The sequence below is a fragment of the Lepisosteus platostomus genome, chromosome 25, assembly GCF_059453375.1.
Source record: "Lepisosteus platostomus isolate fLepPlt1 chromosome 25, fLepPlt1.hap1, whole genome shotgun sequence".
Lineage (NCBI taxonomy): Eukaryota > Metazoa > Chordata > Actinopteri > Semionotiformes > Lepisosteidae > Lepisosteus > Lepisosteus platostomus.
Window position 1 is genome coordinate 1,553,474 of NC_142635.1, and position 139,056 is coordinate 1,692,529.

General features: G+C 52.2%; 6 protein-coding genes and 4 long non-coding RNA genes across 36 annotated transcripts in view; 5 read left to right on the plus strand and 5 right to left on the minus strand.

Moving 5' to 3' along the window:
* The window catches only part of rbfox1l (RNA binding fox-1 homolog 1, like), a 25,488-nt gene extending 20,811 nt beyond the window's left edge, over positions 1-4,677 (minus strand). Inside the window, exon 1 of the mRNA XM_088619508.1 lies at positions 4,544-4,677. Within this exon, the coding sequence (XP_088475634.1) occupies positions 4,544-4,630 (87 nt within the window). The 5' untranslated portion in view covers positions 4,631-4,677. The remainder of the gene's footprint in view (positions 1-4,543) is intronic.
* Positions 4,678-17,692: 13,015 nt separating this feature from the next.
* Positions 17,693-18,799, plus strand: LOC148640471 (uncharacterized). The gene is made up of 2 exons (XR_015930041.1): positions 17,693-18,139; positions 18,577-18,799. It is a non-coding gene; the product is annotated as an uncharacterized LOC148640471 (long non-coding RNA).
* A 221-nt stretch (positions 18,800-19,020) lies between these two features.
* Positions 19,021-42,780, minus strand: LOC148640472 (Fc receptor-like protein 5). 6 transcript variants are annotated; one of them, XM_088619279.1, is made up of 12 exons: positions 41,143-42,778; positions 40,980-41,097; positions 40,079-40,114; positions 33,123-33,389; positions 31,785-32,075; positions 31,372-31,650; positions 30,728-31,012; positions 30,094-30,360; positions 28,843-29,109; positions 27,197-27,806; positions 26,653-26,760; positions 19,021-19,348 (listed from the first exon to the last, which is right to left on the minus strand). In XM_088619279.1, the coding sequence occupies exons 2-12, from the start codon at positions 41,008-41,010 to the stop codon at positions 19,159-19,161; spliced, it is 2,631 nt and encodes an 876-aa protein (XP_088475405.1). In that variant the 5' UTR covers positions 41,011-41,097; positions 41,143-42,778; the 3' UTR covers positions 19,021-19,158. The 6 variants fall into 6 exon arrangements, with proteins under 6 accessions (XP_088475405.1, XP_088475404.1, XP_088475406.1 ...); XM_088619278.1 differs by having other exon boundaries at positions 40,980-42,778; XM_088619280.1 differs by having other exon boundaries at positions 27,132-27,806; positions 40,980-42,778.
* Positions 42,781-50,988: 8,208 nt separating this feature from the next.
* Positions 50,989-78,990, plus strand: LOC148640473 (Fc receptor-like protein 5). Of its 12 annotated transcripts, none has more exons than XM_088619692.1 (22): positions 50,989-52,554; positions 56,256-56,291; positions 56,862-56,930; positions 59,626-59,916; positions 60,051-60,344; positions 60,693-60,986; positions 63,005-63,271; positions 64,266-64,556; positions 64,691-64,984; positions 65,344-65,628; positions 66,183-66,458; positions 67,102-67,368; positions 68,581-68,878; positions 69,693-69,788; positions 70,050-70,416; positions 70,469-70,625; positions 70,775-70,834; positions 71,133-71,195; positions 71,775-71,840; positions 73,225-73,290; positions 73,429-73,487; positions 75,701-78,990. In XM_088619692.1, exons 1-21 carry the CDS (start codon positions 52,524-52,526, stop codon positions 73,479-73,481), a joined length of 3,921 nt encoding a protein of 1,306 aa, XP_088475818.1. In that variant the 5' UTR covers positions 50,989-52,523; the 3' UTR covers positions 73,482-73,487; positions 75,701-78,990. The 12 variants fall into 12 exon arrangements, 10 of the variants coding, with proteins under 10 accessions (XP_088475818.1, XP_088475817.1, XP_088475819.1 ...); XM_088619691.1 differs by having other exon boundaries at positions 50,990-52,554; positions 56,859-56,930; XM_088619693.1 differs by having other exon boundaries at positions 50,990-52,554; positions 56,859-56,930; positions 70,050-70,260.
* LOC148640474 (uncharacterized) lies at positions 77,977-83,835 on the minus strand. Of its 2 annotated transcripts, XR_015930298.1 has the most exons (5): positions 83,098-83,835; positions 81,927-82,545; positions 80,442-81,165; positions 78,193-78,512; positions 77,977-78,017 (listed from the first exon to the last, which is right to left on the minus strand). It is a non-coding gene; the product is annotated as an uncharacterized LOC148640474 (long non-coding RNA). The 2 variants fall into 2 exon arrangements; XR_015930297.1 differs by having other exon boundaries at positions 81,927-83,835.
* A 1,192-nt stretch (positions 83,836-85,027) lies between these two features.
* tmc4 (transmembrane channel-like 4) lies at positions 85,028-116,764 on the plus strand. 5 transcript variants are annotated; one of them, XM_088619705.1, is made up of 17 exons: positions 85,028-86,759; positions 88,703-88,871; positions 89,913-90,061; positions 90,138-90,299; positions 93,081-93,166; positions 94,715-94,863; positions 95,110-95,257; positions 95,331-95,489; positions 96,223-96,392; positions 97,786-97,912; positions 99,072-99,169; positions 112,627-112,810; positions 113,311-113,441; positions 114,439-114,594; positions 115,576-115,654; positions 115,961-116,075; positions 116,480-116,764. In XM_088619705.1, the coding sequence occupies exons 1-16, from the start codon at positions 86,717-86,719 to the stop codon at positions 116,054-116,056; spliced, it is 2,106 nt and encodes a 701-aa protein (XP_088475831.1). In that variant the 5' UTR covers positions 85,028-86,716; the 3' UTR covers positions 116,057-116,075; positions 116,480-116,764. The 5 variants fall into 5 exon arrangements, 4 of the variants coding, with proteins under 4 accessions (XP_088475831.1, XP_088475829.1, XP_088475828.1 ...); XM_088619703.1 differs by lacking the exon at positions 116,480-116,764 and adding an exon at positions 116,083-116,241 and having other exon boundaries at positions 115,961-116,050; XR_015930296.1 differs by having other exon boundaries at positions 85,029-86,759; positions 115,961-116,123.
* On the minus strand, positions 88,098-89,379 carry LOC148640476 (uncharacterized). The gene is made up of 2 exons (XR_015930299.1): positions 89,282-89,379; positions 88,098-88,999 (listed from the first exon to the last, which is right to left on the minus strand). It is a non-coding gene; the product is annotated as an uncharacterized LOC148640476 (long non-coding RNA).
* On the minus strand, positions 112,791-115,310 carry LOC148640477 (uncharacterized). The gene is made up of 2 exons (XR_015930300.1): positions 114,854-115,310; positions 112,791-114,751 (listed from the first exon to the last, which is right to left on the minus strand). It is a non-coding gene; the product is annotated as an uncharacterized LOC148640477 (long non-coding RNA).
* A 21-nt stretch (positions 116,765-116,785) lies between the features above and the next one.
* leng1 (leukocyte receptor cluster (LRC) member 1) lies at positions 116,786-119,835 on the plus strand. The gene is made up of 5 exons (XM_088619706.1): positions 116,786-117,807; positions 118,104-118,361; positions 118,689-118,856; positions 118,940-119,217; positions 119,470-119,835. Exons 2-5 carry the CDS (start codon positions 118,137-118,139, stop codon positions 119,672-119,674), a joined length of 876 nt encoding a protein of 291 aa, XP_088475832.1. The 5' UTR covers positions 116,786-117,807; positions 118,104-118,136; the 3' UTR covers positions 119,675-119,835.
* Positions 119,836-128,471: 8,636 nt separating this feature from the next.
* LOC148640479 (C-type lectin domain family 4 member E-like) lies at positions 128,472-137,761 on the plus strand. Of its 6 annotated transcripts, none has more exons than XM_088620203.1 (7): positions 128,472-128,826; positions 129,638-129,794; positions 131,067-131,153; positions 133,555-133,725; positions 135,065-135,213; positions 136,192-136,304; positions 136,596-137,198. In XM_088620203.1, the coding sequence occupies exons 2-7, from the start codon at positions 129,692-129,694 to the stop codon at positions 136,747-136,749; spliced, it is 777 nt and encodes a 258-aa protein (XP_088476329.1). In that variant the 5' UTR covers positions 128,472-128,826; positions 129,638-129,691; the 3' UTR covers positions 136,750-137,198. The 6 variants fall into 6 exon arrangements, with proteins under 6 accessions (XP_088476329.1, XP_088476328.1, XP_088476327.1 ...); XM_088620202.1 differs by having other exon boundaries at positions 128,473-129,118; XM_088620201.1 differs by lacking the exons at positions 128,472-128,826; positions 129,638-129,794; positions 131,067-131,153 and adding exons at positions 131,186-131,991; positions 132,661-132,750.
* The last annotated feature ends 1,295 nt before the right edge of the window (positions 137,762-139,056 follow it).

The following is a 139,056-nucleotide window of genomic DNA, read 5'->3' on the forward strand; positions in this document are numbered from 1 at the left end:
CTGTGCTGTATGAGATCTGTACACACAGTCTGAGCTCACTGGGACTGCTCTGTGCTGTATGAGATCTGTACACACAGTCTGAGCTCACTGGGACTGCTCTGTGCTGTATGAGATCTGTACACACAGTCTGGGCTCACTGGGACTTCTCTGTGGTGTATGAGAACTGTACACACAGTCTGGGCTCACTGGGACTGCTCTGTACACACAGTCTGAGCTCACTGGGTTTGCCTTTTCTGGGTGGAAAAAGTTGCACAGGACAGCAACAAGGGAGCAGTCATCACGCACGAATTGTGAACCCTGAATCTGAAATCCCGAGTCCCCAGTCCCCAGTCCCCAGTCCCCTGTCCCCTGTCCCCTGTCCCCTGTCCCCTGTCCCCTGTCCTGGGTCGCTGGCTCTCCTCTGTCTTCCTGTCCCCACTTCCCAGTCCCAGGTCGCAGGCCCTCCTCTGTCTCCCTGTGCAGTTTCCGCTGGCATCGCGGGGGGGCAGCTCATTTGCTGACGACGCCGGCAATCTGATTTCTGACCCCTGCAGCTGCCGAGGTCGCAGGTCAGAGGTCAGGACCCCCAGGGAAGCCAGGGGGACAGCTGCAGAGACACCCTGCTGTGCTTGGAGATCCTCTTGGTCAGAAGCAGGTGAAGGCGCCAGTTCGAAAGCGAACTCCTGCAGTCCGGCACCTCGCCCTCACTTCACAGCCTCCCAGCTGCACCCCCAAACTGGGCTCGTCCTGTGGCCGTCTGAATCCAGGCTCTGTGCCCCACTGTCTGAATCCAGGCTCTGCCTGTGGCCTGCTGTCTGAATCCAGGCACTGTGACCCGCTGTCTGAATCCAGGCTCTGCCTGTGGCCTGCTGTCTGAATCCAGGCACTGTGACCCGCTGTCTGAATCCAGGCTCTGTGAACCGCTGTCTGAATCCAGGCTCTGTGATCCGCTGTCTGAATCCAGGCTCTGTGCCCTACTGTCTGAATCCAGGCTCTGTGATCCGCTGTCTGAATCCAGGCTCTGTGACCCGCTGTCTGAATCCAGGCTCTGCCTGTGACCTGCTGTCTGAATCCAGGCTGTGGCCCGCTGTCTGAATCCTGGCTCTGTGACCCACTGTCTGAATCCAGGCTCTGGCTGTGGCCCGCTGTCTGAATCCAGGCTCTGTGACCCACTGTCTGAATCCAGGCTCTGTGACCCACTGTCTGAATCCAGGCTCTGTGACCCACTGTCTGAATCCAGGCTCTGCCCAGATCAAAACTGAGACTGCGAATCTGGCAGATTCACTAAGGCTCTGTGGCTTTATCTGTGTATTTATGGGAAGAAATGTCCTGGCACCGCTGGGCACCAGGATTAAAATCTCAACAGGGAGCATTTCCCTGGAAGAGCCCAGTTTGGGAATATCAGATCAGGCTAAAGATTCCCCTGAATTCTTCAGATCTACCACTGTATATCCATAACACAGACTCTAAGAGCACGGACACCGAGGTCAGTGCCAACACTCCTCCTGCTGACACTGTGACCACCCTGCCTCTTATCTCTGTCTATATATATCCCTGTATCTGGAGAGCAGCTGCCCGAGCTTCTGGGCTTCATCAGAGCTATGTCTCTCCCTGTCAGAGCTGTCAGTGTGGCGAGACAATCCCAGACATAGTACAGCACCACTCTGAGCTAAACTAGGCTCAGGGACAGCACTGCTCTGAGCTACACTGGGCTGACATACAGCACTGCTCTGAGCTACACTGGACTGAGAGACAGCACTGCTCTGAGCTACACTGGACTGAGAGACAGCACTGCTCTGAGCTACACTGGACTGACAGACAGCACTGCTCTGAGCTACACTGGACTGACAGACAGCACTGCTCTGAGCTACACTGGACTGACAGACAGCACTGCTCTGAGCTACACTGGGCTGAGAGACAGCACTGCTCTGAGCTACACTGGACTGAGAGACAGCACTGCTCTGAGCTACACTGGGCTGAGAGACAGCACTGCTCTGAGCTACACTGGACTGAGAGACAGCACTGCTCTGAGCTTCACTGGGCTGAGAGACAGCACTGCTCTGAGCTTCACTGGGCTGAGAGACAGCACTGCTCTGAGCTTCACTGGGCTGAGAGACAGCACTGCTCTGAGCTACACTGGACTGAGAGACAGCACTGCTCTGAGCTACACTGGACTGAGAGACAGCACTGCTCTGAGCTTCACTGGGCTGAGAGACAGCACTGCTCTGAGCTTCACTGGACTGAGAGACAGCACTGCTCTGAGCTTCACTGGGCTGAGAGACAGCACTGCTCTGAGCTACACTGGACTGAGAGACAGCACTGCTCTGAGCTACACTGGACTGAGAGACAGCACTGCTCTGAGCTTCACTGGGCTGAGACATCTATCTGAGGATCTGTCACAGTGAGGGAGATGCAGAGAAGTACAAGAGCAAATATCCATTATTAATCAGCATACAGAAGAGAGCAATCAAATACCTTTGACACCTGAGAAACAGTGACCAGAATTCGTACCACAAGGGCCTGCTGAGCCCAGAGAAGAGCCCTCTGAGCCAGCTGGTCCTGAGGCTCACTGACACCAGCCAGCCTCTGGACGGCACAGCTACAGCTACACAAGACACACCACACTGGGGCACACACACAAACGCAGCATAAACTGGAATGCTACAGACAGCTAAACAGACAATACACACTAACTGAGTATCTGACCAGGGCAAGAAACAGCAAAAAGAAACAGACCCTGATGAAGTAGAGGCTCAGTGACCACAGCCTGGCCAGAGACACTGGACACAGACAGACTTGACTGTCCAGAGAGGACAGGCTCAGTGACCACAGCCTGGCCAGAGAAACTGGACACAGGCAGGCCTGACTGTCTAGAGAGGACAGGCTGTGCTCTCCCTAAAATAACTAATCTAATCCTGGAATTCACACTCCTGCCAGAATAGGAACAGCTTCCAATCCTACTGGTGAAAGAAGAGCTGAAGCCCAGTATCTGATCCCCTGTCCCAGCCTGAGGAACAGACAGTGAGCCTGTCTCTCAATAATAATAATACAGTGTGTGATCTCCTGTCCCAGCCTGAGGAACAGACAGTGAGCCTGTCTCTCAATAATAATAATACAGTGTGTGATCTCCTGTCCCAGCCTGAGGAACAGACAGTGAGCCTGTCTCTCAATAATAATATTACAGTGTGTGATCTCCTGTCCCAGCCTGAGGAACAGACAGTGAGCCTGTCTCTCAATAATAATAATACAGTGTGTGATCTCCTGTCCCAGCCTGAGGAACAGTGAGCCTGTCTCCCAATAATGCTCAATTATGTTTACAGTATATATAAATATTTTAGGATATGTCTTTGTTGTAAATGTCTGTAATAGGTCTGTAGATTTTATTTTACTTTTATTTAATGTTTTGTTCCATGTTAATTTTATTATTTTTATTTGCTTTGGCAACACTGATTGTACCCATCGGTCATGCTAATAAAGCACCTTGAATTGAATTGAAATTGAATTGAATTGACAGGAGCACGCTGAGAGACCGAGAGAAAGACAGGAGCACGCTGAGAGACCGAGAGAGAGACAGGAGCACGCTGACAAACAGAGAGAGAGACAGGAGCAGGCTGAGAGACAGGGAGAGAGACAGGAGCACGCTGAGAGACCGAGAGAGAGACAGGAGCACGCTGAGAGACCGAGAGAGAGACAGGAGCACGCTGAGAGACCGAGAGAGAGACAGGAGCACGGTGACAAACAGAGAGAGAGACAGGAGCAGGCTGAGAGACAGGGAGAGAGACAGGAGCACGCTGAGAGACCGAGAGAGAGACAGGAGCACGCTGAGAGACAGGGAGAGAGACAGGAGCAGGCTGAGAGAGGAAGAGAGACAGGAGCACACTGAGAGACAGGGAGAGAGACAGGAGCACACTGAGAGACAGGGAGAGAGTCAGGAGCACACTGAGAGACAGGGAGAGAGTCAGGAGCAGGCTGAGAGAGGAAGAGAGACAGGAGCACACTGAGAGACAGGGAGAGAGTCAGGAGCACACTGAGAGACAGGGAGAGAGTCAGGAGCACGCTGAGAGACAGGGAGAGAGACAGGAGCAGGCTGAGAGAGGAAGAGAGACAGGAGCACACTGAGAGACAGGGAGAGAGTCAGGAGCACACTGAGAGACAGGGAGAGAGTCAGGAGCAGGCTGAGAGAGGAAGAGAGACAGGAGCACGCTGAGAGACAGGGAGAGAGACAGGAGCACACTGAGAGACAGGGAGACAGTCAGGAGCAGGCTGAGAGACAGGGAGAGAGACAGGAGCACGCTGAGAGACAGGGAGAGAGACAGGAGCAGGCTGAGAGAGGAAGAGAGACAGGAGCACACTGAGAGACAGGGAGAGAGTCAGGAGCACACTGAGAGACAGGGAGAGAGTCAGGAGCACACTGAGAGACAGGGAGAGAGTCAGGAGCAGGCTGAGAGAGGAAGAGAGACAGGAGCACGCTGAGAGACAGGGAGAGAGACAGGAGCACACTGAGAGACAGGGAGACAGTCAGGAGCAGGCTGACAGAGACAGGAGACACAGAGGGCGCCGGTACCTGAACGAGGCTGGGGTAGCAGGAGGCAGTCTGGGGGTACACAGGCAGGCCGTAGGGGTGAAGTACCACAGTCGGGGAGGAAAGCATGGCGCACACCAGGGCAGCAGGAGAGAGGAGTATCCCAGGAGTGTCCCGGCGCAGAGTGGGACGGGAGAGACTGAGTGCGGGCGGGCTGGAGCGGAGGGGTCACTGCTGCTCTGTCAGCGCATGACGGGCTGCAGCAGCTGTCAGGGCTGTATTAATAACACCCTGCTACCCCCCCAGACAGCTGTCCCACTCGCTGTCTCCAGGGTCGCTGTCTGTCACACACTGCTGCCCCTCCCCAGCACTGACCACACACTCCTGCCCCAGCACTGACCACACACTCCTACCCCTGCCCCAGCACTTACCACACACTGCTGCCCCAGCACTGACCACACACTCCTGCCCCTGCCCCAGCACTGACCACACACTCCTGCCCCAGCACTGACCACACACTCCTGCCCCAGCACTGACCACACACTCCTGCCCCTGCCCCAGCACTGACCACACACTGCTGCCCCAGCACTGACCACACACTCCTGCCCCTGCACTGACCACACACTGCTGCCCCTGCCCCAGCACTGACCACACACTCCTGCCCCTGCACTGACCACACACTCCTGCCCCTGCCCCAGCACTGACCACACACTCCTGCCCCAGCACTGACCACACACTGCTGCCCCAGCACTGACCACACACTCCTGCCCCAGCACTGACCACACACTCCTGCCCCTGCCCCAGCACTGACCACACACTCCTGCCCCAGCACTGACCACACACTCCTACCCCTGCCCCAGCACTGACCACACACTGCTGCCCCTGCACTGACCACACACTCCTGCCCCTGCCCCAGCACTGACCACACACTCCTGCCCCAGCACTGACCACACACTCCTGCCCCTGCACTGACCACACACTGCTGCCCCAGCACTGACCACACACTCCTGCCCCTGCCCCAGCACTGACCACACACTGCTGCCCCAGCACTGACCACACACTCCTGCCCCTGCACTGACCACACACTGCTGCCCCTGCACTGACCACACACTCCTGCCCCTGCCCCAGCACTGACCACACACTCCTGCCCCAGCACTGACCACACACTGCTGCCCCAGCACTGACCACACACTCCTGCCCCTGCCCCAGCACTGACCACACACTGCTGCCCCAGCACTGACCACACACTCCTGCCCCAGCACTGACCACACACTGCTGCCCCTGCACTGACCACACACTCCTGCCCCAGCACTGACCACACACTGCTGCCCCTGCCCCAGCACTGACCACACACTCCTGCCCCAGCACTGACCACACACTCCTGCCCCTGCCCCTGCACTGACCACACACTCCTGCCCCTGCCCCTGCACTGACCACACACTCCTGCCCCAGCACTGACCACACACTCCTGCCCCTGCACTGACCACACACTCCTGCCCCTGCCCCAGCACTGACCACACACTGCTGCCCCTGCCCCAGCACTGACCACACACTCCTGCCCCAGCACTGACCACACACTGCTGCCCCAGCACTGACCACACACTCCTGCCCCTGCCCCAGCACTGACCACACACTGCTGCCCCTGCCCCAGCACTGACCACACACTCCTGCCCCTGCACTGACCACACACTCCTGCCCCAGCACTGACCACACACTCCTGCCCCTGCCCCTGCACTGACCACACACTCCTGCCCCTGCACTGACCACACACTCCTGCCCCAGCACTGACCACACACTCCTGCCCCAGCACTGACCACACACTCCTGCCCCTGCCCCAGCACTGACCACACACTCCTGCCCCTGGACTGACCACACGCTCCTGCCCCAGCACTGACCACACACTCCTGCCCCAGCACTGACCACACACTCCTGCCCCTGCCCCAGCACTGACCACACACTCCTGCCCCAGCACTGACCACACACTCCTGCCCCTGCCCCAACACTGACCACACACTCCTGCCCCTGCCCCAGCACTGACCACACACTGCTGCCCCAGCACTGACCACACACTCCTGCCCCAGCACTGACCACACACTCCTGCCCCTGCCCCAACACTGACCACACACTCCTGCCCCTGCACTGACCACACACTCCTGCCCCTGCCCCAGCACTGACCACACACTCCTGCCCCTGCCCCAGCACTGACCACACACTCCTGCCCCAGCACTGACCACACACTCCTGCCCCTGCCCCAACACTGACCACACACTCCTGCCCCTGCCCCAGCACTGACCACACACTGCTGCCCCAGCACTGACCACACACTCCTGCCCCAGCACTGACCACACACTCCTGCCCCTGCCCCAGCACTGACCACACACTCCTGCCCCAGCACTGACCACACACTCCTGCCCCTGCCCCAACACTGACCACACACTCCTGCCCCTGCCCCAACACTGACCACACACTGCTGCCCCTGCACTGACCACACACTGCTGCCCCTGCCCCAGCACTGACCACACACTCCTGCCCCTGCCCCAGCACTGACCACACACTGCTGCCCCTGCCCCAGCACTGACCACACACTCCTGCCCCTGCCCCTGCACTGAACACACACTCCTGCCCCTGGACTGACCACACACTCCTGCCCCTGCACTGACCACACACTGCTGCCCCAGCACTGACCACACACTCCTGCCCCTGCCCCAGCACTGACCACACACTCCTGCCCCAACACTGACCACACACTGCTGCCCCTGCACTGACCACACACTCCTGCCCCTGCCCCAACACTGACCACACACTCCTGCCCCTGCCCCAACACTGACCACACACTCCTGCCCCTGCACTGACCACACACTGCTGCCCCAGCACTGACCACACACTCCTGCCCCAGCACTGACCACACACTCCTGCCCCTGCCCCAACACTGACCACACACTCCTGCCCCTGCACTGACCACACACTCCTGCCCCTGCCCCAGCACTGACCACACACTCCTGCCCCTGCCCCAGCACTGACCACACACTCCTGCCCCAGCACTGACCACACACTCCTGCCCCTGCCCCAACACTGACCACACACTCCTGCCCCTGCCCCAGCACTGACCACACACTGCTGCCCCAGCACTGACCACACACTCCTGCCCCAGCACTGACCACACACTCCTGCCCCTGCCCCAGCACTGACCACACACTCCTGCCCCAGCACTGACCACACACTCCTGCCCCTGCCCCAACACTGACCACACACTCCTGCCCCTGCCCCAACACTGACCACACACTGCTGCCCCTGCACTGACCACACACTGCTGCCCCTGCCCCAGCACTGACCACACACTCCTGCCCCTGCCCCAGCACTGACCACACACTGCTGCCCCTGCCCCAGCACTGACCACACACTCCTGCCCCTGCCCCTGCACTGAACACACACTCCTGCCCCTGGACTGACCACACACTCCTGCCCCTGCACTGACCACACACTGCTGCCCCTGCCCCAACACTGACCACACACTCCTGCCCCTGCCCCAACACTGACCACACACTGCTGCCCCTGCACTGACCACACACTGCTGCCCCTGCCCCAGCACTGACCACACACTCCTGCCCCTGCCCCAGCACTGACCACACACTCCTGCCCCAGCACTGACCACACACTGCTGCCCCTGCCCCAGCACTGACCACACACTCCTGCCCCTGCCCCTGCACTGACCACACACTCCTGCCCCTGCACTGACCACACACTCCTGCCCCTGCCCCTGCACTGACCACACACTCCTGCCCCAGCACTGACCACACACTCCTGCCCCTGGACTGACCACACTGCTGCCCCAGCACTGACCACACACTGCTGCCCCTGCCCCAGCACTGACCACACACTCCTGCCCCAGCACTGACCACACACTGCTGCCCCTGCCCCAGCACTGACCACACACTCCTGCCCCAGCACTGACCACACACTGCTGCCCTTGCACTGACCACACACTCCTGCCCCTGCCCCAGCACTGACCACACACTGCTGCCCCAGCACTGACCACACACTCCTGCCCCAGCACTGACCACACACTCCTGCCCCTGCCCCAGCACTGACCACACACTGCTGCCCCAGCACTGACCACACACTGCTGCCCCTGCCCCAGCACTGACCACACACTCCTGCCCCAGCACTGACCACACACTGCTGCCCCTGCCCCAGCACTGACCACACACTCCTGCCCCAGCACTGACCACACACTGCTGCCCTTGCACTGACCACACACTCCTGCCCCTGCCCCAGCACTGACCACACACTCCTGCCCCAGCACTGACCACACACTCCTGCCCCTGCACTGACCACACACTCCTGCCCCAGCAATGACCACACACTCCTGCCCCTGCCCCTGCACTGACCACACACTCCTGCCCCAGCACTGACCACACACTCCTGCCCCTGGACTGACCACACTGCTGCCCCAGCACTGACCACACACTCCTGCCCCTGCACTGACCACACACTGCTGCCCCTGCCCCAGCACTGACCACACACTCCTGCCCCAGCACTGACCACACACTGCTGCCCCTGCCCCAGCACTGACCACACACTCCTGCCCCAGCACTGACCACACACTGCTGCCCCTGCCCCAGCACTGACCACACACTCCTGCCCCTGCCCCAGCACTGACCACACACTCCTGCCCCAGCAATGACCACACACTGCTGCCCCAGCACTGACCACACACTCCTGCCCCAGCACTGACCACACACTGCTGCCCCAGCACTGACCACACACTCCTGCCCCTGCACTGACCACACACTCCTGCCCCTGCCCCAGCACTGACCACACACTCCTGCCCCAGCACTGACCACACACTGCTGCCCCTGCCCCAGCACTGACCACACACTCCTGCCCCAGCACTGACCACACACTGCTGCCCCTGCCCCAGCACTGACCACACACTCCTGCCCCAGCACTGACCACACACTCCTGCCCCTGCCCCAGCACTGACCACACACTGCTGCCCCTGCACTGACCACACACTGCTGCCCCTGCACTGACCACACACTGCTGCCCCTGCCCCAGCACTGACCACACACTCCTGCCCCAGCACTGACCACACACTCCTGCCCCAGCACTGACCACACACTCCTGCCCCTGCCCCAGCACTGACCACACACTGCTGCCCCTGCACTGACCACACACTCCTGCCCCAGCACTGACCACACACTGCTGCCCCAGCACTGACCACACACTCCTGCCCCAGCACTGACCACACACTCCTGCCCCTGCCCCTGCACTGACCACACACTCCTGCCCCAGCACTGACCACACACTCCTGCCCCTGCCCCTGCACTGACCACACACTGCTGCCCCAGCACTGACCACACACTCCTGCCCCTGCACTGACCACACACTCCTGCCCCAGCACTGACCACACACTGCTGCCCCTGCCCCAGCACTGACCACACACTCCTGCCCCAGCACTGACCACACACTGCTGCCCCTGCACTGACCACACACTGCTGCCCCTGCACTGACCACACACTCCTGCCCCAGCACTGACCACACACTCCTGCCCCTGCCCCAGCACTGACCACACACTCCTGCCCCTGCCCCAGCACTGACCACACACTCCTGCCCCAGCACTGACCACACACTCCTGCCCCTGCCCCAGCACTGACCACACACTCCTGCCCCTGCCCCAGCACTGACCACACACTGCTGCCCCTGCACTGACCACACACTGCTGCCCCTGCACTGACCACACACTGCTGCCCCTGCCCCAGCACTGACCACACACTCCTGCCCCAACACTGACCACACACTGCTGCCCCTGCACTGACCACACACTGCTGCCCCTGCCCCAGCACTGACCACACACTCCTGCCCCAGCACTGACCACACACTGCTGCCCCTGCCCCAGCACTGACCACACACTCCTGCCCCAGCACTGACCACACACTCCTGCCCCTGCCCCAGCACTGACCACACACTGCTGCCCCTGCACTGACCACACACTCCTGCCCCTGCCCCTGCACTGACCACACACTCCTGCCCCTGGACTGACCACACACTCCTGCCCCAGCAATGACCACACACTCCTGCCCCAGCACTGACCACACACTGCTGCCCCAGCACTGACCACACACTCCTGCCCCAGCACTGACCACACACTCCTGCCCCTGCCCCTGCACTGACCACACACTCCTGCCCCAGCACTGACCACACACTCCTGCCCCTGCCCCAGCACTGACCACACACTCCTGCCCCAGCACTGACCACACACTCCTGCCCCTGCCCCAGCACTGACCACACACTGCTGCCCCAGCACTGACCACACACTCCTGCCCCTGCCCCAGCACTGACCACACACTGCTGCCCCTGCCCCAGCACTGACCACACACTCCTGCCCCAGCACTGACCACACACTGCTGCCCCTGCACTGACCACACACTGCTGCCCCTGCCCCAGCACTGACCACACACTCCTGCCCCAGCACTGACCACACACTCCTGCCCCTGCCCCAGCACTGACCACACACTCCTGCCCCTGCCCCAGCACTGACCACACACTGCTGCCCCAGCACTGACCACACACTGCTGCCCCTGCACTGACCACACACTCCTGCCCCAGCACTGACCACACACTCCTGCCCCTGCCCCAGCACTGACCACACACTCCTGCCCCAGCACTGACCACACACTCCTGCCCCTGCCCCAGCACTGACCACACACTGCTGCCCCTGCACTGACCACACACTCCTGCCCCTGCCCCAGCACTGACCACACACTGCTGCCCCTGCCCCAGCACTGACCACACACTCCTGCCCCAGCACTGACCACACACTCCTGCCCCAGCACTGACCACACACTCCTGCCCCTGCCCCAGCACTGACCACACACTCCTGCCCCAGCAATGACCACACACTCCTGCCCCTGCCCCTGCACTGACCACACACTGCTGCCCCAGCACTGACCACACACTCCTGCCCCTGCCCCAGCACTGACCACACACTCCTGCCCCAGCAATGACCACACACTCCTGCCCCTGCCCCTGCACTGACCACACACTCCTGCCCCAGCACTGACCACACACTCCTGCCCCTGGACTGACCACACTGCTGCCCCAGCACTGACCACACACTGCTGCCCCTGCCCCAGCACTGACCACACACTCCTGCCCCAGCACTGACCACACACTGCTGCCCCTGCCCCAGCACTGACCACACACTCCTGCCCCAGCACTGACCACACACTGCTGCCCCTGCCCCAGCACTGACCACACACTCCTGCCCCAGCACTGACCACACACTGCTGCCCCTGCCCCAGCACTGACCACACACTCCTGCCCCAGCACTGACCACACACTCCTGCCCCTGCCCCAGCACTGACCACTCACTGCTGCCCCTGCCCCAGCACTGACCACACACTCCTGCCCCAGCACTGACCACACACTGCTGCCCCTGCACTGACCACACACTGCTGCCCCTGCCCCAGCACTGACCACACACTCCTGCCCCTGCCCCAGCACTGACCACACACTGCTGCCCCTGCACTGACCACACACTCCTGCCCCAGCAATGACCACACACTCCTGCCCCAGCACTGACCACACACTGCTGCCCCAGCACTGACCACACACTCCTGCCCCTGCACTGACCACACACTGCTGCCCCAGCACTGACCACACACTCCTGCCCCTGCCCCTGCACTGACCACACACTCCTGCCCCAGCACTGACCACACACTCCTGCCCCTGCCCCTGCACTGACCACACACTCCTGCCCCAGCACTGACCACACACTCCTGCCCCTGCCCCTGCACTGACCACACACTCCTGCCCCAGCACTGACCACACACTGCTGCCCCAGCACTGACCACACACTCCTGCCCCTGGACTGACCACACACTCCTGCCCCTGCCCCAGCACTGACCACACACTGCTGCCCCTGCCCCAGCACTGACCACACACTCCTGCCCCAGCACTGACCACACACTGCTGCCCCTGCACTGACCACACACTGCTGCCCCTGCCCCAGCACTGACCACACACTCCTGCCCCAGCACTGACCACACACTCCTGCCCCTGCCCCAGCACTGACCACACACTCCTGCCCCAGCACTGACCACACACTCCTGCCCCTGCCCCAGCACTGACCACACACTCCTGCCCCAGCACTGACCACACACTCCTGCCCCAGCACTGACCACACACTGCTGCCCCTGCACTGACCACACACTGCTGCCCCTGCCCCAGCACTGACCACACACTCCTGCCCCTGCCCCAGCACTGACCACACACTGCTGCCCCAGCACTGACCACACACTGCTGCCCCTGCACTGACCACACACTCCTGCCCCAGCACTGACCACACACTCCTGCCCCTGCCCCAGCACTGACCACACACTCCTGCCCCAGCACTGACCACACACTCCTGCCCCTGCCCCAGCACTGACCACACACTCCTGCCCCAGCACTGACCACACACTCCTGCCCCTGCCCCAGCACTGACCACACACTCCTGCCCCTGCACTGACCACACACCCCTGCCCCTGCCCCAGCACTGACCACACACTCCTGCCCCAGCACTGACCACACACTCCTGCCCCAGCACTGACCACACACTGCTGCCCCAGGACTGACCACACACTCCTGCCCCTGCCCCAGCACTGACCACACACTCCTGCCCCTGCACTGACCACACACTCCTGCCCCAGCACTGACCACACACTCCTGCCCCTGCACTGACCACACACTCCTGCCCCTGCCCCAGCACTGACCACACACTCCTGCCCCTGGACTGACCACACACTCCTGCCCCAGCACTGACCACACACTCCTGCCCCTGCCCCAGCACTGACCACACACTCCTGCCCCTGGACTGACCACACACTCCTGCCCCTGCCCCTGCACTGACCACACACTCCTGCCCCTGCCCCAGCACAGACCACACACTCCTGCCCCTGCCCCAGCACTGACCACACACTGCTGCCCCAGCACTGACCACACACTCCTGCCCCAGCACTGACCACACACTCCTGCCCCTGCCCCAGCACTGACCACACACTCCTGCCCCAGCACTGACCACATACTCCTGCTTCTGGACTGACCACACTGCTGCCCCTGCACTGACCACACACTCCTGCCCCAGCACTGACCACACACTGCTGCCCCAGCACTGACCACACACTCCTGCCCCTGCCCCTGCACTGACCACACACTCCTGCCCCAGCACTGACCACACACTCCTGCCCCTGCCCCTGCACTGACCACACACTCCTGCCCCAGCACTGACCACACACTCCTGCCCCAGCACTGACCACACACTCCTGCCCCTGCCCCAGCACTGACCACACACTGCTGCCCCTGCCCCAGCACTGACCACACACTCCTGCCCCTGCCCCAGCACTGACCACACACTCCTGCCCCTGCCCCAACACTGACCACACACTCCTGCCCCTGCACTGACCACACACTCCTGCCCCAGCACTGACCACACACTGCTGCCCCTGCCCCAGCACTGACCACACACTCATGCCCCTGCCCCTGCACTGAACACACACTCCTGCCCCTGGACTGACCACACACTCCTGCCCCTGCACTGACCACACACTGCTGCCCCAGCACTGACCACACACTCCTGCCCCAGCACTGACCACACACTCCTGCCCCTGCCCCAGCACTGACCACACACTCCTGCCCCAGCACTGACCACACACTCCTGCCCCTGCCCCAGCACTGACCACACACTCCTGCCCAAGCACTGACCACACACTCCTGCCCCTGCCCCAGCACTGACCACACACTGCTGCCCCTGCCCCAGCACTGACCACACACTCCTGCCCCTGCACTGACCACACACTCCTGCCCCTGCCCCTGCACTGACCACACACTGCTGCCCCAGCACTGACCACACACTCCTGCCCCTGCCCCAGCACTGACCACACACTGCTGCCCCAGCACTGACCACACACTCCTGCCCCAGCACTGACCACACACTCCTGCCCCTGCCCCAGCACTGACCACACACTGCTGCCCCTGCCCCAGCACTGACCACACACTCCTGCCCCAGCACTGACCACACACTCCTGCCCCTGCCCCAGCACTGACCACACACTCCTGCCCCTGCACTGACCACACACTCCTGCCCCAGCAATGACCACACACTCCTGCCCCTGCCCCTGCACTGACCACACACTCCTGCCCCAGCACTGACCACACACTCCTGCCCCAGCACTGACCACACACTGCTGCCCCTGCCCCAGCACTGACCACACACTCCTGCCCCAGCACTGACCACACACTGCTGCCCCTGCCCCAGCACTGACCACACACTCCTGCCCCTGCCCCTGCACTGACCACACACTGCTGCCCCAGCACTGACCACACACTCCTGCCCCTGCCCCAGCACTGACCACACACTGCTGCCCCTGCCCCAGCACTGACCACACACTCCTGCCCCAGCACTGACCACACACTCCTGCCCCTGCCCCAGCACTGACCACACACTGCTGCCCCTGCCCCTGCACTGACCACACACTCCTGCCCCAGCACTGACCACACACTCCTGCCCCTGGACTGACCACACTGCTGCCCCAGCACTGACCACACACTGCTGCCCCTGCCCCAGCACTGACCAGACACTCCTGCCCCAGCACTGACCACACACTGCTGCCCCTGCCCCAGCACTGACCACACACTCCTGCCCACTCCTGCCCCTGCCCCAGCACACTCCTACCCCTGCACTGACCACACACTCCTGCCCCTGGACTGACCACACACTCCTGCCCCTCCCAGTGTGTGGTCAGTGCTGGGGCAGGGGCAGGAGTGTGTGGTCAGTGCTGGGGCAGGAGTGTGTGGTCAGTGCTGGGGCAGGGGCAGCAGTGTGTGGTCACTCCTGCCCCAGCACTGACCACACACTCCTGCCCCTGCCCCTGCACTGACCACACACTCCTGCCCCTGCCCCAGCACTGACCACACACTCCTGCCCCTGCACTGACCACACACTCCTGCCCCTGGACTGACCACACACTCCTGCCCCTGCCCCAGCACTGACCACACACTGCTGCCCCTGCCCCAGCACTGACCACACACTCCTGCCCCAGGACTGACCACACACTCCTGCCCCAGCACTGACCACACACTCCTGCCCCTGCACTGACCACACACTGCTGCCCCTGCCCCTGCACTGACCACACACTCCTGCCCCAGCACTGACCACACACTCCTGCCCCTGCCCCAGCACTGACCACACACTCCTGCCCCAGCACTGACCACACACTGCTGCCCATGCCCCTGCACTGACCACACACTCCTGCCCCAGCACTGACCACACACTCCTGCCCCTGCCCCAGCACTGACCACACACTCCTGCCCCTGCCCCAGCACTGACCACACACTCCTGCCCAAGCACTGACCACACACTCCTGCCCCTGCCCCAGCACTGACCACACACTCCTGCCCCTGCCCCTGCACTGAGGACACACTCCTGCCCCAGCACTGACCACACACTCCTGCCCCTGCCCCTGCACTGAGCACACACTCCTGCCCCAGCTGCTGCTCTGTGAAAACCCCACACCCACGCAAGCCCACGCCGTGTGGGAGCTCTGCCTCCAGCCCCGGCTCACACTGACTTGGCTGTCGCGTGTTTCTGTCTCCGGCGATTCCTTTCCTGTCTTGGTACCGGAGCCTCCACGCAGGTACACGCCTAAAGGGTCATGATCGTTTGATACATCGTTTCCAGGAGCAAAACCAACCGAAAATCAAGCTTCAGTGTGGTGTATCCGCTTTCGATTATGCAATGTTTGATATTTTATTATTGTGACATTTTCAGAGAGGAAATCATCAACAATTTCCATCATTTATCTTCACACAACATTTGCTTGCGAACTAGAAACTAGAATGGCCTACCTTTTCTTGAGAGCGGCTTTTATACAGCACCGACAGTGTTCGGGATCTTCTTCATTTGTAATCTTTCCACTGCATCATGTAGAGTAGGCAGAATACTTTAAACACACATGGTGCTTTAAAAAGTTGTTACCTTGACCTGACAAGTAAGCAGAGTGTCTGGCTAGAGATTAAAAAAAAACTATACCTTAACAGACGCACATCGTGAAAAATACCTTGATGCCCTGTTTCAAAGTTCTTTAAAAAAGTCTTGTAGCGGACAATGTTTTGGTAGTGGTCTAGGTAGTGTAGACCTAGGTAGTGTATCATCTGATCTCTGGTTTAATTGTTCATCCTGCATTTTGCCTTTATTATTAAATTACAAAAAAAAACTAAAATACAAAATATGTCTTAAACGGAACTTTTGAATTAATGAATTAAAACGAATTATCGTCAAAACAAAATCGAAAGCACGAACACAATAATATAATGTTCATAGACTTTATATTTCTATTATTTTTTGTAAGTGCACAGCAGAAGGTATTTCCCCTACCTTAAATATACGATTGAAAGTGTTCAAATACCGTGTATGCATTACAGAAAGCACCGGAGACAGTTATCCTGCACATAAAAATGTATTTATTTCGAAGAGTACGGGACATTGTGAATCAATAAAGACGTTAGAATAAAAAAATCCGATGTAGTTAGTTTGCAAATAAGTGAAGCATTTTAAAACTAGATTCTCATTGACAGTAAACAAGCCGATCCACCTGGCGCTGCTGGCTTGAACAGCTCTCTGAAAACCCCCGAACAGCTCGGGCCGCGATTGGGTGAAGAGAATCGATACTCTGATTGGGTAAAGCGCCACAGCGGAAGTTCCGAGAGCATGTAGACACACAGGTGACGGATGTTCTTCTTGGTCCAAACACTGTAGCCCCGGTTAACCGTGTGTGCTGTATGAGCACGCTTGATACACAGTAACACATCCATTGGTTTCCAGCTACTGATCAATCTAAGAGAAGTCGCACTGAGGTCAAAACTGAAGAGCAGACAAAGAATGTCATGGCATCCACAGCGCGTTCACGACTCCGATAGCATGTCACGATAGGAGTGCGCGCATCACGATCACATCGCTATACCTATTGCGACTGGCACATCACAGTCATGGAGCCACTGTCGCGACATCAAGTCCATATATCGCAATATGACATACCCAGACAAAACGCCCCGCCCCCATGTCGCGACATGAAGCCCATATATCACGTACTTTACAACCACAGATTTGTCACAGATGGTTATCTGGTTGGCATGCGTCATGTCTTAGTATTATTCACATCTAAGGAGGCTCATATGTTTATGGATATTGATTGTCTTTAAAATGCTAAGGGTACGAGCTAAACTGTAACGCTCTGTTACTCTGTAAGCTTGAACTCGGCAGACGGGGTCACTGGAGGTCAAAGTCGCCGTGCATGGTCACGTGATCGACGGAAAAACAAGGCTCTATATCTCGGGAACGAAACCAGCACAAACGCTACTTTCAACGGCACAAACCGGCACCAACGCAGCACTAACGAATGAGGGGGTTTCATGGTTTGTGTTGTCTGTAGCGCGGCAGCGTCACGGAGCCCGAGCAGCGCTTGAGCGAAGCGGTTTTCCTTGAGCAGCCGAGCCCCACGGGCGGTGCCGTGCTGACAGACGGCAGGAGGAGGAGGAGAGCACCTGGCGAGAAAAACAACAGCAGCGAAGGAGAAAGTGTCAGACGGATTCACGTCAGAAGTATCCTTCTTCTTGCTCGGCCAGTTACACCGCTTCACTGGCATCTACAGACATTCACACCGCACACACCACCCAGGAAACAGAAGTAACGGCACATGTGAGGCAGATTTATTTTTTTAATTTTTATTAAACATATAGAATTTACAGATACAAATACAACAACAAGAGGATCAGAGTCATGTACAAGAGAAAAAAAACGCAGCAGAAAAAAAGCATTTAACTACCAGAGGTAATTAAGTAAGTATGTGATCAAATTGTATATTTTACACGTATCATATTTTCCTTGCTTTAATATTTCTCAATTATTTATAAACTTTAGTTTCAACCTGCATGCGTTTCCTGTAAAAAATAAAACTCAGCACACAGTTTTTTACAAAACAAAAAAAAAACGTTTTTCTTTTAACAACATTTAGACAGAGGCAGATTTTTTTTTTTAGACAGAGGCAGATACCCAGCATGGTCCGGGGTCTGGCTGCGTCATCGAGCTGCGACGGTCCACCTCCCCCTTCTCCAGACCCTCGAGCTTGTGCGACCCGGCCGGCGCGTCGGCAAGGTTTTTAAACACAGCTCGCTCAGAGATCGTGGGTTAAAACCTTTCTGACAATCGAGACTGTACCCCTTCAAACTCACTTTGTATTAAACGCACCTTTAAGAGAAATACTTGATCTGAACCGCGCTTTCGTCTGCCCCAGTTTGTCAACCCGTTAGACACTTGTGTAGCGCAAAACTACAGCGCGCATCTGTCTGCAATAGTCAGTTCCACGAAACTGAAAGTAAGTGAAATATTGCCAGACTGTCGATTTTTCTTTTCTTGAAGTGTCCTAGAGGTTCTCCAATTTTTCCTCCGTGAGATGCGTGAAGAAGCAATGATTGCAGAGAACTGAGCATGGGTAGAATTTTTATATTTTGTTGAAAACCATGAACGGAAAATGACAGGACATACTATATTAAAGTCAATATAAAAACATCTGCTCTCAACTGATTGAAGTATAGACTTTCTCAGTCGCGAGTCAGTTCAGTCAGCTGCAGTATTTTGCAGTAGAAACAACTGCATGTAGGTCCACGGAGGAGGTGTGTCCTCCCGGCCTGCTCGCTGCCGATATTTCTTCTAATTCTTCCGCGAGTCTGTGCGCCGGTGTAAAGCAGTGTACACGTCCTCTGTGCGTCCCTGAAGGCTCAGGTAGACACTGTCCTGTGCTGCCGTCTCTCCTGAGGGGCAGAGACACAGCTGAGGATCTCCTGCTGGACATACTGTAACTAAAGAGGCCGTCCACCAGGGGACAAGACCTGTCTCACTCACACAGACTCCACCTGTCTCTGGAGTGTCTACAGTGCCCGTCTCACTCACACAGACTCCACCTGTCTCTGGAGTGTCTATAGAGCCCGTCTCACTCACACACAGTGTCTACCTGTCTCTGGAGTGTCTAAAGAGCCTGTCTCACTCACACACAGACTCCACCTGTCTCTGGAGTGTCTATAGAGCCTGTCTCACACACACAGACTCCACCTGTCTCTGGAGTGTCTACAGTGCCTGTCTCACTCACACAGACTCTACCTGTCTCTGGAGTGTCTACAGAGCCCGTCTCACTCACTCACAGACTCCACCTGTCTCTGGAGTGTCTATAGAGCCTGTCTCACTCACACACAGACTCCACCTGTCTCTGGAGTGTCTACAGAGCCCGTCTCACTCACACACAGACTCCACCTGTCTCTGGAGTGTCTACAGAGCCCGTCTCACTCACACAGACTCTACCTGTCTCTGGAGTGTCTACAGAGCCCGTCTCACTCACTCACAGACTCCACCTGTCTCTGGAGTGTCTATAGAGCCTGTCTCACTCACACACAGACTCCACCTGTCTCTGGAGTGTCTACAGTGCCCGTCTCACTCACACACAGACTCCACCTGTCTCTGGAGTGTCTACAGAGCCCGTCTCACTCACACACAGACTCCACCTGTCTCTGGAGTGTCTACAGTGCCTGTCTCACTCACACAGACTCTACCTGTCTCTGGAGTGTCTATAGAGCCTGTCTCACTCACACACAGACTACACCTGTCTCTGGAGTGTCTACAGTGCCCGTCTCACTCACACACAGACTCCACCTGTCTCTGGAGAGTCTACAGTGCCCGTCTCACTCACACACAGACTCCACCTGTCTCTGGAGTGTCTACAGTGCCCGTCTCACTCACACACAGACTCCACCTGTCTCTGGAGTGTCTACAGAGCCCGTCTCACTCACTCACAGACTCCACCTGTCTCTGGAGTGTCTATAGAGCCCGTCTCACTCACACACAGACTCCACCTGTCTCTGGAGTGTCTACAGTGCCCGTCTCACTCACACACAGACTCCACCTGTCTCTGGAGTGTCTACAGAGCCCGTCTCACTCACACACAGACTCCACCTGTCTCTGGAGTGTCTACAGAGCCCGTCTCACTCACACAGACTCTACCTGTCTCTGGAGTGTCTACAGAGCCCGTCTCACTCACTCACAGACTCCACCTGTCTCTGGAGTGTCTATAGAGCCTGTCTCACTCACACACAGACTCCACCTGTCTCTGGAGTGTCTACAGTGCCCGTCTCACTCACACACAGACTCCACCTGTCTCTGGAGTGTCTACAGAGCCCGTCTCACTCACACACAGACTCCACCTGTCTCTGGAGTGTCTACAGTGCCCGTCTCACTCACACAGACTCCACCTGTCTCTGGAGTGTCTATAGAGCCCGTCTCACTCACACACAGACTCCACCTGTCTCTGGAGTGTCTACAGTGCCCGTCTCACTCACACACAGACTCCACCTGTCTCTGGAGTGTCTACAGTGCCCGTCTCACTCACACAGACTCCACCTGTCTCTGGAGTGTCTACAGAGCCTGTCTCACTCACACACAGACTCCACCTGTCTCTGGAGTGTCTACAGAGCCTGTCTCACTAACACACAGACTCCACCTGTCTCTGGAGTGTCTACAGTGCCTGTCTCACTCACACACAGACTCCACCTGTCTCTGGAGTGTCTACAGTGCCCGTCTCACTCACACACAGACTCCACCTGTCTCTGGAGTGTCTACAGAGCCCGTCTCACTCACACAGACTCCACCTGTCTCTGGAGTGTCTACAGAGCCCGTCTCACTCACACAGACTCCACCTGTCTCTGGAGTGTCTATAGAGCCCGTCTCACTCACACACAGACTCCACCTGTCTCTGGAGTGTCTACAGTGCCTGTCTCACTCACACACAGACTCCACCTGTCTCTGGAGTGTCTATAGAGCCTGTCTCACTCACACAGACTCCACCTGTCTCTGGAGTGTCTACAGTGCCTGTCTCACTCACACACAGACTCCACCTGTCTCTGGAGTGTCTATAGAGCCCGTCTAACTCACACAGACTCCACCTGTCTCTGGAGTGTCTACAGAGCCCGTCTCACTCACACACAGACTCCACCTGTCTCTGGAGTGTCTACAGTGTCTGTCTCACTCACACACAGACTCCAGCTGTCTCTGGAGTGTCTACAGTGCCTGTCTCACTCACACACAGACTCCACCTGTCTCTGGAGTGTCTATAGAGCCTGTCTCACTCACACACAGACTCCACCTGTCTCTGGAGTGTCTACAGTGCCTGTCTCACTCACACACAGACTCCACCTGTCTCTGGAGTGTCTATAGAGCCTGTCTCACTCACACACAGACCACCTGTCTCTGGAGTGTCTACAGTGCCTGTCTCACTCACACACAGACTCCAACTGTCTCTGGAGTGTCTACAGTACCTGTCTCACTCACACACAGACTCCAACTGTCTCTGGAGTGTCTACAGAGCCTGTCTCACTCACACAGACTCTACCTGTCTCTGGAGTGTCTATAGAGCCTGTCTCACTCACACAGACTCTACCTGTCTCTGGAGTGTCTATAGAGCCTGTCTCACTCACACACAGACTCCACCTGTCTCTGGAGTGTCTATAGAGCCTGTCTCACTCACACACAGACCACCTGTCTCTGGAGTGTCTACAGTGCCTGTCTCACTCACACACAGACTCCAACTGTCTCTGGAGTGTCTACAGTACCTGTCTCACTCACACACAGACTCCAACTGTCTCTGGAGTGTCTACAGAGCCTGTCTCACTCACACAGACTCTACCTGTCTCTGGAGTGTCTATAGAGCCCGTCTCACTCACACACAGACTACACCTGTCTCTGGAGTGTCTACAGTGCCCGTCTCACTCACACACAGACTCCACCTGTCTCTGGAGTGTCTACAGTGCCCGTCTCACTCACACACAGACTCCACCTGTCTCTGGAGTGTCTACAGAGCCCGTCTCACTCACTCACAGACTCCACCTGTCTCTGGAGTGTCTATAGAGCCCGTCTCACTCACACACAGACTCCACCTGTCTCTGGAGTGTCTACAGTGTTTGTTTCACTCACACACAGACTCCACCTGTCTCTGGAGTGTCTATAGAGCCTGTCTCACTCACACACAGACTCCACCTGTCTCTGGAGTGTCTACAGTGTCTGTCTCACTCACACACAGACTCCAGCTGTCTCTGGAGTGTCTACAGTGCCTGTCTCACTCACACACAGACTCCACCTGTCTCTGGAGTGTCTATAGAGCCTGTCTCACTCACACACAGACTCCACCTGTCTCTGGAGTGTCTACAGTGCCTGTCTCACTCACACACAGACTCCACCTGTCTCTGGAGTGTCTATAGAGCCTGTCTCACTCACACACAGACCACCTGTCTCTGGAGTGTCTACAGTGCCTGTCTCACTCACACACAGACTCCAACTGTCTCTGGAGTGTCTACAGTACCTGTCTCACTCACACACAGACTCCAACTGTCTCTGGAGTGTCTACAGAGCCTGTCTCACTCACACAGACTCTACCTGTCTCTGGAGTGTCTATAGAGCCTGTCTCACTCACACAGACTCTACCTGTCTCTGGAGTGTCTATAGAGCCTGTCTCACTCACACACAGACTCCACCTGTCTCTGGAGTGTCTATAGAGCCTGTCTCACTCACACACAGACCACCTGTCTCTGGAGTGTCTACAGTGCCTGTCTCACTCACACACAGACTCCAACTGTCTCTGGAGTGTCTACAGTACCTGTCTCACTCACACACAGACTCCAACTGTCTCTGGAGTGTCTACAGAGCCTGTCTCACTCACACAGACTCTACCTGTCTCTGGAGTGTCTATAGAGCCCGTCTCACTCACACACAGACTACACCTGTCTCTGGAGTGTCTACAGTGCCCGTCTCACTCACACACAGACTCCACCTGTCTCTGGAGTGTCTACAGTGCCCGTCTCACTCACACACAGACTCCACCTGTCTCTGGAGTGTCTACAGAGCCCGTCTCACTCACTCACAGACTCCACCTGTCTCTGGAGTGTCTATAGAGCCCGTCTCACTCACACACAGACTCCACCTGTCTCTGGAGTGTCTACAGTGCCCGTCTCACTCACACACAGACTCCACCTGTCTCTGGAGTGTCTACAGAGCCCGTCTCACTCACACACAGACTCCACCTGTCTCTGGAGTGTCTACAGAGCCCGTCTCACTCACACAGACTCTACCTGTCTCTGGAGTGTCTACAGAGCCTGTCTCACTAACACACAGACTCCACCTGTCTCTGGAGTGTCTACAGAGCCCGTCTCACTCACACACAGACTCCACCTGTCTCTGGAGTGTCTACAGAGCCCGTCTCACTCACACAGACTCCACCTGTCTCTGGAGTGTCTACAGTGCCCGTCTCACTCACACAGACTCCACCTGTCTCTGGAGTGTCTACAGAGCCTGTCTCACTCACACACAGACTCCACCTGTCTCTGGAGTGTCTACAGAGCCTGTCTCACTAACACACAGACTCCACCTGTCTCTGGAGTGTCTACAGAGCCCGTCTCACTCACACACAGACTCCACCTGTCTCTGGAGTGTCTACAGAGCCCGTCTCACTCACACAGACTCCACCTGTCTCTGGAGTGTCTACAGAGCCCGTCTAATTCACACACAGACTCCACCTGTCTCTGGAGTGTCTACAGTGCCCGTCTCACTCACACACAGACTCCACCTGTCTCTGGAGTGTCTACAGTGCCCGTCTCACTCACACACAGACTCCACCTGTCTCTGGAGTGTCTACAGAGCCTGTCTCACTCACACAGACTCCACCTGTCTCTGGAGTGTCTATAGAGCCCGTCTCACTCACACACAGACTCCACCTGTCTCTGGAGTGTCTACAGAGCCCGTCTCACTCACACAGACTCCACCTGTCTCTGGAGTGTCTACAGAGCCCGTCTCACTCACACACAGACTCCACCTGTCTCTGGAGTGTCTATAGAGCCCGTCTCACTCACACACAGACTCCACCTGTCTCTGGAGTGTCTACAGTGCCTGTCTCACTCACACACAGACTCCACCTGTCTCTGGAGTGTCTACAGTACCTGTCTCACTCACACACAGACTCCAACTGTCTCTGGAGTGTCTACAGAGCCCGTCTCACTCACACACAGACTCCACCTGTCTCTGGAGTGTCTACAGTGTCTGTCTCACTCACACACAGACTCCACCTGTCTCTGGAGTGTCTACAGTGCCTGTCTCACTCACACACAGACTCCACCTGTCTCTGGAGTGTCTACAGTACCTGTCTCACTCACACACAGACTCCACCTGTCTCTGGAGTGTCTATAGAGCCCGTCTCACTCACATACAGACTCCACCTGTCTCTGGAGTGTCTACAGTACCTGTCTCACTCACACACAGACTCCACCTGTCTCTGGAGTGTCTATAGAGCCTGTCTCACTCACACACAGACTCCACCTGTCTCTGGAGTGTCTACAGTGCCTGTCTCACTCACACACAGACTCCAACTGTCTCTGGAGTGTCTACAGTACCTGTCTCACTCACACACAGACTCCAACTGTCTCTGGAGTGTCTACAGAGCCTGTCTCACTCACACACAGACTCCACCTGTCTCTGGAGTGTCTACAGAGCCTGTCTCACTCACACAGACTCTACCTGTCTCTGGAGTGTCTATAGAGCCTCTCTCACTCACACACAGACCACCTGTCTCTGGAGTGTCTACAGTGCCTGTCTCACTCACACACAGACTCCACTTGTCTGTGGAGTGTCTATAGAGCCTGTCTTACTCACACACAGCCTCCAGCTGTCTCTGAAGTGTCTATAGAGCCCGTCTCACTCACACACAGACTACACCTGTCTCTGGAGTGTCTACAGAGCCCGTCTCACTCACACACAGACTCTACCTGTCTCTGGAGTGTCTACAGTGCCTGTCTCACTCACACACAGACTCCACCTGTCTCTGGAGTGTCTACAGAGCCCGTCTCACTCACACACAGACTCCACCTGTCTCTGGAGTGTTTATAGAGCCCGTCTCATTCACACACAGACTCCACCTGTCTCTGGAGTGTCTACAGTGTCTGTCTCTCTTACACACAGACTCCACCTGTCTCTGGAGTGTCTACAGTACCTGTCTCACTCACACACAGACTCCACCTGTCTCTGGAGTGTCTATAGAGCCCGTCTCACTCACATACAGACTCCACCTGTCTCTGGAGTGTCTACAGTGCCTGTCTCACTCACACACAGACTCCACCTGTCTCTGGAGTGTCTATAGAGCCCGTCTCACTCACATACAGACTCCACCTGTCTCTGGAGTGTCTACAGTGTCTGTCTCACTCACACACAGACTCCACCTGTCTCTGGAGTGTCTATAGAGCCTGTCTTACTCACACACAGACTCCACCTGTCTCTGGAGTGTCTATAGAGCTCGTCTCACTCACACACAGACTCTACCTGTCTCTGGAGTGTCTACAGTGTCTGTCTCACTCACACACAGACTCCACCTGTCTCTGGAGTGTCTATAGAGCCTGTCTCACTCACACACAGACTCCACCTGTCTCTGGAGTGTCTACAGTGTCTGTCTCACTCACACACAGACTCTACCTGTCTCTGGAGTGTCTACAGAGCCCGTCTCACTCACACACAGACTCCACCTGTCTCTGGAGTGTTTATAGAGCCCGTCTCATTCACACACAGACTCCACCTGTCTCTGGAGTGTCTACAGTGCCTGTCTCACTCACACACAGACTCCACCTGTCTCTGGAGTGTCTACAGAGCCTGTCTCACTCACACAGACTCTACCTGTCTCTGGAGTGTCTACAGTGCCTGTCTCACTCACAGAGACTCTACCTGTCTCTGGAGTGTCTATAGAGCCTGTCTTACTCACACACAGACTCCACCTGTCTCTGGAGTGTCTGTAGAGCCTGTCTCACTCTATATGTCTCACAGTGCCAGTCTCACTCACACAGACTCCACCTGTCTCTAGAGTGTCTATAGAGCCCGTCTCACTCACACACAGACTCCACCTGTCTCTGGAGTGTCTACAGTGTTTGTTTCACTCACACACAGACTCCACCTGTCTCTGGAGTGTCTATAGAGCCTGTCTCACTCACACACAGTGTCTACCTGTCTCTGACCCTGTGCTCCAGCAGAGAGAGAGACTCACCAGGGACCCTGCGGTGCCACAGACAGACCCCAATGACCGCAGCGACGATGACCAGCAGCACAGTGACACCCATTCCCACTCCCACAGTGACTCCCAGCTGCGCAGGGCCTGTGGACACAGAGAGGGTAGATCTTCATCAGTCTGAACCGTCTTATAGAGCAATAACAGAGGAGCCTCTCTCACACTAACCTAGTGGAGATCTGGGCACAGGCTGGGAGCTGGACAGCACTGTGGACAGGCTGGGAGCTGGACAGCACTGTGGACAGGCTGGGAGCTGGACAGCACTGTCCCCAGAGGACAGAATTGCGCACAGCTATAATTGCCAGCCTCTCTCCCTCACTGACACTGAAGGACTGGGACTGCACAGAGAAGTTTATTTCTCACTCGCTGCACCAGCCTGCAGGCTGAGGCTGTGACGGAGGTACCAGGGCTCGGAGAACGAGCGCAGTGCTGTGGAACAAACCTCGCAAAGATCTCACCTGCGACACGGACGTGAAGGAGCGCACTCTCTCTGCTCACCCCGCTGTGAGAGCTGACCACACACCTGTATGTCCCAGAGAAGGAGCGGTCAGCCCTGCGGACCAGCAGACTGTAGAGCTCAGACCCCGAGCTGCTGCGCCTGACCGGGGACATCTGGACAGGCCTGGTGCTGGGGGGTCCGAGGGAGGTGTTCTGGACAGGCCCGGTGCTGGGGGGTCTGACTGCAGACATCTGGACAGGCCCAGTGCTGGGGGGTCTGACCGCGGACATCTGGACAGGCCCGGTGCTGGGTGGTCCGAGGGAGGCGTTCTGGACAGGCCCGGTGCTGGGGGGTCTGACTGCAGACATCTGGACAGGCCCAGTGCTGGGGGGTCTGACCGCGGACATCTGGACAGGCCCGGTGCTGGGGGGTCCGAGGGAGGTGTTCAGGACAGGCCCGGTGCTGGGGGGTCCGAGGGAGGTGTTCAGGACAGGCCCGGTGCTGGGGGGTCCGAGGGAGGTGTTCTGGACAGGCCCGGTGCTGGGGCTCACCGTGCTGTTGTCTCTCAGCAGGACGAAGCTCAGCGCAGGCGGGGGGTGTCTCGTGACCTCGGCCTGGCAGGTGAGGTTCAGAGACTCCCCCTCCTCCAGCTCTGCGCCTGGAGAGGCTGTCAGGGTCACTCTGGAGAGCAGCTCTGGGGACAGAGAGCAGATGGACACTCAGCACAGGGATCACAGCTCTCGGAGACGCCCGGAGCCCAGCAGCCCTGCGCTCAACACTCGCACGGGTTCTCTGCAGAGAGCCAAGCTCACACACAAGCAAGTCCATCCCAGACTGTCGCACAACGTTCTACAGCATGTAGTGTGTGTGGCTGAAACACAGAAGCAACCTGCCTTGAGTCGTGGTGAACCTACTGAAACACGGGCTTCAATAACATCAACCAAATACAACAAACGAGTAATAACGACCAATAATAATCTGGTAAAATTAATAACACTAATTCAAAACACAGAGCTGCAGTGATCCTGAGATACAGAAACAGGAGCCCGTCAGTCCCCACACTGCCCACAGAGCTGCAGTGATCCTGAGATACAGAAACAGGAGCCCGTCAGTCCCCACACTGCCCACAGAGCTGCAGTGATCCTGAGATACAGAAACAAGAGCCCGTCAGTCCCCACACTGCCCACAGAGCTGCAGTGATCCTGAGATACAGAAACAGGAGCCCGTCAGTCCCCACACTGCCCACAGAGCTGCAGTGATCCTGAGATACAGAAACACGAGCCCGTCAGTCCCCACACTGCCCACAGAGCTGCAGTGATCCTGAGATACAGAAACACGAGCCCGTCAGTCCCCACACTGCCCACAGAGCTGCAGTGATCCTGAGATACAGAAACACGAGCCCGTCAGTCCCCACACTGCCCACAGAGCTGCACCCAGTCAAGTCAAGCCTGCCGTGAGGGAGGACAGACACAAGGTCTGATACTCAGCCAACACTGCAAACTCACACTGAGGTCTGATCAAGACGATGACAGGTTCAAGCCAACAGCACACAGCGCTGCAGAGCCTCTGTCCAGAGAGGGTACAGGGGTACAGCAGGGGTACAGCGCAGCAGCACAAGAGTTTTATTGCCCATCCTCTGCATCTTCCTCCTCCTCATCACCCCAGTAACAGAGACAGAGCAGTCCAGTCCACAGATTGTCAGTGTCAGTGCAGGGCTAGTGGTGTCTTACCTCTCACAGACACTCTGCTCTCTGGAGAGACACCCCAGTGGGAGTGTTCACACCTGTAGGAGCCCTGGTCTGTCTGAGACACTCTGTCAATAGTCATCTGTCCATCTCTCTGGGGCTGGACCTTCTCACCATCTTTATAAAAGACACCAGTTGACTGATATGTTATGTATCTTCTGTAATTATCATACAGCCGGACTCGACAGCGCAGAGTCAGAGAGTCTCCTTCAGTCACAGGCTGGAGTGGGATCTGCAGGATCACAGGGCCACCTGCACAACAGAGCAAAGACACAACATCAACACTCTGGGGTGTGTAGAGTCACACACAACACATACACACACACTGGAGTGTGTAGACTCACACACAGCACAGACACACACTGGAGTGTGTAGAGTCACACACAGCACAGACACACACTGGAGAGTGTAGAGTTACACACAGCACAGACACACACACTGGAGTGTGTAGAGTCACACACAGCACAGACAAACACACTGGGGTGTGTAGAGTCACACACAGCACAGACACACACATGGGTGTGTAGAGTCACACACAGCACAGACACGCACACTGGGGTGTGTAGAGTCACACACAGCACAGACAAACACACTGGGGTTTGTAGAGTCACACACAGCACAGACACACACACTGGGGTGTGCAGAGTCACACAAAGCACAGACACACACTGGAGTGTGTAGAGTCACACACAGCACAGACACACACACTGGAGAGTGTACAGTCACACACAGCACAGACACACACTGGAGTGTGTACAGTCACACACAGCACAGACACACACTGGGGTGTGTAGAGTCACACACAGCACAGATACACACACTGGAGAGTGTAGAGTCACACACAGCACAGACACACACACTGGAGAGTGTAGAGTCACACACAGCACAGACACACACACTGGGGTGTGCAGAGTCATACAAAGCACAGACACACACTGGAGTGTGTAGAGTCACACACAGCACAGACACACTGGAGAGTGTAGAGTCACACACAGCACAGACACACACTGGAGTGTGTACAGTCACACTCTCAGCCTGTCCTTGCATCAGACACTGGAGAGACTCCAGGATACCAGTAAGAGTCTCTCACAGCACAGGGTCCACCCACACCTGTCTGGGGGCACAGGGAACGGGGCAGGAGGGCAGAGAGGTACAGCTAACAGGGCACAACCACAGCAGCAAGGCAGCTGAACCAGGAACAGAGGGCTGGGAGGACCTGGAACAGAAGTGACTCACCGGAGACCATCAGGGTGACAGAGTAACTGCGCTGTCCGGCTGTGGACTCACACCAGTAAACCCCACTGTCCGACTCAGAGGCGTAACTGGTGCTGCAGACGACTCCAGCTGTTCGACTCGGACACCCGGACACCTGTCCTCGCCCTGTCCAGTACTTCACTGTCCACCCAGCAGAGCCCCCCTGGACCTCACAGCGCAGAGTGACCGTCTGTCCGGTGAAGTGCTGAGTGCTGGACGGGCTCACGGTCAGAGTGACCTTAGGCAGCGCTGAGACACACAGACACAGCAGGGTCAGAGTCCAGACAGACAGTAAGGACAGACCCCTGTTCCTCCAGTGGGACAGCAGGACACAGACCCGTCCCCAGAGACACAGAGACACAGCAGGGTCAGAGTCCAGACAGACAGTGAGGACAGACCCCCTGTTCCTCCAGTGGGACAGCAGGACACAGGCCCGTCCCCAGAGACACAGAGACACAGCAGGGTCAGAGTCCAGACAGACAGTGAGGACAGACCCCCTGTTCCTCCAGTGGGACAGCAGGACACAGACCCGTCCCCAGAGACACAGAGACACAGCAGGGTCAGAGTCCAGACAGACAGTGAAGACAGACCCCTGAGCTGACAGAGATGATCTGACCTGTGATGTTGAGGATGACGGGTTCACTGAGCTGTGATTGAACTCCTCTCTGTCCCCGACACCAGTACTGTCCCCGGTCAGACTCAGCAGCTGCAGTGATGGTCAGCGTGTGTCCAGTTACTCTGCGTCCAGCAGTCTGGGACACTGCAGTGTCAGTGGTGTCTTTGTACCAGAGATATTTCCAGCCTGTAGTCTCCCCATCAATCTTACAGCTCAGAGAGATGGTCTCCAGGAGGAAGACCTGAGTCCAGGGGGGCTGCAGGCTCAGGACAGGTGTGGGCGGCTCTGAGGAAGAGACCAGACAGGCCTTCAGGAACTGGGACCTGCTGAGGGTCCGCAGTGCCCGTGTCCTCAGAGGAGGAGAATGAACCCTCCACACCACTGAACCACACCAGGGATCGAGAATAAACAAACCTGGTGACCACAAAACCAAATCTTCACTACTTAATCATACATCCTCATGTCATCCCTCATAAATGCACAATATTCTAGAAAGAGTATTCACAAATACTCACTACTGACATGAATCTATTTCCTCTCAGTAATTTTCTGTTTAATTTCAGAGAACAAGCTGCTGAGCTCTCAGGCTTTAGCAAGAAAACTATTCAGAAGTGCTGAGAGGATTATCGTGCTGAAACACTGACCTGACACAGTTAGAGAGACAGAGTCACTGAGCTGTGACTGAACTCCTCTCTCTTCTCTCTGTCCCCGACACCAGTACTGTCCCCGGTCAGACTCAGCAGCTGCAGTGATGGTCAGCGTGTGTCCAGCAGTCTGGGACACTGCAGTGTCAGTGGTGTCTTTGTACCAGAGATATTTCCATCCTGTAGACTCCCTGTCAATCTCACAGCTCAGAGAGACTTTCTCTCCAGTGTAGAAGCGACTCCAGTGAGGATCTACTCTCAGCGCAGCCCTGGGCAGAGCTGTAGGAACAGAGATTTACAAGAGAAGTGAGTCACTCATTGTCACTCTGTGAAAGCCCCTCTGTCAGCTGTGCCTCCTGTCCCAGAGCAGAGGGACAGGAGTCCTCAGGGCGCAGGTGTTTGGACAGACTCACCTGTCACTGTGAGAGTGATGGAGCTGCTGGTGCTGGACAGAGCAGAGTCACCTCTCCTCACACCCTGACAGCTGTACTGACCACTGTGGGACTGAGCCACAGGGCCGAGTGAGAAGGTGTTCTGATCGTGGGCTGTGGACACCGAGGGAAACACCTGCTCCCGTCCTCTGTACCACCTGTAGCTCCAGACAGAGTCTCCTCCACCCTGAACCTCACACCTGAGAGTGACCTGCTCTCCAGTGAACAGGGGTGTCCAGTCTGGTTCCTGGGTCAGCACAGCCCCCGGCCTCCCTGCAGAAACACAGCAGCACACAGCTGTCAGCTGCCCTGTCTGTAGGGCTCTCTGAGCATGAACCTGGAGAACCTTCACCACCTGCACACAGGCACCTCACCGCCTGCGCAGTGACCTCACCGCCTGCGCAGACACCTCACCGCCTGCGCAGACACCTCACCGCCTCTGCACAGACACCTCACTGCCTGCGCAGAACCCACACCCAGTTTGGATCGCTCTGCTGTTTTTTCTTTTTTATACAGGAAACCATTCTTGATATCTCAGCCATGGCTGTTTTAAGACAGGGGTTTCCAAGCTTTCGAAAGGGGCGTTAGCTCACGCACTTGGAGTTGCATGCCATCAAACATTGTAAATGTCAATGACAGCTCTACTTACATTTAAATAAAACATATAATAATAAAAAATAACATTAATCCCAAATTAATCAATATCCACATCTTTCCACTGTGTGACTCCTGCCCTTGCTTTCCTTGCTGAGCTGTCCAGTCTCAGGCCCGTAGCTGGACACTTTAAGCAGCACGCAAGCCGCTGAGTGTTCAGCTGTAAACCGGCTCACAGAGGTGTGTTGATCCCAACGCTGAGAGCAGTGAGGAAGCCTCTGTCTCCAGTCAGTCAGATCTCACTGGCGCCTGACAGAGACGCTGGGATGGCTTTCAGCAGCCTCAGGTGTGTTTCTCTGATCCCGCAGTTCAATAAGGCTGTTGCGTTGTAATTCATTTAACCGTATTTCGAAATCCTCAACACCCTCCCACACAGCGCTCAGTGTGTGAGGAGTGTCTCTGGACTCACAGCAGTCAGCACAGTCTCTGCTGGTGGAGAGCCTGTGGAGTCTCATGATCAAGTCTTACATGAACACAGACAAAGCCCTGAGTTTCAATATCCTTCACTAGACCTGCCACATGGCCAGAGCCTGCTATCAGAATTTCTTGAGCAACTGGTAACACCCCCCACAGTTGACACTGTAAACCAGTCAGCTGTGAAGAATCCACACTCTTGGGGCTGGGAGCACTGGTGCCCAGTCCTGCTGAGAATGACCAGACACTCACCTGACACCTGGAGCTGCACAGCATCACTGTCCTGAGTGAAGACGACTGGAGTCCCTCTGCCAGCTCTGCACCTGTACTGCCCTGAGTCTGTCAGAGCAGCTCTGATGGTGTCCCTGTGGTCAGATTGGTAAACCTTAGTACTGTCTCTGTACCAGTAGTATCTCCAGTCAGTAGAGTTGTCTCCCCTCAGCTCACAGCGCAGGGTCACCGAGTCTCCTGTGAAGATCTGCTGGCGATCACAGGTGAGGACGGGCTTCAGCGGAGTCCCTGCAGGAGTAGAGACACTGCAGTGTCAGTGGTGTCTTTGTACCAGAGATGTTTCCAGCCTGTAGTCTCCCCGTCAATCTCACAGCTCAGAGAGACTTTCTCTCCAGTGTAGAAGCCACTCCAGTGAGGATCTACTCTCAGCACAGCCCTGGGCAGAGCTGTAGGAACAGAGATTCACAAGAGAACTGAGTTTATCCCCTTTGCCCTGAACCCACAGTTGAGAGAGACTGCAGCTCCTGGTCTCACACTACACGACAGAAATCAAGTTCCTGCTCTATGCAGGTGACCTGGTCCTGCTGTCGCCCACAGAACAGGGGCTGCAGCAGAACCTGGCACTGCTGGAGCAGTACTGTCAGACCTGGGCACTGACAGTCAGTCTGGACAAGACCAGAGTTATGGTTTTCCAGAAGAAAGCCAGACCTCAGGGAAACAGGTACAAATTCACACTGAACAACAACACATTGGAGCACACATCCAGCTACACATATCTCGGTCTCACCATCAGCTCTTCCGGGAGTTTTGACCTGGCAGTGAAGACACTGAGGGAGAAGGCACTCAGGGCTTTCTACACAATAAGAAGGAGGCTCTTCAACATCAACCCACCAACAAGAATCTGGCTCCAAATATTTGAAAGTGTAATCCAACCCATTGCCCTATACGGCAGTGAAGTGTGGGGTCCCCTCACAGACCAGGAGTACACCCAATGGGACAAACACCCCACAGAAACTCTGCACATGGAGATCTGTAGAAACATCCTCCGTGTGCAGAGAAAAACACCTAACAACAGGTGCAGGGCCGAATTAGGCCAGTACCCACTATTGATAAACATACAGAAAAGAATATTAAAGTATTGGCTACACCTAAAAAACAGCGACCAAAATTCCTACCACCACAGAGCCCTGCTGAGCCAAGAGCTGAGCTCAAAACAGAGCCCCCTGAGCCAGCTGGTCCTGAGGCTCACTGACCTGAGCCACACCGACACTAACCAGCATCAGGACAGCACTGCTAGAGCACCACAACTCAGACTCAGCCACATCACAGCACAATACACACAACACACAACCAGCCTCAGGAGAGCACTGCTAGAGCACCACAACCCAGACTCAACCACATCACAGCACAGATCAAGCAGCAATATCTCACACACTGGGACACACACACACAAACACAACATAAACTGGAATGCTACAGAACCCTAAACAGACAATACACACTAGCTGAATATTTGACCAAAATAAGAAACAACAAACAGAAAACGACCCTGACGAAGTACAGGCTCAGTGACCACAGCCTGGCCATAGAAACTGGACGACACAGGCAGACCTGGCTGCCCAGAGAGGACAGGCTGTGCTCCCACTGCCAGCAGGGAGAAATAGAGACAGAGGTGCACTTCCTACTGCACTGTGACAGATACTCTGGGATTAGAGAAACATTCTTCCCGAAATTCAGAAATCTAATCCCGGAGTTCCCACACCTGCCAGAATCACAACGGGTCCCAATCCTACTGGGAGAGGGAGGAGGGAACTCAGTTGATCTGGCAGCCCAGTATGTGATCTCCTGTCCCAGCCTGAGGAACAGTGAGTCTGTCTCCCAATAATGCTCCAGCCACCTACAGAATATGTCAATATTTTATAATATCTCTTTGTTGTAAATGTCTGTAATATGTCTGTAGATTTTATTTTACTTCTATTTTTTGTTTTGTTTAATGTAAATATCATGACTTTCATTTGCTTTGGCAACACTGATTGTACCCATCGGTCATGCTTATAAAGCACCTTGAATTGAATTGAATTGACTGTCTGCTGTGTTTCAGGGTGGAATCGAGCTGTTCCAGCAGGGAGCTCCAGCGCAGGTGTGGAGTAAAGTGTCGGCGCTCCTAGTGTTCAGACACAGGCAGCAGACTGACTCACAGCGCACAGAGGAAACTCTCCTCACATGAGTGTCTGAACCCCACAGGGACGGCTGCTTGTGCCCAAAATCAAAACACAAAACTTACAATCTTCCAGCTGCCATTCAGTCATCAGCAGTGTTAATCAGAAAGCTGGTGACGAGAATTCCTCACATTCCTGTCAAAGCCCTTCCTTCCAGAGAATCCCAAAGCGCTTTCCACAGTGCCTTATCAGCCAGCAGCCACCTCACCCTGCAGCTCCCAGCTGGCAGCCCACTGAAGCCCAGCAAGTGTGGGCCTGGTCAGTATCTGGAGGGGAGACTCCTGGGAAAAACTAAGCTTGCTGCTAGAAGAGGTGTTAGTGGGGCCAGCAGGGGGCGCTCACCCTGCAGGCTGTGTGGGTCCTGATGCCCCAGTATAGTGACGGGGACACTAGACTGTAAACAGGCGCCGTCCTTCAGATGAGACGTAAAACCGAGGTCCTGACTCTCTGTGGTCATTAAAAATCCCAGGGCATTTCTCGAAAAGAGTAGGGGTATTGTCCTGGATTCCTGGCCACATTTCCCCCTGGCCTTTACCAATCATGGCCTCCTAATAATCCCCATATATGAACTGGCTTCATCACTCTGCTCTCCTCACCACTGATAGCTGGTGTGTGGTGAGCATTCTGGCGCACTATGGCTGCTGTCGCATCATCCAGGTGGAGCTGCACACTGGTGGTGGTGGAGGGGATCCCCATTACCTGTAAAGCGCTTTGAGTGGAGTGTCCAGAAAGCGCTATATAAGTGTAAGCAATTATTATTATATTATTATTATAACAAAAGTATATTCAGATCCTTGCTATGGACTCCCACTGTGTGATGTACAAACCGATACCCACACACTGTCAAACTTCAGATTTCACACGAACTCTGATCGCTCTCGGTTCAAATCCCACAGCCGGCAGTGAAATCCTACTCCGTTGGGCCCCTGGGCAAGGCCCTTAACCCCAACTGCTCCAGGGGCACCGTATAAATGTCTGACCCTGCGTTCTGACCTCCAGCTTCTCTCCCTGTCTGTGTGTCTCATGGAGAGCAAGCTGGGGTCTTTCGAAAAAACGAATTCCTAATTCAAGAAATTCTATAGTGCCAATAAAGGGATAAAGTTATCTTAATATCTGTTTACATCTTGTCAGTTTGGAGGAGCAGAGCAGGCTGTGTGTAAGACGAATGCTAACCGCTTCCTCACAGTGACCGGACTGCAGCCTGGACAGCAGAACCCTTCTGCAGAAGACTGCTCACAAGACACCAGCTCCACCCCTGCTGAAGATCACCTGCTCCTGGCTGACACTCAGCAAATCGGGGGGAGAGAAAACGCTTCAGCTGCAGAAATCAGGGGGACTTCAGGGAGGCCAGAGACTACAGCCCAGAGTGGGTTTCAGCCTGAACACGGAGCTAGCACACCTACTCCTAGACACAGCCTGGGGCTGTTTAATGACCAAGGAATCAGGACACTCAGACTAACGGTCTTGTTACAGGGACACTGGATAGGAAAGTCTGGTCAAAGGGAAGAGCACCCTCTACTGACAACTCACCCTGCGGGGTCACACTGCTGCATGTGTTCTGATTGTGACTCACCAGACACAGTCAGAGAGAGAGCAGCACTGAGCTGCACACTGACACACTGAGCCAGACTGATGGACTCACACTGATCTGAGAGACACTGGACTCACCAGACACAGTCAGAGAGAGCAGCACTGAGCTGCACACTGACACACTGAGCCAGACTGAAGGACTCACACTGAGCTGAGAGACACTGGACTCACCAGACACAGTCAGAGAGAGCAGCACTGAGCTGCACACTGACACACTGAGCCAGACTGAAGGACTCACACTGAGCTGAGAGACACTGGACTCACCAGACACAGTCAGAGAGGCAGCAGCACTGAGCTGCACACTGACACACTGAGCCAGACTGAAGGACTCACACTGAGCTGAGAGACACTGGACTCACCAGACACAGTCAGAGAGAGCAGCACTGAGCTGCACACTGACACACTGAGCCAGGCTGAAGGACTCACACTGAGCTGAGAGACACTGGACTCACCAGACACAGTCAGAGAGAGCAGCACTGAGCTGCACACTGACACACTGAGCCAGACTGGAGGACTCACACTGAGCTGAGAGACACTGGACTCACCAGACACAGTCAGAGAGACAGCAGCACTGAGCCACACACTGACACACTGAGCCAGACTGAAGGACTCACACTGAGCTGAGAGACACTGGACTCACCAGACACAGTCAGAGAGAGAGCAGCACTGAGCTGCACACTGACACACTGAGCCAGACTGAAGGACTCACACTGAGCTGAGAGACACTGGACTCACCAGACACAGTCAGAGAGACAGCACTGAGCTGCAGACTGACACACTGAGCCAGACTGAAGGACTCACACTGAGCTGAGAGACACTGGACTCACCAGACACAGTCAGAGAGACAGCAGCACTGAGCTGCAGACTGACACACTGAGCCAGACTGAAGGACTCACACTGAGCTGAGAGACACCGGACTCACCAGACACAGTCAGAGAGACAGCAGCACTGAGCTGCAGACTGACACACTGAGCCAGACTGAAGGACTCACACTGAGCTGAGAGACACCGGACTCACCAGACACAGTCAGAGAGACAGCAGCACTGAGCTGCAGACTGACACACTGAGCCAGACTGAAGGACTCACACTGAGCTGAGAGACACCGGACTCACCAGACACAGTCAGAGAGACAGCAGCACTGAGCTGCACACTGACACACTGAGCCAGACTGAAGGACTCACACTGAGCTGAGAGACACTGGACTCACCAGACACAGTCAGAGAGAGAGCAGCACTGAGCTGCACACTGACACACCAAGTCAGACTGAAGGACTCACACTGAGCTGAGAGACACTGGACTCACCAGACACAGTCAGAGAGACAGCAGCACTGAGCTGCGCACTGACACACTGAGCCAGACTGAAGGACTCACACTGAGCTGAGAGACACTGGACTCACCAGACACAGTCAGAGAGACAGCAGCACTGAGCTGCACACTGACACACTGAGCCAGACTGAAGGACTCACACTGAGCTGAGAGACACTGGACTCACCAGACACAGTCAGAGAGACAGCAGCACTGAGCTGCACACTGACACACCAAGCCAGACTGAAGGACTCACACTGAGCTGAGAGACACTGGACTCACCAGACACAGTCAGAGAGACAGCAGCACTGAGCTGCACACTGACACACTGAGCCAGACTGAAGGACTCACACTGAGCTGAGAGACACTGGACTCACCAGACACAGTCAGAGAGACAGCAGCACTGAGCTGCACACTGACACACTGAGCCAGACTGAAGGACTCACACTGAGCTGAGAGACACTGGACTCACCAGACACAGTCAGAGAGAGAGCAGCACTGAGCTGCAGACTGACACACTGAGCCAGACTGAAGGACTCACACTGAGCTGAGAGACACTGGACTCACCAGACACAGTCAGAGAGAGAGCAGCACTGAGCTGCACACTGACACACTGAGCCAGACTGAAGGACTCACACTGAGCTGAGAGACACTCAGCTAAAGGAGGCTTTGCAGGAGACCCTGAAGAGGAGTCTGCACTCCTCCTGTACAGTAGGGCTCCTCCTGTTGCCCTCTCCAGTCTGCTCCCACACAGCCCTGCCACACACACAGCTGGGCCACTCAAACTGCAGCAATGCTGAGGACTGGAAGGGCTGTACTTTCACCCCATCAAACACTGAACCCCACCAAACCACGAAACACTATCCTGTGAGAAAGGCGGCAGAGCAAATCTCAGAAGTCTGAGGAGGTAAATGTGCTCATTCATCAACACAATAAAAGTGACACTTACCCTGTTCGCTTGTTTCAGAATCTTCCTTTAATAATAATAATAATAATTAATTAATAATTGCTTACACTTATATAGCGCTTTTCTGGACACTCCACTCAAAGCGCTTTACAGGTAATGGGGATCCCCTCCACCACCACCAGTGTGCAGCCCCACCTGGATGATGCGACGGCAGACATAGTGCGCCAGAACGCTCCCCACACACCAGCTGTCAGTAGCAGAGTAATGAAGCCAATTCATAGAGGGGGATTATTAGGAGGCCATGATTGGTAAGGGCCAAAGGGGAATTTGGCCAGGACGCCGGGGTTACACCCCTACTCTTTTCAAGAAATGCCCTGGGATTTTTAATTAACACAGTGAGTCAGGACCTCGGTTTAACGTCTCATCCGAAGGACGGCGCCTATTTACAGTCTAGTGTCCCTGTCACTATACTGGGGCATTAGGACCCACATGGACCACAGGGTGAGCACCCCTGCAGGTCCCACTAACACCTCTTCCAGCAGCAACCTTAGTTTTCCCCAGGAGGTCTCCCATCCAGGTACTGGCCAGGCTCACACCTGCTGAGCTTCAATGGGTTGCCAGTTGTGAGTTGCAGGGTGATATGGCTGCTGGCATATCCTTTCTCTCAGTGTCATTGAAATTACCAGCATGTATCACTCCTGCTGCTGTAAATAAATTTGAATAAGACAGCGTCTCATAATTAAATAATTAAGTGTTCAGTTTCAATGGGATGTGCTTGTAAATTTAAAGATTATTCTCTCTATGGGATGTGTGTGAGTCTAGAGTTTGTCGTGTCAGTGAGGTGTGTGTGTGTGTGCGTGTGTGTGTGTGAGTCTAGAGACTGTCCTGTCAGTGGGGTGTGTGTGTGAGTCTAGAGTGGGTGTGTGTGTAGAAGAGTCCAGACTCTGGGCTCTTACCTTGACAGCTGGCAGGGCTGATCACTGCAGCGAACACTGAAACACAGAGAAACACACAAGCTGAACCCCTGCAAGTAAACCCACAGCTGTGTGTGGAGCTGAATACCTGTTTAATAAAGACAGTGAGTGTCTCACCGACTGACAGAAAGTACAGATCTTCTGGTTCAGCAGGCTGACGGGCTGCTCTTACAACAGGACGCATTATTCTGCACGTTACTGAACGTCTGTACAAGTGTCACAGGCTGTAAGGAGCCTCTGCAGGTGAAGGAGAACGAGGTGTCTGTGACACAGTATCGCTGAGCCGTGTCTCTCCTGGCTCATGAACACAGTCTGCTCGGTTCTCCCTGAGGCCCGAGAGAGACCCGGTCCGACCCGATCTGATCCAGAACAGAGAGAGGTCCAGCTGCATCCGCTTCAACAACATGGCTGGGCAGCTTGTTCTACTCTCCCACCACTCTCGGTGTAAAGTGGTGCCTCCTTTTCCAACTGGTATTTACCTGGGCTGATTGATCTTTCAAAGTCTTCAGTAATCAGAACAGGAATATTCCAGCTCCTACTTCTCAGGAACCCATAACCGGTCAGAACTGTTTGAACTGGGGGACACTTGGTGCACACATTTTCACAGGGGTCTAGAGTTACTGCGGTACAGTACTCCTGGCTCTAGAGTTACTGCGGTACAGTACTCCTGGGTCTAGCGTTACCGCGGTACAGTATTATGCCCAGAGACTCTTGCCGCTTGGGTAAGTGAGAGAAGACACACACACACACACACACACACACACACACACACACACACACACACACACACACACACACACACACACACACACACACACACACACACACACCTCGCCCTGCAGTGCTCTCTCCCCCAGTCCCCAGCCCACTGGCCCACACTCACCCAGCAGCGCCCCCAGGGCGGCACTGCCCATCCTGCAGGCTCCTGGCTCCGGGTGCGATCCACTGGCTCCCTCCTCTCGCAGCTCCTCTCTCCTCTCGCAGCTCCTCTCTCCTCCCTGCTCTCACAGCTCCTCTCTCCTCTCACAGCTCCTCTCTCCTCTCACAGCTCCTCTCTCCTGGCTCGCAGCTCCTCTCTCCTGGCTCGCAGCTCCTCTCTCCTGGCTCGCAGCTCCTCTCTCCTCTCGCAGCTCCTCTCTCCTCTCGCAGCTCCTCTCTCCTCTCTGCTCTCACAGCTCCTCTCTCCTCTCTGCTCTCACAGCTCCTCTCTCCTCCCTGCTCTCGCAGCTCCTGGCTCCGGGTGCGACCCTGCGGCTCTGTGCTTCCTCAGCAGCACTTTCTGCTTCCTGAAGGCCAGCTGTGCAGCTCAGGGGAAGTGCAGAGACACAAGTCCACACGTCTCTGAGGTTGGCAGCAGATATAAATAAAGGCTTCGACACCCGGCCGGCAGCCACAGGAAGCTTTAGGGAGACGAAAGCAGCTGACCTCACCCAGAGGCTGGCCCCCCTGCACTGGCGCCCAGCAGTATGGCAGCCCCAGCAGGAGCACCTTCTGACCCTGTACAGCTCTGGAGGAGCCGACAGGCTCAGTGTTCAGCCCCTCTGGACAGCGACAGCCCAGAAGAGACTCCACCCCTTCAGGGACCTGCCGCAGGTCAGAGTCAGGTCAGCACCTGAGCGCGGTCCTGCCTGTCCGCACTGGAGCTCAGCTGATGTGAGGAGGGAGACCGAGACCCCGCTGGCCCTGGACAGAAACTGCTAGAAGCAGCGAGAGCTGCGTGAGACCGAGAGAGCGGAGCGAAAGAAAGGGAAAAAGAAGAAGTAAAAGAGTGAAGTTTAAGAAAATAAAAGCCTGCAAAAGGAAGGGCAAAACAGATGAATGAAATCATACAGATCTCCTCCAACGTTTGCAGTGTGGGGGATGGGTTCAAGAAAGATCCCAGATTCTCATCCAGCTGTGAGAGAAGCCAGAGTATTGGCTCCAACACCATGGCTGGGCAGCCTGTTCCCCGCCCCCACCCCCCTCTGTGTACAGTAGAGCCTCCTGTCCTGACTGGAGGAGCTCATCCAGCTGTGTCTGGAGAAAAGCCAGGGTATCGGCTCCAACACCATGGCTGGGCTGTGTGAAACAGCTGCTCTTCTCTCGGCAGACCCAGAGGCAGCGCGTCGCGATGAGGAATTAACAAGGACACTTCACAGGCCCAGAGAGGCTTTTCACAGGGAGGTGTCACACATGCAGTGACCGAAGCCCTGCAGCTCAGTGAGGCTCTGCAGGAGAGAGCAGGCCGAGAGACAGCAGAGCCGAGGGCGGAGGCACTCTGCAGTGGGCTCAAACCACAGGCCTTATTTCTGCAAAGGAGAAGTGTCACTGAGCTCAAACACTTTCTTCACTGATAAGTGTTTCTGAGAAGAGTCAGCTGGCAGTTGAACAGGAGGTTTCACACAGGAAGAGGCTCAGTCTGAGCTGAACTGCTCCACAAGAGCTTCTGTCCCAGAGAGGCTGTAGAGCACTGAGACTCCCTGCACCCCAGAATCTGATCTACACCAGCACTGAGACTCCCTGCACCCCAGAATCTGATCTACACCAGCACTGAGACTTCCTGCACCCCAGAATCTGATCTACACCAGCACTGAGACTCCCTGAGCCCCAGAATCTGATCTACACCAGCACTGAGACTCCCTGAGCCCCAGAATCTGATCTACACCAGCACTGAGACTTCCTGCGCCCCAGAATCTGATCTACAACAGCACTGAGACTCCCTGAGCCCCAGAATCTGATCTACAACAGCACTGAGACTTCCTGCACCCCCGAATCTCATCTACAACAGCACTGAGAGTTCCTGCACCCCAGAATCTCATCTACACCAGCACTGAGACTCCCTGCACCCCAGAATCTGATCTACAACAGCACTGAGACTTCCTGCACCCCAGAATCTGATCTACACCAGCACTGAGACTCCCTGCGCCCCAGAATCTGATCTACACCAGCACTGAGACTCCCTGCGCCCCAGAATCTGATCTACACCAGCACTGAGACTTCCTGCACCCCAGAATCTGATCTACACCAGCACTGAGACTCCCTGCGCCCCAGAATCTGATCTACACCAGCACTGAGACTCCCTGCGCCCCAGAATCTGATCTACACCAGCACTGAGACTGGGGGTATAGACACAAGCCGGCTGTCCGCCTCCGCTGGGCGGCTCCAGCCCCGGACACGCTGCAGCAGCGCGGCCTCCCGGCGAGAGCAGCAGGAACTCGTGTCCCAGTCAGTCCGGAGAGCCTCCGGCGCAGCTAATTCAATTCGCTTGATTTGTACACAGCGCCTTTCACAGCCAGGCGGCCCCAGGCTGACAGCGCAGAGGGCGAGTCAGGCGGACGGCCTGTTTCGGTGAGGAGCCCCAGCGCGGCCCGGCGGTGCCGAGGACTGTGGTGTCAGAGCAGGGAAACCCGCCCCCGAATCCGCAAAACAGGCCTGACCGGGAGGAGAGGGGAACGGCGCGCACAGCCCCTGCGTATCAAAGCGCTGCAGAGGCTCAGATACCTGCCGGGTATTTTCACGGCCGAGCACATTCAACAAGACAAGAAGCGCGAAAATTAATGAACAGAAATCGCGTGAATTAAATAAACACGATTACCTAGGCAACACGGCGCCTGCTCAGCCGCGCAATACAATGACGTTACGGCCAGCGACGCCAGTTTCACAAGTGAAAGTGGTCCAGTAATACTCCCCTTTTTAGTACTTTTAAGAAGGAGTTGGAACATTATTTTAATTCTATAAACAATGTGAAAAGTGCAAAAGCAAGATAACAGTTGATATATGTAAAATATATATATAATTTGGTCATATAATTTACTTCATCATCTCTGGCAGTTAATTGTCATTTTTCTGTTTGTGTTTTTTTCTTCTCTTGTATCTGTTTTTGCTCCTCTAATTGTATTTGTAAATTCTTTATACATTCAATACAGATTTAGTCTCCTGCAGGGGGTGCCAAGGTACCTGTGCCTGTATGGCAATAAACTCCTCTGTCCTCACTCTGTCCTCACTCGGAGGAGACCAGCGGCAAACTGCAAATCCTCTGTTGCACACTAATTAATCACGAGTCTGAGTCTCAACACTACTAATCAATAACAAGTCTGAGTCTCAACACTACTAATTAATCATGTCAGGACGCGCCGCCCGCCGCGTGGCTGTAGTGCTCGTACCGCAGCACGGGGTCTGGAAAGGCTGTCGGCCCGTGTGAACTGTGTGTGAACTTCTGTTCAATTACTCCTGAAACTGTTCAATTCCCCCTGAAACTGTTCAATTACACCTGGAACTGTTCAATTACACCTGTTCAATTACTCCTGAAACTGTTCAATTACACCCGAAACTGTTCAATTACACCTGTTCAATTACTCCTGAAACTGTTCAATTCCCCCTGAAACTGCTCAATTACACCTGGAACTGTTCAATTACACCTGTTCAATTACTCCTGAAACTGTTCAATTACACCCGAAACTGTTCAATTACTCCTGAAACTGTTCAATTACACCCGAAACTGTTCAATTACTCCTGAAACTGTTCAATTCCCCCTGAAACTGTTCAATTACACCTGGAACTGTTCAATTACACCTGTTCAATTACTCCTGAAACTGTTCAATTCCCCCTGAAACTGTTCAATTACACCTGGAACTGTTCAATTACACCTGTTCAATTACTCCTGAAACTGTTCAATTCCCCCTGAAACTGCTCAATTACACCTGGAACTGTTCAATTACACCTGTTCAATTACTCCTGAAACTGTTCAATTACACCCGAAACTGTTCAATTACTCCTGAAACTGTTAAATTCCCCCTGAAACTGTTCAATTACACCTGGAACTGTTCAATTACACCTGTTCAATTACTCCTGAAACTGTTCAATTCCCCCTGAAACTGTTCAATTACACCCGAAACTGTTCAATTACTCCTGAAACTGTTAAATTCCCCCTGAAACTGTTCAATTACACCTGGAACTGTTCAATTACACCTGTTCAATTACTCCTGAAACTGTTCAATTCCCCCTGAAACTGTTCAATTACACCTGGAACTGTTCAATTACACCTGTTCAATTACTCCTGAAACTGTTCAATTACACCCGAAACTGTTCAATTACTCCTGAAACTGTTCAAATACACCTGGAACTGTTCAATTACTCCTGAAACTGTTCAATTACACCTGGAACTGTTCAAATACACCTGTTCAATTACTCCTGAAACTGTTCAATTACTCCTGAAACTGTTCAATTACACCTGTTCAATTACTCCTGAAACTGTTCAATTACACCCAAAACTGTTCAATTACACCTGTTCAATTACACCTGTAACTGTTCAATCACACCCAAAACTGTTCAATTACTCCTGAAACTGTTCAATTACTCCTGAAACTGTTCAATTCCCCCTGAAACTGTTCAAATACACCTGTTCAATTACTCCTGAAACTGTTCAATTACACCTGAAACTGTTCAATTACTCCTGAAACTGTTCAATTCCCCCTGAAACTGTTCAAATACACCTGTTCAATTCCTCCTGAAACCGTTCAATTCCTCCTGAAACTGTTCAAATACACCTGTTCAATTACTCCTGAAACCGTTCAATTACACCTGGAACTGTTCAATTACACCTGTTCAATTACTCCTGAAACTGTTCAATTACACCTGTTCAATTACTCCTGAAACTGTTCAATTACTCCTGAAACTGTTCAAATACACCTGGAACTGTTCAATTACACCTGTTCAATTACTCCTGAAACTGTTCAATTACACCCAAAACTGTTCAATTACACCTGTTCAATTACACCTGTTCAATTACAACTGAAACTGTTCAATTACACCCAAAACTGTTCAATTACACCTGTTCAATTACACCTGTTCAATTACACCTGTAACTGTTCAATCACACCCAAAACTGTTTAATTACACCTGTTCAATTACTCCTGAAACTGTTCAATTACACCCAAAACTGTTCAATTACACCTGTTCAATTACACCTGTAACTGTTCAATCACACCCAAAACTGTTCAATTACTCCTGAAACTGTTCAATTACTCCTGAAACTGTTCAATTCCCCCTGAAACTGTTCAAATACACCTGTTTAATTACTCCTGAAACTGTTCAATTACACCTGAAACTGTTCAATTACTCCTGGAACTGTTCAATTCCCCCTGAAACTGTTCAAATACACCTGTTCAATTACTCCTGAAACCGTACAATTCCTCCTGAAACTGTTCAAATACACCTGTTCAATTACTCCTGAAACCGTTCAATTCCTCCTGAAACTGTTCAAATACACCTGTTCAATTACTCCTGAAACTGTTCAATTACTCCTGAAACTGTTCAATTACACCTGGAACTGTTCAATTACACCTGTTCAATTACTCCTGAAACTGTTCAATTACTCCTGGAACTGTTCAATTACACCTGTTCAATTACTGCTGAAACTGTTCAAATACACCTGTTCAATTACTCCTGAAACTGTTCAATTACACCCGAAACTGTTCAATTACTCCTGGAACTGTTCAAATACACCTGGAACTGTTCAATTACACCTGTTCAATTACTCCTGAAACTGTTCAATTACTCCTGAAACTGTTCAAATACACCTGGAACTGTTCAATTACACCTGTTCAATTACTCCTGAAACTGTTCAATTACTCCTGAAACTGTTCAAATACACCTGGAACTGTTCAATTACACCTGTTCAATTACTCCTGAAACTGTTCAATTACACCCAAAACTGTTCAATTACACCTGTTCAATTACACCTGTAACTGTTCAATCACACCCAAAACTGTTCAATTACACCTGTTCAATTACACCTGTAACTGTTCAATTACACACAAAACTGTTCAATTACACCTGTTCAATTACACCTGTAACTGTTCAATCACACCCAAAACTGTTCAATTACACCTGTTCAATTACTCCTGAAACTGTTCAATTACACCCAAAACTGTTCAATTACACCTGTAACTGTTCAATCACACCCAAAACTGTTTAATTACACCTGTTCAATTACTCCTGAAACTGTTCAATTACACCCAAAACTGTTCAATTACACCTGTTCAATTACACCTGTAACTGTTCAATCACACCCAAAACTGTTCAATTACTCCTGAAACTGTTCAATTACTCCTGAAACTGTTCAATTCCCCCTGAAACTGTTCAAATACACCTGTTCAATTACTCCTGAAACTGTTCAATTACACCTGAAACTGTTCAATTACTCCTGAAACTGTTCAATTCCCCCTGAAACTGTTCAAATACACCTGTTCAATTACTCCTGAAACCGTTCAATTCCTCCTGAAACTGTTCAAATACACCTGTTCAATTACTCCTGAAACCGTTCAATTACACCTGGAACTGTTCAATTACACCTGTTCAATTACTCCTGAAACTGTTCAATTACTCCTGAAACTGTTCAAATACACCTGGAACTGTTCAATTACACCTGTTCAATTACTCCTGAAACTGTTCAATTACACCCAAAACTGTTCAATTACACCTGTTCAATTACACCTGTAACTGTTCAATCACACCCAAAACTGTTCAATTACACCTGTTCAATCACACCTGTAACTGTTCAATCACACCCAAAACTGTTCAATTACACCTGTTCAATTACTCCTGAAACTGTTCAATTACACCCAAAACTGTTCAATTACACCTGTTCAATTACACCTGTAACTGTTCAATCACACCCAAAACTGTTCAATTACACCTGAAACTGTTCAATTACACCTGGGACTGTTCAATTACTCCTGAAACTGTTCAATTTCACCCAAAATTGTTCAATTACTCCTGGAACTGTTCAAATACACCTGTTCAATTACTCCTGAAACTTCAATTACTCCTGAAACTGTTCAAATACACCTGTTCAATTACTCCTGAAACTGTTCAATTACACCCGAAACTGTTCAATTACACCTGTTCAATTACACCTGTAACTGTTCAATCACACCCAAAACTGTTCAATTACACCTGTTCAATTACACCTGTAACTGTTCAATTACACCCGAAACTGTTCAATTACACCGGAAACTGTTCAATTACACCTGGAACTGTTCAATTACTCCTGAAACTGTTCAATTACACCCAAAACTATTCAATTACTCCTGTAACTGGTCAATTACACCTGTTCAATTACTCCTGAAACTGTTCAATTACACCCGAAACTGTTCAATTACACCTGTTCAATTACTCCTGAAACTGTTCAATTACACCCGAAACTGTTCAATTACACCTGTTCAATTACTCCTGAAACTGTTCAATTACACCTGCAACTGTTCAATTACACCTGTTCAATTACACCTGTAACTGTTCAATTACACCCAAAACTGTTTAATTACTCCTGTTCAATTACTCCTGAAACTGTTCAATTACACCCGAAACTGTTCAATTACACCTGTTCAATTACTCCTGAAACTGTTCAATTACACCTGCAACTGTTCAATTACACCTGTTCAATTACACCTGTAACTGTTCAATTACACCCAAAACTGTTTAATTACTCCTGTTCAATTACTCCTGAAACTGTTCAATTACACCCGAAACTGTTCAATTACACCTGTTCAATTACTCCTGAAACTGTTCAATTACACCTGCAACTGTTCAATTACACCTGTTCAATTGACGCATCTGAGCCCCTGACAGAGCAGAGCTTTTTTCTGCAAGAGTGAGGGAAGAGATTATTACTGTGTGTGAACAGCAGGTAGAGTTGTCCCGGTGCTGGACTGGACTGGACTGTGTGTGAACAGGTGGTAGAATTGTCCCGGTGCTGGACTGGACTGGACTGGACTGAGTGAACAAGAGGTAGAATTGTCCCGGTGCTGGACTGAACTGGACTGGACTGTGTGTGAACAGCAGGTAGAGTTGTCCCGGGACGCGTGTGGCAGTGAAAGTTTATAACCCTGCCAAGTGCAGACGGGGCTGGTCTCGGGTGTGAAACACTGATGGGCTTGCGGTCTGCACGCAGAGAGAGGTGGGGGTGGGGAGCGAGCTGGGCCAGCCTGGGCCAGGGTACGAGCAGCCCACTGCACCCACTGCACTTCCTGTGTGTCTGCAGCTTCATCAGCTGGTTGAGAGCCCTGTCTCTCCCCCTCTCACACACACACAAACACACTCTCACACACACCCTGTCTGCGAGCTGGCCTGCGCTGTGGGCTCTGTGCTCTGGTGTGGCCCTGGCAGCAGTGACTCAGTCAGGAAGAGCAGCCCAGAGCAGTGTGGAAGCGCTGGGGCCCTGGACAGGCTCTGTGTGCTCTCTCCCACAGGCCCTGAAACTGGCCCTGGTGTCGCTGTGTGTGTGAGCCCTGCAGTGGGCTGGTGTCCTGGTTGCTGGGATGGGCTCCAGCTGCCCGGCGCCCGGACTGGACGGAGCTCACCCTCGCTGCCTCCGGGACGCCCCACACGAATCACACATCTTTCCTGCCTGTCTTGGAGGGGCAGACTTGATCATCCAGACTTGCAGCCCTTGCAGAATACAAACCTTGGCGAATTTTTGCCATTGCAGATCTTATCACATAAGAACATGTTCACGTTTTCATGAGCCTGTGATGAACCATCGTGAGCTGTGTTCGACTGTGACATTGGGGTGTGGAACCACCTCGCGTGTCGATTTCAAAGGGCTTTGTTTCAGTGATCGAGAATTGTGATGACTGAAATACGGCACCTGCGTTATTTCTTGCGAATCCTCTCGTTGCCTGAAGAAGGGGCTGTCTGGAGCGCCGCGTCTGTGCGGCAGAAGTCTTTCACAGAGGGGCCGGTGAGTTTTGTCCGAGAGGCTCGCGCGGGTCTGTTAGCGCCCGGCAGGCTGCGAGTGTGTTACTGGACAGCACTGCTTTCAAAGTGGAGCTGGAGATAGCTGCAGAGTTTAACCACTTAACGAGCTCGCCTCGTTAGCATTGCACAGCTAAAAAACCTGTCTGGTCCTGAGAGAAAGATTCAGCCAGTCTGACAGCGGTGGTTGTCTGCTTCCCCAGATGAAGGGAATACGATTCCAGTGAGCATGCAGTGCTCATTTTCCAAGCTGTAGTACCGTGTTTCAGGGCGAGCCAGTAGAGGGTCTCAGTGTTGGTGCAGATCAGATTCTGGGGCTCAGGGGGTCTCAGTGTTGGTGTAAATCCGATTCTGGGGCTCAGGGGGTCTCAGTGTTGGTGCAGATCAGATTCTGGGGCTCAGGGGGTCTCAGTGTTGGAGTAAATCCGATTCTGGGGCTCAGGGGGTCTCAGTGCTGGTGTAGATCAGATTCTGGGGTGAGGGAGTCTCAGTGCTGGTGTAGATCAGATTCTGGGGCTCAGGGAGTCTCAGTGCTGGTGTAGATCAGATTCTGGGGTGCAGGGAGTCTCAGTGCTCTACAGCCTCTCTGGGACAGAAGCTCTTGTGGAGCAGTTCAGCTCAGACTGAGCCTCTTCCTGTGTGAAACCTCCTGTTCAACTGCCAGCTGACTCTTCTCAGAAACACTTATCAGTGAAGAAGGTGTTTGAGCTCAGTGACACTTCTCCTTTGCAGAAATAAGGCCTGTGGTTTGAGCCCACTGCAGAGTGCCTCCGCCCTCGGCTCTGCTGTCTCTCGGCCTGCTCTCTCCTGCAGAGCCTCACTGAGCTGCAGGGCTTCGGTCACTGCATGTGTGACACCTCCCTGTGAAAAGCCTCTCTGGGCCTGTGAAGTGTCCTTGTTAATTCCTCATCGCGACGCGCTGCCTCTGGGTCTGCCGAGAGAAGAGCAGCTGTTTCACACAGCCCAGCCATGGTGTTGGAGCCGATACCCTGGCTTTTCTCCAGACACAGCTGTATCAGTCAGGACAGGAGGCTCTACTGTGCACAGAGGGGGGTGGGGGCGGGGAACAGGCTGCCCAGCCATAATGTTGGAGCCGATACCCTGGCTTTTCTCCAGACACAGCTGGATGAGCTCCTCCAGTCAGGACAGGAGGCTCTACTGTACACAGAGGGGGGTGGGGGCGGGGAACAGGCTGCCCAGCCATGGTGTTGGAGCCAATACTCTGGCTTCTCTCACAGCTGGATGAGAATCTGGGATCTTTCTTGAACCCATCCCCCACACTGCAAACGTTGGAGGAGATCTGTATGATTTCATTCATCTGTTTTGCCCTTCCTTTTGCAGGCTTTTATTTTCTTAAACTTCACTCTTTTACTTCTTCTTTTTCCCTTTTTTTCGCTCCGCTCTCTCGGTCTCACGCAGCTCTCGCTGCTTCTAGCAGTTTCTGTCCAGGGCCAGCGGGGTCTCGGTCTCCCTCCTCACATCAGCTGAGCTCCAGTGCGGACAGGCAGGACCGCGCTCAGGTGCTGACCTGACTCTGACCTGCGGCAGGTCCCTGAAGGGGTGGAGTCTCTTCTGGGCTGTCGCTGTCCAGAGGGGCTGAACACTGAGCCTGTCGGCTCCTCCAGAGCTGTACAGGGTCCGAAGGTGCTCCTGCTGGGGCTGCCATACTGCTGGGCGCCAGTGCAGGGGGGCCAGCCTCTGGGTGAGGTCAGCTGCTTTCTTCTCCCTGAAGCTTCCTGTGCCTGCTGGCCGGGTGACGAAGCCTTTATTTATATCTGCTGCCAACCTCAGAGACGTGTGGACTTGTGTCTCTGCACTTCCCCTGAGCTGCACAGCCGGCCGTCAGGAAGCAGAGAGTGCTGCTGAGGAAGCACAGAGCCGCAGGGTCGCACCCGGAGCCAGGAGCTGCGAGAGCAGGGAGGAGAGAGGAGCTGTGAGAGGAGAGAGGAGCTGTGAGAGGAGAGAGGAGCTGCGAGAGGAGAGAGGAGCTGCGAGCCAGGAGAGAGGAGCTGTGAGAGGAGAGAGGAGCTACAAGAGGAGAGAGGAGCTGTGAGAGGAGAGAGGAGCTGTGAGAGCAGGAGAGAGGAGCTGCGAGAGGAGAGAGGAGCTGTAAAAGCAGGAGAGAGGAGCTGTGAGAGGAGAGAGGAGCTGTGAGAGCAGGAGAGAGGAGCTGTGAGAGGAGAGAGGAGCTGTGAGAGCAGGGAGGAGAGAGGAGCTGCGAGAGGAGAGAGGAGCTGCGAGGGAGGAGAGAGGAGCTGTGAGAGGAGAGAGGAGCTGCGAGAGGAGAGAGGAGCTGTGAGCCAGGAGAGAGGAGCTGTGAGAGGAGAGAGGAGCTGCGAGGGAGGAGAGAGGAGCTGCGAGAGCAGGGAGGAGAGAGGAGCTGTGAGCCAGGAGAGAGGAGCTGCGAGAGGAGAGAGGAGCTGTGAGGCAGGAGAGAGGAGCTGTGAGCCAGGATAGAGGAGCTGTGAGAGGAGAGAGGAGCTGTGAGAGGAGAGAGGAGCTGTGAGCCAGGAGAGAGGAGCTGTGAGAGGAGAGAGGAGCTGTGAGCCAGGAGAGAGGAGCTGTGAGAGGAGAGAGGAGCTGTGAGAGGAGAGAGGAGCTGTGAGAGCAGGGAGGAGAGAGGAGCTGCGAGAGGAGAGAGGAGCTGTGAGAGGAGGGAGCCAGTGGATCGCACCCGGAGCCAGGAGCCTGCAGGATGGGCAGGGCCGCCCTGGGGGCGCTGCTGGGTGAGTGTGGGCCAGCGGGCTGGGGACTGGGGGAGAGAGCACTGCAGGGCAAGGTGTGTGTGTGTGTGTGTGTGTGTGTGTGTGTGTGTGTGTGTGTGTGTGTGTGTGTGTGTGTGTGTGTCTTCTCTCACTTACCCCAGCGGCAAGAGTTTCCGGGCATAATACTGTACCGCAGTAACTCTAGATCCAGGAATACTGTACCGCAGTAACTCTAGATCCAGGAATACTGTACGGCAGTAACTCTAGACCCAGGAGTACTGTACCGCAGTAACTCTAGACCAAGGAGTACTGTACCGTAGTAACTCCAGACCCAGGACTGCTGTACCGCAGTAACTCTAGAGCCAGGGCTACTGTACCGCAGTAACTCTAGACCCAGGAGTACTGTACCGCAGTAACTCTAGACCCAGGAGTACTGTACCGTAGTAACTCCAGACCCAGGACTGCTGTACCGTAGTAACTCTAGACCCAGGACTACTGTACCGTTGTAACTCCAGACCCAGGACTGCTGTACCGTTGTAACTCCAGACCCAGGACTGCTGTACCGTAGTAACTCTAGACCCAGGACTACTGTACCGTTGTAACTCCAGACCCAGGAGTACTGTACCGCAGTAACTCTAGACCCAGGAGTACTGTACCGTAGTAACTCCAGACACAGGACTGCTGTACCGCAGTAACTCTAGATGCAGGACTGCTGTACCGCAGTAACTCTAGAGCCAGGAGTACTGTACCGCAGTAACTCTAGACCCAGGAGTACTGTACCGCAGTAACTCTAGACCCAGGAGTACTGTACCGTAGTAACTCCAGACACAGGACTGCTGTACCGCAGTAACTCTAGAGCCAGGAGTACTGTACCGCAGTAACTCTAGACGCAGGACTGCTGTACCGCAGTAACTCTGTGTGCAGTGGAGAAGTCGGGGTGTAGGGGGAGAGGGCTCAGGCTGTGTGCAGTGGAGAAGTCGGGGTGTAGGGGAGAGGGCTCAGGCTGTGTGCAGTGGAGAAGTCGGGGTGTAGGGGGGAGGGCTCAGGCTGTGTGCAGTGGAGAAGTCGGGGTGTAGGGGGGAGGGCTCAGGCTGTGTGCAGTGGAGAAGTCGGGGTGTAGGGGGAGAGGGCTCAGGCTGTGTGCAGTGGAGAAGTCGGGGTGTAGGGGGAGAGGGCTCAGGCTGTGTGCAGTGGAGAAGTCGGGGTGTAGGGGGGAGGGCTCAGGCTGTGTGCAGTGGAGAAGTCGGGGTGTAGGGGAGAGGGCTCAGGCTGTGTGCAGTGGAGAAGTCGGGGTGTAGGGGGAGAGGGCTCAGGCTGTGTGCAGTGGAGAAGTCGGGGTGTAGGGGAGAGGGCTCAGGCTGTGTGCAGTGGAGAAGTCGGGGTGTAGGGGGAGAGGGCTCAGGCTGTGTGCAGTGGAGAAGTCGGGGTGTGGGGGGGGAGAGGCCTCAGGCTGTGTGCAGTGGAGAAGTCGGGGTGTAGGGGGAGAGGGCTCAGGCTGTGTGCAGTGGAGAAGTCGGGGTGTGGGGGGGGAGAGGGCTCAGGCTGTGTGCAGTGGAGGAGAAGTGCAGCCTGTGGTCGGCCTGTGCTGTTCTGGGAGGAGCAGTTCCTCTTTGTGTTGGAAGGAGAGGCCTGGCTGTGCAGCAAGAGGAAGCTGAGCTGCTCTGCAGACACTGAGAGCAGAGGAGCTCTCTGCCTTTACACTGAGCACCCCGATACCACACACTGAGCACCCCGATACTGCATGAGCACCCCGATACTGTACACTGTCTTTACACTGAGCACCCCGATACTGCACACTGAGCACCCTGGTATTGCACACTGCCTTTACTCTGAGCACCCCGATACTGCACACTGAGCACCCCAATACTGTACACTGCCTTTACACTGAGCACCCCAGTACTGCACAATGAGCACCCTGATACTGCACACTGAGGACCCTGATATTGCACACTGCCCTTACACTGAGCACCCCGATACTGCACACTGAGCACCCCGATACTGTACACTGCCTTTACACTGAGCACCCCGATACTGCACACTGAGCACCCCAGTATTGCATACTGAGCACCCTGATGCTGCACACTGAGCACCCCAGTACTGCACACTGAGCACCCTGATACTGCACACTGCCTTTACACTGAGCACCCCGATACTGCACACTGAGCACCCTGATACTGCACACTGCCTTTACACTGAGCACCCCAAAATTGCACACTGAGCACCCCGATACTGTACACTGCCTTTACACTGAGCACCCCGATACTGCACACTGAGCACCCCGATACTGCATACTGAGCACCCTGATACTGCACACTGCCTTTACACTGAGCACCCCAGTACTGCACACTGAGCACCCTGATACTGTACACTGCCTTTACACTGAGCACCCCGATACTGCACACTGAGCACCCCGACACTGCATACTGAGCACCCTGATACTGCACACTGCCTTTACACTGAGTACCCCGATACTGCACACTGAGTACCCCAGTACTGCACACTGAGCACCCTGATACTGCACACTGCCTTTACACTGAGCACCCCGATACTGCACATTGAGCACCCCAGTATTGCACACTGAGCTCCCCAATACTGCACACTGAGCACCCCAGTACTGCACACTGAGCACCCCGATACTGCACACTGAGCACGCTGATATTGCACACTGAGCAGCCCGATACTGCACACTGCCTTTACACTGAGGACCCCAATACTGCACACTGAGCACCGATACTGTACACTGAGCACCCCAGTACTGAACAGCTGTCTTTGACTTGTTATAAGCCAGAGGTGGAGCATTGGTTATCTGTGAAAATGGTTTTATTTGAACATTGAGTGTTTCTGACAGTATTGTTGCGGAGCTGGAGTGTGACTGACGCTGCCACCTAGTGTCCATCAGGGGTCCAACGGGCTCATGGCTGTGCTCAGCGGTCCCTCCCACGAGAATGCGCAGGGAGCTCAGGTGTGTGAGGACAGATGTGCTTGGCTGGTCGGCAGCCGTCATGCTGGTGTACTGTGTTGAGTTGTACTGTGTTGAGTGTACTGGTGTACTGTGTTGAGTTAGTGACGCGTTGCTCCTGGGTGTCTGTGACTGGAGTCGCTGCGCTGTTCCAGAGCTGTGCAAAGGCAGTGAGACAGAACATGCGTCGTGTTTCGAGAGAACAGTTCAAACAGTTCTGACCGGTTATGGGTTCCTGAGAAGTAGGAGCTGGAATATTCCTGTTCTGATTATTGAAGACTTTGAAAGATCAATCAGCCCAGGTAAATACCAGTTGGAAAATGAGGCACCACTTTACACCGAGAGTGGTGGGAGAGTGGAACAAGCTGCCCAGCCATGTTGTTGAAGCGGATGCAGCTGGACCTCTCTCTGTTCTGGATCAGATCGGGTCGGACCGGGTCTCTCTCAGGCCTCAGGGAGAACCGAGCAGACTGTGTTCATGAGCCAGGAGAGACACGGCTCAGCGATACTGTGTCACAGACACCTCGTTCTCCTTCACCTGCAGAGGCTCCTTACAGCCTGTGACACTTGTACAGACGTTCAGTAACGTGCAGAATAATGCGTCCTGTTGTAAGAGCAGCCCGTCAGCCTGCTGAACCAGAAGATCTGTACTTTCTGTCAGTCGGTGAGACACTCACTGTCTTTATTAAACAGGTATTGGGCTCCACACACAGCTGTGGGTTTACTTGCAGGGGTTCAGCTTGTGTGTTTCTCTGTGTTTCAGTGTTCGCTGCAGTGATCAGCCCTGCCAGCTGTCAAGGTAAGAGCACAGAGTCTGGACTCTTCTACACACACACACCCCACTCTAGACTCACACACACACACCCAACTAACAGGACAGACTCTAGACTCACACACACACCCACACACCATACTGACAGGACAGACTCTAGACTCACACACACACACACACACACACACACACACACACACACACCCACTCTAGACTCACACACACACACCCCACTGACAGGACAGTCTCTAGACTCACACACACACACACACACCATATTGACAGGACATACTCTAGACTCACACACACACACACACACACACACACACACACACACACACACACACACACACACACACACACACACTCCACTGACAGGACAGATTCAAGACTCACACACACACACCCCTCTGACAGGACAGTCTCTAGACTCACACACACACACACACACACACACCCCACTGACAGGACAGTCTCTAGACTCACACACATCCCATAGAGAGAATAATCTTTAAATTTACAAGCACATCCCATTGAAACTGAACACTTAATTATTTAATTATGAGACACTGTCTTATTAACATTTATTTACAGCAGCAGGAGCGATACATGCTGGTAATTTCAATGACACTGAGAGAAAGGAAGATTCTGAAACGAGGGAACAGGGTAAGTGTCACTTTTATTGTGTTGATGAATGAGCACATTTACCTCCTCAGACTTCTGAGATTTGCTCTGCCGCGTTTCTCACAGGATAGTGTTTCGTGGTTTGGTGGGGTTCAGGGTTCGATGGGGTGACAGTACAGCCCTTCCAGTCCTCAGCATTGCTGCAGTTTGAGTGGCCCAGCTGTGTGTGTGGCAGGGCTGTGTGGGAGCAGACTGGAGAGGGCAACAGGAGGAGCCCTACTGTACAGGAGGAGTGCAGACTCCTCTTCAGGGTCTCCTGCAAAGCCTCCTTTAGCTGAGTGTCTCTCAGCTCAGTGTGAGTCCTTCAGTCTGGCTCAGTGTGTCAGTGTGCAGCTCAGTGCTGCTGTCTCTCTGACTGTGTCTGGTGAGTCCAGTGTCTCTCAGCTCAGTGAGAGTCTTTCAGTCTGGCTCAGTGTGTCAGTGTGCAGCTCAGTGCTGCTCTCTCTGACTCTGTCTGGTGAGTCCAGTGTCTCTCAGCTCAGTGTGAGTCCTTCAGTCTGGCTCAGTGTGTCAGTGTGCAGCTCAGTGCTGCTGTCTCTCTGACTGTGTCTGGTGAGTCCAGTGTCTCTCAGCTCAGTGTGAGTCCTTCAGTCTGGCTCAGTGTGTCAGTGTGCAGCTCAGTGCTGCTGTCTCTCTGACTGTGTCTGGTGAGTCCAGTGTCTCTCAGCTCAGTGTGAGTCCTTCAGTCTGGCTCAGTGTGTCAGTGTGCAGCTCAGTGCTGCTGTCTCTCTGACTGTGTCTGGTGAGTCCAGTGTCTCTCAGCTCAGTGTGCGTCCATCAGTCTGGCTCAGTGTGTCAGTGTGCAGCTCAGTGCTGCTGTCTATCTGACTGTGTCTGGTGAGTCCAGTGTCTCTCAGCTCAGTGTGAGTCCTTCAGTCTGGCTCAGTGTGTCAGTGTGCAGCTCAGTGCTGCTGTCTCTCTGACTGTGTCTGGTGAGTCCAGTGTCTCTCAGCTCAGTGTGAGTCCTTCAGTCTGGCTCAGTGTGTCAGTGTGCAGCTCAGTGCTGCTGTCTCTCTGACTGTGTCTGGTGAGTCCAGTGTCTCTCAGCTCAGTGTGAGTCCTTCAGTCTGGCTCAGTGTGTCAGTGTGCAGCTCAGTGCTGCTGTCTCTCTGACTGTGTCTGGTGAGTCCAGTGTCTCTCAGCTCAGTGTGCGTCCATCAGTCTGGCTCAGTGTGTCAGTGTGCAGCTCAGTGCTGCTGTCTATCTGACTGTGTCTGGTGAGTCCAGTGTCTCTCAGCTCAGTGTGAGTCCTTCAGTCTGGCTTAGTGTGTCAGTGTGCAGCTCAGTGCTGCTCTCTCTGACTGTGTCTGGTGAGTCCAGCCTCTCTCAGCTCAGTGTGAGTCCTTCAGTCTGGCTCAGTGTGTCAGTGTGCAGCTCAGTGCTGCTGTCTCTCTGACTGTGTCTGGTGAGTCCAGTGTCTCTCAGCTCAGTGTGAGTCCTTCAGTCTGGCTTAGTGTGTCAGTGTGCAGCTCAGTGCTGCTGTCTCTCTGACTGTGTCTGGTGAGTCCAGTGTCTCTCAGCTCAGTGTGAGTCCTTCAGTCTGGCTCAGTGTGTCAGTGTGCAGCTCAGTGCTGCTGTCTCTCTGACTGTGTCTGGTGAGTCCAGTGTCTCTCAGCTCAGTGTGCGTCCATCAGTCTGGCTCAGTGTGTCAGTGTGCAGCTCAGTGCTGCTGTCTCTCTGACTGTGTCTGGTGAGTCCAGTGTCTCTCAGCTCAGTGTGAGTCCTTCAGTCTGGCTTAGTGTGTCAGTGTGCAGCTCAGTGCTGCTCTCTCTCTGACTGTGTCTGGTGAGTCCAGTGTCTCTCAGCTCAGTGTGTCCTTCAGTCTGGCCCAGTGTGTCAGTGTGCAGCTCAGTGCTGCTGTCTCTCTGACTGTGTCTGGTGAGTCCAGTGTCTCTCAGCTCAGTGTGCGTCCATCAGTCTGGCTCAGAGTGTCAGTGTGCAGTTCAGTGCTGCTGTCTCTCTGACTGTGTCTGGTGAGTCCAGTGTCTCTCAGCTCAGTGTGAGTCCTTCAGTCTGGCTTAGTGTGTCAGTGTGCAGCTCAGTGCTGCTGTCTCTCTGACTGTGTTTGGTGAGTCCAGTGTCTCTCAGCTCAGTGTGCGTCCATCAGTCTGGCTCAGTGTGTCAGTGTGTGGCTCAGTGCTGCTGTCTCTGACTGTGTCTGGTGAGTCCAGTGTCTCTCAGCTCAGTGTGAGTCCTTCAGTCTGGCTCAGTGTGTCAGTGTGCAGCTCAGTGCTGCTCTCTCTGACTGTGTCTGGTGAGTCCAGTGTCTCTCAGCTCAGTGTGAGTCCTTCAGTCTGGCTCTGTGCGCAGGCGGTGAGCTCAATGCGCAGGCGGTGAGGTGTCTGTGCGCAGGCGGTGAGGTCTGTGCGCAGGCAGTGAGGTCTGTGCAGAGTTGGTGAGGTGTCAGTGCAGGCGGAAAGGTCTGTGCGCAGGCAGTGAGGTGTCTGCGCAGGCGGTGAGGTGTCTGTGTGCAGGCGGTGAGGTGTCTGCGCAGGGGAGAGGTGTCTGCGCAGGCGGAGAGGTGTCTGCGCAGGCGGTGAGATGTCTGTGCGCAGGCGAAGAGGTGTCTGCGCAGGCGGAGAGGTGTCTGCGCAGGCGGAGAGGGTTCTCCAGGTTCATGCTCAGAGAGCCCTACAGACAGGGCAGCTGACAGCTGTGTGCTGCTGTGTTTCTGCAGGGAGGCCGGGAGCTGTGCTGACCCAGGAGCCAGACTGGACACCCCTGTTCACTGGAGAGCAGGTCACTCTCAGGTGTGAGGTTCAGGGTCGAGGAGACTCTGTCTGGAGCTACAGGTGGTACAGAGGACGGGAGCAGGTGTTTCCCTCGGTGTCCACAGCCCACGATCAGAACACTTTCTCACTCGGCCCTGTGGCTCAGTCCCACAGCGGCCAGTACAGCTGTCAGGGTGTGAGGAGAAGTGACTCTGCTCTGTCCAGCACCAGCAGCTCCATCACTCTCACAGTGACAGGTGAGTCTGTACAAACACCTGCACCCTGAGGACTCCTGTCCCTCTGCTCTGGGACAGGAGGCACAGCTGACAGAGGGGCTTTCACAGAGTGACAATGAGTGACTCAGTTCTCTTGTGAATCTCTGTTCCTACAGCTCTGCCCAGGGCTGCGCTGAGAGTAGATCCTCACTGGAGTCGCTTCTACACTGGAGAGAAAGTCTCTCTGAGCTGTGAGATTTACAGGGAGACTACAGGCTGGAAATATCTCTGGTACAAAGACAACCCTCACACTGCAGTGTCCCAGACAGCTGGACGCAGAGTAACTGGACACACGCTGACCATCACTGCAGCTGCTGAGTCTGACCGGGGGCAGTACTGGTGTCGGGGACAGAGAGAAGAGAGAGGACTTCAGTCACAGCTCAGTGACTCTGTCTCTCTGACTGTGTCAGGTCAGTGTTTCAGCACGATAATCATGTTTCAGCACTTCTGAATAGTTTTCTTGCTAAAGCCTGAGAGCTCAGCAGCTTGTTCTCTGAAATTAAACAGAAAATTACTGAAAGGAAATAGATTCATGTCAGTAGTGAGTATTGGTGAATACTCTTTCTAGAATATTGTGCATTTATGAGGGATGACATGAGGATGTATGATTAAGTAGTGAAGATTTGGTTTTGTGGTCACCAGGTTTGTTTATTCTCGATCCCTGGTGTGGAGGGTTCATTCTCCTCCTCTGAGGACACGGGCACTGCGGACCCTCAGCAGGTCCCAGTTCCTGAAGGCCTGTCTGGTCTCTTCCTCAGAGCCGCCCACACCTGTCCTGAGCCTGGAGCCCCCTTGGACTCAGGTCTTCCTCCTGGAGACCATCTCTCTGAGCTGTGAGATTGACGGGGAGACTACAGCCTGGAAATATCTCTGGTACAAAGACAACCCTCACACTGCAGTGTCCCAGACTGCTGGACACAGAGTAACTGGACACACGCTGACCATCACTGCAGCTGCTGAGTCTGACCGGGGACAGTACTGGTGTCGGGGACAGAGAGAAGAGAGAGGACTTCAGTCAGAGCTCAGTGACTCTGTCTCTCTGACTGTGTCAGGTGAGTACACCAGCCCTCAGGAGGTGTACAATAGAGCACATTCTGCAGTTAAACAGCAGGATCCTCTCTCAGGGTGTTTTAATTAGTGTGCACTGCCTGCTGAAATGAAGGGCTGGAATCTGTTCTGAGAAGTATTTGAAGTGTCAGAGTGAGCTCTGAGGGAATAAAGACCTGAAAACTAGAAGGATAAGTGCAGCCTGTCCAGCTCCAGGAGAGTGTACATACAGGCTCAGCAGGACTGAGCACCAGTGCTCCCAGCCTGCAGACCTGATCAGGAGGTTTACTAAGCTCAGACACTCCTGGTCCTTGAGAAACTCTTCCGAAATCCTCAAGCCTGTGTGTGGCTGTAGATCCGACTGTCAGTAAGAAGAAACAGCAGTGAAATCACCTCCATCAGTGTGACAGGAATGAAGAGGTTTTGTGAGCACGGCCTGGAGCTGCTCCTCTCTGCTGCCTCGTGTTTGAAGAGCACGAATTCAGACTTGGCCTGGAGCTCATCGCCAGTTGTCTGATGATTGATGATTGTCTGGATCCTGTAATAAGCTGACCAGGACTGTCATCAGTACCCCTCGAGATGTCAGTCTGTGTGTTTGCTCTTAAAATCGTTAGTGTACAAACGTGCAGTGGGAGGGACACGTCACAGCCCCTGTAATGAAGGTCAGATAAACACTTTCCCAGGCTGACCTGCTGAGACCTCAGGACCCATCTGATCAAGTTGCTGTTTAAACTGGGGTCGCCGAGAGCTCCTGTGCCATCAGCAGTGGCTGGTGGCCTGGCGGTTTGGAATGGGAATAGGAAAGAGAAGCAACACATACAGTATCCCATAACTGATCTGCACGAGAAGCAGACGTCCTGCACACCGGCGCTGTTCCTCACAGTGACACTTCCAGAAGTCCTGCACACCAGGGCTGTTCCTCACAGTGACTCTCCCAGAAGTCCTGCACACCGGCGCTGTTCCTCACAGTGACTCTCCCAGAAGTCCTGCACACCAGGGCTGTTCCTCACAGTAACTCTCCCAGAAGTCCTGCACACCGGCGCTGTTCCTCACAGTGACTCTCCCAGAAGTCCTGCACACCCGCGCTGTTCCTCACAGTGACTCTCCCAGAAGTCCTGCACACCGGCGCTGTTCCTCACAGTGACTCTCCCAGAAGTCCTGCGCACCGGCGCTGTTCCTTACAGTGACTCTCCCAGAAGTCCTGCACACCGGCGCTGTTCCTCACAGTGACTCTCCCAGAAGTCCTGCGCACCGGCGCTGTTCCTTACAGTGACTCTCCCAGAAGTCCTGCACACCGGCGCTGTTCCTCACAGTAACTCTCCCAGAAGTCCTGCGCACCGGCGCTGTTCCTCACAGTAACTCTCCCAGAAGTCCTGCACACCGGCACTGTTCCTCACAGTGACTCTCCCAGAAGTCCTGCGCACCGGCGCTGTTCCTCACAGTAACTCTCCCAGAAGTCCTGCACACCTCTGCTGGGTCGGCTTGAATAGTCTCTCTGGGCGCTGGCGAGTCTGGCTCAGTGTGTCAGTGTGCAGCTCAGTGCTGCTGTCTCTCTGACTGTGTCTGGTGAGTCCAGTGTCTCTCAGCTCAGTGTGAGTCCTTCAGTCTGGCTCAGTGTGTCAGTGTGCAGCTCAGTGCTGCTCTCTCTGACTGTGTCTGGTGAGTCCAGTGTCTCTCAGCTCAGTGTGCGTCCATCAGTCTGGCTCAGTGTGTCAGTGTGCAGCTCAGTGCTGCTGTCTATCTGACTGTGTCTGGTGAGTCCAGTGTCTCTCAGCTCAGTGTGAGTCCTTCAGTCTGGCTCAGTGTGTCAGTGTGCAGCTCAGTGCTGCTCTCTCTGACTGTGTCTGGTGAGTCCAGTGTCAGTCCTTCAGTCTGGCTCAGAGTGTCGGTGGGCTGTGAGGCTCTGGGCCAGCGGGCAGCTGGACTCAGTGTTGCAGGAGGTGTTGCTGTGGGAGGAGAGCTGTTCTAGGAGACAGGTGTGATTGAGGAGTTGCAGGTCCTGTCAGTGTCTCTACTCCTGCAGGGACTCCGCTGAAGCCCGTACTCACCTGTGATCGCCAGCAGATCTTCACAGGAGACTCGGTGACCCTGCGCTGTGAGCTGAGGGGAGACACATCTACTGACTGGAGATACTACTGGTACAGAGACAGTACTGAGGTTTACCAATCTGACCACAGAGACACCATCAGAGCTGCTCTGACACGCTCAGGGCAGTACAGGTGCAGAGCTGGCAGAGGGACTCCAATCGTCTTCACTCAGGACAGTGATGCTGTGCAGCTCCAGGTGTCAGGTGAGTGTCTGGCCATTCTCAGCAGGACTGGGCACCAGTGCTCCCAGCCCCAAGAGTGTGGATTCTTCACAGCTGACTGGTTTACAGTGTCAACTGTGGGGGGTGTTACCAGTTGCTCAAGTAATTCTGATAGCAGGCTCTGGCCATGTGGCAGGTCTAGTGAAGGATATTGAAACTCAGGGCTTTGTCTGTGTTCATGTAAGACTTGATCATGAGACTCCACAGGCTCTCCACCAGCAGAGACTGTGTTGACTGCTGTGAGTCCAGAGACACTCCTCACACACTGAGCGCTGTGTGGGAGGGTGTTGAGGATTTCGAAATACGGTTAAATGAATTACGGCGCAACAGCCTTATTGAACTCCGGGATCAGAGAAACACACCTGAGGCTGCTGAAAGCCATCCCAGCGTCTCTGTCAGGCGCCAGTGAGATCTGACTGACTGGAGACAGAGGCTTCCTCACTGCTCTCAGCGTTGGGATCAACACACCTCTGTGAGCCGGTTTACAGCTGAACACTCAGCGGCTTGCGTGCTGCTTAAAGTGTCCAGCTACGGGCCTGAGACTGGACAGCTCAGCAAGGAAAGCAAGGGCAGGAGTCACACAGTGGAAAGATGTGGATATTAATTGATTAATTTGGGATTAATGTTATTTTTTATTATTATATGTTTTATTTAAATGTAAGTAGAGCTGTCATTGACATTTAAAATGTTTGATGGCATGCAACTCCAAGTGCGTGAGCTAACGCCCCTTTCGAAAGCTTGGAAACCCCTGTCTTAAAACAGCCATGGCTGAGATCTCAAGAATAGTTTCCTGTATAAAAAAGCAAAAACAGCAGAGCGATCCAAACTGGGTGAGGTGTCTGTGTGCAGGCGGTGAGGTGTCTGTGTGCAGGTGGTGAGGTGTCTGTGTGCAGGCGGTGAGGGTTCTCCAGGGTTCATGCTCAGAGAGCCCTACAGACAGGGCAGCTGACAGCTGTGTGCTGCTGTGTTTCTGCAGGGAGGCCAGGGGCTGTGCTGACCCAGGAGCCAGACTGGACACCCCTGTTCACTGGAGAGCAGGTCACTCTCAGGTGTGAGGTTCAGGGTGGAGGAGACTCTGTCTGGAGCTACAGGTGGTACAGAGGACGGGAGCAGGTGTTTCCCTGGGTGTCCACAGCCCACGATCAGAACACCTTATCACTCGGCCCTGTGGCTCAGTCCCACAGCGGTCAGTACAGCTGTCAGGGTGTGAGGAGAAGTGACTCTGCTCTGTCCAGCACCAGCAGCTCCATCACTCTGACAGTGACAGGTGAGTCTGTCCAAACACCTGCGCCCTGAGGACTCCTGTCCCTCTGCTCTGGGACAGGAGGCACAGCTGACAGAGGGGCTTTCACAGAGTGACAATGAGTGACTCAGTTCTCTTGTGAATCTCTGTTCCTCCAGCTCTGCCCAGGGCTGCGCTGAGAGTAGATCCTCACTGGAGTCGCTTCTACACTGGAGAGAAAGTCTCTCTGAGCTGTGAGATTGATGGGGAGGCTACAGGCTGGAAATATCTCTGGTACAAAGACACCACTGACACTGCAGTGTCCCAGACTGCTGGACACAGAGTAACTGGACACACGCTGACCATCACTGCAGCTGCTGAGTCTGACCGGGGACAGTACTGGTGTCGGGGACAGAGAGAAGAGAGAGGACTTCAGTCACAGCTCAGTGACTCTGTCTCTCTGACTGTGTCAGGTCAGTGTTTCAGCACGATAATCCTCTCAGCACTTCTGAATAGTTTTCTTGCTAAAGCCTGAGAGCTCAGCAGCTTGTTCTCTGAAATTAAACAGAAAATTACTGAAAGGAAATAGATTCATGTCAGTAGTGAGTATTGGTGAATACTCGTTCTAGAATATTGTGCATTTATAAGGGATGACATGAGGATGTATGATTAAGTAGTGAAGATTTGGTTTTGTGGTCACCAGGTTTGTTTATTCTCGATCCCTGGTGTGGTTCAGTGGTGTGGAGGGTTCATTCTCCTCCTCTGAGGACACGGGCACTGCGGACCCTCAGCAGGTCCCAGTTCCTGAAGGCCTGTCTGGTCTCTTCCTCAGAGCCGCCCACACCTGTCCTGAGCCTGGAGCCCCCTTGGACTCAGGTCTTCCTCCTGGAGACCATCTCTCTGAGCTGTGAGATTGACGGGGAGACTACAGGCTGGAAATATCTCTGGTACAAAGACAACGCTCACACTGCAGTGTCCCAGACTGCTGGACACAGAGTAACTGGACACACGCTGACCATCACTGCAGCTGCTGAGTCTGACCGGGGACAGTACTGGTGTCGGGGACAGAGAGGAGTTCAATCACAGCTCAGTGAACCCATCATCCTCAACATCACAGGTCAGACCATCATCTCTGTCAGCTCAGGGGTCTGTCTTCACTGTCTGTCTGGACTCTGACCCTGCTGTGTCTCTGTGTCTCTGGGGACGGGTCTGTATCCTGCTGTCCCACTGGAGGAACAGGGGTCTGTCCTCACTTTCTGTCTGGACTCTGACCCTGCTGTGTCTCTGTGTCTCTGGGGACGGGTCTGTGTCCTGCTGTCCCACTGGAGGAACAGGGGGTCTGTCCTCACTGTCTGTCTGGACTCTGACCCTGCTGTGTCTCTGGGGATGGGTCTGTGCCCTGCTGTCCCACTGGAGGAACAGGGGGTCTGTCCTCACTGTCTGTCTGGACTCTGACCCTGCTGTGTCTCTGTGTCTCTGGGGACCGGTCTGTTTCCTGCTGTCCCACTGGAGGAACAGGGGGTCTGTCTTCACTGTCTGTCTGGACTCTGACCCTGCTGTGTCTGTGTGTCTCTGGGGACGGGTCTGTGTCCTGCTGTCCCACTGGAGGAACAGGGGGTCTGTCTTCACTGTCTGTCTGGACTCTGACCCTGCTGTGTCTCTGTGTCTCAGCGCTGCCTAAGGTCACTCTGACCGTGAGCCCGTCCAGCACTCAGCACTTCACCGGACAGACGGTCACTCTGCGCTGTGAGGTCCAGGGGGGCTCTGCTGGGTGGACAGTGAAGTACTGGACAGGGCGAGGACAGGTGTCCAGGTGTCCAAGTCGAGGGAGCAGAACAGCTGGAGTCGTCTGCAGCACCAGTTACGCCTCTGAGTCGGACAGTGGGGTTTACTGGTGTGAGTCCACAGCCGGACAGCGCAGTTACTCTGTCACCCTGACGGTCTCCGGTGAGTCACTTCTGTTCCAGGTCCTCCCAGCCCTCTGTTCCTGGTTCAGCTGCCTTGCTGCTGTGGTTGTGCCCTGTTAGCTGTACCTCTCTGCCCTCCTGCCCCGTTCCCTGTGCCCCCAGACAGGTGTGGGTGGACCCTGCGCTGTGAGAGACTCTTACTGGTATCCTGGAGTCTCTCCAGTGTCTGATGCAAGGACAGACTGAGAGTGTGACTGTACACACTCCAATGTGCGTCTGTGCTGTGTGTGACTCTACACTCTCCAGTGTGTGTGTCTGTGCTGTGTGTGACTCTACACTCTCCAGTGTGTGTGTCTGTGCTGTGTGTGACTCTACACACTCCAGTGTGTGTCTGTGCTGTGTGTGACTCTGCACACCCCAGTTTGTGTGTCTGTGTTGTGTGTGACTCTACACACTCCAGTGTGTGTCTGTGCTTTGTGTGACTCTGCACACCCCAGTGTGTGTCTGTGCTGTGTGACTCTACACACCCCAGTGTGTGTGTCTGTGCTGTGTGTGACTGTACACACTCCAGTGTGTGTGTCTGTGCTGTGTGTGAGTCGACACACTCCAGTGTGTGTGTATGTGTTGTGTGTGAGTCTACACACCCCAGAGTGTTGATGTTGTGTCTTTGCTCTGTTGTGCAGGTGGCCCTGTGATCCTGCAGATCCCACCCCAGCCTGTGACTGAAGGAGACTCTCTGACTCTGCGCTGTCGAGTCCAGCTGTATGATTATTACAGAAGATACATAACATATCAGTCAACTGGTGTCTTTTATAAAGATGGTGAGAAGGTCCAGCCCCAGAGAGATGGACAGATGACTATTGACAGAGTGTCTCAGACAGACCAGGGCTCCTACAGGTGTGAACACTCCCACTGGGGTGTCTCTCCAGAGAGCAGAGTGTCTGTGAGAGGTAAGACACCACTAGCCCTGCACTGACACTGACACTGTGTAGACTGCTCTGCTCTGTCTCTGTTACTGGGGTGATGAGGAGGAGGAAGATGCGGAGGATGGGCAGTAAAACTCTTGAGTATCCCGTGTGCTGCTGCGCTGTACCCCTGCTGTACCCCTGTACCCTCTCTGGACAGAGGCTCTGCAGCGCTGTGTGCTGTTGGCTTGAACCTGTCATCATCTTGATCAGACCTCAGTGTGAGTTTGCAGTGTTGGCTGAGTATCAGACCTTGTGTCTGTCCTCCCTCACGGCAGGCTTGACTTGACTGGGTGCAGCTCTGTGGGCAGTGTGGGGACTGACGGGCTCTTGTTTCTGTATCTCAGGATCACTGCAGCTCTGTGGGCAGTGTGGGGACCGACGGGCTCCTGTTTCTGTATCTCAGGATCACTGCAGCTCTGTGGGCAGTGTGGGGACTGACGGGCTCCTGTTTCTGTATCTCAGGATCACTGCAGCTCTGTGGGCAGTGTGGGGACTGACGGGCTCTTGTTTCTGTATCTCAGGATCACTGCAGCTCTGTGGGCAGTGTGGGGACTGACGGGCTCTTGTTTCTGTATCTCAGGATCACTGCAGCTCTGTGGACAGTGTGGGGACTGACGGGCTCTTGTTTCTGTATCAGGATCACTGCAGCTCTGTGGACAGTGTGGGGACTGACGGGCTCTTGTTTCTGTATCAGGATCACTGCAGCTCTGTGGACAGTGTGGGGACTGACGGGCTCTTGTTTCTGTATCAGGATCACTGCAGCTCTGTGGACAGTGTAGGGACTGACGGGCTCTTGTTTCTGTATCAGGATCACTGCAGCTCTGTGGACAGTGTGGGGACTGACGGGCTCTTGTTTCTGTATCAGGATCACTGCAGCTCTGTGTTTTGAATTAGTGTTATTAATTTTACCAGATTATTATTGGTCGTTATTACTCGTTTGTTGTATTTGGTTGATGTTATTGAAGCCCGTGTTTCAGTAGGTTCACCATGACTCAAGGCAGGTTGCTTCTGTTTCAGCCACACACACAACATGCTGTAGAACGTTGTGCGACAGTCTGGGATGGGCTTGCTTGTGTGTGAGCTTGGCTCTCTGCAGAGAACCCGTGCGAGTGTTGAGCGCAGGGCTGCTGGGCTCCAGGCATCTCCGAGAGCTGTGATCCCTGTGCTGAGTGTCCATCTGCTCTCTGTCCCCAGAGCTGCTCTCCAGAGTGACCCTGACAGCCTCTCCAGGCGCAGAGCTGGAGGAGGGGGAGTCTCTGAACCTCACCTGCCAGGCCGAGGTCACGAGACACCCCCCGCCTGCGCTGAGCTTCGTCCTGCTGAGAGACAACAGCACGGTGAGCCCCAGCACCGGGCCTGTCCAGAACACCTCCCTCGGACCCCCCAGCACCGGGCCTGTCCAGATGTCCGCGGTCAGGCGCAGCAGCTCGGGGTCTGAGCTCTACAGTCTGCTGGTCCGCAGGGCTGACCGCTCCTTCTCTGGGACATACAGGTGTGTGGTCAGCTCTCACAGCGGGGTGAGCAGAGAGAGTGCGCTCCTTCACGTCCGTGTCGCAGGTGAGAACAGGCTGCTCTCCTCCCTCAGGAGGAGAAGTTACTGACCAGCTTCTCCCTCTGTGGTCATTTCTTTCTTTCAGCTCGTGTCCGTCTCTGCGTGATTGTCTTTCTCTGCACTTCTGTGTTTTTGCCCGTCTCTGCTTCCCAGGAGAGCCTGGTCAGTGTGGAGAGACTCGCTCTCTTCCTCAGAGCTCGTGAGGAGAATCTGGTCAGATTGGAGAGACTCGCTCTCTTCCTCAGAGCTCACGAGGAGAGTCTGGTCAGTGAGGAGACTCGCACTCTTCCTCAGAGCTCGTGAGGAGGGTCTGGTCAGTGTGGAGAGACTCACACTCTTCCTCAGAGCTCGTGAGGAGAGTCTGGTCAGTGTGGAGAGACTCGCTCTCTTCCTCAGAGCTCACGAGGAGAGTCTGGTCAGTGAGGAGACTCACTCTCTTCCTCAGAGCTCGTGAGGAGAGTCCGCTCAGTGTGGAGACTCGCACTCTTCCTCAGAGCTCACGAGGAGAGTCTGGTCAGTGAGGAGACTCGCACTCTTCCTCAGAGCTCGTGAGGAGAGTCTGGTCAGTGTGGAGACCCAAACTCTTCCTCAGAGCTCGTGAGGAGAGTCTGGTCAGTGTGGAGAGACTCGCACTCTTCCTCAGAGCTCGTGAGGAGAGTCTGGTCAGTGTGGAGTCTGGTCAGTGTGGAGAGCCTGGTCAGTGTGAAAGGTTTTTCGCCTCTGTGACCTGTGTGTCTCACCCTTGTCCAAACAGCCTCCAAGCTGCCCTTGTCTGCCTACATCTCTGTGGTTCTGCTGGTGCTGGTTCTGGCCATGCTGATCGCTGGGCTGCTGTACCACAGGACCAGAGGTGAGACTCTAGACTGACCACCCCCGCTGCAGACACACACTGACCCATCCAGGACCAGGACTGGACAGCCCTGCTGTAGACACACACTGAACCCTCCAAGACCAGGACTGGACAGCCCTGCTGCAGACACACACTGACCCCTCCAGGACCAGGACTGGACAGCCAAGCTGCAGACACACTGACCCCTCCAGGACCGGACTGGGCAGCACTATCTGACAGGAGGCCAGAGCTCTGGACTCTAACACAGGTGTTTCTCTGCAGGGCTTCCGTGCGCCGCTGGGAAGCAGAGGTGAGTGTCAGCAACCCACAGGGGAGAGGGGACCCCAGGATCGCACCCTCGCTGGTCCCCCGTCAGTGTTGGGACACACTGAGAAAGACAGCGGTCAGCCGGGGTCTCAGAGTCTCAGGGCCTTGGGGTCAGTCAGGGTCAGTTAGGGTCTCAGGGTCAGTCAGGGTCAGTCAGGGTCTCAAGGTCAGTCAGGGTCTCAGGGTCTCAGGGTCAATCAGGGTCTCAAGGTCAGTCAGGGTCTCAGGGTCTCAGGGTCAGTCAGGGTCACAAGGTCAGTCAGGGTCTCAGGGTCTCAGAGTCTCAGGGTCTCAGGGTCAGTCAGGGTCTCAGTGTCTCAGAGTCTCAAGGTCAGTCAGGGTCTCAGGGTCAGTCAGGGTCTCAGGGTCTCAAGGTCAGTCAGAGTCAGTCAGGGTCAGCCAGGGTCCGTCAGTTACTGCTTGTACACTTCCTCTGCTGCAGGGACTCAGCTGAGCAGGACCAAGTGACGCTCAGAGGCCGGACTCACAGCCCTGAGGCTTTGCAGCTGAGCACCCTGAACACACAGGCAGGTAGGACTGAAACAGGACACCTGACCCCTCAGTGCAGTGTTCATGTACTGGAGTGTCCAGTCAGTGTGTCTGTATGAACCCCTCTCTCTCAGTGCAGTGTTCATGTACTGGTGTCCAGTCGGTGTTAATGGTGTGTTTTCTCCCTGCAGTGCCCCTGGGTGGTGAAGCTGTGTACTGCAATGTCCCTCAGAAGGAGAAAGTGAAGAAGAGTGAGATCCGTGTCTCACACTGTCTGCTGGGGTCAACTGGCCCTGAGTCTCTGTGTAGCTGCTGCCAAGTTTTGTTTTGATTTGTGAGCAGTACTGTGGTTTGTGTGTCTGTACTGCGATGAGTGTCTGTACTGCAGTGAGCTTTGTGCGTGTGTGTGTATTTGTACTGCGGTTCTGTGTGGTATTGAGCGGTGTGTGTGTCTGTACTGCAGTGTTGTGCGGCTGTGGGCTGTGTGTGTGTGTGTGTGTGTGTGTGTGTGTGTGTGTGAGAAGGCCAGTAACACTGCTGCTTCCCCAGATGCTGAGGTCAGACCGGAGGGGGACATCCTGTACGCCGAGGTCAGCCTGCCTGCCAGCACAGGTGAGGGCTCCAGCACCTCCAGAGACACAACTACACACTGACACACTGTGTGAGAGAGTGTAGTACAGCTCAGTGTGTGTGTGTGTGTGAGTGTAGTACAGCTGAGTGTGTGAGAGTGTGTGTAGTAGAGTTCAGAGTGTGTGAGAGTGTAGTAGAGCTGAGTGTGTGAGAGTGTGTAGTAGAGTTCAGTGTGTGTGTGAGAGTGTGTAGTTTACTACACTCTCACTCACACACACACACTCAGCTCTACTACACACTCTCACACTCGGCTCTACTACACTCTCTCACACACTCAGCTCTACTACACACAGCTCTACTACACACTCACACACACACAGCTCTACTACACTCACACACTGAGGTCTACAGACACTCACACACAACTCTACTACACACAGCTCTACACACACTCACTCGGCTCTACACACACTATCAACACACACACACACACAAACACACACAAACACACAGCTCTACTACACACTCTCTCACACACACGCACTCTCACACTCCTGGCAGCTCTGCTGGGAACAGTGTCAGTGACACGAGTTCCTCTGACAACTGTGTGTCCTTTCTCAGGTGCAGCCCAGAGAGAGAGCTCCACGGAGGTCTGCTACTCTGCTCTCAATCTCAGGACACCTGCAGGTATGAGACATAGAGAGACAGGAGACACTGAGAGAGACTTCAAACACCGAGAGAGAGACTTCAGACACCGAGAGAGAGAAAGGAGACACTGAGAGAGAGACCTGAGACACCGAGAGACAGGAGACACAGAGAGACTTGAGACACCGAGAGAGCACTTGAGTGCACTTCCTACTGCACTGTGACAGATACTCTGGGATTAGAGAAACATTCTTCCCCAAATTCAGAAATCTAATCCCACAGTTCCCACACCTGCCAGAATCACAACGGGTCCCAATCCTACTGGGAGAGGGAGGAGGGAACTCAGCTGAACTGGCAGCCCAGTATGCGATCTCCTGTCCCAGCCTGAGGAACAGTGAGTCTGTCTCTCAATAATAATAATACAGTGTGATCTCCTGTCCCAGCCTGGGGAACAGACAGTGAGCCTGTCTCTCAATAATAATAATACAGTGTGTGATCTCCTGTCCCAGCCTGAGGAACCGACAGTGAGCCTGTCTCTCAATAATAATAATACAGTGTGTGAGCTCCTGTCCCAGCCTGAGGATCAGACAGTGAGCCTGTCTCTCAATAATAATAATACAGTGTGTGATCTCCTGTCCCAGCCTGAGGAACAGTGAGTCTGTCTCTCAATAATAATAATACAGTGTGTGATCTCCTGTCCCAGCCTGAGGAACAGTGAGCCTGTCTCCCAATAATGCTCCTTCTGTCTACAGTATATGTAAATATTTTATGACATGTCTCTGTTGTAATTGTCTGTAATAGGTCTGTAGATTGTATTTTATGTTTTGTTCCATGTTAATTTTATTGTTTTTATTTGCTTTGGCAATACTGATTGTACCCATCGGTCATGCTAATAAAGCACCTTGAATTGAATTGAATTGACAGGAGACATTGAGAGACTTGAGACAGTGAGAGAGAGACTTGAGACAGTGAGAGAGAGACTTGAGACACCGAGAGAGAGACTTGAGACACCGAGAGAGAGACTTGAGACAGTGAGAGAGAGACTTGAGACAGTGAGAGAGACTTGACACAATGAGAGACAGGAGACACCGAGAGAGAGACTTGAGACACCGAGAGAGACAGGAGACATTGAGAGACTTGAGACACTGAGAGAGAGACTTGAGACACAGAGAGAGAGAGGAGACACAGAGAGAGAGACTTGAGACACTGAGACAGGAGACAGGAGACAGAGAGAACAGAGCAGCTGCTCCTCTTCCACCTGGAGACAGGCAGAGCCGGGAGGAGAGGAGCTGAGTGAGGGGGCTGTGGGGGTCAGCGTCACTGTGTCCCCCTTACAGCCAGGGGCCTGGCTCTGTTCGTCTCCTGCTCCCATTCGTAATTCCTGAACGAGCGAGGAGGCAAGTCAACTCCTGTCCTGTGTCCCCAGCCGGACCCTGGGAGCCCCCCGCCCCCAGCAGCCTGTACAGCCAGGTGAAGCCGAAGAAGAAGAAAGGTGAGGCACGGCGTCTGGGTCCCTTCTCTCTGCGACCCCTCGCCCCCAGGCTGGACCAGTGGACAGGGGAGGGAGCAGAGTGTCCTGTGTGGGTCTGCCCTGCTCCTCCCTCTCCTCACTGTGCCTCTGCCTTCACAGCCCCTCCCTCTGACCAGAGCGCTGCCAGCCTCTACGCCACTGTGCACTTCTGAACGCAGGTCAGTGTTCACTCTGATGTACGGTCTGTCCCTGTCTCTGCAGTCCTGTCTGTCCCTGTCCTTACCTCTCCCTGTCTCTGCAGTCCTGTCTGTCCCTGTCCTTACCTCTCCCTGTCTCTGCAGTCCTGTCTGTCCCTTACCTGACCTCTCCCTGTCTCAGCAGTCCTGTCTGTCCCTGTCCTGACCTCTCCGTGTGTCCCTGTCCTTACCTCTCCCTGTCTCTGCAGTCCTGTCTGTCCCTGTCCTGACCTCTCCCTGTCTCTGCAGTCCTGTCTGTCCCTGTCCTGACCTCTCCCTGTCTCTGCAGTCGTCTGTCCCTATCCTGACCTCTCCCTGTCTCTGCAGTCCTGTCTGTCCCTGTCCTGACCTCTCTCTGTCTCTGCAGTCCTGTGTGTCCCTGTCCTGACCTCTCCGTGTGTCCCTGTCCTGACCTCTCCCTGTCTCTGCAGTCCTGTCTGTCCCTGTCCTGACCTCTCCCTGTCTCTGCAGTCCTGTCTGTCCCTGTCCTGACCTCTCCCTGTCTCTGCAGTCCTGTGTGTCCCTGTCCTGACCTCTCCGTGTGTCCCTGTCCTGACCTCTCCCTGTCTCTGCAGTCCTGTCTGTCCCTGTCCTGACCTCTCCCTGTCTCTGCAGTCCTCTGTCCCTATCCTGACCTCTCCCTGTCTCTGCAGTCCTGTCTGTCCCTGTCCTTACCTCTCCCTGTCTCTGCAGTCCTGTCTGTCCCTTACCTGACCTATCCCTGTCTCAGCAGTCCTGTCTGTCCCTGTCCTGACCTCTCCGTGTGTCCCTGTCCTTACCTCTCCCTGTCTCTGCAGTCCTGTCTGTCCCTGTCCTGACCTCTCCCTGTCTCTGCAGTCCTGTCTGTCCCTGTCCTGACCTCTCCCTGTCTCTGCAGTCGTCTGTCCCTATCCTGACCTCTCCCTGTCTCTGCAGTCCTGTCTGTCCCTGTCCTGACCTCTCTCTGTCTCTGCAGTCCTGTGTGTCCCTGTCCTGACCTCTCCCTGTCTCTGCAGTCCTGTCTGTCCCTGTCCTGACCTCTCCCTGTCTCTGCAGTCCTGTCTGTCCCTGTCCTGACCTCTCCCTGTCTCTGCAGTCCTGTGTGTCCCTGTCCTGACCTCTCCGTGTGTCCCTGTCCTGACCTCTCCCTGTCTCTGCAGTCCTGTCTGTCCCTATCCTGACCTCTCCCTGTCTCTGCAGTCGTCTGTCCCTATCCTGACCTCTCCCTGTCTCTGCAGTCCTGTCTGTCCCTGTCCTTACCTCTCCCTGTCTCTGCAGTCCTGTCTGTCCCTTACCTGACCTATCCCTGTCTCAGCAGTCCTGTCTGTCCCTGTCCTGACCTCTCCGTGTGTCCCTGTCCTTACCTCTCCCTGTCTCTGCAGTCCTGTCTGTCCCTGTCCTGACCTCTCCCTGTCTCTGCAGTCCTGTCTGTCCCTGTCCTGACCTCTCCCTGTCTCTGCAGTCGTCTGTCCCTATCCTGACCTCTCCCTGTCTCTGCAGTCCTGTCTGTCCCTGTCCTGACCTCTCTCTGTCTCTGCAGTCCTGTGTGTCCCTGTCCTGACCTCTCCCTGTCTCTGCAGTCCTGTCTGTCCCTGTCCTGACCTCTCCCTGTCTCTGCAGTCCTGTCTGTCCCTGTCCTGACCTCTCCCTGTCTCTGCAGTCCTGTGTGTCCCTGTCCTGACCTCTCCGTGTGTCCCTGTCCTGACCTCTCCCTGTCTCTGCAGTCCTGTCTGTCCCTATCCTGACCTCTCCCTGTCTCTGCAGTTCTGTCTGTCCCTGTCCTGACTTCTCCTTGTGTGTCACTGTTTGTATTAATTGTTCACTGTGTGCGTTTCACATGCTCTAGGAATGTGTGGCGTGTTGTGCGGCGTGTTGTGCAGCGGGTGTGTGGCGTGTTGTGAAACGTGTTGTGCGGCGGGTGTGTGGCGTGTTGTGAAGCGGGTGTGTCGCGTGTTGTTAAGCGTGTTGTGTGGCGGGTGTGTGGCGTGTTGTGCAGCATGTTGTGCGGCGGGTGTGTGGCGTGTTGTGCAGCGGGTGTGTGGCGTGTTGTGCAGCGTGTTGTGCAGCGGGTGTGTGGCGTGTTGTGCAACATGTTGTGTGGTGGGTGTGTGGCGTGTTGTGCAGCATGTTGTGCAGCGGGTGTGTCGCGTGTTGTGAAGCGTGTTGTGTGGCGTGTTGCGCTGGGCGTCACTGGTCTCTGCTCCTTTTCCCTTCAGCCTGGCTGTGCTCTGCGGGCGGACAGGACCTGCCAGCAGCTGTGTGCCAGGAGGAGCCAGCAGCCAGAACTGGACGTCTTGAGCGCCTGTCACTTGCAGTTAATATACCGACGGGCCGACGGGCCGACAGGACGACAGGACGACAGGACGACAGACTGACAGACTGACAGACTGACAGGACGACAGGACGACAGGACGACAGGACGACAGGACGACAGGACTACAGGACGATCTGTGTTGTTCATGCAAGAGCCCACAGGCGCTGGAATTGAAAGGACTGAGGCATCTGTGAAATAGCACCTTTCAACCCAAGAAAACCCAGAGCTCTTCACGTACTGGGGGACCAACTTCATACAGCCACAGCGGTCATTCTGCACCAGTACCCCCTGCTGGGAGACACACAGTGGTCATTCTGCACCAGTAACCCCCACTGGGAGACACACAGTGGTCATTCTGCACCAGTACCCCCTGCTGGGAGACAAACAGTGGTCATTCTGCACCAGTAACCCCCACTGAGAGACACACAGTGCCCTGTGTAGTGTGCTCTCACGAGGCACCAGTTCTGTAGGGTTTGGGCATTTACTGGGACAATTATTAATTGTAGCAGTAAGTCACAAAATTGATTCTTTTAATGGCCTTAGAATCCAACCATGCGATATAACTCAAACAACGCACACACACAGGCACTAATACACGAGAATACAATTATTAATACATAAAATGTGCATGTAAACATAACAGATCTTATCGTGAGGGTTATCAGAATACAAAAGATATATATTCATTCAGTCACAAAGAGTTGCACATATCAAGAGGACATACGTTCGGTATATCATTCATTTAGACCGTTTCGTAAATGAACTTGGTCACAACTTCTACACTAGATACTCAAAACAAGTACATAACTCTTAGGAATTAAATTGATATTAACTGGTTGGGATAACGAATTATCGAGCAGTAATGCAGTGAAGTTGAATACTCATCCAATCTCTGGGGATTCAGAACTCCTGGAGACACAAGCAAAGAAACAGCTGCAGGCTTGTTGCTGTCCAATCCGCGCTCTCTGGCTACGTGCCAGGCTGTGCTGTGCAGCTTGCGACGGTGCCCTGCTGATGCTCTCTGAAGACCGGCTAGTTAGTGTTGGCTGAAACTAGCGAAGTTTGTGCACAGGAGAAAAGATGACTGTGGGTCCCAGCAGGTCAGGAAGAAGACCGGTTCGTTCCTGATGAAGCGCTAGTTCTGAATACTGATTCAGCTGTCCACAGTTCTGACCTGTTCACGAGGCCTGCTGCTGGTGCTAACCTCGGGTGGATCCTCTGGTTACTCTCTGGCAACCTCCGCTCTTGACTCTTAGAACAGAGGAAAGTTCTGGCATTCGGACACACTGGCCGTTCCGCGGTTGTCCAGGCTGAGTCTCAGGATGGTCAGGAGGCGCGCTGCGAGAAAGTTCTGCCCTTGGGAGCCTTTCTGCTCCTGGCCGTCCTGCCCTGGAATTGTCTCGCACCCCTGGAATTCTCCTTAGAGATTCTCTTTAGAATTTCTCCCCGGCCCTCTGTGTTGCCTGTTTTTACCTGGAGGAACTTCAGCTCATTCATTGGCTGAAAGTTTCCTGGGCATCAGAGTCCCACGTGGGTTACTCGGCCCTACCAGTCCCTGATTGGTTGATCAAGGTGAGATATGAGTCACTTACTCCTGACACTTAGGAATGCAGTCCAGATGTCCATCTGGCACTCCCTAGACAGATAGGCGCCAATGGATGACCATTGATCATGATAGCCAGGCTTAGCTAAGTGCATCCCTATTTGGGAGCTGTCCCTTATCAAAAGAAAACATCTTTAAATCAGCCTGCATGAATAGCTTCTCTGTGGCTGCACCACAGAGATGGAGAGAGAAATGGGGCCTCATGTGGGAAAGCACAGCAACACTTAATTCCTGTATTTTAATAAGCCTTGCCGCTACACCTGTACTGTACTGCCCTGCCCTGTACTATCCCTGTACTATACTGCATTGCCCTGCCCTGCCCTGCCCTGTACTGTACTGCCCTGTACTGCCTTGCCCTCCCCTGTCCTGTACTGCCCTGCCCTATACTGTAGTGCCCTGCCCTATACTGTACTGTACTGTACTCCCCTGTCCTGTACTGCCCTATACTGCACAGCCCTGTCCTGTACCGTACTGCCCTATAATGTACTGTACTGCCCTGCCCTGCCCTGTACAGTCCTGCCCTGTACTGCCCTACCCTGCCCTGTACTGTACTGTCCTGCCCTGCCCTGTACAGTCCTGCCATGTCCTGCCCTGCCCTATAATGTACTGTACAGTCCTGCCCTGTACTGCACTGCCCTCCCCTGTACTATACTGCCCTGCCCTATAATGTACTGTAATGGACCTATAATGGAGAGAAATGGGGCCTCATGTGGGAAAGCACAGCAACACTTAATTCCTGTATTTTAATAAGCCTTGCCGCTACACCTGTACTGTACTGCCCTGCCCTGTACTATCCCTGTACTGTACTGCATTGCCCTGCCCTGCCCTGTGCTGTACTGCCCTGTCCTGTACTGTACTGCCCTGCCTTGCCCTCCCCTGTACTGCCCTGCCCTGTACTGTACTGCCCTGCCCTGCCCTGCCCTCCCCTGTACAGTACTGTACTGCCCTGCCCTCCCCTGTACTGCCCTGCCCTCCCCTGTGCTGTACTACCTTGCCCTGCTCTGCCTTGCCCTCCCCTGTACTGCCCTGCCCTGCCCTGTAGTGTACTGCCCTCCCCTGTACTGCCCTGCCCTGTACTGTACTGTCCTGCCCTCCCCTGTACTGTACTGACCTGTACTGCCCTGCCTTGCCCACTCCTGTACTACTGAAATGGAAATCTAATAAATAAATTGATTCTTAAAATGTAGAGAGCTTTAGGAAAATATATAACAAGGATGTAACTGCTGTGCTGCGTGCAGATTTGTAGAAGACAGTGTGTCAACAAAGTACGCACTGTCTAGGTTACTTTTAGAAGACAGTGTATCAACACAGTATGTACTGTCTGGGTTATTAGATTAGCCGAAGGTAACTGATAAGCTTTGCAAAAACTATATTGGTGCTTCTTCTTTCGTTTTTATGATGTAATCTGTTTTGTCTTAAGGAAAGGGGAAGTGTTTGAAGGGACAAAGTGCTGAACTTTCCCTTACATTGCAACATCTTATAAAATCCTGTACTGCTTGTAATGAGTTAAGTCCCTGACGCACTCTGCAGAGTGACAGCAGGGCTCCCATATTGCAATATGAATAAAGACCTTACTGAGTGAATGAGAATACCTCTCCTGGCTCTACTTTGATAAAATGCAACGACAATCTTTGGTGACGAAAATGGGATCACAAACCTGAGTGCGGACGGCTGCTGAGACTCCATCCGGGCCCGGACAATTTTAGTGAATTGGACGAACCTCGGGGGATAATCTGTTTATCCTTACAGAGACGCGTCTGGAGAATTGGCAGCTGTCTGACGTCAGTAAGTGATCCTTAAAGAACTAATAGGTTGAAAAGCGAGCCACAGGGGTGTTCGATAAGTCAGGGACTTATAACGGGTCTGGGACCCGGCGAGTCTGGGGCTCGTGAAATGAACATATCTTCACACAGACGTGTGGTTTTTGCTCTGCGGAGTAGTTAATGTGATAGTGTTCTAGAAACAGTAAGGCGTGGTCGACAATGGGAAACGAGAGCTCTAAAGGCAAAGCTGGGCTGAGCGATCCAGCAAAGTACGACAAATTCAGAGAAAAAAGGAAAAAAGAAAAAGCAGGAGTGGGTGGGTGGGTTAGAGTCCCACTAAGCCCGGGTTAGAGTCCCGCCAGAAGAAAAATATTTTTATGTTCATGAACTGTGAAGCTAGGGTAATAGATGTAAGGGGAAATATTTATCAACTGAAAGGGATAACAGGATAACAATAGATTTTTTTGCGTATGCAAAGTAGAACATACTGTAATATTTTTTGAGCCACATGTATTTCTTATAGGGAACTTATTAACACTGGTGTAGGAGACAAATGTATTCGGATCACTAAACCTCTGCTGTTTAAATAATATAGGCAGTTTTTTAGTAAAAATGTGAAATAATCAGAGCTCTCAAAATGTGCCAGTACCTCAAAAGGGAACTTGCACGTGATTTATATATGATAATTAGGGGCCCATAACTTTGAAGGATCTTTGTAAGTGGTCAGAATGGACAGAGGAAAGTGGAATTAGGAAAAAGAAGTTTCCTGAAGATGAGATGACAGGGATAAAATAGAAATCTTAAGGGGAAACTTAGAAGAGAAGGAGAAGAAAGGAAAGAAAGTGAATTGGAAAACTTATATGTCATGGAAAGAGGAATCACAGAAATGATGGGAAGCTTCAAAAAAGACTAGTCTTGAAACTAAAGAACAGCAGGCTGCAGCTAAAGTCACGGCCATGCGTACAAAAAAGAAAAAGTCTCCACCGAAATTAGAAAGCGGTCCGGAGCCAAAGCCTTTTCACTTGTTCGTGAAATGCCCATGTGTACTTTTCCAGGCCCAGAAGGAACTCCAGCATATGTACATTGACATTGGTCTCCTAGTGAATTATTTGCATTAGTCAAGTATTTTCCTAAATTGCCTGATGATTGTAAAGAATTTAAAAGAAAGTTAAGCCTTGTTCTTGATTGTCTTAAGCCTAATTACAGTGACATAACCTTGTCACGACACTACCCTGCCCTCTACTGTACTGCCCTGCCCTATAATGTACTGTATGGACCTGTACTGCCCTGCCCTGTACAGTCCTGCCCTGCCCTGTACTGTATCTCCCTCTCAAGTTCTAAAGGTGCAGGGAGATCAGATTCTGGGGCTCAGGGAGTCCCAGTGCTGGTGTAGACCAGATTCTGGGGCGCAGGGAGTCTCAGTGCCGGTGTAGATCAGATTGTGGGGTACAGAGTGCATCTTAAAATAAAATGCCAGGGTCCTGTCCTGTGAGATATGTTAGTGATAAAAATCCTCTTCAATTCAAAACCCGTATCCAATAGTCCTTTATTCTTAAATGCCTTCCAGCACACTCCTAAATCTCTCCTTCCTCTGAAATGCTTCCATCTTATCGGCTTCCGCCCCAGCTCATCGCTTCTGGGGCATTTATATCCTGTTTCCCGATGAAGTTCACCTGTGTCTCCTTGTTTCACTGCATAGGCTTTTCCCAATAGCGGGTCAGCTTGTTATCCTGGGTGGCCATCTTGCCCAGGTCTATATTGAGTATTTTCAGTTTTTTCGTTCTGCAAATACCGGTTATAAATTACCCTTCCCCGGGTCCTCTTACAATGCACATTTGTAGAGGGATCTCTGTCCAGCAGAGATCATCCTGCAACTCACCACTGGCGACCCACTGAAGCACTGTGTCTCCCCCGGAGTGCAGGGTCCCTCGTGAGTCTCTCTCTCTCTGCTGGAGCGCAGGGTCCCTGGTGAGTCTCTCTCTCTGCTGGAGCGCAGGGTCCCTGGTGAGTCAATTCAATTCAATTCAAGATGCTTTATTAGCATGACCGAAGGGTACAATCGGTGTTGCCAAAGCAAATAAAAATAATAAAATTAACATGAGTTGTGGTGCTCTAGCAGTGCTATCCTGAGGCTGGTTGTGTGTTGTGTGTATTGTGCTGTGATGTGGTTGAGTCTGAGTTGTGGTGCTCTAGCAGTGCTGTCCTGAGGCTGGTTAGTGTCCGTGAGGCTCAGGTCAGTGAGCTTCAGGACCAGCTGGCTCAGGGGGCTCTGTTTTGGGCTCAGCTCTTGGCTCAGCAGGGCTTTGTGGTGGCAGGAATTTTGGTCGCTGTTTTTAGGTGTAGCCAATACTTTAATATTCTTTTCTGTATGTTTATCAATAGTGGGTACTGGCCTAATTTGGCCCTGCACCTGTTGTTAGGTGTTTTTCTCTGCACACGGAGGATGTTTCTACAGATCTCCATGTGCAGAGTTTCTGTGGGGTGTTTGTCCCATTGGGTGTAATCCTGGTCTGTGAGGGGACCCCACACTTCACTGCCGTATAGGGCAATGGGTTGGATTACACTTTCAAATATTTGGAGCCAGATTCTTGTTGGTGGGTTGATGTTGAAGAGCATCCTTCTTATTGCGTAGAAAACCCTGAGTGCCTTCTCCCTCAGTGCCTTCACTGCCAGGTAAAAACTACCAGAAGGGCTGATGGCGAGACCGAGATATGTGTAGCTGGATGTGTGCTCCAGTGTTGTTGTCGAGTGTGAATTTGTACCTGTTTCCCTGAGGTCTGGCTTTCTTCTGGAAAACCATAACTCTGGTCTTGTCCAGATTGAGTCTCTCTCTCTGTTGGAGCGCAGGGTCCCTGGTGAGTCTCTCTCTCTCTGCTGGAGCGGAGGGTCCCTGGTGAGTCTCTCTCTCTGTTGGAGCGCAGGGTCCCTGGTGAGTCTCTCTCTCTCTGTTGGAGCGCAGGGTCCCTGTAAGTCAAACATTCCTGTGTTCCACAATCCATTAAAGCTGCCAATGCAAATGTCAAGGATAAACACAATTTTGACTCTTACAACCCACTTAAGTGCGATATGTTTTGTGATGAGTTATAAATGTTACATGTTGCTATGTGTTATACTGTACAAGTGCAATAGAGTGATTTGCAATGTTTTACATGTACAGGAGTGCTCTGTGTCCATAAATAATTTCCCTCAGGGGGCAATAAAATCTTATCTTATCACGGGATGTGATGAAAACAACGCGGGCCATCTGTTTCGGCGTCTCCTCCCTGTGACCACTTTCACCGCCGTGGCGAGATTTTCTCAAGATTTTCCGTGTTTCTCTCGCCCATGTAACAGTCATGAGAGGAAGGAGATGGAGGAAACACACCAGAAATCGGTTCAACTCTAAACCCCGGTGTCGAAAAGTAAAAAAATACCAGGCGGTTATTTTTGTCGACAAGAAAAAAAAAGGGCGACACAGTATTTCGACACGTAACCGTGCCGGAGCGCCGCTGCTCCCGGCGTATTACAGCTGGACGAGTGTGTGGAAATAAATACATGAATTAGCATGAAGTTGTAATAAAGGGTTTACTCTGGAGTGTGAAATCAACGTGTTTTATCGGTTTTCACGGTATTGCCTCTTGTGTCTCAGAGGAGTGACGGAGGGCGGTCACTCGCAGTATTTTAATGAGCTTTTAGTATTTTGGAAGTATTTTTTTTTACACTTAACCATACCATGGGACCGTTTTTCGCCTCCATCTTCTTATCTTTAGTTATCATTCAGAATGAAATGCATTCATAACGGTTAATAAGTTATAATACATTTAGCGACAGTATTGCCATTTTTCCTCAAATTACTTATGAATCCGCCGCTTTTTCACTCCGGCAGACGGGGGGGTACGGTCTATAAGCGTGAAGGCGTGTTTGCTAGATGTTTAAAGATATTTATCTGCTCACCTCAGGCCTCGGGTGCGCGCTGCGCGTCCGATGAAAACCGCCGCTAACGGTCGGGCGCGAGGCGGCAGGGCACCGAACATTTGCGCCAGATTCGACCCGTCCAATCAGACGGGGGCGGGCCCGCAGCCGGACCAATCAGCGCCGAGCGCGCCCCGCTGGGGGCGGGCCATCCGGACGCCAGGACCCCAACGGCCGCCGCCGCCCGGGTGTCATGGTCGCGCGGTCTGCGCCTGGACCCCGGCCAGTGTCCCGGTACAACACCCACTGCACCGCAAATGAGAAACTGAGCGCTCGAAGGAGTCGATTCTGTTAATTGACAGATGTAGTTTTTTGTTTCAAAGCGATACAGTGTTTTGCACGTAGCCGTGCCTGGAGCGCGTCGCAGAGCCGGACCGAGGAGAGGGAAGGCGCGCCTGGACATGAATAAACAATGATGAGACTGCCTACAGGGAGGAGATAAAACAACTTGCAGACTGGTGCCAAGCCAACAACCTATATCTCAACATCAGCAAAACCAAAGAGCTGATTGTTGACTTCAGAAGACAAGGAAAAGTCCACTCCCCCATCTACATAGAAGGGTCTGCGGTGGAGATGGTGAATAACTTCAAATTCCTAGGTGTTCACATCTCTAAGGACCTTACATGGACACTGAACACCTCCAGTCTCATCAAGAAGGCACAACAGCGGTTGTACTTCCTGAGAAGGCTGAAGAAAAAACACCTACATCCACAGATCCTCACCAACTTCTACAGTTGTACGGCGGAAAGCATACTGACCAGCTGCATCACAGTCTGGTACGGCAACTGCACCGCATCTGACTGTAAGGCACTACAGTGGGTGGTCAAAACTGCCCAACACATCATCGGCAGTGCCTTACCATCCATCCAGGAAATATACAACACCAGGAGTCTGAAAAAAGCCACCAAAATTATGTCTGACCCCACTCACCCCAGTCATAACTTGTTTGTTCCCCTACCATCTGGCAGAAGGTTCTGGTCACTCCAGTAGCACACAACTAGACTCCAAAATAGCTTCTTCCCCAGAGCTGTCAAGTTGGTGACGCCCCCACTCCCTCCCATCATATTATGATCTCTCCTAACGTCTTCCTGTACCCACCATGACTGTACTCCTACACCACTACACACACATGTAAGCCGAAATTGTACTGTCCCCTCGATAGCCCAGTAAAACTGTACCGGTCGTAATAATATTTAATATTAATTAACCATACTATTTTTAACCATACTATTTTTGCACTGTTCCAAGAATTACCTTGCACTGTTTTTGTCCTGTTATATTTTCTCAGTTTTGCGGAATTTTGCACAGTTTTGATTACTTGATTACATGTTATTTATGTTATGTTATTACATGTTACTGTTTTTGCTGTTGTGTTACTGTCTATTGTCTTATCTTCTGTCCTATTTATATACTGCACCTGAGTGACTAATGAGAAACACTTTTCATTATACTATGCACCTGTGTAAGTTTAATGACAATAAAGTTGAATTGAATTGAATAAAGACAAATGATGATGATGGTGTTGTAATGAAGGGTACGCACCCTGGTGTGCTGGGTGTCTGGGGTCTCCCCGGACCCCGGATCTCCACCAGTCCGTCCCGGACCCCAAGGGGAGATCTGCTTCACCCAAACCTTAAAACAGCTCCAGTCCCGCAGAAGATCATAAAATCACCATCACACACACTGGTGACCCGGGGCGCCGGTCCACCTGCAGCAGGAGGATAAAGAACTACAGCACCCAGCGGTCTGTGCGCGTCTCCCGGGGCGCTGGTCCGCCTGCGGCAGGAGGATAAAGAACTACAGCTCACAGCGGTCTTTGCGCGTCTCCCGGTGCGCTGGTCCGCCTGCGGCAGGAGGAGGAAGAACTACAGCTCCCAGCGGCCCGTGCGGCTCCGCGGAGCAGAGACACGCGTGGAGGCGAGTTCGCTGCAGGACATCGGTGCTCTGTCCTGCTGTCGGCTGCCGGGAGCCGCTGTGTCTGCGGGCTGAGGTAAAGTTTCTGCGTGATCTTCACTCGCGTGGTTCAGGGAGGAAGACACGCGGGTTTGCGGGAAGATCGAGAGGGGACTCCAGCCAACTGAAACACTAAAAACACACAACTGACACACTGACACTCTGATACACAACTAACACACACTGACACACTACAAACACACAACTGACACACTGAAGACACTACTAACACACACTGACACGCTGAAAACACACTGATACACAACTAACACACACTGAATACACACAACTAACTCTGTGAATACACAGCTAACATAATATTAATAATAATAAATATAGTATTTGAATAAATTCCTTAAACTTATATAGCACTCCTACTCCTCTTGAGAGACGCCCCGGGATTGTTCATGACCACAGAGAGTCAGGACCTCGGTTTTACGTCTCATCCGAAGGACGGCGCCTGTTTCCAGTCTAGTGTCCCCATCAAATTTACTGGGGCGTCAGGACCCACACAGCCTGCATGGTGAGCGCCCCCTTCTGGCCCCACTGACGCCCCTCCCTGCGGGTACTGGCCAGGCTCGCCCTGCTGGGGAGGGAGAGGGGCTTCATGGCGAGCTGTGCTCTGGGCTCGGCCCGCGTTCCCCCTGCGGGAGGTCAGATGCTGTGGGCTGGAGAGGCAGTGTGGGGAGGTAGCAGAGGAGACCCCCGAGGGAGAGCTGTCACTGCGCTGTCCCAGACGCAGCTGGAGCCCGGTGTCCACTGCTGTAAACTGCTTACTCTCTGGTCTCCAGGTCCCCTGGATCCCCTGCGGTCCGCTCACACGGCTCACTGCGGCGGCGTGGGGTGAGTGTGTGCCGGCCAGGGCCCAGCTCGCAGCACGCAGGCTGTACGTGTCGGACCGGCGGGGGGGCCTGGCCGCTGCAGCAGACGCCCCTCTGAGCAGCACGCTCTGTTCGTCTGCTGAGGAGCGCAGGCGTGTGGCCCCAGTAAGGGTGTAAACAGACCAGGGCTGGGTGTGTCAGGGCTGCTCCCCGATTGATCAGCCTGTGGAGGGCGGGAACAGTAGCCTGCAGAGGTGTAAATTTGCAGTTTTCAGAAGGCCAGCCGGCGTGCGTCTCTGATCAGGCAGCCGGGCGGGTCTGGGGGGAGTCTGCACGTTTTCCAGAGTGTCAGCAGATCTGCCCTCCAGTGTCACAGCGCCGTGTGCCAGCCTGAGCGTTCAGAGTCGAGGGAGATCGTCCAGAACTGGACTGTGCTGAGACTGCGGGAGCCGCTGAAAGAGGAGTGTGGAAATTCCCCCTCACCCTGACACGATGAATACACAACTGACACTGATACACATGTACTGCCACACACACAGAATCGCTCTGTACTAAACAAAGTCAAACAATGAGAGAGAGGAGAGCAGGAGACAGTGGGAGGAGAGAGATCAGAAGAGAGAGAGGAGAGCAGGAGACACAATGAGAGAGGAGAGCAGGAGACACTCCCTGCTCAGCGTGCTGGGCTCAGTGCCAGCAGGCACGAGGAAGTAGCTCGGAGCTGAGGCCCTGGGGGGTGAGACAGGTCGAAGTCTAGCGGCTGTTTCCTGGAGCAACAAAGAGTTGTTTGTGCCAGCGCTCCGGACTGCATATCCGCACGGATTCTCCTCATGGACTGGACTGGGAAACAGAGAGGCGCCCCATCTCTGGGAGGTGAGTCTGTCCATCTCTCCTGTCTCCCCACTCCTCTCTCAATTCAATTCAAGGTGCTTTACTGGCATGACACACTGTATTATTATTATTACTGAGAGACAGGCTCACTGTCTGTTCCTCAGGCTGGGACAGGAGATCACACACTGTATTATTATTATCGAGAGACAGGCTCACTGTTCCTCAGGCTGGGACAGGAGATCACACACTGTATTATTATTATCGAGAGACAGGCTCACTGTCTGTTCCTCAGGCTGGGACAGGAGATCACACACTGTATTATTATTATTGAGAGACAGGCTCACTGTCTGTTCCTCAGGCTGGGACAGGAGATCACACACTGTATTATTATTATTGAGAGACAGGCTCACTGTCTATTCCTCAGGCTGGGACAGGAGATCACACACTGTATTATTATTATTGAGAGACAGGCTCACTGTCTGTTCCTCAGGCTGGGACAGGAGATCACACACTGTATTATTATTATTGAGAGACAGGCTCACTGTCTGTTCCTCAGGCTGGGACAGGAGATCACACACTGTATTATTATTATTGAGAGACAGGCTCACTGTCTGTTCCTCAGGCTGGGACAGGAGATCACACACTGTATTATTATTATTGAGAGACAGGCTCACTGTCTGTTCCTCAGGCTGGGACAGGAGATCACACACTGTATTATTATTATTAAGAGACAGGCTCACTGTTCCTCAAGCTGGGACAGGAGATCACACACTGTATTATTACTGGAGGATTTCCTTTGTGTTTTTGGTGGATGTGTTTGTCTATCAGTGTGTATAGGGTGTAAATGTGATCAGATGTGCGGTGATCTGGTAAGAAGCCAATCTGACTTTTACTCAGGACATTGTGTTCGGAAAGGAAGGCCAGTATTCCTGTATTTAGGATACTGCAGAATACCTTCCCCAGGTTACTGTTCACACAGATGCCCCGGTAGTTGTTGGGATCAAGTCTATCTCCACTCTTATAGATGGGCGTGATCAGTCCTTGGTTCCAGGCCTCGGGGAAACATCCAGCTGTCATGATGAGATTGAGGAGTTTGAGCAGGGCTTGTTGCAACTTTGAGCTGCTGTGTCTCAGCATCTCGTCGTTGACTCCATCTTTGCCACAGGCTTTTCTGAGGGCCTGGAGTTTGTCCAGTAGCTCCTGCTCAGTGATTGGGGAGTCTAAGGGGTTTTGGTTGTCTTTGATAGCCAGTTCCAAAATTTTGAGTTTTTTCATACCTATTCTTTTTGTTTTGATTTGTTTAAATTGTTCCACTTCTCCCAGAAACAGTTCTGATTTAGTGACTCCTCAATTTCTGCAAGATGTTTGTTTAGGTATGTGTTTCTTTTCTTTTTCAGCGTGTTTGTAAAGTTATACCGTGTCACAGTACCTGAGGCGCAGATCTGTGTTGTGTGGTTGTCTTTGTTTTTCATTTGAGACTTTTCGTAGTGCATTTCTGATGTTTTGCACTCCGTATCAAACCACTTTTCTTTTGCTTTTGTTTCTTGGTAGTTTTTTGATTTTGTCATTTTTAACTTAGATTTTGATGCTAGTTTGTGGAATAGGTGATTTAGTTTTTGTGTGGCCAAGTTTATGCCTAATTTGTTGGTTTGGTACAGAGTGTTCAGGAATGTGTCCAACAGTGTCTGAATTTCGTCATCGCCCAGTGCAGTTTGGTATCAGTCTAGGCTGTCTGTGTCCCATCTTCACCTGTTGAGGTCATACAGCTGGCTGGGCTGTGTCAGTGTGTCTCTGTCCTCTCAGCGTCCAGTGTGAATGACCACAGCAGGAGCACTGACTGGCCTCAGTGTCCAGTGTGAATGGCCACAGCAGGCGCACTGACCGGCCTCAGTGTCCAGTGTGAATGGCCACAGCAGGCGCACTGACCGGCCTCAGTGTCCAGTGTGAATAACAACAGCAGGAGCACTGACCGCCCTCTCTTCCAGACCCTCACAGCTTCCAGCATGAGTCGCTGCGGTCCAGGAGGGCTGCTCGGAACCCCCCTCAGTTCAGCTGGAACCCTGGCGGTGAGGAGGAGAATGAGGAGGGCGCCGCAAGGGGGCTCCAGGACCTGAAAGAGCTGCCTTTGCCTATGAGGCTGAAGAGAGCGATCAGGTATCTTTTCATGGACAGGAGAGTAACACTAACCGAGCTCCCAGCGAACAGGACACAGCTCAGACTGCTCTCTCTCCGATCCCAGTGAAGAACTAGTCCAGCTCCCAGTCCAGTCAGTCCAGTCCAGCCTGGAGAGTCTCAGACTGCTCTGTCAGTGTCAGTGGAGTCTGATTATAATCCCAGTGAAGAACTAGTCCAGCTCCCAGTCCAGTCAGTCCAGTCCAGCCTGGAGAGTCTCAGACTGCTCTGTCAGTGTCAGTGGAGTCTGATTATAATCCCAGTGAAGAACTAGTCCAGCTCCCAGTCCAGTCAGTCCAGTCCAGCCTGGAGAGTCTCAGACTGCTCTGGCAGTGTCAGTGGAGTCTGATTATAATCCCAGTGAAGAACTAGTCCAGTCAGTCCAGTCCAGCGTGTGTTCAGCCTGTCCAGTCTGTGTCTCGCGTGTGTCTTGCGTGTGTCCAGCTTGAGTCCAGTCTCTCCAGCATGTGTCCAGCCTGTCCAGTCTGTGTCCAGTGTTTCCAGCCTGTCCAGCGTGTGTTCAGCATGTGTCCAGTCTCTCCAGCAGGTGTCCAGCCTGCCTGTCCAGTCTGTGCCCAGTGTTTCCAGCCTGTCCAGTCTGTGTCTCGCGCGTGTCTTGCGTGTGTCCAGCTTGAGTCCAGTCTCTCCAGCAGGTGTCCAGCCTGTCCAGTCTGTGCCCAGTGTTTCCAGCCTGTCCAGCCTGTGTCTTGCATGTGTCCAGCGTCTGTCCAGTCTCTCCAGTGTGTATCCAGTCTCTCCAGCATGTGTCCAGCCTGTCCAGTCTGTGTCTCGCACGTGTCTTGCGTGTGTCCAGCTTGAGTCCAGTCTCTCCAGCATGTGTCCAGCCTGTCCAGTCTGTGCCCAGTGTTTCCAGCCTGTCCAGCCTGTGTCTTGCATGTGTCCAGCGTCTGTCCAGTCTCTCCAGCGTGTATCCAGTCTCTCCAGCATGTGTCCAGCCTGTCCAGTCTGTGTCTTGCGTGTGTCCAGCCTCTCCAGTCTGTGTCCAGCGTGTGTCCTCTGCAGGCAGGTGCAGCAGATGAAGGTGCCGGTGGTGTCCCGCTGGCAGTCCTGGCGACGGAGTAAGGCGCTGTCCCTGCGGCGGTTTCGGGAAGAGGCCAGCAGCGCCCTGGCCCACGTCGAGCTCTGGAGACGCTCTCTGCACGGGATCGGGGGTGAGCGCTGGCACCGGATGCTCGCCGGCGCACAGGCCGACAGTGGACACTCAGACTGGACGCTCTCTGTGCGCAGGCTACTTCGGGGGGGGCGTCCAGTCCTACTTCCTGTTCCTGCGCTTCCTGGTGCTGCTGAACCTGGTGTCCTTCCTGCTGATCGGCCTCTTCGTTCTGGTGCCCTCCGTCGTCTTCCAGAGCCTGCAGCTCGCCAACCAGACACAGGCCTTCAACTCCACCGGTGAGAGGACACCAGGGTCGCTCTGACCCACCGACTCACTCCCTCACCCTATAGACTCTATAGAGTCACAGGCAGCAGTATCACTGTAACAACACACACACTCCCCCATCCTATAGACTCTATAGTCACAGACAGCAGTATCACTGTTACAACACTCACACTCCCTCATCCTATAGACTCTATAGAGTCACAGACAGCAGTATCACTGTAACAACACTCACACTCCCTCATCCTATAGACTCTATAGAGTCACAGGCAGCAGTATCACTGTAACACCACTCACACACCCTCATCCTATAGACTCTATAGAGTCACAGACAGCAGTATCACTGTAACAACACTCACAATCCCTCATCCTATAGACTCTATAGAGCCACAGACAGCAGTATCACTGTAACAACACTCACACTGCCTCATCCTATAGACTCTATAGAGTCACAGGCAGCAGTATCACTGTAACAACACTCACAATCCCTCATCCTATAGTCACAGACAGCAGTATCACTGTAACAACACTCACACTCCCTCATCCTATAGACTCTATAGAGTCACACACAGCAGTATCACTGTAACAACACCCACACTGCCTCATCCTATAGACTCTATAGAGTCACAGACAGCAGTATCACTGTAACAACACTCACACTCCCTCATCCTATAGACTCTATAGAGTCACAGGCAGCAGTATCACTGTAACAACACTCACACTGCCTCATCCTATAGACTCTATAGAGTCACAGACAGCAGTATCACTGTAACAACACTCACACTCCCTCATCCTATAGACTCTATAGAGTCAGACAGCAGTATCACTGTAACAACACTCACACTCCCTCATCCTATAGACTCTATAGAGTCACAGACAGCAGTATCACTGTAACAACACTCACACTCCCTCATCCTATAGACTCTATAGAGTCAGACAGCAGTATCACTGTAACAACACTCACACTCCCTCATCCTATAGACTCTATAGAGTCACAGACAGCAGTATCACTGTAACAACACTCACATTCCCTCATCCTATAGACTCTATAGAGTCACAGACAGCAGTATCACTGTAACAACACTCACACTCCCTCATCCTATAGACTCTATAGAGTCACAGACAGCAGTATCACTGTAACAACACTCACACTCCCTCATCCTATAGACTCTATAGAGTCACAGACAGCAGTATCACTGTAACAACACTCACATTCCCTCATCCTATAGACTCTATAGAGTCACAGACAGCAGTATCACTGTAACAACACTCACACTCCCTCATCCTATAGACTCTATAGAGTCAGACAGCAGTATCACTGTAACAACACTCACACTCCCTCATCCTATAGACTCTATAGAGTCACAGACAGCAGTATCACTGTAACAACACTCACATTCCCTCATCCTATAGACTCTATAGAGTCACAGACAGCAGTATCACTGTAACAACACTCACACTCCCTCATCCTATAGACTCTATAGAGTCACAGACAGCAGTATCACTGTAACAACACTCACACTCCCTCATCCTATAGACTCTATAGAGTCACAGACAGCAGTATCACTGTAACAACACTCACACTCCCTCATCCTATAGACTCTATAGAGTCACAGACAGCAGTATCACTGTAACAACACTCACATTCCCTCATCCTATAGACTCTATAGAGTCACAGACAGCAGTATCACTGTAACAACACTCACACTCCCTCATCCTATAGACTCTATAGAGTCACAGACAGCAGTATCACTGTAACAACACTCACACTCCCTCATCCTATAGACTCTATAGAGTCACAGACAGCAGTATCACTGTAACAACACTCACATTCCCTCATCCTATAGACTCTATAGAGTCACAGACAGCAGTATCACTGTAACAACACTCACACTCCCTCATCCTATAGACTCTATAGTCACAGACAGCAGTATCACTGTAACAACACTCACACTGCCTCATCCTATAGACTCTATAGAGTCACAGACAGCAGTATCACTGTAACAACACTCACACTCCCTCATCCTATAGACTCTATAGAGTCACAGACAGCAGTATCACTGTAACAACACTCACACTCCCTCATCCTATAGACTCTATAGAGTCACAGGCAGCAGTATCACTGTAACAACACTCACACTCCCTCATCCTATAGACTCTATAGTCACAGACAGCAGTATCACTGTAACAACACTCACACTGCCTCATCCTATAGACTCTATAGAGTCACAGACAGCAGTATCACTGTAACAACACTCACACTCCCTCATCCTATAGACTCTATAGAGTCACAGACAGCAGTATCACTGTAACAACACTCACACTCCCTCATCCTATAGACTCTATAGAGTCACAGGCAGCAGTATCACTGTAACAACACTCACACTCCCTCATCCTATAGACTCTATAGTCACAGACAGCAGTATCACTGTAACAACACTCACACTGCCTCATCCTATAGACTCTATAGAGTCACAGACAGCAGTATCACTGTAACAACACTCACACTCCCTCATCCTATAGTCACAGACAGCAGTATCACTGTAACAACACTCACACTCCCTCATCCTATAGACTAGAGTCACAGACAGCAGTATCACTGTAACAACACTCACACTCCCTCATCCTATAGACTCTATAGAGTCACAGACACCAGTATCACTGTAACAACACTCACACTCCCTCATCCTATAGACTCTATAGAGTCACAGACAGCAGTATTGTAGTGTTGGGGGTTTGTACAGACAGGACTCCCAGTTGTCCTCAGTTGACTGCTGTGTCGTCCTCTCCTTCAGGTGTGGAAAGCTGTCTACACTATGACCCAAACCCCAAGGGGCTGGTGAATTTCTACAGCTACATCCTGGACGTGCTGTCTGGAACAGTGAGACTCTGCTAAACTCTTTACAGGATTCAAACACAGTGCTGTAGTGTCCAGTCAGTCAGTCAGGTCACTGTGCTGTAGTGTCCAGTCAGTCAGGGTCACTGTGCTGTAGTGTCCAGTCAGTCAGTGTCTCTGTGCTGTAGTGTCCAGTCAGTCAGTCAGGGTCACTGTGCTGTAGTGTCCAGTCAGTCAGTGCCGCTGTGCTGTAGTGTCCAGTCAGTCAGTCAGGGTCACTGTGCTGTAGTGTCCAGTCAGTCAGTGTCACTGTGCTGTAGTGTCCAGTCAGGGTCTCTGTGCTGTAGTGTCCAGTCAGTCAGTGTCACTGTGCTGTAGTGTCCAGTCAGTCAGTCAGGGTCACTGTGCTGTAGTGTCCAGTCAGTCAGGGTCACTGTGCTGTAGTCTCCAGTCAGTCAGTCAGTGTCTCTGTGCTGTAGTGTCCAGTCAGTCAGTCAGTGTCTCTGTGCTGTAGTGTCCAGTCAGTCAGTGCCGCTGTGCTGTAGTGTCCAGTCAGTCAGTCAGGGTCACTGTGCTGTAGTGTCCAGTCAGTCAGGGTCACTGTGCTGTAGTGTCCAGTCAGTCAGTGTCTCTGTGCTGTAGTGTCCAGTCATTCAGTCAGTGTCTCTGTGCTGTAGTGTCCAGTCAGTCAGTCAGTGTCACTGTGCTGTAGTGTCCAGTCAGTCAGGGTCACTGTGCTGTAGTGTCCAGTCAGTCAGTGTCTCTGTGCTGTAGTATCCAGTCATTCAGTCAGTGTCTCTGTGCTGTAGTGTCCAGTCAGTCAGTCAGTGTCACTGTGCTGTAGTGTCCAGTCAGGGTCTCTGTGCTGTAGTGTCCAGTCAGTCAGTGTCACTGTGCTGTAGTGTCCAGTCAGTCAGTCAGTGTCTCTGTGCTGTAGTGTCCAGTCAGTCAGTGCCGCTGTGCTGTAGTGTCCAGTCAGTCAGTCAGGGTCACTGTGCTGTAGTCTCCAGTCAGTCAGGGTCACTGTGCTGTAGTGTCCACTCAGTCAGTCAGTGTCTCTGTGCTGTAGTGTCCAGTCATTCAGTCAGTGTCTCTGTGCTGTAGTGTCCAGTCAGTCAGTCAGGGTCACTGTGCTGTAGTGTCCACTCAGTCAGTCAGTGTCTCTGTGCTGTAGTGTCCAGTCATTCAGTCAGTGTCTCTGTGCTGTAGTGTCCAGTCAGTCAGTCAGTGTCTCTGTGCTGTAGTGTCCAGTCAGTCAGTCAGGGTCACTGTGCTGTAGTGTCCAGTCAGTCAGTGTCACTGTGCTGTAGTGTCCAGTCAGTCAGTCAGTGTCTCTGTGCTGTAGTGTCCAGTCAGTCAGTCAGGGTCTCTGTGCTGTAGTGTCCAGTCAGTCAGTCAGGGTCACTGTGCTGTAGTGTCCAGTCAGTCAGTGTCTCTGTGCTGTAGTGCCGAGTCAGTCAGTCAGGGTCACTGTGCTGTAGTGTCCAGTCAGTCAGGGTCACTGTGCTGTAGTGCCCAGTCAGTCAGTCAGTGTCCCTGTGCTGCAGTGTCCAGTCGGTCAGTGTTACAGTACTCACCTCCTCTCTCCCTCAGGGCTTTATGGAGTTCACGTACCTCTTCTACGGCTACTATCAGGACACAAAGGTGGACGTGGTGGGCGGCTTCTCCTACAGCGTCCCTCTGGCCTACGTACTGACCTGCCTCTTCTACTTCCTCTTCTGCCTGGGCTGGATCGTCACCAGGTGAGGAGCGCTGAGGCCCCGAGCCTCCGGACAGCGTGCTGGTCGGCCAGTGTGCTGGTCTGTGTCGGACAGCGTGATGGTCAATGTCAGTCACTGTGTCGGTCAGCGTGATGGTCAGTCAGCATGTCCGTGTCTGTGTGTGACTGGGCCGGGGTGTGTAACAGCGCCTCCTACAGAGCCGGGTCAGATTGGCGCCCTGGCCCCGCCCCTCCGCTTGACCCCGCCCCCTCTCTCTGTGATTGGCAGGGCCGGGGGCCTGGTGCAGGCTGTCGTGGCGACGGGGGGCGGGGCCGGGGGCGGGTACAGCCTGCAGGTGCTGGCGGGCTGGGACCACGGCCTGCGGGGCGACCGGGCCACGCGCCTGAGGCAGAGCGGCCTGCGTTACCAGCTGCAGGTGAGCACCGGGCCGCCCGGACCACCCGGACCGCCGTCGGCCCCCGCTGACCGCGCCTCTGTTCCGCCCGCAGATGGACCTGGAGGAGCAGGCTCTCCGCAGGCAGGCCCGCTCCCGCTCGCTGGCCCAGTGGGCCGGACTCATCTCCCTCAGGGCCCTGTTGCACCTGCTGGTCCTGGGCCTCATCTTCGCCGCTTTCTTCGCCATCTACAAGGCCAGCGAGGCCAGCCAGGTGGGTCTGTGACTGTCCAGGGCTGTCCAGTCCTGGTCCTGGAGGGGTCAGTGTGTCTGCAGCAGGGCTGTCCAGTCCTGGTCCTGGAGGGGTCAGTGTGTGTCTGCAGCAGGGCTGTCCAGTTCTGGTCCTGGAGGGGTCAGTGTGTGTCTGCAGCAGGGCTGTCCAGTCCTAGTTCTGGAGGGGTCAGTGTGTCTGCAACAGGGCTTTCCAGTCCTAGTTCTGGAGGGGTCAGTGTGTGTCTGCAGCAGGGCTGTCCAGTCCTGGTCCTGGAGGGGTCATTGTGTGTCTTCAGCAGGGCTGTCCAGTCCTGGTCCTGGAGGGGTCAGTGTGTCTGCAGCAGGGCTGTCCAGTCCGAGTTCTGGAGGGGTCAGTGTGTCTGCAGCAGGGCTGTCCAGTCCTGGTCCTGGAGGGGTCAGTGTGTGTCTGCAGGGCTGTCCAGTCCTGGTCCTGGAGGGGTCAGTGTGTGTCTGCAGCAGGGCTGTCCAGTCCTGGAGGGGTCAGTGTGTGTCTGCAGCAGGGCTGTCCAGTCCAGTACTGGAGGGGTCAGTGTGTGTCTGCAGGGCTGTCCAGTCCTGTCCTGGAGGGGTCAGTGTGTGTCTGCAGCAGGGCTGTCCAGTCCAGTCCTGGAGGGGTCAGTCTTGTTCCACGCCCCCGCCAGCCTGTGTGTAAGGAGGCTGCTGTGCCCGGAGCTCTGCTGATCCCCTCTCCCTCCCTGCTCCTGGTCCATCAGAGCCTGCAGCCCTCGGCGTCGGAGCAGAACTTCCTGGTGGCGCTGCTGGTGGAGTACCTGCCCTCCATCGTCATCACCGCCGCCAACTTCCTGGTGCCCACGCTGTGCGAGCTGCTCGCCAGGCTGGAGGGGTACAGCCCCACCACCCAGGTCATCCTGGCGCTGCTGAGGTGAGAGCGAGGGGCGCTGTGCTCCCTCTCTCACACACACTAGGGGGCGCTGTGCTCCCTCTCTCACACACACTAGGGGCGCTGTGCTCCCTCTCTCACACACACTAGGGGGCGCTGTGCTCCCTCTCTCACACACACTAGGGGCGCTGTGCTCCCTCTCTCACACACACTAGGGGGCGCTGTGCTCCCTCTCTCACACACACTAGGGGGCGCTGTGCTCCCTCTCTCACACACACTAGGGGCGCTGTGCTCCCTCTCTCACACACAGTAGGGGGCGCTGTGCTCTCTCTCTCACAAACTAGGGGGCGCTGTGCTCTCGCTCTCACACACACTAGGGGCGCTGTGCTCCCTCTCTCACACACAGTAGGGGGCGCTGTGCTCTCTCTCTCACAAACTAGGGGGCGCTGTGCTCTCGCTCTCACACACACTAGAGGGCGCTGTGCTCTCTCTCTCACACACTAGGGGGCGCTGTGCTCTCTCTCTCACACACTAGGGGGCGCTGTGCTCCCTCTCTCACACACACTAGGGGGCGCTGTGCTCCCTCTCTCACATGCTAGGGGCGCTGTGCTCTCTCTCTCTCACACTAGGGGGCGCTGTGCTCCCTCTCTCACTTGCTAGGGGCACTGTGCTCTCTCTCTCACACACTAGGGGGCGCTGTGCTCTCGCTCTCACACACACTAGAGGGCGCTGTGCTCTCTCTCTCACACACTAAGGGCGCTGTGCTCCCTCTCTCACACACTAGGGGCGCTGTGCTCTCTCTCTCACACACTAGGGGGCGCTGTGCTCCCTCTCTCACATGCTAGGGGCGCTGTGCTCTCTCTCTCTCACACTAAGGGCGCTGTGCTCCCTCTCTCACACACTAGAGGGCGCTGTGCTCTCTCTCTCACACACTAAGGGCGCTGTGCTCCCTCTCTCACACACTAGGGGCGCTGTGCTCTCTCTCTCACACACTAGGGGCGCTGTGCTCCCTCTCTCACACACACTAGGGGCGCTGTGCTCTCTCTCTCTCACACTAGGGGGCGCTGTGCTCTCTCTCACACACACTAGGGGGCGCTGTGCTCCCTCTCTCACATGCTAGGGGCGCTGTGCTCTCTCTCTCTCACACTAGGGGGCGCTGTGCTCCCTCTCTCACACACACTAGGGAGCGCTGTGCTCCCTCTCTCACATGCTAGGGGGCGCTGTGCTCCCTCTCTCACACACACTAGGGGAGCTGTGCTTCCTCTCTCACACGCTAAGGGGCGCTGTGCTCCCTCTCTCACACACACTAGGGGGCGCTGTGCTCCCTCTCTCACACACACTAGGGGGCGCTGTGCTCCCTCTCTCACATGCTAGGGGGCGCTGGTCTCACTGATACAGGCCCTCCCCCTTGGTGACTACACCTCTCTGCCGGCAGGTCTGTGTTTCTGAGGTTCGCCAGTCTCGGGGTCCTGCTCTTCTCCCTCTGGAGTCAGATCACCTGCAGTGGCAACACAGAGGCCGTGGACTGTCAGAGCTGTCAGTACAACTACAGGTTGTACCAGGTCTGTACTGAGACACAGAGAGACAGGAGCTGTGCTGTAGTGTCCAGTCAGTCAGGGTCACTGTGCTGTAGTGTCCAGTCAGTCAGTCAGGTTCACTGTGCTGTAGTGTCCAGTCAGTCAGGGTCACTGTGCTGTAGTGTCCAGTCAGTCAGTCAGGGTCACTGTGCTGTAGTGTCCAGTCAGTCAGGGTCACTGTGCTGTAGTGTCCAGTCAGTCAGTCAGTGTATCTGTGCTGTAGTGTCCAGTCAGTCAGGGTCACTGTGCTGTAGCGTCCAGTCAGTCAGTCAGGGTCACTGTGCTGTAGCGTCCAGTCAGTCAGTCAGGGTCACTGTGCTGTAGTGTCCAGTCAGTCAGTCAGGGTCACTGTGCTGTAGTGTCAAGTCAGTCAGTCAGTCAGTCAGTGTCTCTGTGCTGTAGTGTCCAGTCAGTCAGTCAGTGTCTCTGTGCTGTAGTGTCCAGTCAGTCAGGGTCACAGTGCTGTAGTGTCCAGTCAGTCACAGTCACTGTGCTGTAGTGTCCAGTCAGTCGGTGTATCTGTGCTGTAGTGTCCAGTCAGTCAGGGTCACTGTGCTGTAGTGTCCAGTCAGTCAGTCAGAGTCACTGTGCTGTAGTGTCCAGTCAGTCAGTCAGAGTCACTGTGCTGTAGTGTCCAGTCAGTCAGTCAGGGTCACTGTGCTGTAGTGTCCAGTCAGTCAGGGTCACTGTGCTGTAGTGTCCAGTCAGTCAGTCAGTGTATCTGTGCTGTAGTGTCCAGTCAGTCAGGGTCACTGTGCTGTAGCGTCCAGTCAGTCAGTCAGGGTCACTGTGCTGTAGTGTCCAGTCAGTCAGTCAGGGTCACTGTGCTGTAGTGTCAAGTCAGTCAGTCAGTCAGTCAGTGTCTCTGTGCTGTAGTGTCCAGTCAGTCAGTCAGTGTCTCTGTGCTGTAGTGTCCAGTCGGTCAGGGTCACAGTGCTGTAGTGTCCAGTCAGTCACAGTCACTGTGCTGTAGTGTCCAGTCAGTCAGTCAGGGTCACAGTGCTGTAGTGTCCAGTACGTGAGTTCTTATTACATCACTAACCTACAAACCCTGCTAAAGGTGTGTTAATATACAGTATCAATGATGGCTCATGTGGCACCTTTCTCAGAGCTGTGCGTTAATCACTGTGTTCTGCTCTCTCAGTGCTGGGAGACTCGTGTGGGACAGGAGATGTACAAGCTGACAATATTTGACTTTCTCACAGTCATCGCAGTTACGCTGCTGGTGGAGTTTCCTCGCAGGTGAGTCTCTGTCCATCTTTCATTAGAGTCTGTATGAGGGTCTGTATTGTGTGTGAGGAGTGTCTCTGGGGTCTGTATTAATCTCTGTGTGTGAGGAGTGACTCTGAGGTCTGTATTAGGGTGTGTATTGATCTCTGTGTGTGAGGAGTGTCTCTGGGGTCTGTATTAATCTCTCTGTGTAAGGAGTGTCTCTGGGGTCTGTATTAATCTCTGTGTGTGAGAAGTGTCTCTGGGGTCTGTATGAGGGTCTGTATTAATCTCTGTGTGTGAGGAGTGTCACTGGGGTCTATATTAGGGTCTGTATTAATCTCGGTGTGTGAGGAGTGACTCTGAGGTCTGTATTAGGGTGTGTATTGATCTCTGTGTGTGAGGAGTGTCTCTGGGGTCTGTATTAATCTCTCTGTGTAAGGAGTGTCTCTGGGGTCTGTATTAATCTCTGTGTGTGAGGAGTGTCTCTGGGGTCTATATTAGGGTCTGTATTAATCTCGGTGTGTGAGGAGTGTCTCTGGGGTCTGTATAAGGGTCTGTATTAATCTCTGTGTGTGAGGAGTATCACTGGGGTATTAATTCATCTCTGTGTGTGAGGAGTGTCTCTGGGGTCTATATTAATCTCTGTGTGTGAGGAGTGTCTCTGAGGTCTGTATTAATCTCGGTGTGTGAGGAGTGACTCTGGGGTCTGTATTAATCTCTCTGTGTAAGGAGTGTCTCTGGGGTCTGTTTTAATCTCTGTGTGTGAGAAGTGTCTCTGGGGTCTGTATTAATCTCTCTGTGTAAGGAGTGTCTCTGGGGTCTGTACTAATCTCTGTGTGTGAGAAGTGTCTCTGGGGTCTGTATGAGGGTCTGTATTAATCTCTGTGTGTGAGAAGTGTCTCTGGGGTCTATATTAGGGTCTGTATTAATCTCGGTGTGTGAGGAGTATCTCTGGGGTCTGTATAAGGGTCTGTATTAATCTCTGTGTGTGAGGAGTGTCTCTGGGGTCTGTATTAATCTCTGTGTGTGAGGAGTGTCTCTGGGTTATTAATTCATCTCTGTGTGTGAGGAGTGTCTCTGGGGTCTATATTAATCTCTGTGTGTGAGGAGTGTCTCTGGGGTCTGTATTAATCTCGGTGTGTGAGGAGTGTCTCTGGGGTCTGTATTAATCTCTGTGTGTGAGGAGTGTCTCTGGGGTATTAATTCATCTCTCTGTGTGATGAGTGTTTCTGGGGTCTGTATGAGGGTCTGTATTAATCTCTGTGTGTGAGGAGTGTCTATGGGGTCTGTATTAAGGTCTGTATTAATCTCTGTGTGTGAGGAGTGTCTCTGGGGTATTAATTCATCTCTCTGTGTTAGGAGTGTATCGGGGGTCTGTATTAATTTCTGTGTGTGAGAAGTGACTCTGAGGTCTGTATTAGGGTCTGTATTAAAATCTCTGTGTGAGGAGTGTCTCTGGGGTCTGTATGAGGGTCTGTATTAATCTCTGTGTGTGAGGAGTGTCTCTGGGGTCTGTATTAATCTCTCTGTGTAAGGAGTGTCTCTGGGGTCTGTATTAATCTCTGTGTGTGAGGAGTGTCTCTGGGGTATTAATTCATCTCTGTGTGTGAGGAGTGTCTCTGAGGTCTGTATTAGGGTCTGTATTAAAATCTCTGTGTGATGAGTGTTTCTGGGGTCTGTATGAGCGTCTGTATTAATCTCTGTGTGTGAGGAGTGTCTCTGGGGTCTGTATTAAGGTCTGTATTAATCTCTGTGTGTGAGGAGTGTCTCTGGGGTATTAATTCATCTCTCTGTGTTAGGAGTGTATCTGGGGTCTGTATTAATTTCTGTGTGTGAGAAGTGACTCAGAGGTCTGTATTAGGGTCTGTATTAAAATCTCTGTGTGAGGAGTGTCTCTGGGGTCTGTATGAGGGTCTGTATTAATCTCTGTGTGTGACGAGTGTCTCTGGGGTCTGTACAGTATTAATCTCTCTGTGTAAGGAGTGTCTCTGGGGTCTGTATTAATCTCTGTGTGTGAGAAGTGTCTCTGGGGTCTGTATGAGGGTCTGTGTTAATCTCTGTGTGTGAGGAGTGTCTCTGGGGTCTATATTAGGGTCTGTATTAATCTTGGTGTGTGAGGAGTGTCTCTGGGGTCTGTATAAGGGTCTGTATTAATCTCTGTGTGTGAGGAGTGTCTCTGGGGTATTAATTCATCTCTGTGTGTGAGGAGTGTCTCTGGGGTCTATATTAATCTCTGTGTGTGAAGAGTGTCTCTGAGGTCTGTATTAATCTCGGTGTGTGAGGAGTGTCTCTGAGGTCTGTATTAATCTCGGTGTGTGAGGAGTGTCTCTGGGGTCTGTATTAATCTCGGTGTGTGAGGAGTGTCTCTGGGGTCTGTATAAGGGTCTGTATTAATCTCTGTGTGTGAGGAGTGTCTCTGGGGTATTAATTCATCTCTGTGTGTGAGGAGTGTCTCTGGGGTCTATATTAATCTCTGTGTGTGAGGAGTGTCTCTGAGGTCTGTATTAATCTCGGTGTGTGAGGAGTGTCTCTGAGGTCTGTATTAATCTCGGTGTGTGAGGAGTGTCTCTGCAGTCTGTATTAATCTCGGTGTGTGAGGAGTGTCTCTGGGGTCTGTATTAATCTCTGTGTGTGAGGAGTGTCTCTAGGGTATTAATTCATCTCTCTGTGTGAGGAGAGTCTCTGGGGTCTGTATGAGGGTCTGTATTAATCTCTGTGTGTGAGGAGTGTCTCTGGGGTATTAATTCATCCCTCTATGTGAGGAGTGTCTCTGGGGTCTGTGTTAATCTCTGTGTGTGAGGAGTGTCTCTGGGGTCTGTATGAGGGTCTGTATTAATATCTGTGTGTGGGGAGTGTCTCTGGGGTCTGTATTAATCTCTGTGTGTGAGGAGTGACTCTGAGGTCTGTATTAGGGTCTGTATTGATCTCTGTGTGTGAGGAGTGTCTCTGGGGTCTGTATTAATCTCTCTGTGTAAGGAGTGTCTCTGGGGTCTGTTTTAATCTCTGTGTGTGAGAAGTGTCTCTGGGGTCTGTATTAATCTCTCTGTGTAAGGAGTGTCTCTGGGGTCTGATTTAATCTCTGTGTGTGAGAAGTGTCTCTAGGGTCTGTATTAATCTCTGTGTGTGAGGAGTGTCTCTGGGGTTTGTATAAGGGTCTGTATTAATCTCTGTGTGTGAGGAGTATCTCTGGGGTTTGTATAAGGGTCTGTATTAATCTCTGTGTGTGAGGAGTGTCTCTGGGGTCTGTATTAATCTCTGTGTGTGAGAAGTGTCTCTGGGGTCTGTATTAATCTCTCTGTGTAAGGAGTGTCTCTGGGGTCTGATTTAATCTCTGTGTGTGAGAAGTGTCTCTAGGGTCTGTATTAATCTCTGTGTGTGAGGAGTGTCTCTGGGGTTTGTATAAGGGTCTGTATTAATCTCTGTGTGTGAGGAGTATCTCTGGGGTCTGTATGAGGGTCTGTATTAATCTCTGTGTGTGAGGAGTGTCTCTGGGGTCTATATTAGGGTCTGTATTAATCTCGGTGTGTGAGGAGTATCTCTGGGGTCTGTATAAGGTTCTGTATTAATCTCTGTGTGTGAGGAGTGTCTCTGGGGTCTGTATTAATCTCTGTGTGTGAGGAGTGTCTCTGGGGTCTATATTAATCTCTGTGTGTGATGAGTGTCTCTGGGGTCTGTATTAATCTCTGTGAGGAGTGTCTCTGGGGTATTAATTCATAACTCTGTGTGAGGAGTATCTCTGGGGTCTGTATTAGGGTCTGTAATAATCTCTGTGTGTGAGAAGTGACTCTGAGGTCTGTATTAGGGTCTGTATTAAAATCTCTGTGTGATGAGTGTTTCTGGGGTCTGTATAAGGGTCTGTATTAATCTCTGTGTGTGAGGAGTGTCTCTGGGGTCTGTATTAAGGTCTGTATTATTCTCTGTGTGTGAGGAGTGTCTCTGGGGTATTAATTCATCTCTCTGTGTTAGGAGTGTATCTGGGGTCTGTATTAATTTCTGTGTGTGAGAAGTGACTCTGAGGTCTGTATTAGGGTCTGTATTAAAATCTCTGTGTGAGGAGTGTCTCTGGGGTCTGTATGAGGGTCTGTATTAATCTCTGTGTGTGAGGAGTGTCTCTGGGGTCTGTATTAATCTCTCTGTGTAAGGAGTGTCTCTGGGGTCTGTATTAATCTCTGTGTGTGAGGAGTGTCTCTGGGGTCTATATTAGGGTCTGTATTAATCTTGGTGTGTGAGGAGTGTCTCTGGGGTCTGTATAAGGGTCTGTATTAATCTCTGTGTGTGAGGAGTGTCTCTGGGGTATTAATTCATCTCTGTGTGTGAGGAGTGTCTCTGAGGTCTGTATTAATCTCGGTGTGTGAGGAGTGTCTCTGGGGTCTGTATTAATCTCGGTGTGTGAGTAGTGTCTCTGGGGTCTGTATTAATCTCTGTGTGTGAGAAGTGACTCTGAGGTCTGTATTAGGGTCTGTATTAAAATCTCTGTGTGATGAGTGTCTCTGGGGTCTGTATGAGGGGCTGTATTAATCTCTGTGTGTGAGGAGTGACTCTGAGGTCTGTATTAGGGTCTGTATTAATCTCTCTGTGTAAGGAGTGTCTCTGGGGGTCTGTATTGATCTCTGTGTGTGAGGAGTGTCTCTGGGGTCTGTATGAGGGTCTGTATTGATCTCTGTGTGTGAGGAGTGTCTCTGGGGTCTGTATTAATCTCTCTGTGTAAGGAGTGTCTCTGGGGTCTGTATTAATCTCTGTGTGTGAGAAGTGTCTCTGGGGTCTGTATTAATCTCTCTGTGTAAGGAGTGTCTCTGGGGTCTGTATTAATCTGTGTGTGTGAGAAGTGTCTCTGGGGTCTGTATGAGGGTCTGTATTAATCTCTGTGTGTGAGGAGTGTCTCTGGGGTCTATATTAGGGTCTGTATTAATCTCGGTGTGTGAGGAGTATCTCTGGGGTCTGTATAAGGGTCTGTATTAATCTCTGTGTGTGAGGAGTGTCTCTGGGGTCTGTATTAATCTCTGTGTGTGAGGAGTGTCTCTGGGGTCTGTATTAATCTCTGTGTGTGAGGAGTGTCTCTGGGGTCTATATTAATCTCTGTGTGTGAGGAGTGTCTCTGGGGTCTGTATTAATCTCGGTGTGTGAGGAATGTCTCTGGGGTCTGTATTAATCTCTGTGTGTGAGGAGTGTCTCTGGGGTATTAATTCATCTCTCTGTGTGAGGAGTATCTCTGGGGTCTGTATTAGGGTCTGTAATAATCTCTGTGTGTGAGAAGTGAGTCTGAGGTCTGTATTAGGGTCTGTATTAAAATCTCTGTGTGAGGAGTGTCTCTGGGGTCTGTATGAGGGTCTGTATTAATCTCTGTGTGTGAGGAGTGTCTCTGGGGTCTGTATTAAGGTCTGTATTAATCTCTGTGTGTGAGGAGTGTCTCTGGGGTATTAATTCATCTCTCTGTGTTAGGAGTGTATCTGGGGTCTGTATTAAAATCTCTGTGTGAGGAGTGTCTCTGGGGTCTGTATGAGGGTCTCTATTAATCTCTGTGTGTGAGGAGGGTCTCTGGGGTCTGTATTAAGGTCTGTATTAATCTCTGTGTGTGAGGAGTGTCTCTGGGGTATTAATTCATCTCTCTGTGTTAGGAGTGTATCTGGGGTCTGTATTAATTTCTGTTTGTGAGAAGTGACTCTGAGGTCTGTATTAGGGTCTGTATTAAAATCTCTGTGTGAGGAGTGTCTCTGCGGTCTGTATGAGGGTCTGTATTAATCTCTGTGTGTGAGGAGTGTCTCTGGGGTCTGTATTAAGGTCTATATTAATCTCTGTGTGTGAGGAGTGTCTCTGGGGTATTAATTCATCTCTCTGTGTGAGGAGTGTATCTGGGGTCTGAATTAATCTCTGTGTGTGAGAAGTGTCTCTAGGGTCTGTATTAATCTCTGTGTGTGAGGAGTGTCTCTGGGGTTTGTATAAGGGTCTGTATTAATCTCTGTGTGTGAGGAGTATCTCTGGGGTTTGTATAAGGGTCTGTATTAATCTCTGTGTGTGAGGAGTGTCTCTGGGGTCTGTATTAATCTCTGTGTGTGAGAAGTGTCTCTGGGGTCTGTATTAATCTCTCTGTGTAAGGAGTGTCTCTGGGGTCTGTATTAATCTGTGTGTGTGAGTAGTGTCTCTGGGGTCTGTATGAGGGTCTGTATTAATCTCTGTGTGTGAGGAGTGTCTCTGGGGTCTATATTAGGGTCTGTATTAATCTCGGTGTGTGAGGAGTATCTCTGGGGTCTGTATAAGGTTCTGTATTAATCTCTGTGTGTGAGGAGTGTCTCTGGGGTCTGTATTAATCTCTGTGTGTGAGGAGTGTCTCTGGGGTCTATATTAATCTCTGTGTGTGAGGAGTGTCTCTGGGGTCTGTATTAATCTCTGTGAGGAGTGTCTCTGGGGTATTAATTCATAACTCTGTGTGAGGAGTATCTCTGGGGTCTGTATTAGGGTCTGTAATAATCTCTGTGTGTGAGAAGTGACTCTGAGGTCTGTATTAGGGTCTGTATTAAAATCTCTGTGTGATGAGTGTTTCTGGGGTCTTTATAAGGGTCTGTATTAATCTCTGTGTGTGAGGAGTGTCTCTGGGGTCTGTATTAAGGTCTGTATTATTCTCTGTGTGTGAGGAGTGTCTCTGGGGTATTAATTCATCTCTCTGTGTTAGGAGTGTATCTGGGGTCTGTATTAAAATCTCTGTGTGAGGAGTGTCTCTGGGGTCTGTATGAGGGTCTGTATTAATCTCTGTGTGTGAGGAGTGTCTCTGGGGTCTGTATTAATCTCTCTGTGTAAGGAGTGTCTCTGGGGTCTGTATTAATCTCTGTGTGTGAGGAGTGTCTCTGGGGTCTATATTAGGGTCTGTATTAATCTCGGTGTGTGAGGAGTGACTCTGAGGTCTGTATTAGGGTGTGTATTGATCTCTGTGTGTGAGGAGTGTCTCTGGGGTCTGTATTAATCTCTCTGTATAAGGAGTGTCTCTGGGGTCTGTATTAATCTCTGTGTGTGAGGAGTGTCTCTGGGGTCTATATTAGGGTCTGTATTAATCTTGGTGTGTGAGGAGTGTCTCTGGGGTCTGTATAAGGGTCTGTATTAATCTCTGTGTGTGAGGAGTGTCTCTGGGGTATTAATTCATCTCTGTGTGTGAGGAGTGTCTCTGAGGTCTGTATTAATCTCGGTGTGTGAGGAGTGTCTCTGGGGTCTGTATTAATCTCGGTGTGTGAGTAGTGTCTCTGGGGTCTGTATTAATCTCTGTGTGTGAGAAGTGACTCTGAGGTCTGTATTAGGGTCTGTATTAAAATCTCTCTGTGTTATGAGTGTCTCTGGGGTCTGTATGAGGGGCTGTATTAATCTCTGTGTGTGAGGAGTATCTCTGGGGTCTGTATTAGGGTCTGTATTAATCTCTGTGTGTGAGGAGTGTCTCTGGGGTATTAATTCATCTCTCTGTGTGAGGAGTGTCTCTGGGGTCTTTGTTAATCTCTGTGTGTGAGGAGTGACTCTGAGGTCTGTATTAGGGTCTGTATTAATCTCTCTGTGTAAGGAGTGTCTCTGGGGGTCTGTATTGATCTCTGTGTGTGAGGAGTGTCTCTGGGGTCTGTATGAGGGTCTGTATTGATCTCTGTGTGTGAGGAGTGTCTCTGGGGTCTGTATTAATCTCTCTGTGTAAGGAGTGTCTCTGGGGTCTGTATTAATCTGTGTGTGTGAGAAGTGTCTCTGGGGTCTGTATGAGGGTCTGTATTAATCTCTGTGTGTGAGGAGTGTCTCTGGGGTCTATATTAGGGTCTGTATTAATCTCGGTGTGTGAGGAGTATCTCTGGGGTCTGTATAAGGGTCTGTATTAATCTCTGTGTGTGAGGAGTGTCTCTGGGGTCTGTATTAATCTCTGTGTGTGAGGAGTGTCTCTGGGGTCTATATTAATCTCTGTGTGTGAGGAGTGTCTCTGGGGTCTGTATTAATCTCGGTGTGTGAGGAGTGTCTCTGGGGTATTAATTCATCTCTCTGTGTGAGGAGTATCTCTGGGGTCTGTATTAGGGTCTGTAATAATCTCTGTGTGTGAGAAGTGAGTCTGAGGTCTGTATTAGGGTCTGTATTAAAATCTCTGTGTGAGGAGTGTCTCTGGGGTCTGTATGAGGGTCTGTATTAATCTCTGTGTGTGAGGAGTGTCTCTGGGGTCTGTATTAAGGTCTGTATTAATCTCTGTGTGTGAGGAGTGTCTCTGGGGTATTAATTCATCTCTCTGTGTTAGGAGTGTATCTGGGGTCTGTATTAAAATCTCTGTGTGAGGAGTGTCTCTGGGGTCTGTATGAGGGTCTCTATTAATCTCTGTGTGTGAGGAGTGTCTCTGGGGTCTGTATTAAGGTCTGTATTAATCTCTGTGTGTGAGGAGTGTCTCTGGGGTATTAATTCATCTCTCTGTGTTAGGAGTGTATCTGGGGTCTGTATTAATTTCTGTTTGTGAGAAGTGACTCTGAGGTCTGTATTAGGGTCTGTATTAAAATCTCTGTGTGAGGAGTGTCTCTGCGGTCTGTATGAGGGTCTGTATTAATCTCTGTGTGTGAGGAGTGTCTCTGGGGTCTGTATTAAGGTCTATATTAATCTCTGTGTGTGAGGAGTGTCTCTGGGGTATTAATTCATCTCTCTGTGTGAGGAGTGTATCTGGGGTCTGAATTAATCTCTGTGTGTGAGAAGTGACTCTGAGGTCTGTATTAATCTCTGTGTGAGGAGTATCTCTGGGGTCTGTATTAGGGTCTGTAATAATCTCTGTGTGTGAGAAGTGACTCTGAGGTCTGTATTGGGTCTGTATTAAAATCTCTGTGTGATGAGTGTTTCTGGGGTCTGTATGAGGGTCTGTATTAATCTCTGTGTGTGAGGAGTGTCTCTGGGGTCTGTATTAAGGTCTGTATTAATCTCTGTGTGTGAGGAGTGTCTCTGGGGTATTAATTCATCTCTCTGTGTTAGGAGTGTATCTGGGGTCTGTATTAATTTCTGTGTGTGAGAAGTGACTCTGAGGTCTGTATTAGGGTCTGTATTAAAATCTCTGTGTGAGGAGTGTCTCTGGGGTCTGTATGAGGGTCTGTATTAATCTCTGTGTGTGAGTAGTGTCTCTGGGGTCTGTATTAAGGTCTGTATTAATCTCTGTGTGTGAGGAGTGTCTCTGGGGTATTAATTCATCTCTCTGTGTGAGGAGTGTCTCTGGGGTCTGAATTAATCTCTGTGTGTGAGAAGTGACTCTGAGGTCTGTATTAATCTCTGTGTGAGGAGTGTCTCTGGGGTCTGTATTAGTGTCTGTATTAATATCTGTGTGTGAGGAGTGTCTCTGGGGTCTGTATTAATCTGTGTGTGAGGAGTGACTCTGAGGTCTGTTTTAATCTCTGTGTGTGAGAAGTGTCTCTGGGGTTTGTATTAATCTCTGTGTGTGAGGAGTTTCTCTGGGGTCTGTATTAATCTCGATGTGTGAGGAGTGTCTCTGGGGTCTGTATAAGGGTCTGTATTAATCTCTGTGTGTGAGGAGTGTCTCTGGGGTCTGTATTAATCTCTGTGTGTGAGGAGTGTCTCTGGGGTCTGTATTAATCTCTGTGTGTGAGGAGTGTCTCTAGGGTATTAACTCATCTCTCTGTGTGAGGAGTGTCTCTGGGGTCTGTATTAGGGTCTGTATTAAAATCTCTGTGTTGTGAGTGTCTCTGGGGTCTGTATGAGGGTCTGTATTAATCTCTGTGTGTGAGGAGTGTCTCTGGGGTCTGTTTTAGGGTCTGTATTAATCTCTGTGTGTGAGGAGTGTCCCTGGGGTATTAATTCATCTCTCTGTGTGAGGAGTGTCTCTGGGGTCTGTGTTAATCTCTGTGTGTGAGGAGTGTCTCTGGGGTCTGTATGAGGGTCTGTATTAATCTCTGTGTGAGGAGTGTCTCTTGGGTCTGTATGAGGGTCTGTATTAATATCTGTGTGTGAGGAGTGTCTCTGGGGTCTGTATTAATCTCTCTGTGTAAGGAGTGTCTCTGGGGTCTGTATTAATCTCTGTGTGAGAAGTGTCTCTGGGGTCTGTATTAATCTCTCTGTGTAAGGAGTGTCTCTGGGGTCTGTATTAATCTCTGTGTGTGAGAAGTGTCTCTGGGGTCTGTATGAGGGTCTGTATTAATCTCTGTGTGTGAGGAGTTTCTCTGGGGTCTATATTAGGGTCTGTATTAATCTCGGTGTGTGAGGAGTGTCTCTGGGGTCTGTATAAGGATCTGTATTAATCTCTGTGTGTGAGGAGTGTCTCTGGGGTCTGTATTAATCTCTGTGTGTGAGGAGTGTCTCTGGGGTCTGTATGAGGGTCTGTATTAATCTCTGTGTGTGAGGAGTGTCTCTGGGGTCTGTCTTAGGGTCTGTATTAATCTCTGTGTGTGAGGAGTGTCTCTGGGGTCTGTATAAGGGTCTGTATTAATCTCTGTGTGTGAGGAGTGTCTCTGGGGTCTGTCTTAGGGTCTGTATTAATCTCTGTGTATGAGGAGTGTCCCTGGGGTATTAATTCATCTCTCTGTGTGAGGAGTGTCTCTGGGGTCTGTATTAATCTCTGTGTGAGGAGTGTCTCTTGGGTCTGTATGAGGGTCTGTATTAATATCTGTGTGTGAGGAGTGTCTCTGGGGTCTGTATTAATCTCTGTGTGTGAGGAGTGACTCTGAGGTCTGTATTAGGGTCTGTATTGATCTCTGTGTGTGAGGAGTGTCTCTGGGGTCTGTATTAATCTCTCTGTGTAAGGAGTGTCTCTGGGGTCTGTATTAATCTCTGTGTGTGAGAAGTGTCTCTGGGGTCTGTATTAATCTCTCTGTGTAAGGAGTGTCTCTGGGGTCTGTATTAATCTCTGTGTGTGAGTAGTGTCTCTGGGGTCTGTATGAGGGTCTGTATTAATCTCTGTGTGTGAGGAGTTTCTCTGGGGTCTATATTAGGGTCTGTATTAATCTCGGTGTGTGAGGAGTGTCTCTGGGGTCTGTATAAGGATCTGTATTAATCTCTGTGTGTGAGGAGTGTCTCTGGGGTCTGTATTAATCTCTGTGTGTGAGGAGTGTCTCTGGGGTATTAATTCATCTCTGTGTGTGAGGAGTGTCTCTGGGGTCTATATTAATCTCTGTGTGTGAGGAGTGTCTCTGGGGTCTGTATTAATCTCGGTGTGTGAGGAGTGTCTCTGGGGTCTGTATTAATCTCTGTGTGTGAGGAGTGTCTCTGGGGTATTAATTCATCTCTCTGTGTGAGGAGTATCTCTGAGGTCTGTATTAGGGTCTGTATTAAAATCTCTGTGATGAGTGTTTCTGGGGTCTGTATGAGGGTCTGTATTAATCTCTGTGTGTGAGGAGTGTTTCTGGGGTCTGTATTAATCTCTGTGTGTGAGGAGTGTCTCTGGGGTATTAATTCATCTCTCTGTGTTAGGAGTGTATCTGGGGTCTGTATTAATTTCTGTGTGTGAGAAGTGACTCTGAGGTCTGTATTAGGGTCTGTATTAAAATCTCTGTGTGAGGAGTGTCTCTGGGGTCTGTATGAGGGTCTGTAATAATCTCTGTGTGTGAGGAGTGTCTCTGGGGTATTAATTAATCTCTCTGTGTGAGGAGTGTATCTGGGGTCTGAATTAATCTCTGTGTGTGAGAAGTGACTCTGAGGTCTGTATTAATCTCTGTGTGAGGAGTGTCTCTGGGGTCTGTATGAGGGTCTGGATTAATCTCTCTGTGTAAGGAGTGTCTCTGGGGGTCTTTATTGATCTCAGTGTGTGAGGAGTGTCTCTGGGGTCTGTATGAGGGTCTCTATTAATCTCTGTGTAAGGAGTGTCTCTGGGGTCTGTATTAGTGTCTGTATTAATATCTGTGTGTGAGGAGTGTCTCTGGGGTCTGTATTAATCTGTGTGTGAGGAGTGACTCTGAGGTCTGTATTAGGGTCTGTATTTATCCCTGTGTGTGAGAAGTGTCTCTGGGGTTTGTATTAATCTCTGTGTGTGAGGAGTTTCTCTGGGGTCTGTATAAGGGTCTGTATTAATCTCTGTGTGTGAGGAGTGTCTCTGGGGTCTGTATTAGGGTCTGTATTAATCTATGTGTGTGAGGAATGTCTCTGGGGTATTAATTCATCTCTGTGTGTGAGGAGTGTCTCTGGGGCTTTATTAATCTCTGTGTGTGAGGAGTGTCTCTGGGGTCTGTATTAATCTCGGTGTGTGAGGAGTGTCTCTGGGGTATTAATTCATCACTGTGTGAGGAGTGTATCTGGGGTCTGTATTAATTTCTGTGTGTGAGAAGTGACTCTGAGGTCTGTATTAGGGTCTGTATTAAAATCTCTGTGTGAGAAGTGACTCTGAGGTCTGTATTAGGGTCTGTATTAAAATCTCTGTGTGAGGAGTGTCTCTGGGGTCTGTATGAGGGTCTGTATTAATCTCTGTGTGTGAGGAGTGTCTCTGGGGTCTGTATTAATCTCTGTGTGTGACGAGTGTCTCTGGGGTCTGTATTAGGGTCTGTATTAATCTCTGTTTGTGAGGAGTGTCTCTTGGGTCTGTATTAATCTCTGTGTGTGAGGAGTGTCTCTGGGGTCTGTATTAGGGTCTGTATTAAAATCTCTGTGTGAGGAGTGTCTCTGGGGTCTGTATGAGGGTCTGTATTAATCTCTGTGTGTGAGGAGTGTCTCTGGGGTCTGTATTAATCTCTGTGTGTGACGTGTGTCTCTGGGGTCTGTATTAGGGTCTGTATTAATCTCTGTTTGTGAGGAGTGTCTCTGGGGCTTTATTAATCTCTGTGTGTGAGGAGTGTCTCTGGGGTCTGTATTAATCTCGGTGTGTGAGGAGTGTCTCTGGGGTATTAATTCATCACTGTGTGAGGAGTGTATCTGGGGTCTGTATTAATTTCTGTGTGTGAGAAGTGACTCTGAGGTCTGTATTACGGTCTGTATTAAAATCTCTGTGTGAGGAGTGTCTCTGGGGTCTGTATGAGGGTCTGTATTAATCTCTGTGTGTGAGGAGTGTCTCTGGGGTCTGTATTAATCTCTCTGTGTTAGGAGTGTATCTGGGGTCTGTATTAATTTCTGTGTGTGAGAAGTGACTCTGAGGTCTGTATTAGGGTCTGTATTAAAATCTCTGTGTGAGAAGTGACTCTGAGGTCTGTATTAGGGTCTGTATTAAAATCTCTGTGTGAGGAGTGTCTCTGGGGTCTGTATGAGGGTCTGTATTAATCTCTGTGTGTGAGGAGTGTCTCTGGGGTCTGTATTAATCTCTGTGTGTGACGAGTGTCTCTGGGGTCTGTATTAGGGTCTGTATTAATCTCTGTTTGTGAGGAGTGTCTCTTGGGTCTGTATTAATCTCTGTGTGTGAGGAGTGTCTCTGGGGTCTGTATTAGGGTCTGTATTAATCTCTGTGTGTGAGGATTGTCTCTGGGGTCTGTATTAATCTCTGTGTGTGAGGAGTGTCTCTGGGGTCTGTATTAGTGTCTGTATTAATCACTGTGTGTGAAGAGTGTCTCTATGGTGTCGCAATCTCTCTGCCTCTTCAGGATGATTGTGGATCACTGCTCTTGCAAGCTTGCTCAGTGGCTGGGACGTCAGGAGTTTGTGGTGCCCCAGAATGTCCTCAGCCTGGTGTACGGGCAGACGGTGGTGTGGGCGGGTGCTCTCTTCTGCCCCCTGCTGCCACTCATCAACACTGTCAAATTCATCATTTTCTTCTACTGCAAGAAGGTAGAGCTGTTCATCATCTCTTCTTCACTGGGACTGAGTTGTGTAACAGCTCCTATTGTAACAGACTGTTCTACTGTACTGGGACTGTAGCTCCTATTGTAACAGACTGTTCTGGGACTGTAGCTCCTATTGTAACAGACTGTTCTACTGCACTGGGACTGTAGCTCCTATTGTAACAGACTGTTCTACTGTACTTGGACTGTAGCTCCTACTGTAACAGACTGTTCTACTGGGTCTGTACTGAGACACGGAGAGACAGGTGCTGTACCAGGTCTGTACTGAGACACAGAGACAGGACTGTACTGTAGTGTTCAGTCAGTCAGTGTCTCTGTGCTGTAGTGTCCAGTCAGTCAGTGTCTCTGTGCTGTAGTGTCCAGTCAGTCAGTCAGTGTCTCTGTGCTGTAGTGTCCAGTCAGTGTCACTGTGCTGTAGTGTCCAGTCGGTCAGTCAGGGTCACTGTGCTGTAGTGTCCAGTCAGTCAGTCTCTGTCTCTCTGTCAGGTCACTCTGTTCCAGAACTGTCGTCCAGCCTCTCGGACTTTCCGCTCCTCCAGCTCCAACCTCTTCTTCCTGCTGGTGCTGCTGCTGGGACTGGTGCTGGCCTGCGTGCCCCTGGTGTTCGGCCTGGCCGCGTGAGTGACCCCCGTCCAAGGGCTGAAACTACAACACCCAGGTCCCTTCAGGGCCAAACACCCAGCCAGCAAAACACAGCACACTCTGCAGAGCACCATGGGGGCTGTAGTCCCCGGGCTCCAGTCTCCAGCCTCTATCTGGCTCCATCCCCCATAACCCTCTGGGCACCTGACCAGTGGCTGAGCCTCCCACTGCAGGGCCTCATGGGAACTGTAGTTCCTGGACTGGACTGCGCCTCGTGTTCCAGGGTCATCCCACACTATGAATAACTTAACTTCCCATAGTGCTTTGTGACAGTCTGGGTACATCGTGCTGAGAGACCCAGGAGGACAGCAGAGTTTTGTAACGCACCACCAGCAAAACAGAAACATGAGTAATAATAATGAAAACAGTCAGTCAGGGTCACTGTGCTGTAGTGTCCAGTCAGTCAGTCAGTCAGTGTCTCTGTACTGTAGTGTCCAGTCAGTCAGTGTCTCTGTACTGTAGTGTCCAGTCAGTCAGTCAGGGTCACTGTGCTGTAGTGTCCAGTCAGTCAGTCAGGGTCTCTGTGCTGTAGTGTCCAGTCAGTCAGTGTCTCTGTGCTGTAGTGTCCAGTCAGTCAGTCAGTGTCTCTGTACTGTAGTGTCCAGTCAGGCAGGGTCACTGTGCTGTAGTGTCCAGTCAGTCAGTGTCTCTGTACTGTAGTGTCCAGTCAGTCAGTCAGGGTCACTGTGCTGTAGTGTCCAGTCAGTCAGTCAGGGTCTCTGTGCTGTAGTGTCCAGTCAGTCAGTGTCTCTGTGCTGTAGTGTCCAGCCAGTCAGTCAGTGTCTCTGTGCTGTAGTGTCCAGTCAGTCAGTCAGTGTCTCTGTGCTGTAGTGTCCAGTCAGTCAGTCAGGGTCACTGTGCTGTAGTGTCCAGTCAGTCAGTCAGTGTCACTGTGCTGTAGTGTCCAGTCAGTCAGTCAGTGTCTCTGTGCTGTAGTGTCCAGTCGGTCAGTTGTCTCTTCCCCTCTGGCAGGATCCACCCCTCCTGGGCCTGTGGTCCTTTCCGCTCTCTCCCTCAGATGTGGGCGGTGGTCTCTGTGTCGAACGCCTCTCTTCCTCCGTCTGCACAAGATTTCCTGCGGTTCCTGGGCTCTCAGGCGTTCGCTGTGCCTCTCTTCGTCGTTCTCTGGTGAGACGCCTGTTCACGTGTCCATCTGAGACTGTCTGTCCTGTCTCTCTCTCTCTCAGTGTGCTGTGGATCAGTGCTGTGTAACCTGTCTCTATCTGTCTCTCTCTCTCTGTGTGCTATGTGACCTGTCTCTCTCTCTCTCAGTGTGCTGTGTGACCTGTCTCTCTCTCAGTGTGCTGTGAATCAGTGCTGTGTGACCTGTCTCCCTCTCTCAGTGTGCTGTGTGACCTGTCTCTCTCTCAGTGTGACGCTGTGTGACCTGTCTCTCTCTCTCTGTGTGACGCTGTGTGACCTGTCTCTCTCTCTCAGTGTTGTGCTGTGTGACCTGTCTCTCTCTCTCTCAGTGTGCTGTGTGACCTGTCTCTCTCTTTCAGTGTGCTGTGTGATCTGTCTCTCTCTCTCTGTGTGCTGTGTGATCTGTCTCACTCTCTCTCTCTCAGTGTGGTGCTGTGTGACCTGTCTCTCTCTCTCAGTGTGGCGCTGTGTGATCTGTCTCTCTCTCAGTGTGACGCTGTGTGACCTGTCTCACTCTCTCTCAGTGTGGCGCTGTGTGACCTGTCTCTCTCTCTCAGTGTGCTGTGTGACCTGTGTGTCTCTCTCTCTCTCTCTCTCTCTCTCTCTCTCAGTGTGGCGCTGTGTGACCTGTCTCTCTCTCTCTCAGTGTGGCGCTGTGTGACCTGTCTCTCTCTCTCTCTCAGTGTGCTGTGTGACCTGTGTCTCTCTCTCTCTCTCTCTCTCTCTCTCTCTCTCTCTCTCAGTGTGGCGCTGTGTGACCTGTCTCTCTCTCAGTGTGCTGTGTGACCTGTCTCACTCTCTCTCAGTGTGGCGCTGTGTGACCTGTCTCTCTCTCTCTCAGTGTGCTGTGTGACCTGTGTCTCTCTCTCTCTCTCTCTCTCTCTCTCTCTCTCTCTCTCTCAGTGTGGCGCTGGGTGACCTGTCTCTCTCTCAGTGTGCTGTTTGACCTGTCTCTCTCTCTCTCAGTGTGGCGCTGTGCTATGTGGCGGCTCTGGCCTCAGTCTACGGACAGAGTGTCTCTCTGCTCCGCGCTCAGATGCAGCTGGTAAGTGTGAACCAGTCCAGAGGAGGGGCGTGTCAGGGGCTGCTGCTGACCTCTGACCTCCGACCCAGCTCGCCAACGCTGCTGTATCCCCGACTCTGGGAGTGAGCAAGCAGAGCAGCAGCGCTCGGTACCCAAACACCCCAGTACCCCCAAACCCCCATGCGCATGCCCTGAGCTGCGCTCTGACCTCTGACCCTGTGGGTGTCGATGCTGCGCAGCCCAGCGAGACCCCCGCCGCACCCCAGTGTTACCCCACTGCTGGGGGTGTTTGGGGGTCCCGGCTGCTGAGGGGTCCTGTCTCACCAGGAGGGGAAGGACAAGCAGTTCCTGGTCAGACAGATCGCCGAGCTGGGCGGCCCCGGAGCAGTGCACGCTGGGCCGTCTGAAGGCGCCGCAGAGTGACCAGTGACCGGAGTGACCAGTGACCGGAGTGACCAGTGAGCAGAGTGACCAGTGACCGGAGTGACCAGTGAGCAGAGTGACCAGCCCAGGCTGGATCTCCGGGCTTTGACAGCGTATTTAATGACGGTGGATGGCGTGTGTTTCTAAAAGATTCTTCAGGAGATTAAAACGGTTTAGAGCTGTAACCTGGGTTTTGTTTGGCGTGTGGCTATAATTAAATGAATAATAATAATTATTATTATAATTATTATTATTTTTATGGTGAGCTCCCCAGGGATAACATGACAGAGCGGTAAGGATTCATAATAATAATAAAAAATCTCATCTCGCCGTTCGCGGTTTGGGCTCTGGATTCAGCGCAAATCGGGTTTGGGGCTCAATGTGTGCAACGTTACCGACTTTTACTGGGTTTTATTTTTCCAGCTGGAGGCGGTCGAAACCGAGAGAGGCGGAGCCCCCGGGTCGGCGCTGCTCCGAGCAGCGCAGCCTTTCACTGGCGCAGAGCTGAGCAGCTAAAACAAGACTTGTTCCAGTCGAGGCCAAGTCGAGCGCTGCGTTTGTATCATTTACTAGATGTTGGAAATGCAAGCTTTTTTTTAAATCTGTTTAGAAAAATACAAAATACGTATACACTGTATGCATTAAAAAACATACAGAATAGAGAAGTTCTGGCGGAGCGTTTTGAGCGCAGTTTGGCTTTCAAGTGCAGGTAGGAAAGAGTTTCTGATCGGGAAAATAAAAGCGGAAATCCGTAAATATGCTTTTAAAACATCACTCCTGAATAAAATAATTAACATCTCCGGGGCGTTTAAAATCCCCGCGATCGGTTTGATTTCGATTTTGAATCGCAGTGCCTTACTCCCGAAATATTCTCCGATCTGCACGAATCGCCGGTTTCCTGTAAAACCGTGGTTTTCCGATGCACAGCGGCGCCTAATCCATCACCTGAGCTGAGCGAAAACCACACAGCCGCTTCTACGCGGATCTGTAGCTGCAAGCGCACAAAGCGATATGTAGCTGCGGTGTTGAGTGTGTTTTGCCTTGTTTTATTGAGAGAAACTTTGAAAGTGAGATATACGCACCTTGCAGCGGTGTCGGCGGCGGCTCCAATTGCAAAGCGGAACCCGACGGGGGGCGGGGTCAAGGGGGGGCGGGGTGTTGCCGCCGGACAGGCCTGGCCAATCGGGAGGCGAGCGCGGTCGTCGTAGACCAATCGGGAAAGGCGGAAGGTGGGGCTAAGGGGAGAGGCGCGGAACTGAGCGCTGCGTGACGGAGAAGACAACCAATCACAGGACAGAACCGGGGAGGGGAGGCGGTGCTCTTGACATAATGTCATCCAATCGAAGCCCCGCGGCACAAAAAACACGGAAATGCCGCCTAGAGGAAACCCACGTTCTTTAAACGCTTTGCGTCTTTCCCGACTAGAAGACCCTTGGCACTGCCGAGGTTTGTTCTGTAGGAGTGTATCCCATGTTTTAAATATGTGATTAGATCACTTTAAGACGTTGGTTAGGGTAAAAAGAAAGATTTCGTGGGCACCAAGGAAATAGGCGGACCCGCGCTACAGACCGACGGCGTCTCCACTGGCGACGAGTGATTGACGTCAACCTGAACCAATCGGAAGGAAGAGAAGCGAAGGCGGGATAAAGAGGTGTGGACCAATTGCAGCGCCTGCAACGACAGGAAGTGCCTGTGGTTTCGGCGGACACTGCGTCACCGCTCCTGTGTTTACAACATGGAGGTTTCCCTCGGTGAGCGGCTGATATGAATTTGTATCAAGTGTTTTGAGCTCATTCCGTGAGCGGCCGGGACTCGCGGACTCGTGAGGGAGCAGGGAAGTGTGTGAGAAAACCTTTTATTGCGCTCAGATTGCGTTGGGGCTGTGAGAGCTGTGGCCTGACGTTGCGGCGATCCAGCCGTTCGCTGGGGCTCCGTGAAAGGTTCCTAGCCACTCTCCTGCTATTAAATCACCGGTTTGTTTCTGTTTCGAGTTCAGTGTTGTCTGCAGAAATGTTTTTGTATTGCGATTTCCCCATGCTGTTGGCAGGTGGGTAAACCCTCGTGTTCGTGTTCTCCGTGAATGAGCTGGAAGGGGCTCGTGTGCACCCGAGTGCTGCGGCGGACGCTGCCGCAGCTGGTTCTGCTTGTGAAGGAGATTAAAAGTCGCGGAATCATGAATATTCTGCCCAAGAAGAGCTGGCACGTGCGCAACAAGGACAACGTGGCCCGCGTGCGGCGGGACGAGGCGCGCGCCGCCGAGGAGGAGCAGGAGCTGCGCCGCAGGGTCGAGCGCGCGGAGCAGGAGGTAACCGTGACAACAGCCGCCCCTCGCTGTAGGGGCCGGCCCGTCCCAGCATGCAGCGGGAGCCAGGCGGGGTATCATCATGGGGCAGGCACACGCATGCGCACACTCTCTCATACTGACACACACACTCACCCCAGCTCGCACTGGGGACAGTCTTCCTAGAAACCAGTTTAATCCGCGTGTCTTTGCCTGGGGGGTGAGACCCACACAGACAGTGGGGAAACATACAACCCAGTGCAGCGTCTCGTGGTCCGAACTGTCCTGTCCCCCAGTATAGTCGGGGGGCCTGCTGGTGGCGCCCCCTGCTGACAGCTCTGTGTCTCTCAGGCCCGGACGGAGCTCCTGAGGAGGAAGTCTCGAGCTGCGCTGCCCCAGGGCGAGGAGGGGCACGAAGGACAGGCGCCGCTGGTGGGGCACCTCGACCTGTTCCCCCCGGAGGAGGGGGCGGAGAAGCGAGGGAACGAGGAGTACCTGCGGGAGAAGAGGGAGGAGAAGGTGTGTCCGGCGCCGTGGCTCCGTTGGCCCGGTCCGAGCGCCCCGCCTCTGTCCCGGCCGCCAACCTGTCCGTCTTCCCGCAGGAGCGCCAGGAGCGCGCCATTGGCCTGCTGGTGTCGCTGGGCCCCGCCCCCGGCAGCGAGGCCACGCCCTGGTACCTGGAGAGGCGGGTGGGGGCGGAGCCGGGGGAGGAGCTGGGGGCGGGCCGGGGGGAGGGGGAGCGAGAGAAGAAGGACCGGAGGCTGAAGGCGGCGCTGGACCCCCTGAGAGACGTGGACCGAGCCCTGCAGACGAAGAGCAGGCGGGCGGAGAGGAAGAGGAGCAGGAAGAGGGAGCGAGAGCAGGAGGAGGGCGGGCAGAGGTAAGGGCTTATGCGTCAGGTTAGAATCGGCAGCTCCCACCGGAGTGAGAGTCAGGTGGACACAGTGAGGTGTACAACCTCTCCTTGCCATCACACAGCAGACCCGATTCCCAGTCCAGCCCAGCGCCACGTTCTGAGACTCAACGAGGCAACAGGACTATTTTTTCTGTAACGCCAATGGATGTGTTTTGTTGCAGTAATGTGATAACTGGTCTGAGAAATGTCCAGTGTGCTGACCGCTGTGTCCCTCAGCTCTCTGGACAGGCTGCGGGAGGAGCGCGTGCGGAGGGAGGCGGAGGAGAGGCGCCGGGCTCGGGCCCTGCTGGCGCGCCGGGCCGAGGGGGAGCGGTCAGCGGCGCAGGAGCCGGACGAGAGGGACAGGCCCTACAACAGCCAGTACTGTCCCCAGCTGGCTCGCCGGCCCCGGCGCAGGGACGGGGATCTGGGAGTCCAGTAACGCCCCCCTGCAGCCACAGAGCAGGGCTCCTGGGTGAAGACGAGAGGAGAACGGGCCACAGTTTCTTCCAGCTCTTCTTGGATTGGCCTCAGCCACCCACCACTCTTTGTGTAAAGACATTTCTTATCCTGCGCCCTGAATAAATTCCCTTTCAGGTTCCAGCTGTGAGTCTGTCGTTGTCACTCCTGGGTTAACGCTCCCTGTGGGAGGTGGGAGCTCCGGTCCTGGGGGTGGGTACAGCCCACTCCAGCTGCAGCCTGAGGGAATTGAAGCAGCAGGTCTAGAGCTCTGCACACCACCCGTGGGCGGGAGATCTGGGCTCGGGTGCTGCTGTTGTGTCCTGTGAGGCGACAGGACAGCCCAGCCGTGTGATGATGAGTGATTGTCAGCGGTGTTGTTCTGTGGCGGGGTGAGGTTAACCTCAGGCCCCTCTCCGGGTCCAGACCTGCAGTATTTCACTGGCCTTGATCTGACCCAGACTGAACCACAGCACAGCGAGGGCCTCTGCTCCAGACAGCTACCACCCATACTGTGTCCCACTAGCAGAGCTCTGCCTGTCCTTACAGCATCACTATCTGCACAGGCAGCCCTGCGAGAGGGGCTTGAGACAGCCCAGAGGGGTGGGGGTAGTTGTATTGTTCTATCTGGGTGAAGGAAGAGTTTACGGTGATAACGGAGCACCAGCTAAACTCACACACGAGCCCAGCAGTGTGGGAAGAATAGAACTGGGGTTTCGGTTTGAGCTCTTTATTAACTGAACACTGGTTTTGTGTTTTCGAGTCCCAAGAAGGAGAGGAGACTCCGATCTCCTCTGGGTCACAGCTCTGCAGGAAGAGAAGGAGAGTCTGGTCGGGGTTCAGGGGTGATCGCTCTGCTGGGGTGTTTCCTGCAGGGTGAGACAGCAGACGCAGCCCCAGTCCTCCAGCTCCTGCCTCTGGGACCCCAGTCTCCTCTCGGGAAGCTGCAGGAGAGACTCTCCCCAGGGGAGAGCTGCTGGAGAGGAGGGGGCAGACGTCAGGCCCTGCGGGGAAAAGCAGCTGCCTGGTTAGTTAGTATCAATCTCAGCCTCCACTGGTTGGTGACAGCTGGCACTTTGTAGGGCTGCAGGCCTGCTGATCTACTGGACTGACACTCAGCACTGCGTTCCCCTTGCTAAAGAAAAGCTTTTATTGTAATAAAAAAAATGAAACCACAGCCCTTGAGTTTCTGGGCCTGCTGTGATCCTCCTCTCCCAGGGGCTCAGGGAGGACAGAGCTGCACTCTTCTGCTCCCGTCTGCCCGGAGGCTCAGGCTCCCAGCAGACTCCTTCCTCTCCCCCTGCTGACCCTGACCTGAGACAGGCCAGCCCCTCCACAGCCCTGAGCTCAGGGTCCTGCAGGCTGGAGCCAGTCCTGTCCAGAGCACCAGCAGCTGCCACACCAGCTGGGCTCCTGGTGCAGAGAGACCCCCACACCAGTCCCACCAGCAGCAGGGTGACTGGGCCACAGCCCCACACTCACCTGCAGGGCTCCTGTCTCCTCCCTCTCAGACAGGCTGGGCTCCAGCACACTGCTGGCTCTCTGCTTCAGGCCCGACTCCCTCTCCTGAGCCCCTGTGGGTCAGCTGTCCAGTCACAGGGCTCCAGGCTGCAGTATTGTACATGACCACTAGAGGCACTGTCCCACTGCACCACCACCACCACCACCACCACACAGGGTGGATCCTGGCTCTAAAAAAAGCACAAACCTGTGAAACCAAAAGGACAATAAATAAAAACATTCACAAGCATCAACAAAAGAAAACAACAGGCTTTCACCAAACAGCCCAAGACCAACAGCTACTCTTTCTTACTCTACTCCTTCCTGAGCCTGACAGCTTTTATTCAGCTCAATCCCATGTGAGAATCCTCCCAGTCCAGTCAGCCCGTCAGACAATCAGTGTCCGCAGGTGCAGCTCTTGACACTGGAGAGTCAGAGTCCTGTTCTGCAAGCCTGCAGTGGCGCCACACTGTGGCCAGTCCTGTCTCAGGGCAGCCTGACAGAGAGGGACTGCGGGAGGAATATTGTCACCTTCTCACAGAGGGAGATCTGCAGGGACTCAAGGAGGCAAAGACAGACAAGGGTGTTGATACACAATGATCTTACTGACTGTTTCAGACAGGAGCTGTATCTGTTACAGCTGGAATGAGACGTACTGTAGAGAGTTTGACAGATGTACAGAGGGGTTTAGACACAATAATCAATACAGGATCAATTACAAAAGGATCAATACAGCCTTCAGCAAATTGTACAATGAGAGTGAGTGTAAGAGAGACCGCAGACCTCCAGCTTTTACCCTGAGCTGTAAAACTGATCAGGGATTTAAAATCATAGCTGGAAAGTGACAGATCTCTGATCCAGACAGAGATTTATTTATTTCTGCTTCAGACACGTTGAGCCTCAGTGATCGTGAACCTTCGTGCAGATGAAGATGATGATGAAGAAGACGATGATGGTGAGACCCTCGTGTATCAGAGCGCGTCTTCTAACTGTTACTGGAGAAACAAGCCTGAAGCTCAGACCTTTCCAAAGGCTGTCCCTGAGCTGTGAGGATCATGAGGACCAGCTGGACAGTCCACTGTCCACTCCACAGCCCTGAGGAAGGAGGTAGGCAGGACAAGAGCTCGTCTTTAACAGAAGCTGTGAGAACTGAGGGGAGATTTTACTTTATATAATAATTCTCATCGTGCATTTTATAAATAGGCTCTTGTTGTGTTAAATGTGCTGTGTATTGTGTTGTGTCTTTTACCTGCCTGCAAAAACACTTTCCCCTCTGGGACAATAAAGGAGGGCTTAGTGTGTGTCTACAGCAGGGCTGTCCAGTCCTGGTCCTGGAGGGGTCAGTCAGTGTGTCTGCAGCAGGGCTGTCCAGTCCTGGTCCTGGAGGGGTCAGTGTGTCTGCAGCTTGGCTGTCCAGTCCTGGTCCTGGAGGGGTCAGTGTGTGTCTGCAGCAGGGCTGTCCAGTTCTGGTCCTGGAGGGGTCAGTGTGTGTCTGCAGCAGGGCTGTCCAGTTCTGGTCCTGGAGGGGTCAGTGTGTGTCTGCAACAGAGCTGTCCAGTCCTGGTCTTGGAGGGGTCAGTGTGTCTGCAGATGATTCAGGTGTTTTTATATCAGCAGCAATTGAAGAGCTGGGAAAAAGGTGTTTGTTTGGTCCAGTTAAACCAGTAACCAGCTGGTTTAGCTCCAGTCTCTCCTGTTGTAGCTCAATACTGTGTACATGACAGATCTCAAAGACAGATACAGATAACTTGTTCATCTGTGTGAGCTGAAAAGTTAATTATATTACTATTATATATTTTGCCAGCCCTAGAAGAGATATAGAGAGAATATAGATTGTGGTTTCATCTTTATTTAAATATAATTCCCTGAATGTCATCATTTAAATGTTATTTATTCCAGAAACTTCATTGAATATTTATAGACAAAGACATTATTATGTGTTGAATATCTGTTACATATGTGTTGCTTTATACTGTTTATATACCTGTACAGATCTTACACTCAGTCTCTGCTGGATCTCTTCAGTTTGCTGTGTGTTGTTTGTATTGCCTCTCTCTGTTCATTCTTATAACTGCTATTGTGATGTGGAATAGTGTTGTCAGCTGTTGTGTTGAAAGGAGATGATCTCTGTTGTAGTAAACTGTGTTGTGCTCTTTGATCCCTCTGTCTGAGCTGCTCCTACACTGCTGTGGGTATTTTTTTCAGGGACGGCCTCTGGAGAATCTGTACCAGCCTCAGGAATGGACACCGATATCAGCTGACTGTTCCTTCACTCCTTCATTCTGATAATTCACTACACTAATGTACTATTTTAACATAATAAAACACCGCTGAGCAAACTTTTAGTCACTTGTTTTTATCTAATTTTTGTTATTTGATTAAACACCAGGTTGTGAACACCTCTTCCATGCTCTTGGGTTTTATTTCCAGTGTCTGTGGAGGAAACTGTGGTCTTCGTGTTGATGAGGGAGCTCTCTGCTGGTCATTATAATCGAAGAGTTTCAGTGGGAGCACAGCCTGTCCACTCTGGGCAGCCAGGCCTGCCTGTATCTCCCAGTTTCTATGGCTAGGTTGTGGTCACTGAGCCTGTACTTCGTCAGGGTCTGTTTCTGTTTGTTGTTTCTTATTTTGGTCAAATATTCAGCTAGTGTGTATTGTCTGTTTAGGGTTCTGTAGCATTCCAGTTTATGTTGTGTTTGTGTCCCAGTGTGTGAGATATTGCTGTTTGATTTGAGAAACTCTTTGTTTGCAAACTCGCTATTTAAAGGCAGAGAAGCGATTTGGGTGTCGGAACCGCTGAACAGCCGCGGATTGAAGTCTAATTGCAGACTGACCGCACCTGCCTTCTCATTCAGACTCGGCCAATAGGGGCGGCGTATCCCGGAGCTGCTCGTCTCTGCTGCTAAACAGCGCGTTTTCAAACAGGGACACGAGAGACCAAAAATCCCCTAACGGGGACAGTTTAACAAAAATAGGTTTTAGTCTGAGCTACTCAGCTTGCAGCCCTTCCAGTGCACTCCACTGCAGTAATCTGACTCAACCAGCTGCTTAATTACTGCTGATCCTGCTAATTATCAATTCAACAGCACTGGGTACAGCTACACTGCAATGCAGTGGACTGGAGAGGCTGCAAGTATCTCTGATTCCAGTATCAAGGTCCCACCTTCACACTACAATACCCTGAGACAGGATGGGCTCCCACACTGACACTACACTGCCCACTCATGCTTTTTATTCACCTCAAGACAACACTGCTCACAGGGAACACAAATAAGGAACAAGCAGGTGTCGACTCCACACTGGAAAGGAAACAGGAAACTGGTTCTGGCTGTGGAGTGGTGTCTGTGTGTTGGGAGGCCATCAGGCTGCACAGAAACAGGACACCTTGAGACAGAACAGGAGTCTGAAGAGGCTGTGAGACTGAAAGCAATCACTTCTACACCTGGGCTCAACCCATTACCTCACTATGTCAAGCCCAAACAGTTAATAAACCCCATTCGCAGCACTCATTACTAAACCAGTTTAGTTTCTCTGGTTTATACACTCTCCTGTAATGAATGTTAATGGTTCCTGCCCCTTGCCTGCTTTCTGACAGCATCCAAACCGCACAGCAGCTCTCCTGCGCTTGTGTTGGGGTGAACTCGACTGTCGCAGGGGAAGGACATGTTTTCTGATGATGTGGAGTGAGTCTGAATCCTGCAGTTAGTATGTGAACATGATTCAGATATCAGGACTCTGCAGTAACAGTGTTAAGGACAATTGTAGCTGTTGTCTCACACATGAAGAAAACTCCAGAGCCAGAAAAATGTTCTTCTCAGTGTAGAATTCTCCCCTACTTGTTCCTCTGCAGCTCCCACACTGACACTCCTCTCCACTTGGAGCACATTCAAACAGGCAGGTTTTTCCTACAGCGGAACAATCTCCTTTCACCAACAGCCTCAGCTGCACTCCCACCCAAAGACACTCAGATCTTTTTCATTGTCCAGTGGAAGAATTCTAACAGCCCAGAATATGAACAAAGCACATTAATTCATGTCACTGGCCCTGTCAGTCAGCCCCTCCTGTCAAGGTGTATTGATACTATGGGACACTTGAAAATGCAGGTTTTCATTGGAAAGGGACAGTGAGACCCATTGAGCTCACTGCCCTCTGTAATCATCTGAGATGCTTTGCTGTTGCCACCAAGTTCTTATTTAGTCTTCAGGTGGTCATACTTCAATTGTTTTCCCTTCTGTCAATAGGGTTGAAATCCAGGCATTAGACCCAACAAGTTAAGGTGTTTCTACAGTTATTCTCCTGATGACCTCCTTGGTTGCATTATAAACTGACTCAAAGCTACAACACCTGAATATTTGACGTGTGTCCTCTGAGCTGAGATGTAGATGACATGTATGGTCCCTAACTAACACCACCTCTAATCCTACTCCTGTACATGTACTCAGGGGGAGCGCAGAGGACATTGAGGTGTTGCTGGAGCTCTCAGCTCTGAGTCCACAGCCTTCAGGTTTGAGCTTCAGTGACCCAGTACACTAGTGCTGATGGAGACAGACAGGTGAAGGAGTCTCCTCATGATCTCCCCAGGCCAGGCCATGACTCTCACAGGAGGTGCTGTTCTCTGGAGCATCTGCAGCTCCTTTCTTTCTCCACACCTGAACCTGTCATCTCTGTCCTCTGAGCGCATGCTGAAGCCTGGTGGAGGTAATGTCATGGCCTGGGGATGCAGGAATTTCTCAGACTGGGTCACTCATCTTCATTGAGGATGTAGCTAATGATGGAAGCAGAAGAGTGATTTCTGAAGTTTACAGAAACAGGGTCTCTGATGCAGCAGAAAAGGCTTCCATACTTAATGGACAGTGCTGCACCATGCAGCATGACAATGACCCAAAGCATCCAGTCAGTGCAACCAAAGAGCTCATCAGGAGAAAATAGAAACTGGTCAAGTGTGTCTGCAGATCTCAATCCAACTCTGTATCATGCTAAAGCAGTGACTTCAAGTAAAAGCATCTCAAGAACAGGCAATACCTCATCTTCAATGATGACACTGAGTATAGTGAGCTCATTTACTGGTTTACACTCTGAAATGCACGTAATGTGAATGTGTCCCAATAAGTCAGACCATATGACATGATGAAGATTAATTCACCACTATTCCTGCTGTTCATCCACACTCAGAGGTCTGCGATTATGATTTCCAAATTGAGGAGAATCTGATTGACAGGGTGAGTTGGCTTAGACCCCCACACCCTGACATCACACTGACACTCCTTCACTACAGCTGCAGCACTGAAGTCATCTGCATTAATGTGGAAGTCTGACATGTAGAATTCATCAAGCATATTCTGTAATTGTCTAGAACTCCATCTTATATACTTGTTTCTGTATCAATACTAATATTCTCAATCATTTAAGATGTAAAACCAGAACACTGAACTCATTGCTGGACTTGTCAGCTACACCTCACTGTCTTCTGCGGGAACAGCTCAGTCAGGAGGTCAGCAGGAGGAAACAGTGGACAGTCTTGTACTGGCCAGGCCAGTCTCCACATTTAAATCCTCCTGAGCAGCATTTTACAGGCTGAAGAAAATCAAAACCACAAGAATAGACAACTTGAGCTGCTAAGAATATTGAGCTGACTGTGTCCAGACTGCAGGCAGTTACTGGCTCAAAGGCAGCTTCACCCACATGTTTCCCAGTCTTTACTGTCACTAGAAATTACAGCATCGAACTTGAATATGATCAAATGTATGCAATTCCAAAAATAAAATGTATGTTTTATTCTGTTTGTTATTCATCATCTCCTGTTCATGAATAAACATTGCTTGACTGTAAAGTTGTGGCTCATTGCTGGTGAAATGGCTGCTGACTTTTTTCTCTGCGTCTCGTTTCTCTCCAGCTCTCTCACTCCGGAGCTCGGCCAAGACTCGCAGCCCCAGTGACAGTGAGGGGAGAGTTTTACTGCCTGCTGCTCTAGTATAATGTTGCTAATGTTGCTGATCTTTTCAAATAAAGGCTGATAATTCAGTGATCTCTGACCATCACAGGAATCCTGAGTGTCTTCAGCTCCTCCTCTGAGTTCAGATGCTGATGGCATGTCCACTCCCTAACCCCACTACTAACCCCACTCCTCACTCTTCTACATGTGATCAACATCCCAGCTCAGAGGAGGAGCTGAAGGCTGGAACCAGGCTGGAGAGAATTCACAAGCTTTGTTGAAAACTGAAAAGAGACTCATGTCCCCCAAGTCTCCAGGTGAGCTCTGCACAGTTTCTCCTGTTTCCTACAGCAGCTTCTCCCAAAGACACCTCAGCTAGAGCTAAGACTAACACTTTATTACAGATGTGATGTTTATTAAAATGTCTTCTAACTGAATGCTTATTACAATGCTGTTCTTAATCTATGAGTGGGAAGAAGTGTTCTGGCACATCTTGAATTTTAATTTAATTTCTGTTTTTCGTGGCTGCTGTTATTCCAGCTTCCTGCAGGCAGAGACAGCAGACGCAGCCCCCGTCCTCCAGCTCCTGCGTCTGGGACCCCAGTCTCCTCTCGGGAAGCTGCAGGAGAGACTCTCCCCAGGGGAGACCTGCTGGAGAGGAGGGGGTAGACGTCAGGCCCTGCGGGGAAAAGCAGCAGCCTGGTCAGTTAGTATCGATCTCAGCCTCCACTGGCTGGTGACAGCTGGTGCTGTGCAGGGCTGCAGGCCTGCTGGTCTACTGGAGTGTCCAGTACAGCGCTGTCTGGAGTTTGGCTCCAGCTCTGAGCTCAATTGCAACGCAACAGCGTCTGGAACAGAGCAGCAGAGCAGCTGACCCTGTGCTCAGTGCGGCGCTGAGAGCTCAGCAGTGCTGCTGGTCCAATGGTCACGAACTGCAGCTCTGAATCAGAACCTTTCAGTTCATCTCATCAGTAAGTTCATATAGAGGCCATGTGGACACAGGACGGCAAACTGTCTGTCTCGTGTCTGTATAGAACTGAAAGTCCCTGACAAATAAATGATAGTTTGCAGATTTATAACTGCATTTATACTAACATGCACTAGATGAGTGTGTGTAAATAATACTGTGATACTCAGTCATGGAACAAAGGAGAACCGCAGCTGCTGGTGTGAATTTGAGTATCGTATTATAGCAGCTTTTATTTCCTTTGCTGATGAAATAGATTCAAACACAGATCCTTCACATGAGTAAGCAGACACCTCGCTGTTTCGCTTTTGTGTACAGGCTATGTTTTTGTCTGCAATGCTAGAAATATAAGTCTCATGCACTTCCTCCGAGAGTTGTTTTAATTTGTTTCTAGATCTTCTCCGTGCGAGGTACTGAGCTGGATGAGGAAGTTACAGGTCTGTTTCTCAATGACTGACCAAGACACGTGCTGCAGTTTCCTTACACCAGAGTTAGCAAGTCACTACAGTTGACAACTGAATGACTGTTGCAGTGTGACGGAGCATTTAACTCCAGTCTGTGCTCTGTGTCAGAGTCACTGGTGATGGGACAGGACTCCTCTGACTGTCTGGACCTGACTGGATTGATATACCTTTATTTCAGTGTGATCACTTACACGCAGTGTTTTATCAGAGATGTTCTGCCCTAGAAGAATAACTCTACATCACCCCTGAGGCTGCAGTTAGTTCACCAACAGGTGAGATCACTGACTGACTGTTCTTGTCTGTAAAGCAGAGAACAGCCTGTCTAGTGATGAGAGGAGGAGGCTGGTTGTCAGAAGACATTTCCTCAAAATGAACAGCTGATGCTGAAGATCGAGATCTAAAAACTTTAACAGGCTCTTCTGTAAAGTAGAGGCTCACCTGTGTGGAAGTCAGATACTGGGGACCAGTCAGCACAGATTCAGAAGAGGCAGGACCTGTCTGAGCAACATCCCAGAGATCTTCACACAGCCAGCATCAGGAATGGACCACAGAGAGGATGATCTGGTATGGTTAGATTTTCAGAAGGCTTTCGATAAAGTTCAGCATAAAAGGTTCATTCTCATTTCACAGGTGTTAGAAATTCCAGGAAAGGATTGTGTTTGGATTGAGAATTGGTTATTGAACAGAGAGCACAGATGAGAGGTCAGTTCTCTTATTAGGATGATGTAACTGGTGGTCTTCCTGATTTATGTCAGTGATCTACTTTCTGGTCCAGTTAGTAAACTAGTCAGGTTGCCCTTGATACCAAACTAATAGGATTAGTAAACACTGTAGACGCAGCAAATGATTTTCAAAAACTCTTGGATCTGTCTAAATAGAACTAATCTATTATGTTAACATGTAGAATCAAACGTGTGGAACTTAAATGGAGGATATTTTATGTTCCAACTGTATGTTACAGGATTAGAACTGCAGAAAGGTTTGAAATGAGAAGAGGGGCATTGCGTCACAAAAACAGGAACTGAGAAAACTCCTCCTTCTGACTCTTCCTCATTCAGTACCCTTCCTTCTGTCTCTGTGCAGAGAGGAAGTATAGCGTGACGAGACAATTTAAAGACGCTGAGACAGTGAGACACCATGGCTGAAGATGTGACCTACGCTGACATCAAATTCACTAACATACAGGGACAGGAGAGCCCAACCATCACCACTATTCCAGCACAGCCAGGATCCCCCCACAGTGAGTACAGACCCCCCACAGCTGCCTCTGATACTGGAGCACTGTGATACTGTCTGTCTGCTGGACTGCAACACTGTGATACTGTCTGTCTGCTGCACTGGAGCACTGTGATACTGTCTGTCTGCTGCACTGGAACACTGTGGTCAAACGTTAGTGAAAAATATTCATGTCATGACTGTGTGTTACAGCAGGATCACATTTTCAGTGTTAATGAAAGTTTAGGAGGCCGGGCAGCAGTCAAGACCTCCCTCACTTCTGCTAATCTGTCCTCTAATTCTCCATGATGTCATTTCCTGAAATAGCTGTGAATACCATACTGTATAGAGCCATGTCAAAAGGCAATTTCTGTTCTTCTCTTTCTTGATGAGAGCCTGTTATTGTAGTGAGTGATCAGGTCATATTGTAGAGATGTCTGACATCTTCACAGGAAGATTCCACTGAATTTAAACAGTTAGTCCTGGCAGATCTGTGTTTCCCAGTCCAGAAAGTGGGCTCTGGTGAGGAACACCTGACACAGAGTCCATGAGATCTTATTTGTGGGTTTGATGGTTGAGCTACTCACACTTAACACTGGTAGCTCGTGTGCAGGTGACCTTGAGATGTGATCAGGTGTTTGACTGCACATTCCAAGCTGGGTTTCTTCCCTCCCAAACTCAGCTGTATTATTAAGAGTCGAAGCTCTTCTGACTCCAGAGCAGCTGTGGGAGTCTGGGATGAGCTGTCCTGCTGTGGTGTTGAAGCCGATACCCTGGCTTCTCTCAGGACACAGCTGGGTGAGCTCCTGGATCAGTGAGCTCCTAACTACTGAACTGCTCTCGTTTCTCACTGTTCTTCTGTGTGGATGTGTTTTATACAGTAAGAAACCTGTGGAGTCTCTGAGTGAAGATGCTCAGAACAGACATATCCTGTAACTCCTCAGTGCGTCTAAGATGCCTTAAACTTGTGCACAACCACTAGTTTCTTAATTACATTGCACATATTGTTATAGAGACAAATAAATGTGACTGCACATAACTGTATTTATATCATTTATCTGTTTGTAACCCTTCTTCTATAGAAAGCTGACACAACTGTAGTTTCCTGTTTGTTGTCTTGTGGTTTGGTTTTCTCCAGTATTTTCTCTCTCACTGCCCAGAGCTCTCGTTCATGTGAAGTCTGACCCCACTCTGACCACACCGCAGGACGGGAGCTGTGTCTCCTCCTCACCCTCCCCAGCTGTGTGCCAGGCGGTCAGAGTTTCTTTATTAACCCGTCTCTCTCTCTCTGTCTCAGCCCAGCCCAGGTGCAGGAGGGGTCTGCTCATTGCTCTGGGACTCACAGTGTGCCTCTTGCTGGCTGCAGTCGCTGTCGTGGGGATCTGTAAGTCTAACAGTCCATCATGTCCTTCTCACAGGGAAAAGAGTGTGTTTGAGAGTCACCTTCTTCATTCTCATCTCTTCAAGAACAAGAGACTCTTACCACTGGTGCTCACTCTCTCTTAGTGTGACTGTCAGTGTGCAGGCAGCCTGGCCTGAGACTTACAGCTGATCACAGTGTTTCCAGGCTGCAGAGGAACAGGTAAAGTTTTATTCCTGCTGAAAGAGAAGAGAAGAAACACAACGTTTTGGCTGTGGAGTCTCAGGTGTCTCTTGTTCCTGCGCATGCTGACACAGCTCCCTGCTGGAGTCGGGACTGGATCTGACTGTCAGCCTCACAGACACTATCCAGGAACACACTGGGAACACACCTCCTGCTACTGGGCTGGACAGAGTCCAGAGAGACAGGTTGTGCTGCTGGGCAGTACAGGACACTGACGCTGCACTGGGAGAGTGACCAGACACTGTCTTTCTCCTGCTGTCTCTCTGCCTCTCTCACTCTGTGCCTCTGTGAGTGTGATGGTGTCTCTGTGTCCTTCTCCCTCTCAGTCTAGTGTGTCTGGAGACATTTCTCTGTCTCAGAGGGTTAGAGAGAGAGAGAATGAGGAAGAAGGAGAGGAGGAGGAGGGGTTTCTGAGTTCCTGTTTGCTATCCAGTGCTTTAGTGTCACTCTGACCTGACAGAGACTCAGTGTGACTCAGTGCCCAGCTGTCTCACTGGACTCTGCTAATACAGTCAGATGGACACAGACAGCGTTTACACTGGGCTACAGAAACCAGCACAGGACGTGTACGAGACTGTGACCAGGAGAGCAGAGAGAGAGCCAGGAGGAGAGCAGACCAGTGAGTACAGAGCTGATGCACTGAGAGACTGAGATGCTGAGACACTTAACACAAGCACAGTAGCACTCTGATACACTCACACAGTTATACTCTGATACACTGGTTCTGTAACACACTGATAAACTCTGACTTACTGTCGTCTGTCTGTGACTCTGACAGCGACTCACTGATACACAACAAGACAGAATGAAAGACCTGATCAGCTAACTGACGCAGTGAAAGGTCAACACACCTGCATACTGACAGTGTGTGTCTGCTCTGCTGCACTATTTCACCTTTATATCTGATCTGTTCATGTCTGACATTTTATTCTTTGTGTTTCCTGGTCTCCTTGGCTGTTTCTATCTGACTCTCTTTGTGATCTCTCTCAGTCAGTCAGTCTGCACCAGAGGGTCTTCGCTCTGACCACGGTGTATTTTCACTCCTCAGTGGTCAGTCACATGACCTCTTCACAGCTCTGGTGTGAGGAGACGCCTCTGTCAGCCCCCCTCCTGATGTGTCTCACTCTGAGCCTTCAGCTGCTCACACCCCTCCTCCACAGTCAGTCCCAGTGACACCCTGCAGCTCCAGTCAGGGTGTCTGCTTGAGCTCCACTTCCCCGGCCACTCAGAGTCCTGCTGTGTCCAGTCTGAGGGGAGAATTCACCTGTCTCCCTCTCTCCCTGGACAGGACAGTCCAGGAGTAGGAGCTGTGTGTCCATCAGCCTGGGAGTCACAGTGTGTGTCTTACTGGTCACAGTCATTGCCCTGGGGACAGTCTGTAAGTCTGATAGTCGCTCCTGTCATTTCATATGGACCTGTGTGAATCTGTGTCTAATCTTACAGTGATCAAATGGCTTTGATGTCTGAATTACACACAGTCACCCTTCTCTTTTATATGTGTATTGTGAAGCAATACCAGATATTCTGGGCTCTGATCAGCCTCTGGATATCTGCTGTTCAGGACTGTGGCTCCAGGCTGTGAGCTGCTGGGCTCAAGCTGCTCTCTTACTGCCTGAGACAGGAAGAGACTACAAGTCACATGACCTGAAAGTCCTAATTGCACAAGGCCAGTGAAGTGTTTTATTTTTTCTGAAAGTATTTTTAACACCACAGTTGTGTTTCCTGAAGGGCTGTAGCAGTGTGAAGTGTTGAGGTCATTCTGTATTTGAGCCCTGTTGCCATGGTGACGTTCCTCTGGTCATTCAGAGCTTCTCTGTGGGGAAGGTTGTGGTTTTGTCTTCACAAGCTAAAACAAAAAATAGCAGTGAACAAGACTCATGATCATAGAGAATAGAGGTACAAACACACTATAAACACACAGAAAAGGTTGAGAAACATATAGTATTATTAATGAGACTGAGAATATATGTACAAACAGGATTTTAACTGATCTGTCTACAGTATATATGTAATTACAGAGCCTAGTGTGTTGGGAATGTCCTCATTCAGAAATGATGCCATATAATTCAATATAATTAAAATAATGTTTACAGAGAGTTACAATTCAATATTCAATATAATGAATGAACGATGAATTTGGTTGATTAAATGATGTTGTGTGTTCTGGGGCTGTGACCTGCAGTGTGGAAACAGAACAGCTCAGACTGGGAGAGAAAACTGGAGAAGGAGCTGGAGGAGATGAAGTCAGAGCTGGAGAGAAACCAGAATAAATCTGAGACACACAGGAGTGAAGCTGAGAGATACAGGAAACAGCTGGAGAAGTTCTGTGTGGACCCTTCTACTGGGAAGAGAAGTAAGTGTGTGTGGGAGTGAGAGTGGAGTGTGTGTGGGAGTGAGAGTGGAGTGTGTGTGGGAGTGAGAGTGGAGTGTGTGTGTGTGGGAGTGAGAGTGAAGTGTGTGTGTGTGGGAGTGAGAGTGAAGTGTGTGTGTGTGGGAGTGAGAGTGAAGTGTGTGTGTAGGAGTGAGAGTTGAGTGTGTGTGGGAGTGAGAGTTGAGTGTGTGTGGGAGTGAGAGTTGAGTGTGTGTGGGAGTGAGAGAGTGTGTGTGTGTGTAGGAGTGAGAGTTGAGTGTGTGTGTGGGAGTGAGAGTTGAGTGTGAATGTAGGAGTGAGAGTTGAGTGTGTGTGTGGGAGTGAGAGTTGAGTGTGTGTGTAGGAGTGAGAGTTGAGTGTGTGTAGGAGTGACAGGTCTGCAGGCTGAAACAGCAGCAGAGAGGAGAGAGAAGACCTGTTTCTTGGACAGAGCTGGTCTTCAGGTTGGTCTGGAGCTGCACTGACAGAGCAGACGGGTCTTCAGTAGGGTTGTACACACCTGTAACATCTGTACACATCAGGGCACCTCTTCCACCAGCACACAGGGGGCGCTGTCTCATACACTGGTAGTGATGGAGACAGAATTCTCACCTCATGTGTGTAACTGAGACAGAACAGTTCTGTCATGTTGATGTTCTACACTGATTGTGAAAATACAGGAAGTGACTGCTGCAGCGTGTGGCGAGAGCTGTGACTCCTGGGAAAGTAAGATCACATGACGAGGGTGTAGAAATCCCAGTCTCAGCTGGTGCAGGACTCTCCTGAGACAGACTGCAGCCTGACTCCAGGTCTCAGTAGGAGCTGGAGATGCTGCTGTTGGTAAGAGACGTGTTTGAGAAGACAGACAGACTCTCAGACATGAGGATAAGAGCCTCAGGGCTGTTCTCTACACAGTCAGTGACGATCAGGTGGAGACTCACTATTGACCCGTCTGTCAGTGTGAGTCTCAGTGCTGCAGGACTCCAGGAGAAACAGTACAGGAGTTCAGTGGTTGAGTGTCACTGAACTGAACTGAGAGAGTCTGTACAGAGGAGAGTCCTGAGGAATCCCTGAGGCTCAGTCAGTATTAATCCAGGTGATTCCTGTGTGTCTGTCTGTACAGAGGAGAGTCCTGAGGAATCCCTGAGGCTCAGTCAGTATTAATCCAGGTGATTCCTGTGTGTCTGTCTGTACAGAGGAGAGTCCTGAGGAATCCCTGAGGCTCAGTCAGTATTAATCCAGGTGATTCCTGTGTGTCTGTCTGTACAGAGGAGAGTCCTGAGGAATCCCTGAGGCTCAGTCAGTATTAATCCAGGTGATTCCTGTGTGTCTGTCTGTACAGAGCAGCAGTGCTGTCCAGAGGGATGGAAGGGGGGAGACAGTGGAAGATGTTACTACGTCTCTACAGACCAGAGATCCTGGGAGTCTGCGAATCAGTCCTGCTCGTCAGTGGGAGCTCAGCTGCTGGTGATTGATGACAAGAGTGAACTGGTGAGAACAAGAGATTCACTTTTTAAAACCCTCCACTGAAAAGCCATTCAAAAATACAAGGAGCGACTTAATATTTCAAATAAAATTATAATATCTTCATTATTCCTCTCAAATAAACGTTCCTCATCAGTCCACTTATGAGCCCTTCATCAGTGTCCTCACCTTCAGAGTTTGAAAAGCAGTGACTATTTCCCCTGTACAGCCTGTGTGTGAACAGAGCAGAGTGAGCAGCAGTGTGAGATGAGAGTGTGGGGATGGATCTCTGCTCTACAGCTCACAGGCAGTGCTGCCCAACACCAGGCACAGTGAGATCATGCCCACTGTGTGCTCAGATACAGTTTCTGATCTCAGACCAGCCCTGTCCCAGGAGACACACTGCCCAGCTGACACCAGACCCACAACCTCCTTTCCTGCTGCTCTCACTGGCATGAAGGGCTGTGACAGTGTGGAACCAGCTACCCAGACAAGCCCCATCAGCGGGACGTTTAACTCTGGAAAAACAGCTGTTTCCTGCTCACAGCTGCACGTTTCCAAGGAAACTCGGACACAGAGATAGAAAATATCTGGTTAGAAGAGGAACTGATGGATTTGAATTATTAATCAAGAAATGGCTGAGGTACTGTAATGAAGAGATGTTTATACATCCCAAACTGCCCTTGATGGTTACTGTCTGGAACAGTAGAAATGAAAGGTCTCTAGTAAAGTCCTCTAACCTGGTCTTGACTCTCAGTGATGATGGGAAACACATGTTCTGATTGTCTCTGAATCCAGCTAATGAGGCTGGATATGTGAGCTGAGGTCACTCTGCATGTGTTCACTGTGAGTCTGTTCTCTTTCGTGAGGAGAAGGAAGATGTGTTCAGGTTCAGGTGTTCAGGTAGCTGGACTGGTGCTGGTGTCTAGGGTGAGCTGACCCGGAGTCCAGCTGGACTGGTGCTGGTGTCCAGGGTGAGCTGACCTGCTCTGTGTGTCTCTGCAGGAGCTCCTGGGACGTCTAGTAAAGGACAACAATTACTATTGGATTGGTCTGAGCAGGAAGGACAGGGGATCTGAGTGGAGATGGGTTGATGGAAGAGACCTGGACAAGGAAGTGTAAGTGTGTGTGTTGTGTTGTGTGTTTGTCAAGCCAACTTGATACTAGATGGTACATAAACATTTTCAAGGGTGTCACTGGGTCACTATTACAGATGAAACAAAATAGAATGAGGATTCTTACAAACTCCACAGCACTGAGTCAGAATAAGCAGACAAAAATGAAGTTCCAATTAATTCCTGTAAACACAGATTTTAGACCACAGTGCATTTTACAAATAGATTTAAAAAATGTGCAGTTTTAGGAGGAACATCACATGTCAGAAATTCTCTCTCAGTGTTGTCATGCAGGAGGACTGGACTTCAGCCACACGTTTCAGTCCAGGTCTCTGCAGACAAGAGTCTCCTGAACATCACAGCTGCAGCTCCTCCCAGCTGTGTCACTTCAACCCCATCGAGAGACTCTCCAGCACTTTGTCTTCTGGAAATAATCTCAGAGACATAACAGCCTGGACTCACCTGTGATTCACATACACTCAGTACACGAGAGAGAAATCTCGGGGTCATGTCTCACAACACCACAGGTTTTTGATATTGTCTCCACTGAAGTCGGTTCTGTCAGAGTCAACTGGACACTGGCAGTGTGTCTACAGCTCCGAGTCTCTTATCTCAGGAGTGAAACTGCCAGAAAGACTCAGATTTAGATTTACGGACTGAAAGACACAAAGCAAAGACTTTTTACTCGGGTGCAGAATCACAATAATTCAGTTCAGAATTCAGGGAAGCTGAAGGGAGGAGCAGCTATAAAGTGATGAGAATCAGTAGAAACTGTCTATTAAAATGAGTGATCAGAGTCTCACTGACCTGGACTGTACTGGTGATGTTTAATTTGCAGTTTGGTGGAATCGCTGCACTGACTATTTTCAGTGTCTTGAACTCTCTGCTGTTTGTTTTCTACAGATGTGTCTCCCTGGACAGGGGACTCTGCTGAGTTAATCTTATTGAGCTCCTATGTGTCAACAGCAATGTGAGGAATAACAGGACAGTTTTCACAGGAGGTCTTCTCTGAGACAGCAGAGGGAGCTGGAGAGAGAGGTGCTGGTGTGTTGAGGTGAGCAGACTGGCTCAGTGACTCTGATCTCCTTCTCTCTCACAGGGTCACAGCTGATATGAGATACTCTGGGAACTGTGGATATTGGAGTCCGGGTCGGAAAACCATATATCCACGAGAATGTGAAGAGACTCACCCCTGGATCTGTGAGGGGGATGCTGTGGGAGTCTAGCAGCCCCCCTCTCTGTCCTGAGGAGGAGGAGAGACATGAGAGAGAGAGACAGTGTGTCTGCTGGGGCTCCTCTGCTGATTCCTGGAGACGATCCTGGTCTCTTGTCTCTCCAGGCTAGAACACAGACAGACAGCAACATGGATTTTACTCTAACTTTCTGAAATTGCAATTTTGTATTTTGAAATTTTTGTCAATGCTTATTTTCAAAGGTAAAATAATTTGTTTTGTATTTTACAGATTATATTGTTAATATTTTGTATTTGAGACAGTCTAGCCTGTGTGAAGATGTCTGGGCTGTGTCTTGCTGTCTCCTCTGGACTGTCAGTACTAATGGAGTGAGGATCAGTTCAGTCAGTATTAATGGAGTGAGGATCAGTTCAGTCAGTATTAATGGAGAAAGGGAGTTTGGTTGTCTTCAGCCAGGGAGTTTCACAGAGCTGTGTCCAGCACCAGTGTGGGACGCACCTGTCCAGCCAGGTTCAGATGAAAGACAGGGCTCAGCCCCTTGCACAGAGCCGGAGTGGAGCTCTACAGCCTGGGCAGTGTTTCAGGTCACAGGGGGACATGGACACTCTCCTCACACACAGGGGACCAGCAGGGTCCAGCCTCCTCACACACAGGATTCAGGTTACCAGACTGAAAGGAGAGTTGAGATATTACTAATGTTCATAAGAAGCCTTGTGGAACACAGAACCTAAACTGCATCTTTCAGGTGAATTGTTGCCTTTTCTTCTGTGCTGAATAGTGACCTGTAGTCCCAGCGTGCACTGAGGCTCCAGCTGACATACTGACTGACCTGCTGTCTGGTCAGTGCAGGACCTGTGGACAGCTGGTCAGAGAAAAACTTTAGAAACAAATGAGAAGTGAATAATGACACACAAGTCTGGATGGTGGCACTGATCATTCTGGAGTTTATTTTCATCACTCAGTTCACACAGCAGTAGAGGTTGTTGCTCTCAGACTCTGTTCTGTCTCAGGGGCTCCTGTGTCTCTGGGGCTGATGGGCTCTTTCCCTGCTGATGAGAATCGGCCCCCCAGCCCCCAGGCCTGACAGTCTTGAGCCAGAGATCACAGGATGTAAAGGGATAGAAGACACAGGACCAGGTCAGACTGGCCCAGGAGAAACCCAGTCAGTGAAGCAGTGGGAAGTCAGAATGAACACAGTGACACTGAGAGGCAGCCCTGCTGATGGGAATGGGGAGTATGAGCTGAAGCAGGCAGGGACACAGGGCAGTTTAGTTTAAAGCTCCACAGGTATCATTGTCAGCAAACAGCCACAGAGGGAGTGTTCAGGAACAGCCAGAGAGGCAGAATGAGGGTCTCAGGAGCAGCACTGGTGCTGCTGGATACTAACAGGACAGCTGCCCTGGGGACGAGTGGAGAAGCAGCAGGAAGGTCAACAGCTCCTCCTCCCTCTAGAGACCCAGCCAGTGGCTCTTCCCTGAGGAGGCTGAGCCCCCTCTGCTTAGCCAGGAGAAGCCTCTGGGATGCCCTCTGCTGGACTGGCAGCTCTGGCCTCTGCAGACAGT

Bases quoted from the DNA above. Each gene is read 5' to 3' on its own strand.
- LOC148640472 (XM_088619279.1), bottom strand. From the start codon at position 41,010: ATGGGCAGTGCCGCCCTGGGGGCGCTGCTGG. The intron at 31,013-31,371 runs GTCAGTGTTTCA...TCTCTTCCTCAG, and splicing joins TGTCTCTCTAACTGTGTCAG to AGCCGCCCACACCTGTCCTG. The intron at 29,110-30,093 runs GTGAGTCACTTC...TCTGTTGTGCAG, and splicing joins TGTCACCCTGATGGTCTCCG to GTGGCCCTGTGATCCTGCAG.
- LOC148640473 (XM_088619691.1), top strand. From the start codon at position 52,524: ATGGGCAGGGCCGCCCTGGGGGCGCTGCTGG. The intron at 64,557-64,690 runs GTGAGTCTGTCC...CTGTTCCTCCAG, and splicing joins CATCACTCTGACAGTGACAG to CTCTGCCCAGGGCTGCGCTG. The intron at 71,196-71,774 runs GTGAGGGCTCCA...GTCCTTTCTCAG, and splicing joins CAGCCTGCCTGCCAGCACAG to GTGCAGCCCAGAGAGAGAGC.
- tmc4 (XM_088619705.1), top strand. From the start codon at position 86,717: ATGGACTGGACTGGGAAACAGAGAGGCGCCCCATCTCTGGGAG. The intron at 93,167-94,714 runs GTGAGACTCTGC...TCTCTCCCTCAG, and splicing joins TGGACGTGCTGTCTGGAACA to GGCTTTATGGAGTTCACGTA. The intron at 112,811-113,310 runs GTAGAGCTGTTC...TCTCTCTGTCAG, and splicing joins TTTTCTTCTACTGCAAGAAG to GTCACTCTGTTCCAGAACTG.
- leng1 (XM_088619706.1), top strand. From the start codon at position 118,137: ATGAGCTGGAAGGGGCTCGTGTGCACCCGAGTGCTGCGGCGGACGCTG. The intron at 118,857-118,939 runs GTGTGTCCGGCG...GTCTTCCCGCAG, and splicing joins GGGAGAAGAGGGAGGAGAAG to GAGCGCCAGGAGCGCGCCAT. The intron at 119,218-119,469 runs GTAAGGGCTTAT...TGTGTCCCTCAG, and splicing joins CAGGAGGAGGGCGGGCAGAG to CTCTCTGGACAGGCTGCGGG.
- LOC148640479 (XM_088620201.1), top strand. From the start codon at position 131,889: ATGGACACAGACAGCGTTTACACTGGGCTACAGAAACCAGCACAGGAC. The intron at 132,751-133,554 runs GTAAGTCTGATA...TGTGACCTGCAG, and splicing joins CATTGCCCTGGGGACAGTCT to TGTGGAAACAGAACAGCTCA. The intron at 135,214-136,191 runs GTGAGAACAAGA...GTGTCTCTGCAG, and splicing joins TTGATGACAAGAGTGAACTG to GAGCTCCTGGGACGTCTAGT.